Consider the following 144,179-nt stretch of genomic DNA (forward strand, 5'->3'; position numbering starts at 1 on the left):
GTTTTGGTCCCCTAATCTGAGGAAAGACATCCTTGCCATAGAGGGAGTACAGAGAAGGTTCACCAGATTGATTCCTGGGATGGCAGGACTTTCATATGAAGAAAGACTGGATCGACTAGGCTTGTACTCGTTGGAATTTAGAAGATTGAGGGGGGATCTGATTGAAACGTATAAGATCCTAAAGGGATTGGACAGGCTAGATGCAGGAAGATTGTTCCCGATGTTGGGGAAGTCCAGAACGATGGGTCACAGTTTGAGGATAGAGGGGAAGCCTTTTAGGACCGAGATTAGGAAAAACTTCTTCACACAGAGAGTGGTGAATCTGTGGAATTCTCTGCCACAGGAAACAATTGAGGCCAGTTCATTGGCTATATTTAAGAGGGAGTTAGATATGGCCCTTGTGGCTACGGGGGTCAGGGGGTATGGAGGGAAGGCTGGTGCAGGGTTCTGAGTTGGATGATCAGCCATGATCATAATAAATGGGGGTGCAGGCTCAAAGGGCCGAATGGCCAACTCCTGCACCTATTTTCTATGTTTCTATGTTTCTAGTAGAGCTGCTGCCTCAACTCCCAAGGCACACATTCCTTCCTGACTTCAGGTGCTGTCTGTGTGGAGTTTGCACATTCACCTTGTGACCAGGTTAATTTTTCTCATGTTAGAGCATGGCGAAGTGGCTAAGCCGTCAGTCTGGTAATCTGAAGGTCGCTAGTTCGAGCCTCAGCTGAGGCAGCGTGTTGTGTCCTTGAGCAAGGCACTTAACCACACATTGCTCTGTGACTTCAGCAGTGCCAAGCTGTATTGGCCCTAGTATGCTTCCCTTGGACAATATCGGGGGCGTGGAGAGAGGGGACTTGCAGCATGGGCAACTGCCAGTCTTCCATACAACCTTGCCCAGGCCTGTGCCCTGGAAACCTTCCAAGGCCCAAATCCATAGTCTCACGAGACTAACGGATGCCTAATATTAATTTCTCTCAGATGTTCCAGTTTTTTCCACATCCCAAAGACGTGCAAGTTGAAAGTTAACATAGAACACAGACTGTACAGCACAGGAAAAGGCTTTTCAATCCATGATGTTGTGCTAAACAAAATCAGCTAAAGATTCCTAATTCAAAGCCTTCTGTTTGCACGTGGTCCATATCCCTCCATATTTATATGCCTATTTAAGAGCCCCTTAAACTCCTCTATGCTGCCCTAAGCACCAGCGGAGTCACAGGGAGTAACTAAACACCTCGATCATATTGCCTCCAGCATCATTTGGGTTACTTGGGTATTAATTTAGTTTTGCACACCATTGTGGGACGAATGACTTGTTCCTGTTTAGTTTAAAAAAAAACGTCCCTCACACATCTCTTTGGAGCTTTCCCCTTCTCAGCTTAAATGCATGTCCTCTAATATTAGACTTGTCTCTGAGATAATACTACCCTATCCACGCCTTTCACAATCATCATTTTCTATCAGGTCTCCCCTCAGCTTCACCGCCCCAGAGAAAACAACCCAAATTTGTCCAAGCTCATGCCCTCTGATCCAGACAGCATCTTGGTGAAGCTCTTCTGCATCCTCTCCAAAGTCTCGACATCCTTCCTCCACATGCATCCTAACCAGAGTTTTATTTTTTAAAAAGTCACCTAACTACTGATTATGGTCATCAGGTGATGCAATGAGTAGTTTTTCTCTCTCTGAGATCTCCAAGTCCCATTCACCCTCTTTAGTTTCCCTGTCCATTGACTCCTCCCTAATTCTCCTACTGCATACCGGGGCAATTTACAGTGAATGATTAACCAAACGACCAGTTTACCTTTGGGATGTTGGAGGGAACCAGATTACCCAGAGGAAACCCATGCAATCACAGGGAGAACATGCTGACTCCAGACAGACTCCACTGGAGGTTAAGGTTGAGCTGTGAAACTGGCTCTGTGGCCCTGTGCTGACTTGCATCATTGTCTGATAATGGTGCTTCAGTTCTTTTGCTCACTCACATCCAGTGGCTCACCTTTGGGCGACTAGACCTTTTGACTGCAGGCTTGGAGAGGTGTACACAAAATCAGAATACTAAACAGGTCGGTAGTTGTTGAGTGCTAACTGGAAAACAGTAAGAGACAATATGAGTTAGCAACATCTTAAGACTACTGATGAAACCCTTGACTTACCAGTTTTCCAACATTTTCTTGGCTTGCACATATTTCTGCATGGAGGCTGCTTGAAACCGACCAATGTCTGCCCTGGAGAATCCCAGCTCGAAAGCCACAAGGGTCCACTGAAAGCCAAGGTCTTTCGCAAGTTCTTGGATAAACTTCACATTGATCACAGCATCCTTGGGGCAGGACAACAGCTTTCTGTAAATAACACTCATGGAGTGCCAGTTTCAGACTGACAAGTCTTTATCAAGCAGAACTGCGGTGGATTAGGAGAATATGAAGAGAAATGCCAACCAAGATGTTATTATTGTTAGCTAAGATATGCAAGAGGGTTGTTAGGATGGAGATGAACAGAAACATGGGACAGCTAGTGTTAATTTCAATGTGCAGTATGTTAATTTAAGTTTATATTAACTTATGTTTGCCATGTTTTTGATGCTGCTGCAAAAGGTGAAGTTTCATGGCATTTCAAGTGTGGCAGTGAGGTAGCAAGTTCAAGTTTACTGTCGTGGGCATTCATACCCACACTTGAAACGCCATGAAACTTCACCACTGATACTGCCTGTGTGGTGCCTGTGCAATCTCCCTTTGACCCCGCAGTAGCTCAATTGGCTGCTAAAAGTTACCCCCAGTGTGTAAGTGAAGTCTGGAGGGAAACGAAATGGGAAAAGTGTAGTGTTGGTATGAATGGGTGGTTGATGGTTGACACAAATATGGTAGGCTGAAAGGTAGAGGTCGAAACCACTGAGGGATGAGTGCAGAAAGGAGTTGCTGTCTTCCCAGCACTCTCCTTACCATTTACTAATAATCTAAGGGACAGGAAGCAAAGTTTATGGTGACCTGTTGTGTCCTGGGTTAAGGGAAGAAACCCCCAGGATTTGGTTCTGAAGCTCTGTCATCTTTTTCATATATTAATAACTTTAATGGGAAGACACAAGATGCAAGGTCAAGGCTGGCAGATGACATTAAAGTGTTTAACTATGGTAAATACTGACATCTTAGAAGGACGGTTTGGTAAAGTGGGGCAGGAGAAACTACTACATTCATTTGTCCACCTTCTCACTCTCTACCTGCACCCTTTCACTCATTGATGGGGTTTTACCCCACCAGAGACATCCACACTCCCCAACCTTCCCCGCTGCTTCTTTTGTCCCCTTCCCATTTCTCACCGAAGGTGTTTGATCTCAAAACATTAACTGTTCTCAATCCACAGATGTGGCTTGACCTGCTGAGTATTTCCAACATTGTATTTTTGTATTTCAATTTGCAGCATCTGATGATATTTTTAATTTTCCCGTAACAATTAAGGTATACCAATGTAAATTTTGTGTTCCTTTCTGGACATGGTAGTTTCACCAGAAGACTAACGCATTATTGACAGCACTATATGGAGGGATGTGTAGCTAGCAGAGAGCTCTTCCCATTAGTAGATCGCTCAGGGACTGGGGAGGGCAAACAGCTTTAAATTTTTGGTCATGAGATACAAAGGACACGTGAGGAGAACACTGAATAGTGATGGACTAGAATTCACAGCATGTAACAATGTTGGAAGCAAAGTCAATTAGGATCTTCCAAAAGGAAATGGATGCACACTGGGGAGGTAATGATTTGGTAATTGGTTTATTACTGTCATATGTGCTAAGACACGGTTCATAAGTATTGTCTGCGTGCCCTCCAGACAGATCATTCCAAACACAAGTACATCGTGGTGGTAAAAAGGAAAACAAAACAGAATGCAGAAAATAGGGTTACCGTTACAGAGAAAGGTGGTACAGTAACAGTGGTTAGTGCAATGCTTCATGGTATCAACGACCCACGTCTAGTTTCTGCCACTGCCTGTAAGGAGCCTGTATGTTCTCCCCAAAATCACATAGGTTTCCTCCCAGTTCTCCGGTTTCCTCCCACAGTCCAAAGACGTACCGATTGGCAGGTTAATTAGTCATTGTAAATTGTCCCGTGATTAGGCTAGGGTTAAGTTGGGGGCTGCTGGGTGGCGTGGCTGGTGGGCCAGGAAGGGCCTACTCTGCACTGTATCTCAATAAATAAATAAAGTCAGTGCAGGTAGACAAATAAAGAGCAGAAGTGTGATGAGATAGGTTGAGAGATCAAGAGTTCATCTTTACTGTATTGAGATCTGTTCAAGTGTCTAATAATAGTGGGATAGAAACTGTGCTTGTGCCTGGTAGTACTTTCTTTCGAGCTTTGGTATTCTCTGCCTGAGAGACGAGAAAAGAAAATGACCAGGGTGGGAGGGTCCTTGATTATTCTGGCTGCTGTACCGAGGTAGTGAGAAGTATTATGGAGTGGTTGGAGGGCAGCCAGCTGCTGATTTGTGTGATGAACTGAGGTGTTTTCACAACTTTCTGCAATCATGGCCAGAACAGCTGCCAAAACAAGCTGTGATGCATTGGCATAGGATGTTTTCTATGGGGCATCTGTGAAAAAATTCAGGGTTTTTTGAAGAGAGAAGGGGAAAGGGGCTCAGAAGATTTCTCCTACTAAACTTAGCATAAATGCGATGGACCCAATGGTCTCTTTCTAAGCTGTAACTATTTGATGATTGCGAAAAATAGATCAGGTGAATGACATTGTCTTTTCCCCAGGGATGAAGAATGTAAAACTGGAAGGGATAGATTTAAGGCAAAAGAGGGACAAGAGTTCACACAGAGGGTGATGGCTATACAGAATGAGCTGACAGAGGAGGTAGTAAAAGCAGGTACAATTGCATCATTTAAAAGATATTTGGTCAGGCATGGATAAGAAAGGTTTAGAGCAGTGGTTCCCAAAGTGGGCAATATTGCCCCCACCCCAGCGGAGGTGGGAGTTTCTCAGAGGGCAATAAAGTTAAAGGGGGTGGTGAGGGACGCTCGGTAGCAAGGGGGGCAGCTGAAGACATAATTTAAGAAATGAATTACTTATTAAAAGCTTTTGATCCTCAGTGCCTCATAATTGATTACAATGATACTAAGGGAATGATCTTGCTAACCCACCATTCTCTTAGACTTTGCTCCAAGCACGTTATAGCTATTGAGAAACAATATGACATTTACGTGGACTGAAGAAATCGTGTCATTCCCAGGCCCAGCTGTGCATTATTGTTGTTCAATGCTGTAGCACAGTGTTAGCTCGTATGATTCCCATACCCTAATCATGCAGCAGTTCAATTCCTGTGAATTAGGGTTTGGCATTCAATGAGGTAAAGTTCAGAATCTGCCCTTTCGAAAGGTCTTGACCACAATTCTTTAACCCACAGCACAACCGAGATATCAGTACTCCACTTGCAGTACCTTCAGACGAGTGAGGTTTTGTCTGGGCTATTATGACATCATAACTTTCCACTTCATGGATCGCAGCGCCTGAGGTTGGACTTAAACAATAGGCGATTGTCCGTGGTCGTTAATCCATAACGAAAGTGGCAGAAGCAGACCAAATGAAAAAGAAGTCTAGATCATACAGTGTGGAGTATCTGTAATATGGCCAGCACTAAGCAGCCAACAGCAGCCAATGTGTCCGCTGTGTGAAAAAGATTTTTTCAAGTGAGGCAATGAAACTGTCCGGGCTCCTTGAACACTTGAACAGAATACACTCTGATAAAACAAACAAGAACTTACCTTATTTTCAGTCACTTTGTGAATACTTTCAGAAACGGAAAACATGTTTGCCAGCACTTCACAAAAAAACAGTGAGGGTTTGCTAGCTTCATATAATATTGCATTGTTCATTGCTAAATCTGGAAAGCCCCATACAATTGGAGAAGAACCAATTCTGCCAGCAATAAAGGAAGTTCTAAGCACCGTCACCAGAACAAATAATTAAAGTGATTCTGCTCAGTGACAACTCTGTTCAAAGATGAATAGTTGAAATGTCTGAGAATGTGGAAGACACATTGTGCAACATACTTTAGAAAAAAGAATTTGCTCTGCAGTTGGATGAGTCAACTTTGCCGGGCAATTAATCTTTGCTCCTTGGTTATGTTTGCTTCATAAAAGATGAAAGTGTGGTTCAAGAGTTGTTATTTGCAAGTGGACTAGAAAGAGGTATGAAGGAGGAGTTAGTATTTCAGCTTGTTGAGCATTTTTTTTTAAAGAGGAGGATATTCTGCTCACCAACATTCTTGCTTGGGGCACCATCGATGACAGGACACCACCGTGGGGTTATTACTTTCCTGAAAAAAGCTGTATCTAGTATATTTACAATTCACGGACAACATCTTGTCACAAAAAAACCTAAGCAATTGATTGCATGAATCATCCAGTGCTGTTATCACAGTGCTAAATAAACTCAAGTCCCATGCTCTCAATTCTCGACTATTTTCAGAGCTTTGTAGAGAACGATGAGCAGCTTGAATGCTTGTGTTGCACACAGAAGTCAGGCGGCTCTCAAAAGATAAATGACTGAGACACTCTTATGCCATTTTTCAAATTGTGATAAAATTCTTGGAAAATTCAGTAGTCAACTCAAGAATACTAGGCATCACATTGCTTATTTGTCAGAATTATTCACAAATTCTAATGAAATCAACCTTCAGTTGCAAGGGAATAATGTGAATCTTATCAGTCAAATCAGTCGTCTCCACGTTTCTGTCCATGTAATTCCTATTTAAGTGTAACATCGCCTATCGTAACTTTTTCCAATTTCTGAGCCTCTCCGAGTTGGCAGAGGAAGAAAGAGTACCAGATGATGATCTTCAAGTATAGTGTATCGACCTGCGAGAGCTGCATAAAGACATGTCAGAGAGATTTCAGGATCTTCTCTCGAACCAAGTTCCAGTTAGGATAATTAATCAATTCCTGAACACTCGTAATGAGGAAATAACAGGAATGATGGAGGAAGAACTGATGTCACTACAAAACGACATTTACCTGCGGCCAGGTTTGAAAAAGATCATATTAAGACGTGGTTGCAGAAAGAAATTTCTGAACACTATCCTGCACTGTGGAAAAAGGTCAATATGTCCTTTATTGCCTTTCTAACATCATATTTAGAGGAGCACGATTTCAGTACAGTCACCCAACTTCTTTCAAAGCGACAAAACAGACTGCAAGTTACTGAACATGGGGATCTGAGATGCCTTCTGAGTGTCATTTAGCCTGATGTTGAGAAGCTGATATCACTGCACCAAGTCCATCCATCTCATTGAAAGGTGTAAAAGTAATGAAATAATGCATAGTTGGACTACTAATGTACACTCTGAAATTGTAGCTGAAAAATGTTTTTGCAGTAATTAAATAAATAACTTCGTAGCTTTAAATAGATTTTTTTGCAATTACTTGTTACTGCTTTGAATTTGCAATTCCTATCTTCTTTCACTATGCATTGTAAATCAAAATTCTTTATCGTTTTATGTAATTTCCAGAAAGGGAAGAGGGAGCACTGGGGATGTGGTCTGGAAGCCAAGGGGGTGGTTACACAAAAAGTTTGGGAACCACTGCTTTAGAGGGACATGCACCAAACGTAGGCAAATGGGACTACTCAGATAGACAGGTTGTTCGGCTTGGACGAGTTGGACCAAATGGACTATTTCCAGGCTTTTTAACATTTTGACTTTAAAACATGCTTAGCACAACCAACTGGTGATTTTGCTTAAGCAGGTTTACTTGCCTCCTGAGCTCTGTTAGCCATGGGGATCTGTAAAAATATATCACACTTCACAGGGATCCTCGTTATTCTTGGTTCTGATGAATATTAAAATAAGAGCAAATGAAACAATGACGGAACAACTAACCACACAAATCAGCTTTAAATTACCACAAAAATAAAACACAAAGTTTAGCCAACATACCTATTTGCCTTGAACAATACCTTGAGGATTAATTCAGAAATACTTGAAAGTCAGGGGGAGATGGACTGTTGCTATGTTGTAACTAAAACATAACTATCCTGACCACTTTATTGACCACTGAGTTAAAAATTAAGTAAGTTGTGTTATACTTCACAGGGCAGTTAACCTTGGATAGCCGTATAAATCAATTGTGCATTATCCCTTGGAGCTAACAACACTGAAACAGTCTTCAGCCAAGCTCGCCCACACTGGCCAAGGAGCCTACCTGAGCCACATTACACTAAACCTTTCCTATCCATGGACGTATCCAAAAGTCTTTTAAATGTTGTAATTGTAGCTGCTTCAACCACTTCCTCTGGAAGCTTGTTCCTTATACAGACTATTCTCTGAAAATCTTTCTTCTCTCACTTTACACCGATGCAGTCTCATTTTAGATTTCCCCACCCTGAGAAAAAGACTGTGAACATCCACCTTATCTACACCCATCATGATTTTATAAACCTCTGTGAGGACAGCTCCTCAGCCTCCTTCCTTCAGGATTACCTAGTTTATTTTAACCTTTTGTAAGCTCTTCTTTTCTTCTTGACTAGATTTACAACAGCCTTTATACACCACGGTTCCTGTATCCTACCATCCTTTCCCTGTCTCATTGAAATGTATCTACGCTGAACCCCACGAAAATATCCCCTGAACATTTGCCATTTTTCTTCTGTATGTTTCCGAGAACATCTGTTTTCAATTTATGCTTCCAAGTTCCTGCCTGACAGCCTCATATTTCCCCTTACTCCAATTAAACATTTCCCTGACTTCTCTGTTCCTATCCCTCTCCAATGCTATGGTGAAGGAGATAGAATTGTGATCACTATCTCCAAAATGCTCTCCCACTGAGAGACCTGACACCTGACCAGGTTCATTTCCCAATACCAGATCAAGTACAGCCTCTCCTCTTCTAGGCTTATCTACATATTGTGTCAAAAAATCTTCCTGAATACACCTAACAAACTCCACCCCATCTAAACCCCTCACTCTAGGGAGATGCCAATCAATATTTGGGAAATTAAAATCTCCCACCACAACAACCCTGTTATTATTATTCCTTTCAAGAATCTGTCTCCCTATCTGCTCTTCAATGACCCTGCTACTATTGGGTGGTCTATAAAAACACCCAGTAGAGTTATTGACCCCTTCCTATTCCTAACTTCCACCCACAGAAACTCTGTAGACAATCCCTCCATGACTTCCTCCTTTTCTGCAACCGTGACCCTATCTCTGATCAACAGTGCAACGCCCCCACCTCCTTTGCCTCCCTCCCTGTCCCTTCACTTGAAGTAGCCATTCCTGCCCTTGCACCTTCCAAGTCTCTATGATGGCCACAACACCATGGCTCCAAGTATTGATCCATACTCCAAGCTCATCCTCTTTAATCATAATACTCCTCGCATTAAAATAGACACATCTCAAAACATCAGTCTGAGTGCGTCTTTTCTCTATCACCTGCCTATTCTCCCTTTCACACTGTCTCCAAGCTTCCTCTATTTGTGAGCCAACCTCCCTTTCCTCCAATCCTCTGGCACTTCAGTTTGGTTCCCACTCTCCCCAATAGCCTTTGCAAACCTCCCTTCCAGGATATTGGTCCCCTTCAGATTCAAGTGCAACCCGTCCTTTTTGTACAGGTCACACCTGCCCCAGAAGAGGTCCTAATGATCCAGAAATCTGAATCTCTGCCCCCTGCTCCAATCCCTCAGCCACGCATTTATCCTCCACCTCATTCTATTCCTATACTCACGGTCACGTGGCACAGGCAGTAATCCCAAGATGACTACCTTTAAGGTCCTGCTTCTCAACTTCCTTCCTAATTCCCTGTAGTCTGCTTTCAGGACCTCCTCCCTTTTCCTACCTATTTCAATGGTACCAATATGTACTACGACCTCTGGCTGTTCTCCTTCCCACTTCAAGATATTGCGGACGCGATCAGAAACATACCAGGGACCCTGGCACATGGGAGGCAAACTACCATCCGCGTTTCTTTCCTGCGTCCGCAGAATCACCTGTCTGACCCCCTAACTACGGAGTCCCCTGTCACTGCTGCCATCCTCTTCCTTTCCCTACCCTTCTGAGCCACATCTCCTGACTTGTGCTCTTCAATCACCTCTTGTCTCCATGGTGTAGATTTTGCCAGGATACTGACCCACCAGCAGTTGGACCTTCCAGATACAGATGTATTTTTAACACCTTGACTGTACACAGGTGATCCTCATTTAACTAATTATGTAACTTCTAGAACCAATTGGCTGCAGTGATGATTTGGAGTGTCATATTAAAGGGGGTGGATACGTATGCAATCAATTATTTTGTGTTCTATATTTGTGATTAGTTCAGATTCTTTCCAGTTCTTGATGATTGACTTAACTGGGATATTTAGTAACTTGGAAATTTTCTTGTAGAAACACAGAAAGCCTACAGCACAATGTAGGCCCTGCTTGTCAAGGCCTTCTCATGCCCACTTCTGGCTCTCCTAAGCTCCTTCCTGCCTGCCTTATAATCTTCTAGATCTCTATCATTACCTAGTTTTTTTTTTAACCTTTCATAAGCTTTTCTTGACTAAATTTTCAACAGCCTTTGTACACCACGGTTCCTGTACCCTACCATCCTTTCCCTATCTCATTGGAACGTACCTATGCAGAATGCCATGCAAATATTCCCTGAACATTTGCCACATTTCTGCCGTACATTTCCCTAAGAACATTTGTTCCCAATTTATGCTTCCAAGTTCCTACCTGATAGCTTCATAATTCCCTTTCTCCAGTTAAACGCTTTCCTAACTTGTCCGTTCCTATCCCTCTCCAATGCTATTGTAAAGGAGATAGAATTGTGATCACTATCTCCAAAATGCTCTCCCACTGACAGACCTGACACCCGACCAGGTTCATTTCCCAATACCAGATCAAGTACAGCCTCTCCTCTTGTAGGCTTATCTACATATTGTGTCAAGGAATCTTCCTGAACACACCAACAAACTCCACCCCATCTAAACTCCTTGCACTAGGGAGGTGCCAATCAATATTTGGGAAATTAAAATCTTCCAGCACGACAACCCTGTTATAGAAACATAGAAAATAGGTGCAGGAGTAGGCCATTCGGCCCTTCGAGCCTGCACCGCCATTTATTATGATCATGGCTGATCATCCAACTCAGAACCCCGCCCCAGCCTTCCCTCCATACCCCCTGACCCCCGTAGCCACAAGGGCCATATCTAACTCCCTCTTAAATATAGCCAATGAACTGGCCTCAACTGTTTCCTGTGGCAGAGAATTCCACAGATTCACCACTCTCTGTGTGAAGAAGTTTTTCCTAATCTCGGTCCTAAAAGGCTTCCCCTCTATCCTCAAACTGTGGCCCCTCATTCTGGACTTCCCCAACATCGGGAACAATCTTCCTGCATCTAGCCTGTCCAATCCCTTTAGGATCTTATACGTTTCAATCAGATCCCCCCTCAATCTTCTAAATTCCAACGAGTACAAGCCCATTATTATTACACCTTTCCAGAATCTGTCTCTCTATCTGCTCCTCTATGTCCCTGTTACTATTGGGTGGTCTATAAAAAACACCCAGTAGAGTTATTGACCTCTTCCTATTCCTAACTTCCACCCACAGAGAAACAGTAGACAATCCCTCCATGACTTCCTCCTTTTCTGCAGCCATGACACGATTTCTGATCAGCAGTGCCACGCCCCCACCTCTTTTGCCTCCCTCTCTGTCCTTTCTGAAACATTTAAAGCCTGGCACTCTAAATCGCCATTCCTGCCTCTTAACCATCCAAGTCTCTGTAATGGCCACAACATCACAGCTCCAAATACTGATCCACGCTCTAAGCTCATCCGCTTTATGATTAAATCCACTGTGATTCAATGTTGTAAAACAATAAAACTTGAAAACTTCCAATGGGGGAGAACCCTTTTATAGGCACTGTACGTCCAGCCTATCCAATCTCTCCTTATAACTGAAGCCCTCCAGTCCCAGGATCATCCTCCTTGTGAACCTTTTCTCACCCCTTCCCGTTTAATGACAAACTTTGTATTAGATTAGATTAGATTATGAGGACACTCAGGCCTCATTTGTTGTCATTTAGAAATGCATGCATTAAAAAGTGATACAATGTTCTTCCAGAATGATATCACCAAAAAAACAGGACAAACCAAGACTAAAATTGACACCTGTTCTGGGACCTCTACTTTTCGTGATTTTTATTAACGACCTGGATGTGGGGGTAGAAGGGTGGGTTGGCAAGTTTGCAGACGACACAAAGGTTGGTGTAGTCTAGAGGATTGTCAAAGATTGCAGAGAGACATTGATAGGATGCAGAAGTGGGCTGAGAAGTGGCAGGTGGAGTTCAACCTGCAGAAGTGTGAGGTGGTACACTTTGGAAGGACAAACTCCAAGGCAGAGTACAAAGTAAATGGCAGGATACTTGGTAGTGTGGAGGAGCAGAGGGATCTGGGGGTACATGTCCACAGATCCCTGAAAGTTGCCTCACAGGTGGATAGGGTAGTTAAGAAAGCTTATGGGGTGTTAGCTTTCATAAGTCGAGGGATAGAGTTTAAGAGTCGCGATGTAATGATGCAGCTCTATAAAACTCTGGTTAGGCCACACTTGGAGTATTGTGTCCAGTTCTGGTCACCTCACTATAGGAAGGATGTGGAAGCATTGGAAAGGGTACAGAGGAGATTTACCAGGATGCTGCCTGGTTTAGAAAGTATGCATTATGATCAGAGATTAAGGGAGCTGGAGCTTTACTCTTTGGAGAGAAGGAGGATGAGAGGAGACATGATAGAGGTGTACAAGATAATAAGAGGAATAGATAGAGTGGATAGCCAGCGCCTCTTCCCCAGGGCACCACTGCTCAATACAAGAGGACATGGCTTTAAGGTAAGGGGTGGGAAGTTCAAGGGGGATATTACAGGAAGGTTTTTTACTCAGAGAGTGGTTGGTGCGTGGAATGCACTGCCTGAGTCAGTGGTGGAGGCAGATACACTAGTGACATTTAAGAGACTACTAGACAGGTATGTGGAGGAATCTAAGGTGGGGGCTTATATGGGAGGCAGGGTTTGAGGGTCGGCATAACATTGTGGGCTGAAGGGCCTGTACTGTGCTGTACTATTCTATGTTCTATGTAAAACCACATAATTATAACATATAGTTACAACAATGCAAAGCAATACCATAATTTGATAAAGAGCAGACCATGGGCATGGTAAAACAAAGTCTCAAAGTCCCGATCCATTCATCATCTAACGCGGGTGGCAGAAGGGAGAAACCCTCCCTGCTTTGAACCTCCAAGTGCTGACAACTTGCCGATGCATTGGAAGCACCCGACCGCAGCTGACTCAAGAGTCCGTCCGAAAACTTCGAGCCTCTGACCAGCCCCTCCGAGCACCATCCTCTGCCGAGTGCTTCGACCCCGCCCCGGCCGCCGAGCAACAAGCAAAGCCAAGGACTCGGGGCCTTCTCCTCCGGAGATTCCGGACCACACAGTAGCAGCAGCAGCGAAGCAGGCATTTCAGAAGTTTCTCCAGATGTTCCTCTGTGCTCTCACATCCGTCTCCATCAAATCAGGATTGTGTATGGCACCCTACTTGATAGATAACAGACATCACCACCGACCAGAACCGCACACAATACTCCACGTGCAGACTCACCAACACCTGAATGTACTGGCTTGGGAAACTAGCACTATACAAGGAGTTGGTGAAATTTTGTCCAGGTCCATTCATCCTCCTGACTTAGTGACAAAGTTTTAATCTTCCAAATTTCCTCAATCCATTTTCCTGGGAAGTCTCAGATTGTTGCCCTCACCCAACTGACTACAGCGTGCATACTGTATAATTCCCTGCTGTTTCTAACTGTCTGTTTTGTTATAGTGTGCCAGTGTTTTTTTATTGCTACACACACAAGATGCTGGAATCTGGAGCATGAAACAATCTATCGGAGGAACTTAGTAAGTCGGGCAGCATCAGTGGGAAGAAAGGAATTGCTGATGTTTTGGGTTGAATCTCTGCATGAGGACTGAGAGTGTAGATAGTTCTGGTTTCATCTGCCATTCAGCTCTCTGCTAATGGTTCAAATGATCACTTCCTTATCAAATCCCAACACTTTATTTTCCTGCTTATTTCCATCCAGTAGCTGTCTCCCAACTCCTCCTCTCTCTCCCCCGAACTGGCCTGTCATATCACATCCCTCTTCAGTCCACCAGACTCCTCGGAATCCTTTCTCACCACTCTCCTTTTCTTGAAGCTTTATACTACACTCTGCTCTCAGTCCTGATTCAGGGTTTCAACCTGAATCATTGACAACTGCCTTCCCATCACAGATGCTGAAAATTGATATTGTTGTGTTGTATGAAGTCTGTCTGAAGGTCTAAAATTGTTCTAATTCAGATTCAAGCTTACAGCAACTTTTCCTCAGCCTTTTCTGCTTGTGCCTAGGACTTATTCATATGTTTTCTTTGTGATGAAAGCATCGTTTTGTTTGATTTATTTTATTGACATTCCTTTTATTTATTCTTTAATTCCAGTCTCTATTGCTCAACCCCCACCAATATCCCTCTCATTCCTTCTTTAATCTTTGAATGTCTTTCTTTGCTTCTTTCTGCTTCTTCTGGTGTTCTTCCAATTAATTCTCTCAAGTTCAAAGCTACTGAAGTAATCTTTATGAATTTTCATACACCCTCCTTGCTGAGACTTTGCAACTTTCCAATGCTAAGCCTGAGATTCAAGATTGTTTAATGTTATTTCCAGCACACAGTGTAAAGGAGAATGAAATGATTGTTACTCCAGACCTGATGCAACAAAATATAATAAAGAACACAATAATAATAACTCAATAAATATAAATACATAAACTAGCTTATATACATTGACTGTATGTCCATAAAGTGATGCTAGGCACAGGAGTGTCTGTACACAAGCTGACTCTGACAGGAAATGATAAAGTAGTGGTGGTGGGGTTTGGAGCAGTTGATATGCATAATTTTTTAAGAGAGTTATTTCATTTACATAAATACTTTTGAAAAATTGCCCGTCTATCTCCCACTTCATCACAACACCACTTCCTGCTCTATATGTTCCTCTGTTGTTAATAAGGGTTTACCAGTAGTTTTCTATCACCTTCTGATTATACTGGGATTCTCCCTTTAAGTAAACCTCACCCAGAGTGCACTTGTGAAATGGACAAGTAATGAGGACAATGATATTACTTGCAACCTACCTCAATATCACACAGTACTGGCATTGGTTAATCGGGGTGAACTAGCAACTTGCACAGGTTTCCAAACTCAAGGTCCATGTCTCTGTGGTCCCAGGTCTACCATTGAAATAGCTCAAGATTTCTGTTTATATTCCCTTTTCAGTCTTTTGTGTTCAATCAAGCTTGCAGGCTCTCGTGTTAAGACTATATGGAGTTATTCATGGTCAAACACATCTATCAGTCTTTGATGGTCTTTTTGCAAATTCCTCAGGTATCTTCTACAAAGCCTGAATTGTTGGAGAGTCAGAGTTATACAGAATGGAAATAGCCATTTGGCCCAATTGGTCTATGCCAACCAAAATGATCATCTAAGCCAGGGGTTGGTTCCCAACCCTTTTTATGCCATAGACCCCTACCATTAACTGAGGGGTCTGTGAACCCCAGGTGGGAATTCTTGATCTAAGCTGATCCCATATGCCCATGCTTGGGCAATATCTCTCTAAACCTTTCCTAACTATCTACCAATCAGAATCAGGTTTATTATCACCGGCATGTGTCGTGAAATTTGTTAACTTAGCAGCAGCAATTCAATACAATACATAATATAGCAGAAGAAAAATAATAATAAGTAAATCAATTACAGTATACATATATTGAATAGATTAAAAACCATGCAAAAATCAGAAATAATATATACTAAAAAAGTGAGATGGTTCAATGTCCATTTAGGAATCAATGGCAGAGGGGAAGAAGCTGTTCCTGAATCACTGCTTCAGTACCTCCTACCCGAAGGTAACAGTGAGAAAAGGGCATGCTCTGGGTGCTGGAGGTCCTTACTAATGGATACTGCCTTTCTGAGACACCGCTCCTTGAAGATGTCCTGGGTTCTATGTAGGCTAGTACCCAAAATGGAGCTGACTAGATTTACAACCTTCTGCAGCTTCTTTTGGTCCTGTGCAGTAGCCCCTCCCATACCAAACAGTGATGTAGCCTGTCAGCGTTCACCAGCAACTTTGATGTGTGATGCAGCCTGTCAGAATGCTTTCCAAGCGTCTTTTAAATGTTGTTATTGTTCCTACCTCAACTACTTCCTTTGGCAGCTTGTTCAATATATAGTCCACCCTTTGTGTGTTAAAAAAGTTGCCCCTGAAGATCCTATTAAATCTTTTCCCTCTCTCCTTAAATCCATGTCCTCTTGTTCTTGATTCCCCCAACCCCATGAAAAAGATTGAGTACACCCTATCTATGCTCCTCATGATTTTATACACTTCTATAAGATCACTCTTCAATCGCCCATGCTCCAAGGAATAAAGTCCTGGCCTGTTCAGTTACTCTCTGTAACTCAGGCCCTCAAGACCTGCCAACATTCTTGAAAATTTTCTTTGCACTCTTTCTAGTGTAATGATGTCCTTCCTGTATCAAGGTGACCAACACTATAGTGCAAGTGTGGCCTCACCAATGTCCTGTACAACTGTAACAATGGTATTAATCAGGTTATAACCATATTTGTTTGTAATCCTTTCTTTTTAAAAATTCTTCAGGCACTTCTATATAGATTATAGAACCCTTCCCTCCTTCTTCTTATAATAATAACTAATCCATAATTAATCACCTGTCTAACCAGACCTTGGGTTCCCATTGATGCTGACCTTCTTACCAATCTCTTCTCTACCATGATTGACCTGGAGATATTTCCCAAAGTTCTAACCTTACTTATGCTTCAGATGTTATTTGTGGCCAGCTGTATAACCTGCCTTCTCTACCTCCTTTGAGTGCAATGAAATTCCTTGCTCATACAGTAAACAGTATATCTGATTAAAATAAGTACAATGAACACGTAATAGCAGAATACTGAAAAGACAGTAATTCCATCTGCAAACAACAGGAATTCTGCAGATGCTGGAAATTCAAGCAACACACATCGAAGTTGCTGGTGAACGCAGCAGGCCAGGCAGCATCTCTAGGAAGAGGTACAGTGGACGTTTCAGGCCGAGACCCTTCGTCAGGACTTGGTCTGAAACGTCGACTGTACCTCTTCCTAGAGATGCTGCCTGGCCTGCTGTGTTCACCAGCAACTTCGATGTGTGTTGCTTGTAATTCCATCTGTATTTTTTAATTAGTTAAATCAAGTTTAAGATAACATTCCTTCCTGCCCTACTTGACCAACAAAGTTTGCACACAATTCAAAGTGTCATAGACTATGGAAACAGGCCCTTCAGCACAACTGGTCCTTGCAATCCAAGATGCCCATCCAAGCATTTGAGTATTTGGAGAAGCATGACTTTGTGAGGGCCACACAAGCCTGACTGAGATTTGCGAGGAGGAATAAACGGCAAGCTGAAACATACAAGCACTCTTTGGCTTCAGCCACTTTCCACACTCTTGTCTGTAGCTGCACACCCCGATAGGACTCCCGCTGCAAACACACCCACCAAGTTCATGAGTCCTGACGAAGGGTCTCGGCCTGAAACGTCGACTGTACCTCTTCCTAGAGATGCTGCCTGGCCTGCTGCGTTCACCAGCAACTTTGATGTGTGTTGCACCAAGTTCATGACCCCAGTTTTCTCAAACCTCACTCCAGCTCCACACAATGTGCCGAGATCCTACCAAGCAGCACAGTCACATTTACTGTAGATAAGTGTATGGGGGGGGCGGGGGATAATTGTATCAGGCAGCAAAGTGGGGACACAGGATGGAGCACTTTTCACGGGCCCCACCCCACTCCACCGTCCCTAGAGGCAATAACCAAGACGAACCGAGCCCCCAGCTCCGTGCACAACTCCCTCCAACTCAACGGTAAGAAGGTGTTTCCGTCGCCTGCTAGATATCACGTCCCCGGCGGTTGTCGATGCCTGGAGACGTCATCGGGACCGCCCCCAACCCGCGGTCGGGCGGTGACGGCACGGGGCGCGCACCCGCTGGGGAACGCGCAGCCGGGGGCGGGGGTTTGACGTGGTGATAGTGAGCCGAGACCTGCGCCAGCGCCATCGCCATCGCCATCGCCGGCTTCTCGCTCCTGGGCTTCGGCTAAGTCCGGCCGGTCGGTCTGTTGCCGGGTGTTGGGGAATGCGGGTCGGAGTCTGTGGAGGAGAGATGGTGAGGGGGATGCACTCCGAGGGCGGAGGTGAGGGGACCTGACACTCCGAGGGCGGAGGTGAGGGGGCCTGACACTCCGAGGGCGGAGGTGAGGGGGATGCACTCCGAGGGCGGAGGTGACGGGGATGACACTCCGAGGGCGGAGGTGAGGGGACCTGACACTCCGAGGGCGGAGGCGAGGGGGATGACACTCCGAGGGCGGAGGCGAGGGGACCTGACACTCCGAGGGCGGAGGCGAGGGGACCTGACACTCCGAGGGCGGAGGTGACGGGGATGACACTCCGAGGGCAGAGGTGAGGGGACCTGACACTCCGAGGGCGGAGGTGAGGGGGCCTGACACTCCGAGGGCGGAGGTGAGGGGGATGACACTCCGAGGGCGGAGGTGAGGGGACCTGACACTCCGAGGGCGGAGGCGAGGGGGCCTGACACTCCGAGGGCGGAGGCGAGGGGACCTGACACTCCGAGGGCGGAGGCGAGGGGACCTGACACTCCGAGGGCGGAGGCGAGGGGACCTGACACTCCGAGGGCGGAGGTGAGGGGACCTGACACTCCGAGGGCGGAGGTGAGGGGGATGACACTCCGAGGGCGGAGGTGAGGGGGCCTGACACTCCGAGGGCGGAGGTGAGGGGGATGACACTCCGAGGGCGGAGGTGAGGGGACCTGACACTCCGAGGGCGGAGGTGAGGGGACCTGACACTCCGAGGGCGGAGGTGACGGGGATGACACTCCGAGGGCGGAGGCGAGGGGACCTGACACTCCGAGGGCGGAGGTGAGGGGGCCTGACACTCCGAGGGTGGAGGTGAGGGGGATGCACTCCGAGGGCGGAGGTGAGGGGACCTGACACTCCGAGGGTGGAGGTGAGGGGACCTGACACTCCGAGGGCGGAGGTGAGGGGACCTGACACTCCGAGGGCGGAGGCGAGGGGACCTGACACTCCGAGGGCGGAGGCGAGGGGACCTGACACTCCGAGGGCGGAGGTGAGGGGGATGACACTCCGAGGGCGGAGGTGAGGGGGCCTGACACTCCGAGGGCGGAGGTGAGGGGGATGACACTCCGAGGGCGGAGGTGACGGGACCTGACACTCCGAGGGCGGAGGTGACGGGACCTGACACTCCGAGGGCGGAGGTGACGGGGATGACACTCCGAGGGCAGAGGTGAGGGGACCTGACACTCCGAGGGCGGAGGTGAGGGGACCTGACACTCCGAGGGCGGAGGTGACGGGGATGACACTCCGAGGGCGGAGGTGAGGGGACCTGACACTCCGAGGGCGGAGGTGAGGGGGGCTGACACTCCGAGGGCGGAGGTGACGGGGATGACACTCCGAGGGCGGAGGTGAGGGGACCTGACACTCCGAGGGCGGAGGTGAGGGGACCTGACACTCCGAGGGCGGAGGTGACGGGGATGACACTCCGAGGGCGGAGGTGAGGGGACCTGACACTCCGAGGGCGGAGGTGAGGGGACCTGACACTCCGAGGGCGGAGGTGACGGGGATGACACTCCGAGGGCGGAGGTGAGGGGACCTGACACTCCGAGGGCGGAGGTGAGGGGGGCTGACACTCCGAGGGCGGAGGTGACGGGGATGACACTCCGAGGGCGGAGGTGAGGGGACCTGACACTCCGTGGGCGGAGGTGAGGGACTCACCTGCACTCTTCAGGATGTGAAGTTGTCGGCAGATCGAGAGACAGATAATGCCGTCACCGTGTAGTGACCATAGACCGCGAGACAGATAACGCCGTCACCGTGTGGTGACCATAGTGAGACAGATAACGCCGTCACCGTGTGGTGACCATAGACAGCGAGACAGATAACGCAGCTCTCCGTGTGGCCCACAGACCGCGAGACAGATAACGCCGTCACCGTGTAGTGACCCATAGACCGTGAGACATAGGAGTAGAGCCAGGCCATTTGGCCCATTGTGTCTTCCCCCTGCCTACCTGTTCTCCTGCCTTCTCCCCGGAGCCTTTGACACCCATACTAATTAAGAACTGATAGCTCCCCGATTTAAATATACCTGATGACTTGGCCTCCACAGCCGTCTGTGGCAATGAATTCCCTCTGAATACCTTCCTTCATATTGTACTCTGAGGCTGTGCCGTCTGGTCTGAGGCCCTCCCACTGTTGGAAACTGCCTCTCCATGCCCACCCTATCTAGGGTCTCGGCCTTTCAATGTTCCATAGCTTTCCACGAGATGCCCCCGCCCCCTGTTCGTCGGGAGTACAGGTACAGAGCCATCAAACTCTCCTCATACGTTTACCTATTCATTTCTAGGGTCAGTGAAAGTGGTTGCATGCATATTAGGGGAACATCAATAAGTGTGCCTGGAATATGATACTTGGCTGAATATAACTGCTGTAAATTAGCAACTTGTTTGTTATTGTCACATGAAGAACTTTTGTTGTTGATGCCATCCAGAGAGATAATTATGTACATAATTATTTCAAGGTAGCACAAAAAGGAAGACAATGTACAATATTGTGCTGCAGTTAGAGAAAGTGCAGTGCAGGTAACTAAATATAGTATAAGGAATATGACAAGGTAGGCTGAGGAACAGGAATTTATCATGTAAGAGGTCTCAACAAGAGTTTGAACAGCAGGAGAGAAGTTGTCCTTGAGCCTGGTGGTACATATTGGCAAGGTCTTGTATCTTCTGCCTGATGGGAAGGAGGAGAAGGGAGAACCGAGTAGGAGGGGCTCTTAATTATATTGGCTGCTATTCGAAGTCAGCACAAAGTGTAGACAGAGTCAGTGGAGAGGAAGCTTGTTTTCCTGATGGATTCGGTACTCCAGCATTGTCAAAGACCATCCATCCCACAATCTCTTTGACCTCTTGTCATCAAGCAGAAGGAACAACAGCATAAAAACCAGAACTGTCAGGCTGGGTAACAGCTTCTTCCCCAGGCTGTTAGACTTCTTAACATCATACTATCACCCAGCATACCCTGACCCTGTCTGAATGCCCTGTCGTTTCAATTCATCTTCTCTCTGCCCCCGCCCCCCCAAACTCACATCCTACCCTGGTCACTTTTCATCTTTTATTCTATTGGTACTGTTTCAGATACTTATATACCTGTCTGTTTTATTGTAATAACTTCAGTAACATTATACTGTCTTACATAAACATGCACTTGATGTCAACCTATCAGTCTTCAGGTTGTAACACTCGGGGCACAAAATAATCTACAGATGCTGGGGTCAAAGCAACGCTTATCCCTGTAAGTACAAGTGCTATACCTGTCCCTACACCTCCTCTCTTGCCACCATTCAGGGCCCCAAACTTCCAAGTGAGGCAACACTTCACTTGTGAGCCTGTTGGGGGGTCATCTATTGCATCTGGTGCTCCCAGTGCAGCCTCCTCTACATCAGTGAAACCCGACGCAGATTGGGGGACCGCTTCGTCAAGCACCTCCACTCCGTCTGCCACAACAGACAGAATCTCCTGGTTGCCACCCACTTCAACTCTGCTTCCCATTTCCATTCAGATATGTCCATACATGGCCTCCTCTACTGCCATGATGAGGCTAAACTCAGGTTGGAGGAGCAACACCTCATATACCGTCTAGGTAGTCTCCAGCCCCTTGGTATGAACATAGAATTCTCCAACTTCGGGTAATTCCCTCCCCCTCCCTTCCCCTATCCCTATGGCACTCTGCCCCCTCCCCCAGCTGCCTACCACCTCCCTCTTGGTTCTCCCTCCTTCTACTACCCATTGTGTTTTCCCCTATTCTTTCTTCACCTTTCCTGCCTATCACCTCCCTGCCTCCCCTCTCCCACCCCTTTATCTTTCTCCTGACTGGTTTTTCACCTGGAACCCACCAGCCTTCTCCTTCCCACCCTCCCCCCACCCTCTTTAAAGGGCCTCTGTTCCTTCCCTCTTCAGTCCTGACGAAGGGTACCGGCCCGAAACGTCGACCGATCGTTTCCACGGATGCTGCCCAACCTGCTGAGTTCCTCCAGCGTGTTGTGAGTGTTGCCGTAACAGTCAGGGACTTGTGCTAATATTATGTTGTAACTGTATGTGTTGGATTATAACTATATCTAGTGTGTTTTGAATCTTGGCCCTAGAATGATGTTTCATTTAACTATTCTACATGTGTATGGTTAAATGGCCATTAACTTGAACTACATGACTGGAGCTTCTCCACTCTTCCTGACAACTCACTTATTAGTTCCAAGGGAAATTTTTTCAACGGCATTCCCAAATTTGGGATTTTGTCTACTTATAAGCAGCTTGAGATAAGGAAAGTAAAGGAGTACAGTTCCATATCGTACTGGTGTTTTAACGGTGTTTGAATCAATGTGGTTGAACTGGGAAAGCAGTTACAAGAGACTACAGATGTGGAATCTAGAATCTGGAAAAGCACCCTGAAAGAAAGGTGAAAATAGAGCTAAAAGTGCTGGATAATAATATATTAATGACTTGGATGAGGGAATTAAATGCAGCATCTCCAAGTTTGCGGATGACACCAAGCTGGTGGCAGTGTTAGCTGTGAGGAGGATGCTAAGAGGATGCAGGGTGACTTGGATAGGTTGGGTGAGTGGGCAAATTCATGGCAGATGCAATTTAATGTGGATAAATGTGAAGTTGTCCACTTTGGTGGCAAAAATAGGAAAACAGATTATTATCTGAATGGTGGCCGATTAGGAAAAGGGGAGGTGCAACGAGACCTGGGTGTCATTATACACCGGTCATTGAAAGTGGGCATGCAGGTACAGCAGGTGGTGAAAAAGGCGAATGGTATGCTGGCATTTATAGCGAGAGGATTCGAGTACAGGAGCAGGGAGGTACTACTGCAGTTGTACAAGGCTGTGGTGAGACCACACCTGGAGTATTGTGTGCAGTTTTGGTCCCCTAATCTGAGGAAAGACATCCTTGCCATAGAGGGAGTACAAAGAAGGTTCACCAGATTGATTCCTGGGATGGCAGGACTTTCATATGAAGAAAGACTGGATGAACTGGGCTTATACTCGTTGGAATTATGAAGATTGAGGGGGGATCTGATTGAAACGTATAAGATCCTAAAGGGATTGGACAGGCTAGATGCAGGAAGATTGTTCCCGATGTTGGGGAAGTCCAGAACGAGGGGCCACAGTTTGAGGATAGAGGGGAAGCCTTTTAGGACTGAGATTAGGAAAAACTTCTTCACACAGAGAGTGGTGAATCTGTGGAATTCTCTGCCACAGGAAACAGTTGAGGCCAGTTCATTGGCTATATTTAAGAGGGAGTTAGATATGGCCCTTGTGGCTACGGGGGTCAGGGGGTATGGAGGGAAGGCTGATGCAGGCTCGAAGGGCCGAATGGCCTACTCCTGCACCTATTTTCTATGTTTCTATAACAGATTGGAGGAATAAAACAGGAAAGGAAAAGATGTAGAGAAGTCAAGGTATGATATCACAGGAAGACAATGAGGTGATCAGGACAAGGAAAGGAGTTGGTTGATGTGTTGCTGGTGAGTATTTTTGTTTTTAAGTTATGCATATATTTGCACAGTTAATCTCATATGGGTGTGGTAGGGTTTATGGAATGCCTACTCTGCCACGTGGCAACTCCAGGTTGCACCCTGCAAAGAAGTGCTGTTAGAGGAGCCTTGAGCTTCGGGTTTTGGAGCTTCAGCAATAGCTGATATCTCTGTAGCCCATCAGTGAACTAGTGTGTACCATCAAAAGCATGTTTCAGTAGATGGCCTTCTGCAGTTCAAGAGAGAAGGAAGAGAAAGACAGAATAATATTGCTTCCCTGATGTCAGGGCCAAGGATGTCCTTGAGTGCTGTAGAACAGTGGTCCCCAACCTCTGGGCCGGGGTGCAGTGGTAGCCGGAACGCACCCAGCACATCTTTAAGAAAAAAGCCGAAATAAACAAGCTCAAACACGAGGAATTCTGCAGATGCTGGAAATTCAAGCAACACACATCAAAGTTGCTGGTGAACGCAGCAGGTTAGGCAGCATCTGTAGGAAGAGGTACAGTCGACGTTTCAGGCCAGGACTCTTCGTCAGGACTAACTGAAGGAAGAGATTTGAAAGTGGGAGGGGGAGGGGGAGATCAAAAAAGATAGGAGAAGACAGGAGGGGAAGGGATGGAGCCAACCCTCCTCCTCTTCATGGACACCCCGCTCTGGTCTCCTGCCTGCTCTGGATCTCTTTATCGCTAACTGCCGATGGGACATCAACCGTCTCGACTTCACCACACCTTGTTCCAATTCCAACCTCACTTCTTCCGAACGCTCTGCTCTCCACTCCCTCCGCACTAATCCTAACCTTACTAGTAAACCCGCTGATAAGGGGGGTGCTGTTGTAGTCTGGCGTACTGACCTCTACCTTGCCAAGGCACAGCGACAACTCGCGGATACCTCCTCTTATTTACCCCTCGATCGTGACCCCACTAAGGAACACCAGGCCATTGTCTCCCACACCATCACCGACTTTATCCGCTCAGGGGATCTCCCATCCACTGCTACCAACCTTATAGTTCCCACACCTTGCACTTCCTGTTTCTACCTCCTAACCAAGATCCACAAACTTGTCTGTCCTGGCAGACCTATTGTCTCAGCTTGCTCCTGCCCCACCGAACTCGTTTCTGCATACCTCGACACAGTTTTATCCCCACTTGTTCAATCCCTTCCTACCTATGTTCATGACACTTCTCACGCTCTTAAACTTTTCGATGATTTTAAGTTCCCTGGCCCCCACTGCTTTATTTTCACCATGGATGTCCAGTCCCTATATACTTCCCTCCCCCATCAGGAAGGTCTCAAAGCTCTCTGCTTCTTTTTGGATTCCAGACCTAATCAGTTCCCCTCTACCACCACTCTGCTCCGTCTAGCGGAATTAGTCCTTATACATAGAAACATACATAGAAAATAGGTGCAGGAGTAGGCCATTCGGCCCTTCGAGCCTGCACCGCCATTTATTATGATCATTGCTGATCATCCAACTCAGAACTCCGCCCCAGCCTTCCCTCCATACCCCCTGACCCCCATAGCCACAAGGGCCATATCTAACTCCCTCTTAAATATAGCCAATGAACTGGCCTCAACTGTTTCCTGTGGCAGAGAATTCCACAGATTCACCACTCTCTGTGTGAAGAAGTTTTTCCTAATCTCGGTCCTAAAAGGCTTCCCCTCTATCCTCAAACTGTGGCCCCTCGTTCTGGACTTCCCCAACATCGGGAACAATCTTCCTGCATCTAGCCTGTCCAATCCCTTTAGGATCTTATACGTTTCAATCAGATCCCCCCTCAATCTTCATAATTCCAACGAGTACAAGCCCAGTTCATCCAGTCTTTCTTCACATGAAAGACCTGCCATCCCAGGAATCAATCTGGTGAACCTTCTTTGTACTCCCTCTATGGCAAGGACGTCTTTCCTCAGATTAGGGGACCAAAACTGCACACAATACTCCAAGTGTGGTCTCACCAAGACCTTGTACGACTGCAGTAGTACCTCCCTGCTCCTGTACTCGAATCCTCTCGCTATAAATGCCAGCATACCATTTGCCTTTTTCACCGCCTGCTGTACCTGCATGCCCACTTTCAATGACTGGTGTATAATGACACCCAGGTCTCGTTGCACCTCCCCTTTTCCTAATCGGCCACCATTCAGATAATAATCTGTTTTCCTATTTTTGCCACCAAAGTGGATAACTTCACATTTATCCACATTAAATTGCATCTGCCATGAATTTGCCCACTCACCCAACCTATCCAAGTCACCCTGCATCCTCTTAGCATCCTTCTCACAGCTAACACTGCCACCCAGCTTCGTGTCATCCACAAACTTGGAGATGCTGCATTTAATTCCCTCATCCAAGTCATTAATATATATTGTAAACAACTGAGGTCCCAGCACTGAGCCTTGCGGTACCCCACTAGTCACCGCCTGCCATTCTGAAAAGGTCCCGTTTATTCCCACTCTTTGCTTCCTGTCTGCTAACCAACTCTACACCCACACCAATACCTTACCCGCAATACCGTGTGCTTTAAGTTTGCACACTAATCTCCTGTGTGGGACCTTGTCAAAAGCCTTCTGAAAATCCAAATATACCACATCCACTTGTTCTCCCCTATCCACTCTACTAGTTACATCCTCAAAAAATTCTATGAGATTCGTCAGACATGATTTTCCTTTCACAAATCCATGCTGACTTTGTCCGATCATTTCACCGCTTTCCAAATGTGCTGTTATCACATCCTTGATAACTGACTCCAGCAGTTTCCCCACCACCGACGTTAGGCTAACTGGTCTATAATTCCCTGGTTTCTCTCTCCCTCCTTTTTTAAAAAGTGGAGTTACATTAGCCACCCTCCAATCCTCAGGAACTAGTCCAGAATCTAACGAGTTTTGAAAAATTATCACTAATGCATCCACTATTTCTTGGGCTACTTCCTTAAGCACCCTGGGATGCAGACCATCTGGCCCTGGGGATTTATTTGCCTTCAATCCCTTCAATTTACCTAACACCACTTCCCTACTAACATGTATTTCGCTCAGTTCCTCCATCTCACTGGACCCTCTGTCCCCTACTATTTCTGGAAGATTATTTATGTCCTCCTTAGTGAAGACAGAACCAAGGTAATTATTCAATTGGTCTGCCATGTCCTTGCTCCCCATAATCAATTCACCTGTTTCTGTCTGCAGGGGACCTACATTTGTCTTTACCAGTCTTTTCCTTTTCACATATCTATAAAAGCTTTTACAGTCCGTTTTTATGTTTCCTGCCAGTTTTCTCTCATAATCTTTTTTCCCCTTCCTAATTAAGCCCTTTGTCCTCCTCTGCTGAACTCTGAATTTCTCCCAGTCCTCAGGTGATCCACTTTCTCTGGCTAATTTGTATGCTTCTTCTTTGGAATTGATACTACCCCTAATTTCTCTTGTCAGCCACGGGTGCACTACCTTCCTTGATTTATTCTTTTGCCAAACTGGGATGAACAATTGTAGTTCATCCATGCAACCTTTAAATGCTTGCCATTGCATATCCACCGTCAATCCTTTAAGTGTCATTTGCCTGTCTATCTTAGCTAATTCACGTCTCATACCTTCAAAGTTACCCCTCTTTAAGTTCAGAACCTTTGTTTCTGAATTAACTATGTCACTCTCCATCTTAATGAAGAATTCCACCATATTATGGTCACTCTTACCCAAGGGGCCTCTCACGACAAGATTGCTAATTAACCCTTCCTCATTGCTCAAAACCCAGTCCAGAATAGCCTGCTCTCTAGTTGGTTCCTCGACATGTTGGTTCAAAAAAACCATCCCGCATACATTCCAAGAAATCCTCTTCCTCAGCACCTTTACCAATTTGGTTCACTTAATAATTTATTCTTAATAATTTCTCCTTTGGCTCCTCCCACTTCCTCCAAACTAAAGGTGTGGCTATGGGCACCCGCATGGGTCCAAGCTATGCCTGCCTTTTTGTTGACTTTGTGGAACGATCTATGTTCCGAACCTATTCTGGTATCTCCCCCACTTTTCCTTCGCTACATCGACGACTGCATTGGCGCTGCTTCCTGCACGCATGCTGAGCTCGTTGACTTTATTAACTTTGCCTCCAATTTTCACCCTGCCCTCAAGTTTACCTGGTCCATTTCCGACACCTCCCTCCCCTTTTTAGATCTTTCTGTTTCTATCTCTGGACACAGCTTATCTACTGATGTCTACTATAAACCTACTGACTCACAGCTATCTGGACTATTTCTCTTCTCACCCTGTCTCTTGCAAAAATGCCATCCCCTTCTCGCAATTCCTCCATCTCCACCGCATCTGCTCTCAGGATGAGGGAGATGTCCTCCTTTTTTAAAGAAAGGGGCTTCCCTTCCTCCACCATCAACTCTGCGCTCAAACGCATCTCCCCCATTTCACGCACATCTGCTCCTACTCCATCCTCCCGCCACCCCACTAGGAATAGGGTTCCCCTGGTCCTCACCTACCACCCCACCAGCCTCCGGGTCCAACATATTATTCTCCGTAACTTCCGCCACCTCCAACGGGATCCCACCACTAAGCATATCTTTCCCTCCCCCCCCCCGCCTCTGCTTTCCGCAGGGATCGCTCCCTACATGACTCCCTTGTCCATTCGTCCCCCCCATCCCTCCCCACTGATCTCCCTCCTGGCACTTATCCTTGTAAGCGGAACAAGTGCTACACATGCCCTTAACACTTCCTCCCTTACTACCATTCAGAACCCCAGACAGTCCTTCCAGGTGAGGCGACACTTCACCTGTGAGTTGGCTGGGGTGATATACTGCGTCCGGTGCTCCCGATGTGGCCTTCTATATATTGGTGAGTCCCAACGTAGACTGGGAGATCATTTTGCTGAACACTTATGCTCTGTCTGCCAGAGAAAGCAGGATCTCCCAGTGGCCACACATTTTAATTCCACATCCCATTCCCATTCTGACATGTCTGTCCACGGCCTCCTCTACTGTAAAGATGAAGCCACACTCAGGTTGGAGGAACAACACCTTATATTCCGTCTGGGTAGTCTCCAACCTGATGGCATGAACATTGACTTCTCTAACTTCTGCTAATGCCTCACCTCCCCCTCGTACCCCATCTGTTATTTATATACACACATTCTTTCTCTCACTCTCCTTTTTCTCCCTCTGTCCCTCTGACTATACCCCTTGCCCATCCTCTGGGTTTTCCACCCCCCCCCTTTTTCCTTTTTCCTTTTTCCTGGGCCTCCTGTCCCATGATCCTCTCATATCCCTTTTGCCAATCACCTGTCCAGCTCTTGGCTCTATCCCTCCCCCTCCTGTCTTCTCCTATCATTTTGGATCTCCCCCTCCCCCTCCCATTTTCAAATCTCTTACTCACTCTTCCTTCAGTTAGTCCTGACGAAGGGTCTCGGCCTGAAACGTCGACTGTACCTCTTCCTAGAGATGCTGCCTGGCCTGCTGCGTTCACCAGCAACTGTGAAATAAACAAGCTAATTAATTAGGTGCCACCCATTTGTTTATTTCGGCTTTTTTCTTAAAGATGTGCTGGGTGCTTTCCGTCTACCGCTGCATTCTTCGCAGCCCAGAGGTTGGGGACCACTGCTGTAGAATATATGAGGTAGAGAGCGAGGAGTTGGAGCCTTATTAAGAGGATGAGGCCCTGCAGACAGGCTTTAAGGCAGGGGTTCCCAACCTTTTTCTATGCTGTGGACCCCTACCATTAACTGAGAGTGCGTAGACCCCAGGTTGGGAACCCCAGCTTTAAGGAGACAGTGATATGATCAAGCAAAATTTTAATGAGTAGTAATTTTCTGATTAGTCTTGATATTGTGTACCATTTGGTAGAGAAATGGGATGATAGCACAGATGAATGCATGGCTGGAAATACAGTGTAAAGAGGTGGTTTTAGATTCTTGTTGCATTTCCACTTTAGTATTTATTCCACAAGATGCATGTGTTTATTGTCCTCTTTTAGTTGCCTCTAAACAACGGTATTCAGTGTCTAATACATTGGAGTAGGTGAGGCCTATACGGGCCAGATAGGATGCAACTCAACAGGATCAGAACTAGTGTCCTTGTGGACAGATTTGCTTGTGCTGCTGAGAGGGTTTAACCAGAGGCATGGATGAAAGGGAAGTAGAGCAAGTGTTCAGAAAGCAAATCTGGTAATAAAAGGCAAGATATTTTTGAGTGTTTTGAAGCCACAACAAAAGGTTGGAAAAAGACAAAAGATAAGTCTGTGCTTAATGGTATATCTCTAAATATAGGGAATTAAGTAGAAGGCAGAAATGTGTGCAAGTGTGATAGCTCCATCTGAATCGTAGGTTAGAAAAGGAAAGTTTAGTGACTTAATGTTCTTGGTTATCCGATGAGATGGGGATTAAAGACAACAGATTATGAAATAGCTAAAGACATGTTCACAGCTGTGTGAAGTGTGATAGGTCAGAAGAGTGATTAAATGAGGATGTGTCACTTGGATTAATGGGCAAATGGTGATCAAACTGTTGGGAGTGTACTGTAGCAACACTCAGAGTGCTGGAACTCAGCAAGCTGAAGGAAATAAACAATTTTCATCAGAACTAGAAAGGAATGTATGAAATCCAGAACAAAATAGATCTCCAGACAATCCAAGGGAAGTTGAAGAGTATATTTGTGGTCATAAAGTATTTCTCTTAAATGAAAAATCATGAGGCAGTGATAGGGTGTGGCAGGGGGGCGTAGTGAAGGGGTGGTTCAGTTTTCAAAAAATCAGTGTATAGGATAACAGGTTTCCCCCGCCATCCGAAGGTAGAGCGTTCCTATGAAACGGTTCGTAAGCTGGAATGTCGTGAAGCGAAGAAGCAATTACCATTTATTTATATGGGAAAATTTTGTGAGCATTCGCAGACCCAAAACTAACCTACCAAATCATGTCAAATAACACATAAAACCTAAAATAACAGTAACATATAGTAAAAGCAGGAATGATATGATAAATACACAGCCTGTATAAAGTAGAAATACTTCTCTACAATGATTGCCTGCACAGATCTCCATAGCGAAAATCTCACGCAAGCGCTCTCGGCAGAAAATCTCACGCAAGCGCTCTCGGCAGAAACGCGCTCTCCTGTAACCTTTAAACTATGAAGCTGCCAAATCTACCAAATAACCCGTAAAAATACACAGCCCATATAAAGTAGAAATAATGTATGTACAGTGTAGTATCACTTACCGGAATTGGGAAGACATCGAGCACACTGATGATGGTGTGTTAGGCTGAGTCGTCGCAGGTTGGGTGGTGCAGTGGCCCCCACCCTCCAGACCGCCGACCCGATACAGTGCCGCGAAGCACGCAGGGGTAGCCGGGAGGCGCACAGCATATTTTTAAGAAAAAAGCCGAAATAAACATGCTAATTAATTAGGTGCTGCCCGGCACGTTAATGTCGGTGCAGATCAGAGGCGATTGCCGATTGCATCGGCACTGATCTGGGCCGACAATTACGTGCTAGGCGGCACCTAATTAATTAGCATGTTTATTTCGGCTTTTTTCTTAAAGATGCACTGTGTGCGTCCCGGCTACCGTTGCATTTTCCGTGAATCGGTATCTGTCCGTGGCCTGGGGGTTAGGGTGGTGGGACACTGGGGTGTCATCTCGTCGTTTGTTTCCATTAGAGCAGGCAGTTCATCTTCTTCTATCTCTTCCCGCCTCGATGTGGAAGGTCGAGGTTCGTCGTCTGCTGTGCCTGATGTGGAAATCTTGCTTGACTGCTGAGCCCCGTGCATTTTTCTATCACACAGTTCTTTAATAAGGACTCAAACCATCCTGCAAATATCCCCTAAACCAACGTACCCTTTCAAAATTAAAGTCGTACTTTATCATTACTCATTCAGTTTCGATTGTTATCCTTTTTTCTTCCAATTGCATCAGCTCTTCATCTGTCAGTTCTTGGTGATGGGATGCCAAAACCTCTTCAACATCATGTTCGTCAGCTTCCACAAGCCAAACTCACGTTGTCCTTACTTCGTTCACCACGATCAAAAGACTTAATTATGTCTAGTTTTACCGTAAATGTAACACCCTTTCGAGCTCTTTCAGGCTTTCCTGATACCATAGAACTCTCTTGCAAACGGCTGCTCACAGGCACGTGTTAAAGCAAAGCAGTTCCCAATCCGGGGGAGAGCAGCTGCTCGGGGCGCACTCTGCCTTTTATCACGCGCTGAATTTTGTTTCGTAACAGTGAAAACGCCTTCTGAAAGCGAAAACAGGGTACTAATGTAGGTCTTTCATAACAGTAAGGTTTCGTAAAACGAACGTTCGAAAAGCGGGGGACACCTGTATTCTGGTGAATCTAATAACGAAGGCTGCAATATGATGTTAGTCTTAGAAGTTAATAAAAAGGCTCTGTTGAGAGGATATTTTGACAAGTTGAGTAATGGTCACCTTACACCAGTGTCAGTTACACTTTTGCTACCCTATAACAGTGTAGTGCAATAGAGTGCATTACCGCAAGCGAAGTGTGGAAGGGTTAGAGTGAGCAGAAACACAACGACACCGCCAGAATGGTTCAGAATATCATGTGAAAGCTATGAAATATGCAGCATTTGTAAAAAGATAAACAAATTATAAGTACAAATGGAAATAAATGGTACAATTAACTATTACAGAGAAGTAGTTGCAGAGAGACCAGTATTGGGAATTACATATTCAAGAATACTTGTGTTTTAGATGAGAGCCAAATGGAAGTGGTCCTAAAAGAAAGATGGGACAGAAGCAGTCAAGAGAATGAATATTAGCATAGAAAATCAGAGTAGTGTGCAAAGAAACAGCAAAAGACAGAAAATATTGCTACCCTTGTCCTGCTAGCTGGTGGAAATTATAGGTTTGAAAACTACTATCTAAGGAATCTTGTATGTTGTCAAGCATCTGATTGATAATATCTGTCAATGTTAAAGTGTTTCATGGCTAAATAATCATAGATTTGTAAAGTACAACATTACTTATGAATAACTGTACATGGTCTTGAAGTAGTTTAAATTGTTGTCATTCAAAATTTTCAATCTGTTTCTTTTTAGGCTGGTAAATGACCAGAAATGAAATTATTCATGCAGTGCCTCTGTGGCTGTGAATTTAATAACACAAAATGAAGAAGATTAAATTTGAAATTAGCTGGATTGTGTTTGCATTAGCTTACTTATGTTCAGTGCAAGCTGCAGAACATGTAGCTATGGCCAAACATGTGATCAAATTGCACAGAGGGAGAGGGGCTGCAGTCACTAAAGGGAAGCTCTGGATTATGGACAATTGTAAGAGGCTGTCTGGAATGCTTCACCAAAAGAATGTAGTGATCAACAAAATGAAGAAAGCAATTGAAACTGTAGAGAAGGACTCCAGACTGTCTGTAGAAGAAAAGATCTTCCAGATTCACACCTTTGAGACTTTTCAAAAAGAGTTGAATGAAAGTGAGAAATCAGTGTTCCAGGCTGTCCATGGGCTTGAGAGGGTTCTTCAGGGGGACTACAAAGATATAGTAAATATGAAAGAAAGCAGCAAACAACGCCTTGAAGCCTTAAGAGAAGCTGCTATAAAGGTCAGAGTTTTCACTTCTATTAATGTATTTTATGAATTATTAACTTCTTGCATCTGCTGACCACACGTTGGGATGGGGTGATAAGAGCAGGAGGGATTGGTTTATTGGGATGCTGTTGGTTGGAGCAGCCACAAAGAATTGTGTTAAAAACCTGTGTCACCACTGGGACTGCCTCATATCCTCAATGTTCCATTTTCTGCTGCTGTCTCCAGACCTTCTGCAGTTCATTCCTTCTCAATTCTATAGTTCTGGAATAAGATGGCTTTGATTTTACTTTGCTTTATACATCACTGCCTCTGACCTTGTTTGACCAGATCTCATATGCTAAATATGAAAACAAATAATGTATACTAGAATTCCGGTATAAAGGTTGCTGGGGTGCTGCTTGGCCTCCTGAGAATTACCAGCAGTTTTATTGTTTTCTCTTGCTTCCTCTAGCATCTCCCATTCTTGTGATGTTCAATAACTTTATTATGTGTGTATTTGCTTGTATGTCGATGATTTTTTCATTTACGTTGCCTATCTGATGCCTGACCTTCTGGATTCTCTGCATGCCTTGTATCAGCCGCTCTGTATATAGATTACTGGCTTACGCTCTCATTCTCTTGCTGTTTCTGTTTTGCTGCTCTTCTGTCTCAGTGCTACTTGTTAACTTACTCCCTTTCCGAATGTGCTTTCTCTTGCACACTGTCACCTAACTGGCATTGAATTAAATAAATATGTAATTGAGATTCTTCTAAGAGTATCCTGTACTATTCATCTCCAACGATCTTAATGACTAATTATATTAAATGATGCAGTGTTTGTTAAGTAAAAACAGAAAATGTTAGATTACTCCATAGCTGGATCTGAGAAGCAGTTAATGTTTGGGTTGAAGAGTGGTTGAAAATCTCTGTTTCCAACAGCTTTCTAGGAAAAGCACCAAAGAGTTGCAGCAAGACCTTTACATGGACGATCTTTCCTTTCCTTCCCTTCCCTTCCCTTTTCAGGGTATCTTCATGTCCATCTCAGAAAATAGGTTAGCCACAAACCCTGCAGACTTCTGTTGCTTCAATGATGAGACTTTCTGCACAAATATCTGTGAAATAATACCTTTCTTTCTCTGTCTTAGTGGATATAGCCCTTGACCACATCTCATGCATTTCTGCACTAATGCCTTCATTTTTCTGGAGAAAGCAATTATAGAGTTCTTCACCTCTTACATTCAGTGGATCATCCTTTGCCCTTTCCTGCAGATCCAACAGGATTCCAGCACTAGACACACTTTCTCCTTCCCTTTTAACTTTTCATGAGTCCCTTTATGATTGCTGGCTTGCTCTTCTGACACCACCAACCACTCCTACTTTACAACATCTTCTTGTAAATCAGGGGTTCCGAACCATTTTTCTGCCGGTGGCCAATACCATTAAGCAAGGGGTTTGTGGACCTCAGGTTGGGAAACATTGTTCCCATTAAACCAGAGGAGGTGCAATAGTGTTCCATCATCCAAGTAGCCAAATGGTCTTTTCCAGATAAAAGCAATGATTCACATGCATTTCTTTCAGTGTAATGTACTGTACTCAATGCAGCCTAGAGGAGCATTGTTTTCTGCCATTTTAATTCTCCATTCAACTCACTCTCTGCCTGTGGCCTCTTCACTGTTTATGCAGACTTGGAGAACATCTTTTTGAGCACATTGCAGCCTTTTTGGCTGAACGTCAAATTTAACTTCTTCAGGGAGCTTGCTGTCTCTCACTTGCTATCATAGAGTTATAGAGCACTACAGCACAGATTCATGCCCTTCATCCCATCTAGTCTGTACTGCAAATATTCTGCCTAGTCCCAGATTCCATCAGACCATTGACTAATTGAATGGGTAAAACGGAAATAGAAAACGTGCAGTGTGAAAAATTGTTCAGTTCTCCTGTTGACCTGAAAAATAATAGATTAAGCTACTTTCTAAATAGTGAAAGTTAGGAAATGCAAACACCACAGGGATTTTTAAGTCCACTGGTAATTACTAGGGGGCACTGTTACACAGACTCCACAGAGCCTTGACACTTGATCTGATTTTTTGAATTTGGTTTTGAAAAGGTACAATGCATATTCATCTGAATAAGCCCAGTTGCATAGACAAACTTGCATTCTGTTGAATATAGAAAAACTGATTTGATCCAATTGGGGCTTTTAAGATGACTTAAGGTTTTCATAGAATCATAGGAAGAAACATCTTATTCTGATGCAAGACTTCAGAATGAGTTAATTGAAAATTAAAATTAGAGCTTGGCATTTGAGGCTGCTACTAAAAGGTGCTTCCTTATGCAGTGTTATGGAAGTCTCCTCTGGCCTACCCACTAGATATCTGATCTGACTGGTTCTAAGGCTAAAGTTGGCAAAATTATTTGTATCCTTTGATTTTATTTTGGCAGGGCATATGTGGATTTCTTTGCATACTAACATTTTGCATGGATTAACCTCACTGTTAATGTATATGAGTATTTGATTACAGAAATAGATAGACAATGAAACAGGATGGAAGTGCCCATATTGGCTCATTCATATGTAGGTTTATAATCTTTTTTATAATCTTTCAGAACATATTTTAAAGTACAGTATATGTGTAGTTTGAGTCACCATGTGGCAAGTATAAGTAGTTCTGTTACCATTGTTTCTAAGTTTGTATTTTCATTGCTGTTCGGAATCTACAGGAAGAAAAAGAATATGTTGAGTTATTGGCTGCAGAGAAACACCAAGCCGAGGTGCTTAAAAATATTCAGCATGCAAATAAAAGCGTGTCAATCCTTGATGAAATTCTCGAGGATGTGCGGAAGGCGGCTGATCGTCTGGAGGAGGAGATTGACGATCACGTCTTTGACAACAACAAACTGGTGAGTTGCAGAGTGCAATGTATGGTCCCAGGTTTGTTCAATCCTTTTATTGCAAGACTCTCATATATTTAGTTGTGAGGCTGGCAGAATTTCTTTTTTGAGGTCGTTGACTTCTGGAATGAACAAATACCCAGTAAATAATTCAGTCCTTGTTCTCAAATAAGATGCTTTCTCAAAGGTCATTCAGCATTCCTTCTACACACATCTTGTCTCTTAAAGCTTGTTACTTGTTATTCTGCATAGAGATCTCAGTCTAATAATTAGAAGCAGGGAAAAGTACACTATAAACTATGGCAGTTAGCTCATAGAAGCAGATATTAGTCCCAGTCCTTTGCTCTTCCCATCATCCAACAAAAATTTTAATGTGGATATTTATCCACTTGAAAGTTGCTTTTAAATCTGCTTCCACTATCTCTTCAAGTATGGCCTCTCTGGGACTGTGGATTTTGTTTGAAGTTTGTTCTTTTCAGTTTATGTTAAAAATGTAGAATCTTAGTTAATCCGTAATTATATTTCCATGGAAAGGAGAAGGTGCTGGAGGATCCCAGTGAGTCAGGCAGCATCTGAGGAGTGAAAGATTGAGACCCTTCTTCAGGACAATTCTGGCCCTCTTGTTATGAAAAAGATAGAGAAACAATGAAGATGCAAAAAGGGTTTACTTGGTTGATGGCAGACTAAAGTACTATAATAAGTTAGGGTAGACTGTGGTGCTTTCCTCTAGAAAAGAATAGGCTGAGATTTGTTGCATTCTCTGATGCAACAAATCTTATGATTTCTTATGATTCATCATAAGAAATTGGGTTAACTGCAATGCTCAGCATACGCTATGAATTTTTGCTGTGTCACAACAATGGGAAACATCAAATCCATATTGATAATTTTAAGAAGATTGATATCTACAATTAAGTTTTTATGTACACAAAGTGGGGGCAGAATTCAGTTTCATTGGATAAACTTAAGTTGTTATTATTAAATATATACTTAATTATTTTGCACAGTTTTGGTTACCAGAGAAAAAACACCCTGGTAAAATGAGAGGCTAGATTCCATAGTAATGGACACAAATAGGCAGACCTAGCATAAGTGTGGGTCACGGTATTTAGAAAAGTTGACATTAGTGTAAAAACAAAAATGATGAAAGGAAATACAAAACCTACAACTCTCCATGATTGTGTTTTTGACTTTAGTAATCCTATCCTTTATTTAGAGTCTGAAATATTTGAGCACCACTCCAGACAGAGCTGGCTTTCAATTGACATTATTGTCTGGAGCCATCAGAAAGGTTGTTTGAAGCACTGTACTTTAACATTGAATCAGACCCTGAGGAGAAAGTGTTCCAAAAATATAAACTGATGCACCAGATAAGTGACTGAAAAATCTCAAGATAAAGCTTGAGCTTGCACTAAAACTAAATGTACTCATGTGATGCATGCTTCATATTGATGATCTGCAACTCCAAGAACTGTTGAAGGTGAAAATAACATTGAATGGGATGACCTGCACTTTCTGCAGGAATATCCAAGTGCTTTTAAATCCAGAGGTTTCTTCTTGTGTCAGTTTATCTGGCTATTTGCACTGAAGGAGAATGAATAATTGTTCAACTGGATGACGAGTGAGTTTTTATGCAATTGAAGATTTATTGAGTCTTGCCAGTAATGCAGCTTGCATTTAGAGTGGCAGTGAAGGTTCTCCATCTCTGTCCATACCATCACACACAGATAAAAGAAGGATTCTTCATTGCTGTTCCTGTAACAATTTTTTTTGACTGGTCATGGTTGTTAGCTCTGAGCTGAACCCCCACACCTGGAGGGTGAGGTCTGCCCTCTACCCTTTGACTGGTTTGGCATGGTGACCCTACCAAGAACCAAAGCACAAGGACCTGACTCCAGCCAACATAGCTCTCCAGCTCATTGAGGCACGCAAGCCACCAAGCCTTATGACCTCTTGGAGGGGAGATTTAGTGATCTCCTACAAATTTTGGCATTTCAGTGTCTTGTTTTTCAGATACATGGTGGAAATGTTGAAGCAGTCATCAGAGTTGAAGAGGTTGAAGAAGACCGTAAACAGAACATTTCCATGCATGAGGTGCATGATGGTTTGGGGCTGAGCATGCTCATTGACTCACAGAACAACCAGTATATACTGACAAAACCAAGGGATTCAACCATCCCCAGAGCTGATATCCATTTTATAAAGGTAACCAAGCTTTCATTTTATAACAATAACCAGATGAAACACAAACAAAACACGCCAGAGATACTCAATAGGCAGGCAGCATCTATATACAGGATTAATGACTCAGGTCAATAGTCTGTCATAAAAACTACAGAAAGTAGGAAAACAAACCTGTTTTAAATTTCAGAGGTGCTGAGAAAACCAAAGGAATGCCTTTGATGGGTGCAGAGTGAGAGTTATCTGTAATGCCGAGTGAGAGATGACGCTATTTAAGTTAGGTAATTGAATGGTTATTCATTTTAGGAGTTTGAATAGCGAGATGAAGGCGGGCACAAAGGAGGAGGGGGTCAAAACCAATTTGAGGGCAGTGGAATTTCTTTATTTCTCATCCCACACCCATTTGATGTGATGCTATTCCAACAAAGTCTGAGGAATAGCCTATTACCTTCCAGCCAGGTACATTGTAGGTTGATAATATTCTCAGCATAACAACTTCATTTAACCAATCTTTCCTGTTTGTGAGATTATTAGGTCATCTACAGCACTCTTCAAAGATACTATTTGACCATAGAGCCATATAGCACAGAAACAGGTCATTTTCATTCTCTCCTCAAAACTGAAATGCTCCACCCAGGGATCATTCTGGTGAAACTCCCCTGAACCCTCTTCAGTGCAATCACATCCTTTTGTGTGGTAAGAAGACCTACTCAGGGTAACATAATCATAGGGAAACGTATATAATTCACAACCGCTGATATGAATTAGGGTTTCACTTTAAGAGGCTGATCTAATGTGATAACATAATTATATAAAGGGTTTTTAGCGTGCTTTGAGTTCACTTTTCTGGTGCTCAATAAATGAGTTGCTATGGCTTTTCTGAAACGTAAATAGCCTCTGTTATTTTATTTGTGGAAACCTATATTGGTGATCCTGATACTCTAGGATGATTCCAGAGGTATTGAACATGTCTGCCAATGCAGTCGCTTTGAAACTGCTGTAGTTTTGGGAGCAAAATGCTGTTGCTTGGTTCATATAAATGAGTCTTAATTCGCGCTTTGAGAAATCTCCGCTGACAACACCAAATATTTCTATGTTGTTGTGCCACTCACACCCCATGCCTGCAAGAGTGGTGTGTCTACTAGAACACCCATCATAAATAAATAAAAATCACTTAAAAACTCACCTTTTATAGACTTTTGGACTGTCGGAGTCTGAGCACACTAAACAGTTGCTCTTTTTGCCCGGCCTTGGCGATGCTAAGCCTTTGGAGTTAACGGACCATGTACTGTCTCTCATGGGAAATCACCATCGTTGTTTTATTTTTGAAGAACTCTTCATGCAGCAAATGCCTGATCAAGTTCGCATAGCCCTTGCTAATGCACCTGTGATGGACTCTTGGGAGTTTGCTAAAATGGCTGATTAACTACACTCAGCTAGGCAGCGATGTTTCATTTCTCCTCCTTTCTCTACCTCAATAAGCCTGGTCAGCACGGCCTCCAACATAAGGATGCCTGTGCCTGCGACAGATGATGCCAGTTCTGTGCTTTTACTGTGCTCGCTTTGGTAGGTACACGAGGAAGTGCTAACTGCCTTGCGATGCAAGCGCATCAGGTCATCAGAGGTCTGTGATCACCATGGGTTCCAGCTACCAGGGACGTCGACTGTTCATTAAGGATACATCTTCAGGGTGACTTTCTTGTGTGGCACAGGTGCTCAAGTGAGTGTGCTGCCAGCATCCATCTATTGATGAGAATGATGAAACCTCGCTGGACGCTGCCAACAGCAGCACGATCCAGACTTACAGGACAATATGGGTGATACTCTGCTTCTGTGGGCGGCATTACACATGGAACTTCGTCCTGGCTAGATCACTGATTGGTGCAGATTTCCTGTGGGACTAAGGACTGTTGGTTGATCTTATAAAATATCGGCTTGCAGCTATCAGGACTTTGGGTGGTTATCCTGTACCCCCAGAAGGTTCCTCACAACGACTCTATCAAGCACATACACCATTGTATGTGAGTTTGCTCGACTGCTGGGGGAATTCCCAAACTTGACCAAGCCCAGGTTCTCTATGAGAGTCACAAAACATGGAGTTGAGCATCACATTTCCACACAGGCCCACCAGTGCAATTCCGTACACGTAGACTGGACCCAGAAAAGCTGGTAACTGAGAAGGCTGAGTTTGCCAACCTGGAAAGACTTGGCATTGTACGCCAGTCGAATAGCCCTTGGGCTTCACCCCTCCATGTGATCCCCAAGTCCGATGGTAGTTGCCACCCATGCAGTGATCACTGATGCCTTAACGAGGTCACCACCCTTGATCGCTATCCAGTCTCACACACAGTCTCACACATTTTTCAGCGTGTTTAACCGGAAATCAGTTTTTTCCAAAATTGATCTAGTTGGGGCTACTATCACAGGACATTCCCAAAACAGCTGTGGTAACCCGTTTGGCCTTTTTGAGTTTCTGTGCATACTGTTTGGACTGAAACATGCAGCACAGATTTTCCGGTGGTTGATGGACTCTGTATTAAAAGACTTAGATTTTTTTTTTTTTGTTTACCTGTATGACACGTTGCCAGTGCATCCAAATCTGAACATGTATCCCACCTCCACACACTTTTCAAACACTTAAGCCAACACAGGTTGATTAACCCTGCTAAATACCAGTTTGGATTGTCAGCCATTGACTTTCTCTGCCTTCGTATCACTGCAGATGGTGCAAAACCCCTCTCATCAAAAGTAGCTGCTGTTACGGATTTTCCTCTGCCCCACCCTACTAAAACGCTAGAGGAGTTTTTAGGCATGGTAAATTTCTATCATTGTTTCATTCTGCGAGCTGCTGAACTTGTGCTTCCCCTGTATAGTGCGTTTAAAGTTAATACCACTAATCAAATGCTTGACTGGTCAGTGGACATGATCAGGGCATTTGATGATACCAAACAAGCTCTTTCTACTGAGACCCTGTTGGCACACCTGCTCCCCAACCCACCCATAGCCTTTACTATTGACACTTCAGACTGTGCTGTGGGTGCATTGCACAAGCTATTGGTCAGAGCACCATGAGCTTCTCGGTCTCTATCTGGTTGTCCGCCAGTTTCATTTTCTTCTAGAGGGTCCCCCTTTCACCGTGTTTGTTGACCACAAACCCCTTGTGCATGCGATGGCCAAAATATCAGACAATCAAAATGGCAGCAACACCATCTGGCCTACATATCCAAGTTCACAATTGATATACAACATATCAAGGGGAAAAATAATGTTGTGGCTAATTGCCTTTCAAGGCCAGCCTTTGAGGCTATAGGGGTTGACTATGCCGGCATGGCAATCGACCAAGCTAGTAACCCAGAGTTCCAGGCTTAAAGAACAGTAGTCACGAGCCTGCAGTTGTTTGACATTAAGTTTCGGGAAGCGGGGGTTTCTCTACTGTATGATTTCTCAACTGATCATCCTAGCCATATTTTGCGCGCAAACTGGAGTTGGACTGTTTTTGAATCCATACATGGCCTTTTGTATCAGGACTGGAAAGCCTCACAGAAACTGGTTGCACTAAAGTATGTGTGGCACAGCCTTCGAAAGGATGGGTGTGATTGGACTGCAGTCTGTGGAGTGCCAGTGGGCAAAAATTAACCGCCATGTTCAGGTGCCATTGGCACCTTTTGTGGTCCCTGAGTGATGGTTTGACCATGTCAATGTGGACTTTGGTCCGCTTCCCCCCACCCCCACAGTTTCAGGCACCTCCTTACCATGGTAGACCATGCCACCAGTGGCCAGAGGTCGTTCCCCAGCATCAGTGACGGCTGCAGACATGCTTCAGGCATTCAGCAGCACCTGGTTACCTGATCATCATCTGATATTTCCTCTGACCGCAGTTCCTAATTCCGATCAATCCTCTGGGCTGTGATGGCCCAGAAACAGAGAAACATAGAAAACCTACAGCACAATACAGGCCCTTTGGCCCACAATGCTGTGTTGAATACGTACTTACATTAGAAATTACCTAAGGTTACCCCTGGCCCTCTATTTTTCTAAGCTCCATGTTCCTATTCAGGAGTCTCTTAAAAGATCCTATTGTATCCGCCTCCACCACCGTTGCTGCCAGCCCATTCCACGCACTCACCACTTTCTGTGTTTATAAAAAAAAACTTACCCCTGACATCATCTCTGTACCTACTTCCAAGCACCTTAAAACTGTGCCCTCTTGTGCCAGCTATTTCAGCCCTGGGAAAAAACCTCTGACTATCCATACGATCAGTGCCTCTCATCATCTCGTACACCTCTATCGGGTCACCTCTCATTCTCCGCCACTCGAAGGAGGAAAGGCTGAGTTTTGAGGTTTGCTTGTACAGGTGCACATTCCTTTATCCGAAATTCTGAAATCCAAAAGCTCTGAAAACTGAAGTTTTCTCCGCCAGCAGCTGACGTCACTCAGTTGTGACGTGGCAGCACTAGCAGAGGCCTCCAGATGTCAGTTGTGGCTCAGCGCTTGCACTGGTTACACGTGCATTTGCTGTTTGCTGTTATTTTGTGTTCACTGTTGACTTTGTTTAATTTCACTGTGAAAATATCAAAAAGAGCTGCAGATACCCCTATGGGTAACAATGAGAAAAAGAGAAGGAAGCATCTATCATTATCAATAACGCAGAAAGTGGAGTTATTGCAGAAGCTTGATCGTGGTGTGTCTGTGCAGCGTCTTACTGAAAAAAATAGTGTTGGAACTACCACTGTATATGATTTAAATAAAGAGAAAGACAAGTTACTGAAGTTTTATGGTGACAGTGACATTCTACATTTATTCCAATAAGTCATTTACCATGTGTTTGATTTGGTTTGTTTGAAGCTGTATATTTTTATGTTTTATTGAATGTTTTTGTTGGAAATAAAATTTTTTCTTGTCATTATTCCCTAAACAATACAGTATAACAACTATTTACATATCATTAGGTATTAAGTGATCTAGAGATGATTTAAAATATACGGGAGGATGTTCGTAGGTTTGGTGCGCCGCCGGGTCCTAAAGTCCACCGCACTGAGACCAGTTAAATAAGTGACTTGAGCATACGGGTATCGGGGGGGGGGGAGGGAATGGAAGCGGTCTGATATCTGAAAAATTCTGAATTCCGAAATGTAACTGGCCCCAAAGATTTCGGATAAGGGATTGTGGACCTGTATTGACAATCTGCAAATAATTTGACTGAGGGACCAAATGTAACATTTCTAAATTTTCTAATAAGGGTGGCGTGGTAGTGCAGCAGTTAGTGTAATGCCATTACAGTGCCAATGACTGGGTCCAATTAGGGTGGCATGGTAGCATAGTGGTTAGCACAACACTTTACGGTACAGGTGACACAAGTTCAATTCCCACTGCTGCCTGTAAGGAGTTTTTATTGACTGTGTGTGTTTACACCAGGTGCTCCAATTTCCTCCTACAGTCCAAAGACGTACTGGTTGGTAGGTTAATTGGTCATTGTAAATCGTCCAGTGATTAGGTTCGGAATAAACTGGGGGTGTTGGTGAGCAGCATGGCTCAAAGGGACAGAAGGGCCTGTTACCATGCTATATCTCTCAATAAAAGTTATCAGGTGATAAGTGATGATGAAGCAAAGAACTTCAAGAAGGTACAGAGTGAAGAATAAGGCAGATGCAGGAGCAGGTAATAACAATGTGATTACCTGGTTTGGTGGACAAGTATAGAGCAGAATCCTTTGTTAAATAATGAGAGTTTGGAAAATGTTGATATTCAAGAACCTTGGGTGTCCTTGTACACAACTCGTTAGGAAGGCAAGTAGTATGTGGGCCTTAGCTCTAAGAGCATTTGACCCTTAGAGTAAAGATATCTTCCTGCAAATACATAGCATCTTGGTGAGACCACTCCTGGAATTTTAAAATGACAAGTAAGTATTTTCAGCTAACACTCATGTTAAGTGATCTGTTTAATTAGGTGGACCATCCTAGCATAGAGAAAGACAATATGAAAGCCAATATTCAATTTTGTACATTTATGTAAAATGTTATTTTTATTTAATAAGTTCTTAAGTATTTAATCATGTAATTTATTCTCAGGATATAATATCCATTGTAGTATTATCTCTGCCATGTGCCTGGATTTGTACCCTGATGGGGCTTCCTACGATGTTTGGTTATATCATTTGTGGAGTGCTGTTGGGTCCTTCAGGACTAAACTATATCAAGGTATGATTAATTATTATCAGTCAGTGATGTAAACACCCCCGTTTAAGTTATTTTGCACAAGGGAATTGTATATTTTTGAAACAAACCTTACATATTGAGAAAAAGGCTATTATATTCATCAGTGTGTTTATTTGTTTAGTGGGGAGAGGGGAGGATCATTATAAATGTTGGAGGATCATTATAAATGTTGATATTTCGTTTGTCATAGTGTCAAATAGCATGGAAGCACACCCTTCAATCCATCTCGTCTATGCCAACCATGGTGCCCATCAAGTTAGTCCCACTTGCTCACATTTAACCCTTATCTATGCATGTATTTATCCAAATAATTTCCAAATCTTGTTACCTGTCTCACACTAAAACTGAACACATTATTCCAAATGTGGTCTCACCAATGTCTTGCACAACTGCAATATAACATCCCAACATCTAAACTCAATACCTGATTAGCAAAGACCATCTTGCTAAAAACTGTCTTCACTATCATGTCTACACTGTCAAGAACATCACCTGCTTTAGTGTTGGCTGTGAACTTGCTAACCATGCTAACATGTGCAAAGTACTGGAAGAACTTACACTCTCTTTTGAATTGTTGGTATAGATGGTAATAGCAATGGGCCTATCAATAACCTCTAAGAGCACCACTAGTCATGGGTCTCCAGATCGAAAAAGCCTTTTCCTATCACCCTCTGCTTCCTATTATCAAGTTAATTCTGTATCTCTCCCTGGATCTCATGTGATCTAACTTTGCATAGCAGCCTACTACAGAGAACCTTATCAAAGCCCTTACTGAAGTCCATATAGATCACATTTGCTGCCCTGCCCTCAAACTCCTTAGTTTCTTCTTCAAAAAACTCAATCAAGTTCATGAGACATGATCTTCCACACTCAAAGCCGTGCTGCCTATTCTTGATCAACCCGTAAATTTCCAAATGCTTGTATATTTTGTCCTTCAGAATCCCTTCAGTAACTTACCTACCACAGATGTTAGGCTTACCTGTCTTTAGTTCCCAGGTTCTTTGCAGTCCTTAAATAAAGGCACAATATGATTCACCCTCCAGCCTTCTGGCACTTCACCCCTTCCTGGTGTTGTATATATTTTAGCCAGGGCTCCTGCAATTTCTTCTGCAGCTTCCCAATGTCTTGGGTCCCTGATTAGGTGATTTATCTATCGCCGTACATTTTAAGGTATCTAATGTCTCCTCTGCTCTAATGTATATTGTCCCCGAAACCTCCCCATTAACTTACCTTATGGTCTAAAGTCTTCACGTATTTCTTCACAATAGAAAGAGGAGAAATACTCATTGAAGACCATGTCCATCTCCTGCAGTTCCACACAGAGATAATTGCTTTTGTCTTTGGGGATCCTAGTCTTTTCATGATTAGTCTATTTTCCTTAATATACATAATACCTTTGGATTCTCTTTGGTCTTTGCCAAAGTTATCTCGTGTCCCCTTTCTTATTTCCTTCTTGAGTATATCCTCCAACCCCTATACTTCCCCTGGGATTCAGTTGATCCCAGATATCTGTACCTGATCCATGCCACCTTTTACCTGATCAGACCAGAGCCTCAAAATCCCCTATCATCTAGGGTTTCCCATTCTTTGCCCTTCACCCTTAACAGGAATGTGCAGATCTTCAATTATCTTACTTTTCAAAGGCTCTCACTTGCAGATGTTCTGCTGCCTGGACACTATCTACTTTAATTACCTTCCAAGTTCCTGTATATAATATTGTCAAAATTTGCCTTGTCCTAATTTAGAACTTTAATTTGTGGACAGGTCTTCTCCTTTCAGTAAATAATTTAAAACTAAAAGAGCCATGGTCATTGGACATCCTCACTGGACAATCCCATGGCAATTTTATTTTTGGCTATTGCCATGATATCCCTAATCAGAAATGCATCCTCCTCTCTTCTCTTTTCTCCACCTCTATCTAATCTGTAGCACCTGTACATTCAGCTACCAGTCCTGACCCTCCCTCAGCCATGTTTCTGTAATAGCTAAAATATCCCAGTCCAATGTAGCTAGCTGTTCATGAATTGAGTTCATCCACTTTACCTGTCAGGCCTCTTTCATTGAAATGAAATTTAATCTAGCAATCTTTCCTCACTTCCTGCCATGCTGCTGCTTGTCTGGTCTACTGACCTTACTGCCACTGAAATCCATCTACTTGGATTTTCAGAAGGCCTTTGACAAGGAGCCGCACATGAGGCTACTTAGCAAGATAAGAGCCCATGGAGTTACAGGGATGTTACTAGCCTGAGTGGAGCATTGGCTGATCAGCATAAAACAGAGTGGGAATAAAGGGATCCTATTCTGGCTGGCTGCTGGTTACCAGTGGAGTTCCACAGGGGTCGGTGTGGGACCACTGCTTTTTACGGTGTATGTCAATGATTTGGACTATAGGATTAATGGATTTGTGGCTAAATTTGCCTATGATACAAAGACAGGTGGAGGAGTGGGTAGTGTTAAGGAAACAGAGCCTGCAGAGAGACTTAGAGAATTTAGGGGAATGGGTGAAGAAGTGGCAGATGAAATACACTGTTGGAAAGTGTACAGTCATGCACTTTGATAGAAGAAATAAATGGGAGATTATTATTTAGATGCAGAGAGAATTCAAAATGGAGAGATGCAAAGGGACTTGCAAGTCCTTGTGCAGGATACCCTAAAGGTTAACTTCCAGGTTGAGTGGGTGTTGAAGGCGGCAAAAGCAATATTGGCATTTCTAGAGATATCGAATATAAGAGCAGGGATGTGATGTTGTGGCTCTATAAAGCACTCATGAGACCACACAGTATTGTGTGCAGTTTTGGGCTCTATTTTAGAAAGGATATACTGACATTGCAGAGAGTTCAGAGAAGGTTCACGAGAAAGATGCCAGGAATGAAAGGGTTACCGTATGAGGAACGTCTAGCAGCTCTTGGGCTATATTCCCTGGAGTTCAGGAGAATGAGGGGGGATCTTATAGAAACATTCCGAATGTTAAAAGGCCTGAACAGATTAGATATGGCAAAGTTATTTCGCATGGTAGTGGAGTCTAGGACAAGAAGGCACGACTTCAGGATTGAAGGACATCCAATTAGAACAGAGATGCAGAACAACTACTTTAGTCAGAGGGTGGCAAATCTGTGGAATTTGTTGCCACGAGCAGCTGTGGAGGCCAAGTCATTGGGTGCTTTTAAGGCAGAGATAGATAGGTTCTTGATTAGCGAGGGCATCAAAGGATGTGGAGATGACTGGAAGAATTGGATCAGCCATGGTTGAATGGCGGAGCAGACGCAATGGGCTGAATTGCCTACTTCTGCTCCTATATCTTATGGTCTTATGCTCTTAAACTTTCAGTTCTTCCATCTGCTTCAATTCTGCTTGGAACCTACTTCCATGCCAATCTAGTAAAAGTATTATTTCTCCAAATTTGTGTTTCTTTTTTAAACCTTTATCTTATCCATGTTTTTTTCCCCAAAGCTCTTCTAATGCTAGCTAGATTTTGATTCTTACCATAGAGATGCTCACTTACTGAAATTCCACCTGCCCAGGGTTCATTATGTGTAATCCATAATTTATCCTCCTCTCTATGGGCTTGTCATTTTACTGGCTTAAAAACAATCTGAATGTACTTGAGGAATTTTATGGCCACTGTCAATGTTGGTATTAGGTCCTGTAATACCCTCAAAACAATATAACTGTTCATCTATTGTTCTAAACTTGTCACCAATAACTGGACTCTGAACACACACAATTATTGCTCAATCATACTTTATTTTATATGTGCAAAAGGAGAACAGCATGGCCCCTGTCACCACACTGTCTGAAGCCAGGACAGAAAATTGCAATTTTTTTTTATATATACAGAATTGGCTTATCATTTATATATATTGAGTATTTGATAAACTTGCAAGATCAATCGCTACGCACAGTAGTTAAAAGTAAATAGAAATAGAAAGTTGACAACTGATGATATTTGGAGTTAGTAAAGCAATCATCCTTCCATTATATTCCTATCCTGTGTCTCTGGCACTCCCTACTGTAGAAGGGGAAGCTATGTTCTTCAAAGACCTTTCTAAAAAAGGTCCCACTTGTTTGGGTTGATTACACGCCATCGCAGTCATCCTGTCTTATCTCGACTGCAGTAAGCAGTAGGGTGGCTCTAGCAGTCTCACATTAAAGGTCTAGGTTAATTGCAACTGCCAGAGGCTAATTTTGCCTGGACATTGTAATTACCCCTTGCCTTACCGCAATTCATTTGATGATCCACCTGACAGATTGTAGGTGGGTCTTATTTTTTTTTTAAAATCTTGTGACCAGGAATGTTAAACTGCTATGTCCAGCCTTCTAGCCACATTGCCACAGTAGTTATAATATCACGCTTCAGTTCCACTCATCACCTACCAGCTCTGCTTCTATTCATCCCATCATCTCTTGATATTGTCTTTACACTCTGTCCTGATGCAAGGTCTTGACACAAAATGTTCACTATCCGCCTGCCTTCAGTGATGCTGTCCAATCTTCTGAGCTCCACCAGCAATTTGTTTTATTTTTGCTCCAGATCACAGCATCTGTAGGCTCTCTCGTGTCTCTTTCAGTTCAGTGCCTACTTGAATGTAGATACATAGCATTGGACACAACTGACTTATTGTGATTGCTTTTTTTAAAAATCTATATCCAAACTTTTTCTGACTCACCTTCCAAAATTTTTCTCTATTTTTCTAACTTCCATGTCCTTCTCCGCTTCCCTTCCTTTTGAAAATTGCTCTTCTTCCCACACCAGTCCTGGCCAGGCTGAGGTGCAACTTGTTTTCTTATACAAATACCATCTTCCCCAGAACCTGGCCCAGAGGCAGCAGAATATTGCAGCTCCAGCAACATGCAATTCTAACATAAATGGGTCTATGCAGATAATTTCATCAATGGTGCACCTCTTGTGCATGTGTTTAAAAAATTACAGTATCATTTATGTTGTATAGAACCTGGCCCAGAGGCAGCAGAATATTGCAGCTCCAGCAACATGCAGTTCTAACATAAATGGGTCTATGCAGATAATTTCATCAATGGTGCCCCTCTTGTGCATGTGTTTAAAAAAATTACAGCATCATTTATGTTGAATGATATGCAATGAAAAGATACGAATGTAAGATTTGAATTATTAAATAGGGTTGAAGTGAACTCTTCTAGTTCAAGAACTAGCACTAGAACAAGTGGTGAGGACCATCAGAGATAGTTTGCATAATTGATAACTCTGATTTATTTTTGAAATATTAATTATTTTTAAAAGAAAAGTAAGTTTAGAGATCTTGAAAGGATTGGCTAGGATAGAGATAGGGAAGATGTTTCCATTCCAACACAGATTCCAGGAGAAACTTATCACAATTTACTTGGAATGTGTAACTCACTGCCACAAAGAGAAGTTGAGGCAGATAACATTGATACATTTCAAGAGAATCTAAATAAGTATTAGAAGATCAGAGGAGAAAGAGATATAGGTGGGACAAAGAAGGATATGAAGATGATTGTGGACCATAAACATAGGGTAAATAAGGGTATTTCTATACGTTTAAAAACTCTAATATAACTTGATGAATTTGTGATTTCACATGACATTAATGATTTGACATATCTTTTGACAGTCTATTGTTCAAGTGGAGACTCTTGGTGAATTTGGAGTATTCTTCACTTTGTTTTTCGTTGGTCTCGAGTTTTCACCTGATAAACTCAGAAAGGTATTGATGATTTGTGTTCATCTACATTGATTTTGAATAAACCAATCTCTTTATTTGCTCTTAAATGATTTCCATCTTCCCTGCTATCCAGTTTTTGGAAAAATAAAATTAATGCTTTCATTATGTTAACACTGATGAAATCCTCTTTGTAGTGAGTGACTTAGCTCAAGTAGGCACTACATCTTGCTGATATCTGAGATGAGCCATCTCTGATACACTACTTATTGCATGAGGCTTTATGTGAATATCCTGATGTACAGAGATCTGATCCATGCATTATCCTTGTGTTTTTGAATCGGATAACATCAGGGGATATTCTTGCTGATGGTAAATTGCCATGGTTAGATCCCCTTACAACTACTAACAAAATCACTTCAAATCAAAAGCCCACTGTTTCTCAGAGCAACAAATCTGTGAAATTCAAATGTCAGTGACTCCTACTGCAATCTTCAAGTTTTAAAAATCCAAGTTTGGTGTTATTTTAGTGACTTGCAGATGCCTTAACAATTTTCAAAGCTGATTATTCCATCAGCTTTGAAAAGGTCATCTTAAAATTCAAAGGATGTGCATATTGTATGCTTGGGTATCAAATCACTAGACACTAGAATACTACAGCACAGTACAGGCCCTTTGGCCCTTGATGTTGTGCCTACCCATATATTCCTTTAAAAGAAAAAGTACTAAACCTACACTACCCCGTAACCGTCTATTTTTCTTTCATCCATGTGCCTGTCCAAGAGGCTCTTAAATACCCCTATTGTTTTAGTCTCTACCACCATCCCTGGCAAGTCATTTCGGGCACCCACACACCCACAACCCTCTGTGTAGTAAAAAAAACAAAAAAAAAACTTACCCCTAATGTCTCCCCTCCCTTAACTTTGTACATCTGTCCTCTGGTGTTTGCTATTCGTGCCCTGGGAAACAGGTACTGGCTAGCCACCCTATCTATGCCTCTCATAATCTTGTAGACCTCTATCAAGTCCCCTCTCATCCTTCTACGCTCCAAAGAGAAAAGTCCCAGCTCTGCTAACCTTGCCTCATAAGACTTGTTTTCCAATCCAGGCAACATCCTGGTAAATCTCCTCTGCACCCTCTCCATAGCTTCCACATCCTTCCTATAATGAGGTGACCAGAACTGAACACAATACTCCAAGTGTGGTCTCACCAGAGATTTGTAGAGTTGCAACATGACCTCTCTACTCTTGAACTCAATCCCCCTATTAATAAAGCCTAGCATCCCATAGGCCTCCTTAACTATCCTATCAACCTGTGCAGCGACCTTGAGGGATGTATGGATTTGAACCCCAAGGTCCCTCTGTTCAACCACACTCTTAAGTAACCGACCATTAACCCTGTATTCAGCCTTCTGGTTTATCCTTCCAAAATGCTTCACCTCACACTTATCTGGACTGAACTCCATCTGCCACTTTACTGCCCAATTCTGCATCCTCTCTATATCCTCTTGTAACCTTCGACAACCTACAGCTCCATCCACAACTCCTCCAATCTTCGTGTCATCCACAAACTTACTCACCCATCCTTTTGCCTCTTCATCCAGGCCATTTATAAAAATCACAAATAGCAGGGATCCCAGGACAGATCCTTGTGGCATTCCACTAGTCACCGACCTCCACGCAGGATACTTTCCTTCCACTACTACCCTCTGCTTTCTTCCCGTTAGCCAATTTTTTATCCAAACAGCCAAGGTTCCACTGATCCCATGCCTCATGACTTTCTGGATGAGTCTGTCATGGGGGATCTTGTTCAAATGCCTTGCTAAAATCCATGTAGACCATATCTACTGCCCTACCCTCATCAATTTCTTTTGTTACCTCTTCAAGAAAACTCAATTAGGCTCATCAGGCACGACCTTCTCTTCACAAAGCCATGTTGACTATCCTTGAGTAGACTGTACTTCTCCAAATGCTCGTAGATCCTAGCCTTAAGAATCCTTTCCAATAGTTTGCAGACCACCGATGCAAGACTCTCCAGTCTATAGTTCGCAGGATTCTCCCTATTACCTTTTTTAAACAAGGGAACTACATTTGCCATTCTCCAATCTTCCGGCACCTCCCCTGCAACCAAAGAGGATTCAAAGATTATAGCTACTGCTCCAGCGATCTCTTCACTCACTTCCCATAGCAACCTGGGGTATATCACGTCTGGCCCTGGGGACATATCAATCTTGATGTTTTTAGATCCAACACTACTTGTTCCTCATCTCCACATTGTCCAGCATACAGGCCTGTTCTATTTCAACCTCACCCTGATCAAAGTCCTTTTCACGTGAGTACTGAAGCAAAGTATTCATTTAGGACCTCCCCGACCTCCTCCGCCTCCAGGCACATGTTGCCGCCTTTATCCTTTAGCAGCCCCACCTTCATTCTTGTCATCCTTCTGTTCTTCACATACGGCATAGAGCGCCTTGTGGTTCTCCTTAATCCTACATGCCAAGGCTTTCTTATGCCCCCTTCGAGCTCTCCTAACTCCTTTCTTAAGCTCCTTCCTGGCTACCCTATATTTCTCATGAGCCCCTCCTGCTTCCTGCTTCTTATATCTAACATATGCTTCCTCCTTCCTTTTGTCATTGCCTCAGGTCTTTTGTCAGCCATGGTTCCCTTTTTCAACCATTTTTTCCTTGTCTCAGTGGGACAAACCTATCCTGAACCCAGCACAAGTGGTCCCTGAACTTCCTCCACATGACTTCTGTGCTTTCACCCTTGAACATCTGTTTCCAATTTACTCTCACTAGTTCCTGCCTCATCCCTTCATAGTTAGCCCTTCCCCAGTTAAGCACATTCCCACTTTGTCTGTTTTTATCCTTTTCTATAGCTATGCTGAAGCTAAGGGAGTTGTGGTCACTCTCACCAAAATGCTCCCCCACCAAGAGGTCTGCCACCTGACCAGGAACTAGATCCAGTATGGCCTTTCCTCTCGTCAGCCGGTCCACATACTGTCAGGAATTCTTCTTGAACACACCTGACCAATTCAGCCCCATCCTATCCCCCTTGCAGTCAGGAGGTGCCAGTCAATATGAGGGAAGTTGAAATCACCCATAACTACAACCCTGTATTTCCTGCATCATTCTAGAATCTGCCTGCATATCTGCTCCTCGGTGTCCCGAGGGCTATTCGGGGGCCTATAGACTACTCCCAGCACAGTGATTGATCCCTTCCTATTTCTGACTTCCACCCACACCGACTCAGTGGTCACTCCCTCTGCAGCGTCCTCCCTCTCCATAGCCGTGATACTATCCCTGACCAGTAATGCTACATCCGCACCCACCCCCCCATCCTTTCTACCTCCCATCCTATTCCTTGTAAAACACCTAAACCCCGGTACCTGCATCAGCCAATCCTGCCCTTCCTCCAGCCAAGTTTCAGTAATGGCCACAACATCATAGTTCCACGTACTGATCCATGCTCTAAGTTAATCTCCTAATACTCCTAGCGTTGAAATAGACACATTTCAACCCCTCTAACTGGCTACATTTATGTTTTGTCCTCTGCCTGTCCTTCCTCACCAACTCAGAACACATAGCATCATGCCCTTGTCCTTCCACCCTAATTTCTGCACTCACATTCTGAATCCCACCCCCTTGCCAAACTAGTTTAAACCCTCCCCAACAGCTCTAGCAAACCTGCCTGCCAGGATATTGGTCCCTTCCCAGTTCAGGTGCAGCCCATCCTTTTTGTACAGGTCAGACCTTCCCCTGAAGAGATCCCAATGATCCAGAAATCTGAACCCCTGCCCCCTGCACCAACTCTTCAGCCACGCATTCATCTGCCATAACTTCCTGTTTTCTCTCTCTCTGTCTCGTGGTACGGGCGGCAATCCCAAGATTACCACCCTTGAGGTCCTGCTTTTTAACTTCTTTCCTAACTCCCTATATTCCTTCTTCAGTACCTCATCCCTACTCCTATCTATGTCATTGGTCCCCACATGGACCACGACATCTGGCTGCTCACCCTCTCTCCTGAGAATACCAATAACTCGATCCGAGATATCACGGACCCTGGCACAAGGGAGGCAACAGACCAACCAGGAATCTCGATCTCTCCCACAGAACCTCTTATCTGTCCCCCTAACTATCAAATCCCCTATCACTATTGCTCTCCTCTTTTCCCTCCTTCCTTTCTGAGCTGAGGGTCCAGTCTCAGTGCCAGAGACACAACCACTACAACTTGTCCCTGGTAGGTCACCCCCACCAACAGTATCCAAAATGGTATACTTATTATTGATGGGAATGGCCACAGGGGTCCTCTGCTCTTTCTGTCTATTCCCCTTCCCTGTCCTGATAGTCACTCAGTTACCTGTCTCCTGACTTTTAGGGGTGACTGTTTCCCTGAAACTCCAAGCTATTACTGCCTCCTGAATGATCCAAAGTTCATCCAGCTCCAGCTCCAGCTCCAGTTCCCTAACTCGGTTTAACAGGAGCTGCAGCTGGATGTGCATTTTGCAGGTGTGGTCATCAGAGATAAGTGTACTGTCCCTGACTTCCCACATCATACAATCAAAGCACTGGACTGCTCTATCTACTGCCTCCATTACTAAGTCCTAAGTTAATTAAATTAATTAAAGAAACTTACCTGGCCTTACCTCACTGGGAGCAAGCTCGTTCTCAGCCTCTGCTCGCCAAAGCTTCACTGGCGGCTTTGTTTGAACTACCCCTCTTTTTGCCAAAACCTCTCGAGCCAAAGCCTCAAAGCTCCACTCCTTCACTGGCCCGCTCCTTTATTAAATCCTTGCCTTCCCTCACTAAGAAAATTAGGTATTGACATTGTATTTTAATTAAAATATTTTTAGTCATTGTTTTATATTTTTTGGCTCCTAGGTCTGGAAGGTTTCTTTGCAAGGTACTAATTACGTGACAGTCCTGATGGTTGCATTTGGATTACTCTGGGGCTATCTGTTGAGAATTAGGCCAACACAAAGTATATTTATTTCTACATGCTTGTCTCTATCAAGTACCCCTTTGGTGTCCAGATTCCTTGCTCTTGGTGCCAGAGAAGAGAAAGAAGGTAAATGTAGTACAATTGAAAGAAGATTGTAGAGTAATTTCTACAATCTACAAAACCTGTTTTGAAAAGTGTGCATGGATTCCCCACAATTTATGCAAGTAGATGACTGAAGTAAGCTTAAAGAAACATTTGAATGGCCTTCAGATATTTGTAAGCTGTTAGTCCCTAGATCCAGTCTTCCATTTATCCTTTTCCACAGGTTAAAGTGAAAGAAGGAATGAGCATTAAAAAAGAAAAGCCCATCTAGCATTAAACTTAAACTTAAAGATTTAAGACTGTGAATTTATAGGAGACAGAGTAATATAAGTTGGCAATGATCCACGGAGTAGTGGTGGTAGAGGAGCTGCAGGAACCTCTGTGTACATACACCTACTGATGCTTCTGGACACATCTTCAGTGATGTTCCTGGAATCATCGGGTGTTTTGGGTCTTTCAGCATCATACAACCTCCTCCAGGTGACCCAGCCAGGGCTGATCAGACCCCAGCTTGTGTCCAGATGGCTGGCTACTTATGACTCCATGGCTCCCCTCTTTTGAGCCACAGCCATCTTGAGGCCCCCTCTGTCACATCGGTGGTACTGCGGATGGCTCTCCTCTTCCTCTCTCCCTCGATGCCCAAAATGCTGAAGGCTCTAACTAAGGAACGGGCTACGAATCCCCTACAAGCAACCTCCACTGGGAGACACCTCGCTGTCCATCCAGCTTGCTGACAGTTGCTGACCAGTCCTGCGTACTTGGAGAGCTTCCTTTCAAAGGCCTCTTCCAAGCTATCTTCCCATGGGACTGTCGAGAAATTTGAAATCTAATACTCCTGGGCTGATGAAAGCCCTGGAATTGGAATTAATAGTGGTGGGTAAGTGAGGAGATGTTTGTGTGATTATGTGGGATTCTGTGATGTTTGGGATTTTATGCTGTAGTTGGAGTAGGAGAAATCAGTGAAAGGAGCAGATGAAAACTTCCAAGTTACTTCAAAACCAATCACTAGGAAATGAAAGAAAGTTTGTGGATAAGCCACTGTTGGGTAGATATAAATCATTTGTATCTAGCATTTTAACCAGTGATCTATGTGGAAATGTTATTCTTTGACACATTTTCAGAAAGGCCAAACTGAAATAAAATATTGCTTTTCAGTTAAAGTGCCCTTCATTCTGCCATTTTCACACTGCATTTTGTACTGTGCTGGTGATTTCTCCAACTGAGCTAAAATTTAAAATATAGGCTTATTGTTATCTAACAGGGTTCTAGTGCACACATTCATTGCATGTTATTTTTGTCCAAGGATGATGCAGTCCTTTTGATCTGATTCTCCTTTTGTTGAATAGGGGATGCGGATTATAGCAGTGTATTGCTTGGAATGCTGGTGATGCAGGATGTTCAGCTGAGTTTATTCATTGCCGTGATGCCCATGCTGATTCAAGCAGGCAGTAGCACTGCTAACAGGTACCTATATAAATAATGCCGATTGTAATAAGGTTACTTCATTTTCCTGCTCCAGTTCTGTAACTGTCAGCATTTTCCTAACACACTGGAACCTCTGCAGTGACCCAAGAAGATATCTGTATCTACCACTTGAAGGCAAATAAGGATGGACAATATGACACCTTTGCCCAAATCTGATAATTAATATAAAGGTAGACACTGTATGTAATACTATAATGATCTAAAATAATATTAAATTCTTGAAAGGAGAAATATTAATTCATCATATAGTGTTAATTATAGTTCTTGAACAAAACCTGTTTTGAAAAGTGTGCATGGATTCCCCACAATTTATACGAGTAGATGACTGAAGTAAGCTTGAAGAAACATTTGAATGGCCTACAGATATTTGTAAGCTGTTAGTCCCTAGATCCAGTCTTCCATTTATCCTTTTCCACAGGTTAAAGTGAAAGAACGAATGAGCATTAAAAAGAAAAGCCCAGGAAATGCCCAGGAAAAAAAAGATTAGAAAAAACGTTTGATGATGGCAGAATTGTGAAATGGGAAGTCCATGTTAGGGAAATAAAATACTGTCAAAAGCCAAGGTTCTGTGAGAGTCCCTGTTAAAGACCAAGAACTGCACTTGGAAGCAAGTACATAAGGGGCCTTTATATATTAACAATGACATATGAAATATTTTCTGATGAGCTGATTAGACTTGGAAAAAATTGTGTACGTCCAACAAAATATAATTTCCGTTTAATCCTTTAGAGGCTTTTTAAAGTTTAAAGTAAATTTATTATCAAAGTACATAAATGTCACCATTTTCAACTCTGAGATTCATTTTTTGGGGGCAATTGTAGTAAATACACTAAAAATAATGGAATCACTGAGGGACTGCACTCAACAGTATGCAAAGCAACTAATTTGCAATAAAAACCCAACAAACTACAAATAGAAAAAGAAACAAAATAATTATTGAGAACATGAGTTGAAGAGGCCTTGAAAGTGGATTGCTATATTTTCCTTTTCAAATAGCTATTTAGATATTTGCTTCATTGCTAGGCAGTTTTATATTCTAGACTCCTCTGCATTCAATGCACAGTAAATATCTTAATTCTTACGTAGAGGCAATTAACTTGAGTAAAATTGTGCTATGCTCTAGGGAACTTCACACCGTCACAGTGATGTACTTTGAAAGGGTTGGGTAAATAGAATCTCAGTGAAATTCCTTGATCTTAAAGTTTTCTCACATTCCATGTTCTACTAAGGGCTAAAGCCTGAAGATGTCCTTATTTTGAAGTTGAAGAAATGAGACCAAGTGTGGAATGGTCATTTCTCGTTGCATTATCTGATGACAAAATGTGACATTTTTTAGTCATTTAATAAGTTGCTTTTTCATTCACATGTCTAGATAAGCATTTCTTTACAAGTCTGGGTAGGTGGAGTTGTGTGATTGCTTCAATGATTATTTTTATGCTCTCAGAAGTCACATGATATTCCCTGATCTTGTGTAGAAAATATCACTCAGTACTTGGGCACTGGTTTCTTCCTTCAGCTGGGCAACTACTTTAGTTTCCAGTCTTCAGGCCCAAGATTATAGTGTCCTTAACTTAGCAGCTAAAGAACTATTTCTACCTTCGCCTCATCAGAGGCGCATTTCCTGACATTTTTACACTCCAAAAGGTGGAGCTGCCCCATTTCTTTTGAGGTTTCTTATCTCTATGTTGATCCTTGCATGATTTTGACTCTGCACTCTGTCTTTTCCTTGCCTCTTCTATTAACACCTATCTTTATTTTTCTCTCTGCTTCTTCACTGGTAGACTTTCTTTCCTCTTTCTCTGTTCTCTGTTCTGCTTTGGACATATAAACCTAATTTTGGTTGGAGCACCATCATTCTTAGATATCGCCTCTCGTGTCTGATTTCATAATGACAAACCCAATGAATCTGCATGAGTCAGGCACTAGCGTACTCTTGATTTATAAGTGGAAAGGGAAAGAAATACATTCTCTTGTAATGTCTGGCTTTTAACACTTACCTGAACCTATAGTAATCCTCCTTGTCTTGGAATGTTAGTCTCTCTGCAGCTCAGAACACTCCATTGTCCAGTTCCCTTCCATCTCTTCGCTCATCAGTGATGGCGCTGTTCTTCACCACTTCTCTGCCCTACTGAGATGGTGGAGTATTTCTCCCCCCCCCCCCCCCACCATTAGAGTGTACATCTCTGCAACTTTGCTTCCTTTTGGAGAAATGCAGTTTGCACACATTGCAGTAAAGATGTGGGAGATGCTTGGATGTACTCGCAGGAAGGCTACGGATTTAACGTAGGTTTTCTGTATGACACTGGGAAATTGTAGATCATGACTTGTTGGATTTCTTTGGCACACTCAAGCAAGACTGTGTACCTGCTTGTTTTTCCAGACTATTTTTATAAATCAGATGCTCAAATATTCCTCTCACATTGGATAAGGCTTTCTGGCACATCATCATTTGTACAGATAGATATGCACACAGACATTCCTGTAGGTCTAAAATATGTTACTCTCATTAATTCGATGTGGATCACATTAAATCAGATAATGCATTGCCCTGTAAGGACGTGAACTTCAGAACATATGGCTCTAGAATATAAAACTAAACTGATGATTGCTCTTTGAGAGACGCTTTCTCTCTGAGAAATGGTTGAAACTTACATTAAAAATCTAAATGTTATCTGCTGTGGGAAAACTGACAAAATTATTGTCTACATCGGCCAAAGAGAACTAAAATCAAGATCCAGTATCAGATTTAATAATAATATGGATGGTCCTGGCTGAGAACCAATGACGACATTTGTTATCCTCTGATAATATGATCCCATAGAGTGGTAGCAATATCACAAACATTATGTAGAAGTTGACCATAAATCCTAAACTTCTTAATAATTATATATATTAGTGTCATGCTTAAATTATTTTGGAATATGCTTTCATATTCTCTTTCTTGCCCTTCTTTCTCTACAGTGTAATATTAGAGCTGCTGAGGATTTTCGCTCTTATTGGTCAAGTTCTGTTTTCGTTGGCTGCAATTCTTTTGATGTCCCTTGTGATAAAGACTTATCTCATTGGACCGTTTTACAGAAAACTACACACTGAGGGTAAAGGAAATAGAGAGATAATTGTCCTAGGAATATCTGCATTTATCTTTCTTATGTTAATGGTAATTATATTTATTTTGATTCAACTTACAGCATTGTAGTTCACACATTGAGAACAGTAGAAATGAGTGAAATCTGTGATCTAGACCCATAGCTTCTAAAGTGGTCACCTAGAACCAAATGTTTTGAAGGATTATTTAATAAGTGTATATTCAGCAGATTTCAGGAAGGGCCTTGTGTTCAAATAGACCTCTATCAAAATAAGACATCCCACCTCATTGAGCAAAATCCACCACTCTGTAGGGAAAACAGTTTCGAAGTGTTTAAGAATGAAATAGAGATCAAGAAGACGTGTGGATTGGAAACTCAGAGGAAAAGCAGCCACTCAAGTTATCTGACAGATGGTGAGTGGAAAGCAACAGGCTAATAAACATTATATGCTCAGCTAAAGCTCTCTAGGGCCCAAACAACCAAGACCCAACCCTGCTGAAAACTAGCAAAGAAGTCAACTTACTAAGGGCAGTGTCGGTCAGAGTTTGCTGGAAGGAGGACTTTGAAAAACTCTTCAGCTGTGTCACAGTTCTTATTATGAACATTCTTAAATCCATTTCGCAGCATACTCTGCTCTAGCCACCACTGACAACAAGAAACCAAAAGGCCAACCAAACAAGATCTTGGGAGCAGACCACTTCCCTGCAGAAGTTCATAAGCTTGATGAAGAGGTACTTCATTCACAAATCATCAATCCTCTCCATGTTAAGAGAAGATGCCAGGCAATTTCACGTAATCACGACTTTCATCAAGAGTTTGGTTGCGGCAGAAGAGACTCCCTGCTACTTAGCAGTGGAAAGTTCATTGCCAGTATCCTGTCGACCTTTAACATCTCAGGCCAAAGAGCTGCTCCCCAAGTCGCATTGTGGATCCTGCCCTTCTAGAGCAGGGTTCCCAACCTGGAGTCCACAGACCCCTTGTTTGATAGTAGGGGTCCCGTCCATAGCACAAGAAAGGTTGAGAAGCCCTCATCTAGAGATACAGCAGACATAATTTTCATCATGCATCAAGAACAACAGAAATACAGGGAGTTGCATCAATCATTATATGTGGCCTTCTGACCATGAAAAATGTTTCTAATACAATAGTAGCTGATTCGAAAGTAGTCAACAATTAGCTGGATCCATTAGCACCAATTTAGGGCAATAAGAGATGGACATTTGAAGGTCAGTCTTGCCACCTACACCTAAATCCTATGTATGATACAGAATATTCTGGTCTATCACATCATATAAACATTTACAATTGAAGATTGGTCTTCGGTCTTGCAGTGACTGAGGAGTGAGAGGTGTACCAAGCCATTATTCTTATGCTGGTTTGAGGTTTTGCTACTGCTGATACCCCACAGTGCCTTGTGAATATTCTTTGTTTTGAAATCACAAAGAAAATAATATCTACAGATGCTTGTGTATGTTGCTTTGTTTTAAAATATCAGTTGGATTTGTTCCTGGGCTACCTGAATTAGCACATTAGTAAAACCATTCTAACCACTGACATTTGTCTGTTAATTGTATATGTCCCTAATGACATTACACCTGGACCAACTATGTAAGGGTCTGGCTTCCCAATGTCAGGAAGGGTGCTCTTGCAATAGGAGTGCAGTGAACATTCATCAGATTGATTTCTTGGATTGGGGATAATCCAGTGGTGAAGCAGACCCAGGCCTACAACCTCTTGAATTGAGACAAAAGAGAGGCAATCTCATTCCTTCCTGGATTCAGGCTCTGTGAGCTCTCCTGTCACCTGTGATTGAAGTACTTCAAAGGATCTCAGTAGAATCTGTATTACTAAAATATCAGACGGCCAGGAGATGAAGTTCCCAGAAGCACAGCGATGGACCAGATTGGCCAGCGGGCAGAGTTTGGAAGAACAGCGTGACCTGAGTCAATTTCTAACTAGTAAAGAAAGTAAGTACAATACCAGTCCAGTAGCTGCTGTTCCAGAAACAGGTGATAATGTTGATATGAGTGCTCGAAGGAAGCAAGAATTGATGAAATAACGCTGGTCAAGAAAAATGGTAATTCAATGAGGAGTGTTGTGTGGCTTTGGTGCAGGACTCTGTTTGAAGCAGTAGGGTTTGATGCCTTTTGTAGGAAATTATAGAATGGACATGCACAGGCATAGAGTGGGGAAGATATGTCTTGAATGACCCTTTTGGTGCAAGATGCCTGTTGTCAGAAAAATTGTGTATGCAAAGGATTTTTTGTTTAATCAACACTAATCAGTAGGAATCATTTGAGAAACAACACCTATTGCATTCAAACTGTCTAAATTGAGGACTATGCAGAGAGGTTGATGTTGAGGTAAAAGATCAGCTATGATTTTCATTGGGCAAGCAGACTCGAGGGCTGAGTTGTCCATTTCTGCTCTGATTTCTAATGATCCAATTGAAACTTGCAAAGTTGTACTGGGGCTAGACAGGATGGGTGCATGAATGATGTTTTTCCTGGATGGGATGTCCAGAGCTGGGGGTCAAATCTCAAAAGTTTGCTGTTCAGTATCAGAACTGAAAAGAGATTTCTTTTTGTCCATGGAGCAGTGAATCTTTGAAATTCTTTACCCAAGAGGGCTGAGGGAGGCTGTTGTTGGATGTATTCTAAACAAAAGATTGTTAGATTTATGGATTTACCAGAATTAAGGTGTTTAAGGTTAGTGCAGGAAAGTGGCACTATCGGTAAAAGATCGACTGATATCTTGTAGAACAGAGTTGCAGTCATCAGTGAGTGAATGGCCTATCCTGCTTCTCATGTTATACACACAATTAAGAATTGAATTCTTTTGTTTTAATTGCTGGGTTTATGAATAAATTGGACAAATTGAAATTAGTTTCAAAGAGTTTATATACTGAAGATAATACTTCCATAAATCTTTGTTGCATACTTTGTATTTGAAATTTTGAGCTCAAAGTATTGGACATACACTTTATTGGCCCCGTAACTAAGAACATAAATGCATCATAGAAAAGACTAGTCAATTCAAAAATGCAGCAGGACTTAATGTTCTCAAAATGTCACAAGACTGAGTTGCACATCGTACCTCAAAGTTGACATGTGGTGGTGAGTTGTGTGTCACAGGTTAATATTCAAATCTTGCAGCATTAAACATAGAGCAGTAAAGCACAGGAACAGGCCCTTGGACCAAACCAGCTAAAAAGTAAACTTTTAAAAAACAAAACTAATCTCTCCATCTTCCTCGTATTCATGTGCCTATCTAAACATCTCTTGAAAGCCTCTATGGTATTTGCCTCTATCACCATACCAGGCAGCGCTTTCCAGGCATCCACCACTCTGTGTAACAAACTTACCCCTAACATCCCCTCTGAACCTACCCCCCTCACCTTCAGTGCATGTCCTCTGGTATTAAACATTTCTATCCTGGGAGAGAGATACTCCCTGAGTACTATATACTGTTTATAATCTTCCAAACCTCTATCAGATCTCTGCTCAGCCCCTGCTGCTCCAGAGAAAACAACCCAGGTCTGTCCAGCTTCTCACCATAGCACATGCCTTCTAAACCAGGCAGCATCCTAGTAAACCTCTTCTGTACCCTCTCCAAAGCCTCAACATCCTCCTTGTAGTGGGGCGACCAGAACTGTACACAATACTTCAGATGAGGCCTAACCAGAGTTTTATAAAGTTGCAGCATAACTCGTGACTTTTGAACTCAATGCTTTGACTAATAAAAGCAAGCATTTCATAAACCGCCTTAACTACCCTATCAGCCTGTGTGGCCACTTTCAAGGAGCTATGAACTTGGACCCCAACTTGGAAATGCAAGTTTGTCCAAGATTAGTCATGGGAAGAAGATTTTCTTGGCTGCAATATTACCTTAAAAAGAAAATCAGAAGGAATTAATAAAAACTTTGATGGGCTGTTTGTTTCTTTGGCTTTGTTTATTAGAAATGTCTGTGATGTGTAGTATCGTTATGCACAAATATATTACTGCTATACCGTATACTAATACAAATAGAAGTGTAAAATTGTTATTAACTACAGACCTTTGAACCACGTTACACTTTGTGAACTTTTCTGTTTGTGCACTCCTGCAGGTAACTGAAATACTCAACATCTCCATGGAACTTGGTTGCTTTTTGGCTGGGGCATTAATTTCATCACAAGGCCACATAGCTACAGAGGAAGTCATGTACTGTATGGAACCTATACGGGATTTTTTGGCCATCATTTTCTTTGCCTCAGTTGGTAATTAACAGTGCTTTGTAAGGGGTTTAGAGAATGGGAGTACTACTTATAACTTATTCTTGAAAGTTATTTATTAACGGTCTGGAATTTAATATTAATGTAAAAAAATTATGCACGTGCTGTTTCCAATAGGCGAATAGTGAATGCTGACATATCTCTCCAGCAATTCTTATTTAATTATCTTACCTTTCCAACATACATATCATACTTCTGTGTTGGAATATCCTACTTTAATTTTCCAGTTCTGACTTTTTTTTCCCATTTTTGATCTAATAGGGACTTGCTTTTTTCGCTAAAGAGCGTTGCACAATCATCAAATCTCTTAGTAAGATGAACATGGAAACTTTTATAGAAGTGAAAAATTGAAGGGTATTAGAGTCATAGAGCACTACAACACATAAACAGGTCCTTCAGCCTAACTGTACACCTTACAAAGCGTTGGAGCATCAAAATCTATTCTTAAAAATGTGGCCAAGCATCCATACTGCTTGTGCTGAGATAGGTGTGTCTTCTGAAATATATATGCTGATTATTTTCTGCCAAAAATAGGGCAGCACAGTTGTGCAGCCAGTAGAGCTATTGGCTCAGCTCCAGCAACCTAGGTTCAATGTGACTACTGGTGCCGTCTATCTGGGGTTTATACATTCTCCCTGTGACCTTGCGAGTTTTCTCTGGGTGCTCTAGTTTCCTCCCACATCTGAAAGGACCATTATTTGGTAAACAGGACAATCTAAATTTCCCCTAGTTTGTACGTGAGTGGAAAAAATCAGGAGGGAGTTGATGGGAATATGGGGTGAATGTGAGCCACAACACCTCCAACGGGCTGAAATGGCCTCCTATGTGATATGGAATAGGAAACAGCAGGATATTGACTGTCACCATGAAGAAATGATAATGCTTTTTAAAGACTGAGATACAGCACAGTGTCATCTAATCTTACGTCATTCTTCCAAGAAAAGGTAATTATACCTCTGATGTGAACCTTAACAATATGATAGGGATCCACTTTCAGCTATGCTTTTTAATAATTTTGAATACTTTCCAGAAACCGTGTTAAATATGGTGACTTGCAACTTGAATTATAATGTAGCGAAGAAAATGTAAAATGCTCTGTGTGTTGCAAAGAGTATCCCTTAATCAGGAGGGCAGTGTTGTGGAGTCACCTTCAGTGCATGGTGGGGGAAGTGGGGAAACAGGGTAAAGATCTTTCTTTGATCTGGAGGGGCTTTAAGAGCTTCCAATAATGTAGGAATGTGTGGAGCCTCACTTAGTTTAGAGGAATGAGGTTGCCCCTCTGTGTCAGAGTCGTATAGCATGGAAAAAGACCATTTGGCTCACCACATCTTTGCCAACCAGGGCACCTATCCATATTAATCCCATTTTCCAGCACTTGAATAGACTACAAAATCTAGGTGAGTCAAGTGGCTGACTGGGTACTTAATGCTGTCAGTGACTCTGTTTCCACCACTCTTCAGCAGTGCATCCAGGTACTCGCCACCGTCTGGGTGGAAAAGGTCCCCCTCAGATCCCCTCTAAATTTATTATCCCTTATCCTAAATCTAAATCTGTGAATGGGCAATGGGGAGTTGTCCTGAGTGAGGAGCATCCCTTGCTTTGGGCAATGGGAATTCAAGGGTGAGGGCAAGAGCATATCCCTTGGTGTGGGCTCTGACAGAGGAACATTCTTGAGGTAATAATGGTGAAAGAATGAATCTGTCATTTGAGTGTAAAATCAAAATAAATGATGGAAACACTCAGCAGGTTTAATTAGGTTTATTATCACTGACATATGTCATGAAAATTGTTTTGCAACGGTATGATGCAATACATAAAAATACTTAAAATTACAATAAGAAATATATAAAATAAATAGTGCAAAAAGAGAATTAGAATTTATTTTAATCTTGCACCCATCCTTGAAAGTGAAGGAGTAAAAATCTTTGTGTTATGACTCCGTTGCAATGTACACACGTGTGAATTTAACAGTCTAATGGCTTGTAGAAAGAAATGGTCTTGTAGCTTGTTGATTCTGGCTTTAATGCTGCAGTAGCATTTGCCAGACAAAAGCAGCTGAATCAATTTATGGTTGGGGTGACTGGTGTCCCCAGTGATCTTCCAGGTCTTCTTTCTGCTGTGCCCAGCGATCAAAGTTGGTGCAGTTCCCGTACCAGGCGATGTTACAGCCAGTCAGGATGCTCTCAATGATGCCCCTGTAGAAGGTCTTGAGGATTTGGGGGCTCATGCTGAACTTACATAAGAAAATAGGAGCAGGAGTAGGCCGGCCCATCGAGCCTGCCCCACCATTCAATAAGATCATGGCTGATCTGTCCATAAACTCAGCTCCATCTACCTGCCTTTTCCCCATAACCCTTAATTCCCTTACTGTGTAAAAACTTATCTAACTGTTTTTAAATATATCTAGTGAAGAAGCTTCAGTTGCTTCCCTGGGCAGAGAATTCCACAGATTCACCACTCTCTCTAGAAAAAACTGTTACTCATCTTCATCCTAAATCTACCCCACTGAATCTTGAGGCAATGTCTCCTAGTTCTATTCTCACCTTCCAATGGAAACAACTTTCCTACTTCTATCTTATCTACCCCTTTCAAAATTTTGTATGTTTCTATAAGATTCCCTCTCATTCTTCTGAACTCCAGAGAGTATAGTCCCAGGCGACTCAATCTCTCCTCATAGGAGAACCCCTTCAGCCCTGGAATCAACCTGGTGAACCTCCTCCCTTCTTCAGTTGCCTGAGGTGGAAGAGACACTTGTTCTTTTTTTCCACAAAATCGATGTGTACAGTCCGTGTGAGATCTTTGGTGATGTGTATACTGGGGAATTTGAAACTACTCACCCTCTCAACTGCAGACCCATTGATGTTGATTGGGCTGAGCCTGTCTCTGTTCCTGCTGTAATCCACAATCAGCTCTTTCGTCTTTTGGACATTGAGGGAGAGGCTGTTATCCTGGTACCACTGTGTCAAATATAGTGAGGTAGTGACCATGAATTCATGGACTATTCATAAATCTGATGGCGGAGAGGAAGAAGCTGTTACTTAAACGTTGCAGGAGGTGCAATGTTACAGCTTTTTGCACTCTTGATTTTAGTAACTCGTTTGTTAGCATGAAAACCAGTCAGTTCTGCTCTTGGTTATCTATTTTCCCCATTCTTATGTAAGATATTCACCTGAAACTGTTTCTCTTTCTGCTGATGCTCTCTGACCAGCTGAATATTTCCATCATTTTTTTGTTGTTTTTGTTTCAGATTCCAGTATCTGCAGTTCTTTGATTTGCATTGAGTTTTTGTTTTTTAGCTGTTAACAAAGCCAGATTAGTGATATTGAGAGCTAATATGTAAACTATCATTTTAACTAGACTACTGATAATGATTTTCTACTTTTCATAGGTCTTCACGTGTTTCCAACATTTGTGCTTTATGAACTGACTGTCCTAATGTGCCTTACACTGACTGTGGTGGTATTTAAGGTAAAGTAGTTAATACCAGTTTGAGGAAGGCTGACAAAGCTTCCACTTCTCAATAGATTGACCTGAGTATTTCTGTTTCCTAATGTTTGAGTTTTTAGGATACCTACAGTTGCAATATTTTTCCTTTATTTGTTGAAATGCTTTTGGAATCTATGTGGTGTTAGTAAGCGTGTTTGTTGAAATCCTATGATACTTTGAAAGTAGCATGGTGGCTTTGTGGAAAACTGGATTATATAAAATTCAAAATGTAGAGGGGTACCATACTCCAGCTGGAGCTAAACTCTAGTTTCATAAAGGTTTAGCATAAGTTTCTTGTTTTTACACGCTTGTATCTGTTTATGTATTCTTATCTCTGTTTATAAAAGCTAGTGCTACTGAGCCTTTTATTCACTGTTTTCATGGCACATTTGTGCACTATTGCCCTGAGTTTCTAACTGCTGTATTTGTACTTGGAACTAATTTGTAAATTGTAGTTAAAATTAACTAAGGTTGTTACTATTTGCAGCTTCCTCTAACCAACCATCAAGTGGCTATGTTTAGTTTGACAAGTGAGCCTCTCTCTAATTTATGAGGAAATCCGGAAAGTAAATTAGAGGCACATTTTCAGAACCAGTGAGGTTTATTTTCACTATCTTGTATGATGTGAAACTTGTTGGTTTGTGGCAACAGTTTAGTGCAAAAACGTAAAATTACTGTATATTATAGAATAAATATTGCAAAAGAAAATAATGAGGTAGTGTTCATGTATTCATAGAACATTCAGAAATCTGATGGCAGAGGGGAAAAAACTGTTAATGAATGCTTGAATATGGGTCTTCAGGATCTAGTACCTCCTCCTTGGTGGTAGTTATGAGAAGAAGGCATGTCCTGGATGGTGAAGGTCCTCAGTGATGGACACTGCCTTCTTGAGGTATTGCCTCATGAAGATATCAGTGTTGCGGAAGGTTGTGCCTGTGATGATAAGAGTCTACAGCCTCACGCAGTCCTGTATATCAGAAGCTCCATAACAGGCTATAATGCAACCAATCAGAATGCTTTCTGCTATGCACCTACATAAACTTGTAAGGGTCTTTGGTGACCTACTCACCTACCAAATCTCCTCAAACTCCTAATGAAGTAGAGCCACTGACCACTTTCTTCATGGTTGCATTAGTATGTTGGGCCAAGGATCAATTCGCCAACATGATGGCACCCAGGAACTTAAAGTTCCTCACCCTTTCCACCACTAACCCCTCAATGAGGACCGGTATATATTTTCCTGACTTCCCTTTCCTGAAGTCCACAATCAATTCCTTGATCTTGAGTGTGAGTTTTTGTTGCAACTCCTCTCAACCAGCTTATCTATCTCCAGTGTACCTTCCTGTTGCCTCCTGAGATTTTATCAACAACAATGATGTCATTTGCAAATTTATAGCTGGTGTTTTAGCTCTGCTGAGCCACACAGTCGTGAGTGTAGGGACAGAGGAGCAGTGGGCTAAGCACACATCCTTGAGGTGCACCATTGTTGATTGTCAGCAAGAAGAAAATTTTATTATCAATCGATACTGACTGGTTTTGCAATGAGGAAGTTGAGGATCCAGTTGCAGGAGGAGGTACAGAGGGCCAGGTTTGAAGCTTGTGGATCAATACTAAGGGGGTGATGGTATTGAGTGCTGACTTTTAATCAACAAACAACAGTATGTTTTGCAGTTAGATGCTCTAAAGCAGTGGAGAGTCTGTGATACTGCATCCACTGTAGACCTGTTCTGATGGTAGGCAAACTGCAATGGGTTCAGGCCCTTGCTCAGGGAGGAGTTAGTTCTAACCATGACCAAAATCTCAAAGTACTTCATCATAATAGATGCGAGTGCTACTGGGAATAGTTGTTGAAGCAAGTCGCCCTGCTCTTTTTGAGCACCAGAATTCTTGCTGCCCTTTTGAAACAGTGCGAACCTCAGACCGTAGTATTGAGAGGTTAAAGATGTGCTTAAGCACTGCAGCCAGTGGGTTAACTCAAGTTTTCAGTACCCTGATTCTTTGTGAGAATTAACTCTCTTGAAGGATGTTCTGATATTGACCCCCCAAAACAGAGATCACAGGGTCGACAGACGTTGTGGGGATTTGCATGGGGGTTGTGTTATTCTCACTTTAAAAGTGTGCATAAAAGGCATTGAGCTCATCAGGGAGTGAAACATCACTATCATTTATGCTGTTAGGTTTCACCTTGTAGGAAGTAAATACAAACCCTAGCACAACTGCCATGCATCTGATTGCATCTCTAATTTCTCATGGAATTGTCTCTTTGTTCATATGATGGCCTTCTGGGTGACTGATCTTGAACGTCACAGATCTAGACCTCATCAGACTGTGAATCTCTTGGTTCATCCAGGGCTTCTGGTTTGGGAAACTCAGTATGTTCTTGAAGGCACACACTCAATGAAGTAAGTCTTGATGATGTCAATTATAGCTGTGGCGTATTCATTCAGATCTAAAGATGAAACCTTGAATATGGTCCAGTCAAAGCAGTCCTATAAATGCTCCTCTGCCTCTCATGGTACATGCAGCCAGGTGATCAAGCTTGTCAAAGTGCAGGCACGGGATGGCATAGTAAGCACTCTTGATGGAAGTGTAACAGTAATCGAGTGTGTTGGCTTCTCTGGTTCTGCAGGTGAAACATAGAAATAGGTGCAGAAGTAGGCCATTCGGCCCTTCGAGCCTGCACTGCCATTTATTATGATCATGGCTGATCATCCAACTCAGAACCCTGCACCAGCCTTCCCTCCATACCCCCTGATCCCCGTAGCCATAAGGGCCATATCTAACTCCCTCTTAAATATAGCCAATGAACTGGCCTCAACTGTTTCCTGTGGCAGAGAATTCCACAGATTCACCACTCTCTGTGTGAAGAAGTTTTTCCTAATCTCAGTCCTAAAGGGCTTCCCCCTTATCCTCAAACTGTGACCCCTCATTCTGGACTTCCCCAACATCGGGAACAATCTTCCTGCATCTAGCCTGTCCAATCCCTTTAGGATTTTATACGTTTCAATCAGATCCCCCCTCAATCTTCTAAATTCCAACGAGTACAAGCCTAGTTCATCCAGTCTTTCTTCATATGAAAGTCCTGCCATCCCAGGAATCAATCTGGTGAACCTTCTTTGTACTCCCTCTATGGCAAGGATGTCTTTCCTCAGATTAGGGGACCAAAACTGCACACAATACTCCAAGTGTGGTCCCACCAAGGCCTTGTACAACTGCAGTAGTACCTCCCTGCTCCTGTACTCGAATCCTCTCGCTATAAATGCCAGCATACCATTTGCCTTTTTCACCGCCTGCTGTACCTGCATGCCCACTTTCAATGACTGGTGTATAATGACACCCAGGTCTCGTTGCACCTCCCTTTTCCCTAATCGGCCACCATTCAGATAATAATTTGTTCTCCTGTTCTTGCCACCAAAGTGGATAACCTCATATTTATCCACATTAAATTGCATCTGCCATGAACTTGCCCACTCACCCAACCTATCCAAGTCACTCTGCATCCTCTTAGCATCCTCCTCACAGCTAACACTGCCGCCCAGCTTCGTGTCATCTCCAAACTTGGAGATGCTGCATTTAATTCCCTCATCCAAGTCATTAATATATGTTGTAAACAACTGGGGTCCCAGCACTGAGCCTTGCGGTACCCCACTAGTCACTGCCTGCCATTCTGAAAAGGTCCCGTTTATTCCCACTCTTTGCTTCCTGTCTGCTAACCAATTCTCTATCCACATCAATACCTTACCCCCAGTACCGTGTGCTTTAAGTTTGCACACTAATCTCCTGTGTGGGACCTTGTCAAAGGCCTTTTGAAAATCCAAATATACCACATCCACTGGTTCTCCCCTATCCACTCTACTAGTTACATCCTCAAAAAATTCTATGAGATTCGTCAGACATGATTTTCCTTTCACAAATCCATGCTGACTTGGTCCGATGATAAGTTGGAGATAAGTTCTCAGGGACCTCTTCAAGCTGGCCTGGCTGAAATCTCCAGTGATGATTGGGAAGATGTCCGGGTGTGCTACTTCATGAATGTAGATTGCAATGTTCAGCGTGTCCAGTTTGCCAGGTGTGGCATGTACATTGCTACCAGAATGATAGCAGAGAGCTCCCTCAGTAGGCAGGACTGATGACACTTGACTGCCCATTGTTCCAGGTCGAAACAAAACTGCCATATCTTTTTACAATGATGAGTAAACAATGTAGCCTGTGCCTTTACCTGCTGCCACTGTCTGGTCCATGCGGTGGGTGACCAGGTCTATGAAAAAGAGTACACAGTTGTCCCCAGTGTCCTCCTGGTACTGCAGTGTTGCTCTGAGGTCTTGTGCTTTATTTTCCAGAGACACTACATTAGCCAGGGAAGGTCTTGGGGCCCTGCACCTCGTTTTCCCTGGAGCCCTCCAAATCAGCTATGTTTTTTGAGACAATGGACAGCTCACCTGAGCTTCTAGCTGCTAAACTCATTTCCTGAGTGGTCTGCAGTCCAAAGTTCATCAGTTCTGAGGATTTAGTTCTTTTAAATAGCTTGAAACAATGTTACTTACTGCAGTGTTTGTGGCTGCAGATTTCAGCTGCAGTAGTTCCAAATGGGAAAATTTGATGATTACCTTAAGAGCTGCACACAAGAAATCATCTCTCCTTGGTGCCATTTGTATAAGGACATTTTTACAGCAAACTTAGGTTTTGAGTTTAAAACGATTTCAGAGAGTATATACTCAGTGGCCACTTTATTAGGTACAGGAATCAAACCCGGTATGGTCTTCTACTACTGTAGCCCATCCACTTAAAGGTTCAACATGTGCATTCAGAGATCTCCTCTGTACACCACTGTTCTAATGTGTGGTTGTTAAGAGTTACTGTCACCTTCCTGTCAGTTTGAACCAGTCTGGCCATTCTCCTCTGATCTCTCTCATTAACAAGGTGTTTTCTCCCATAGAACTGCTACTCACTGTAGAGACTCTAAACTGTAGAGACTGTTGTGTGTGAAAATCAGAATCTGAGATTTTCAGATCAGCATTTTCTGAGATACTGTAAACACCCCATCTGACACCAACATTCATTCCACAGTCAGAAGTCACTTAAATCACACTTCTTTCCCATTCTGATGCTCGGTCTGAGCAACAACTGAACTTCTAGAGTCTTGATCATGTCTGCATGTTTTTATGCGTTGATTTGCTGCCACGTTATTGGCTGATTAGATATTTGCATTGATGTACAGATATACTGAATAAAGTGGCTACTGAGTGTATGTTATCATCGGGTTTTCAAAAGTCCGTCTCCTGTTGTGAAATGCTGTTTGTTTTTAAGCAGTTGCTGATAATTTAAAAATACAGGTCATGTACAATACAATGAAATGACCTAGAGTGTTTAAAATCATTGAGGACAGTGCGTAAGTGATGGTGTTAATGCATTTTTAATTTTTTTTCTCACTTCTAGTTTATCTTAGCAGTTCTTGTCCTCTCTCTGATTCTCCCAAGAAACAGCAGGTACATCAGATGGATAGTTTCTGCTGGCTTAGCGCAAGTCAGTGAGTTTTCCTTTGTTCTGAGTAGTCGGGCCCGTAAGTCAGGGATTATATCTCGAGAGGTAGGTTATTTTTTAATTGTTCAGTATCAGTTTAAGTGTTGGAATAATGTATTGGGATAATTCTGCCACAAAACCTAAAATAAAGCAGATACCATCTTCTTTCTCTACAGGTGTACCTTCTCATTCTCAGTGTCACTACTTTAAGCCTTTTACTTGCCCCTGCATTGTGGAGAGGAGCAATTTTGAAATGTGCACCAAAACCAGACAGGCGATTGACCACGTGATTATGGTCCATTCACCTCACTTGTTAAATGTTGGAGATCGCTGCCTCCTGCTGTTCTCAAAGTCTCCTTAAGAGACTTCTAGTAGAAAGCTGTACCAATAGAAGTATGGAATTTGGTTTCCCTGGCTTTAAGGTGACAACTGGAAAGGCAAAGGTCACTTTGAACCTACTGCTGGAACATTTCATACCGCTTCATATTCCTCATATTCAAATAAAGAAATGGACTTTTGGAGCAAAATTACACTGAAATGTGCTGAACTTTATAATATACTTTGTGGAATACCGATTAAGGGAAGCAAGAAGACATATTTTTGATAAGTATGTATTAATTTTTAGGTGCTGGTGATGTTTTCATTGGGAGGTGGCAGATCTACATTCATCCACTCAGTGTACATTCCAGACTGGCTTAAATTCATATTCCAGAGGCTTTTTGAACTACTTGAATTTAAAGTTGTTGCCTGTATCATGACTAATCGCTACCTAATTGTCTGCCTTGATTACATTTCAAAAGATATCCTTCAGGTCTCTCTATAACTTACTACTTCTATCTATTGCTACCTATAGTGTATGCTTAATTTAATGTATAATTGTCTCCCAAAGTCCTTACTAGTCATTTCCAAATTCTGTGAAGAGCTGATGGCCTGGTATAGACATCTAGGAATACTGCTGTTTGTATCTCACTAATTGATAAACAGTTCCATTACCCCAACTTTCTGAGTCCTGTCATCTAACCTGTTTATGACTCAATATAGTGAGGCTTATTGTGAAATCCATACATTGCAAAGTTCCATGCAAAGGAGCCCTTTTTGACAAACGTAGCTAACTTTTATAGAGTCACAGAAACAGGCCCTTTGACCCATCTAGTCTGTGCCAAACCATTAATCTTCCTAGTCCTGTCAACTTGCACCTGGACCATAGCTCTCCATAGCCTTCCCATCCATGTACCCGTACAGATTTCTCTTGAATGGTGAAAACAAGCTCGCATCCACCACTTGCTGTGGCAGCTCATTCCACACATTCACCACACTCTGAAGAAGTTCCCTCTCGTGTTCCCCTTAAAATTTCACCTTTCACCTTTAACCTATGACTTCTAGATGTAGTCCCACCCAAACACGGTGGAAAAAGCCTGCTTGCATTTACCCTATTTATACCCCTCAGAGTTTTGTATACCTCCATCAAATCTCCCCTCGATCTTCTACATTCTAGGGAATAAAGTCCTAACCTTTGTAGTCTTTCCCTATAATTCAGGACCTCAAGTCCCAGCAATATCCTTGTAAATTTTCTCTGCACTCTTTCAATCTTTCCTGTAAATACAAAAGGTGTCCAAAAGTGCGCACAATACTCCAAGTTAGGCTTCACCAATGTCTGATACAATGTCCCATCTCCTGTACTTAGTACATTGATTTATGAAGGCCAATGTGACAAAAGCTTGCTTTATGACCTTATCTACCTAAGACACCACAGTCAAGAAATTATGGATCTGCATTCCCAGATCCCTTTGTTCTACCGCATTCTTCAATGCCCTATCATTCACTGTGTAAGACCTACTCTGCATTGATCTTCCCAATCTCATACTTGCCTGCATTAAATTCCATCCGCCATTTTTAAGCTCATTTTTCCAGCTGGTACAGATCCCACTGCATGCTTTGATCATCTTCTTCACTGTCCACTACACCCCCAATCTTGGTGTCATCCACAAATTTGCTAATCCAGCTTATCCCATTATCATCTAGATCATTGATATAGATGACAAACAACAAAGGACACAGCACTGATCCCTGCAACGCGCCAAGAGTCGCGAGCCTCTATTTAGAGAGGTAACCATTTACTACCACTCTCTGGCTTCTCCCATGAAGCCAATGTCTAATCCAATTTCCTACCTCATCCTGAATGGCAAGAAACAGAACCTTCTTGACTAACTTCCCATGTGGGACCTTGTCAAAGGCCTTGCTAAACAACATCCACTGCCTTTCCTTCATCAAATTTCCTGCTAACTTCCTTGAAAAACTCTGAAGATTGGTTAGTCAAGACTTAGCAGGCACAAAGCCAACTTGACTATCCCTAATCAGTCCCTGTTTATTCAAATACTTATATATCCATTCCCCAAGAATACCTTCCAATAACTTTCCCACTCCTGCTGTCGGGCTCACTGGCCTGTAATTTCCTAGTTTATTCTTAGAACTGCTCTTGAAAGCGGAACAACATTAGCTACCCTCAAATCCTCTGGCATCTCACCCATGGCTAAATATGTTTAAAATATTTCTGCTGGAGTCCGGGCAATTTCTGCACTAACCTCCCACAGGATCCAGGGGACACCTTGTCAAGCCCTTGGGATTTATCCACCTAATTTGCCTCAAAACACCTCCTCTTCTGTAATCTCTAAAGGGTCCATGAGTTTGATGCCACTTTGCCTCACTTCCACCTCTCGAGTAAATACAGATGCAAAATATCCATTTAAAATCTCCCCCTCTCTTTTGTCCCGCTTGGTGGCTCAATAATATCAGAGCCGGACTTCGGAGCGAAGGTTCCCAAGTTCGAATCCAAGTCGGGTTGAGCGTCGAGCTAGCAACTCGGCCTCGTAAAAACACAAATAGCTTGCTACGGAAACACCATCATGATGGTGCCCCGATATCTCCACTGCTGAGTTAAGGGCTCTTCTTCTTCTTCCTCTCTTTTGGCTCCATGCAAAGATTACTGCAATGATCTTCCATAGGACCAATTTTGTCCCTTGCTACCCTTTTGCTCTTAATTTATCTGTAGAAGCCCTTAGGATTCTCCTTCACCTTCTTTGCTAGAGCAACTTGTGCCTTCTTTTAGCCCTCCTGATTTATTTCTTATGTGTTCTCTTGCATTTCTTTTACTCCTCAGTACCTCATTTCTTCCTGCTATGCACCTCCTCTTTCCCAAGCAGAGCATTAATATCTCTCAAACCAGGGTTCCATAAACCTTGTATCCTCGCCTTTTATTCTGACAGGAACATAAAAACTCTGTACTCTCAAAGTTTCACTTTTGTAAGCCTCTCACTTACCAAGTACACCTTATCAGAAAACAGCCTGTTCCAATCTACACTTGCCAGATCCTTTCTAATACTATCAAAACTGGTTGGTATTGATCGGAATCTTAACTGGAAGACCAGACCTATCTTTTTTCCCAAATTTACTTTGAAACTAATGGCGTTATGATCACTAGATGCAAAGTGTTTCCTTACACAAACCTCTGTCACCTGCCCTGTCTCATTTGCTAATAGGAGACCTAGTATCACACTCTCTCTAGTTTGGACTTCTGTGTGCTGATTAAGGAAACTTCCTTGAACACGTTTGATAAACTCTTTCTCATCCAGCCCTTTTCCAGTATGGGAGTCCTAGTCAATGTGGAAAGTTAAAATCATGTACTTTCACAACCTTGTTTCATGCAACAGTCTGCAATCTCTCTCTAAATTCCGCTGTTGGGTGGTGTATAATGTAATAACATTTATGTGGGCTATACCTTTTTTATTCCTCAGTTCTACTAATAAAGCCTCACTCGATGAGCCCTCTAGTCTGTCCTGAGCACTGCCATGATATTTTCTATACAAGTAATGCCACCCCTCCTGCTCTGTCACTGCTAAAACAATGGAACTCCAAAATACTGAGCTGCCAGTCCTGTCCCTCCTGTGACCAAGTCTCACTAACGGCTACAATACCATAATTCCACGTGTTGATCCATACCCTAAGCTCATCCATCTTTCCTACAATACTCCTTGCATTGAAATATACGCAGCACAGGATATTAGTCCTACCTTTTGATTCCTGACTTTGTATGTAGGAGTTATAACATCTTTCTCCACAACCACTCCACCGTGTTCTGGCACTCTGATTCCCATCCCCATGCAGCTCTAGTTCAAACTCACCCCCCCCCCCACCCCCAATGTAGCATAAGCAAACCTTCCCACAAGGATATTGTTCCCCTGAAGTTCAGATGCAAACAAGTCTCAACTTCCCTGAAAGAGAGCCCAATGGTCCAAAAATCTGAACCCCTCCCTCCTGTACCGTCTCCTTAGCCATGTGTTAAACTGTATGATCTTCCTCTTTCTGGCCTCACTAGCACAGGTAGCAATTCTGAGATCGCAACCGTGGATGGCCTGACCTTTAACTTAGTACCTAACTCCCTGAACTCACTTTGCAGGATCTCATCACCCCTCCTACCCATGTCATTGGTACTGATGTGGACCATGACCTGTGGTTGTTCACCTTCCCACTTAAGAATGTTGTGGACCTGGTCTGAAATATCCCTGACCTGGCATCCGGGATGCAACATCTTGGAATCTTGTTCTCAACCACAGAACCTACTTTCTGTTCACAGAACCAACAAATTCCCCTGTCACTTCAGCTCACTTCTTCAAATTCCCCTATCACTTCGGCTCACTTCAACAAATTCCTCATCACTTCAGCTCACTTCTTCTTCTTCTCCCACCCCCGCCCCCCCACTTCCCTTCTGAGCCACAGTGTCAGGCTCAGCTGTTTTGTTTCTTGGTACAGTTTTTAAACATCTTGACACACAGTTACCACAATTCAAGGCTGTGTGAAGTTGGAGTGCAGATGGGGCAGGGAGATGCCACCTCCTACCTGACCGCATTCATCCACTGTGTCTGAATGGTTACTTTAGACAGATTTCTAGTCATCATTCCAAATGAGATCTAGCTCATCCACCCCCCCCCCCATCACCATCTTACCTTAGTAATGAAATAATATTTCATTATTTGGGCCACACCGTTTTTTGTTAATTGAGAAATACAGAGGGGCTGCACTCTGTGCAGTATTTATTGAATCTACACTCATCCAGGCAAGGAGAGAGTGTACCTTTACCTTTTGGACATGGTAAAATTAAACACATGCACTGAAGTTATTTCACAATGTGTCTTAGACAGTGCCACTGGTTCCATATCATGGCGTGTTTTCTGCAGTGTAAAGATCAGAACACTTCAATAGAACAATCTGCTGCACTATGCAAAAGAAAACCCAATTGTCTCAGTTTTGTTCAAGCATGATCGCTCATTCTCAAGTCCATAAGACTATAAGACAAAGAAGCAGAAGTCGGCCATTTGGCCCATTGAGTCTGCTCCGCCATTTTATCATGAGCTGATCCATTCTCCCATTTAGTCCCACTCCCCCGCCTTCTCACCATAACCTTTGATGCCTGGCTACTCAGATACCTATCAATCTCTGCCTTAAATACACCCAATGACTTGGCCTCCACTGCCGCCCGTGGCAACAAATTCCATAGATTCACCACTGTCTGACTAAAAAAAATTTCTTGGCATTTCTATTCTGAATGGGCGCCCTCCAATCCTTAAGTCATGCCCTCTCGTACTAGACTCCTCCATCATGGGAAACAACTTTGCCACATTCACTCTGTCCATGCCTTTCAACATTCGAAATGTTTCTATGAGGTCTCCCCTCATTCTTTTAAACTCCAAGAGCGGACAAACGTGCCTCATATGTTAACCCTCTCATTCCTGGAATCATTCTAGTGAATCTTCTCTGTACCCTCTCCAACTTCAGCACATCCTTTCTTAAATAAGGAGACCAAAACTGCCCACAGTACTCCAAGTGAGGTCTCACCAGCGCCTTATAGAGCCTCAACATCGCATCCCTGCTCCTATACTCTATTCCTCTAGAAATGAATGCCAACATTGCATTCGCCTTCTTCACTACCGACTCAACCTGGAGGTTAACCTTAAGTCCTGTACGAGGACTCCCAAGTCCTGTTGCACTTCCGAACTTTGAATGCTTTCCCCATTTAAATAATAGTCTGCCCGTTTATTATTTCTGCCAAAGTGCATAACCATACACTTTCCAACATTGTACTTCATTTGCCACTTCTCTGCCCATTCTTCCAATCTATCCAAGTCTATTCTTGTTCTCCTACAAAAAGTGTCACTCCTCAGAACTTTAAAGGTAAGCTGTTGCTTGACTTATTCCCACCAGATTTACTGATTTCACTCTGCCTTCTGTATCTGGTTTCTGTGTCACTGTCTGCATTGTGCTCCTTCATATCACCACCTGGACAAAACCCATATAATATCATCGTTGAAGAACAGGTCAGGGTTTGGGTACCTTTTGGCAATACAAACCCCTTGTACAGTGTATAACCCACAAGTCAGAAGTGTGATGGAATACTCCCTCCTTGCCTGGATGAGTGCAGCTCCAACAAAAACTCATTAAGTTTTACATTACCAGAATAAAACCTGCAAGGCAGATAGGAGCCCCTTCCATCACCCAAGACAATGTTATTTCACCAGCTGACACTGCAGTCGACAAACTACAATTACTTATCCAGGCTACTCCCGCAGCCACAAACTCTGTCAACCAAGGCCGAGGGCCACAAGTGAATTGGAACACAAACTCTGCAAAGTCCTTGCTAAGTTGCACATCATACTTATTTGAAAGTCAATAGTCCTTCATTGCACTGGATCTAAATCGTGTACCTGCAACATTAACTGTAGTAGCACCTTGGACCAGGACAGCAGAAGTTCAGGAAGATAGTTCATCACCACCTTGAGGATGATAAGGGATAGGCAATAAACACTGACTCTGCCACTGAAGCACAAATACCCCAGAAAAATAAAATTCCATTTAAGAAAGAAATCCTAAAATTGCTGCTTCTGCAAATTGATATTTCTTTGGATTTTGTTTTTAAGAGTTTTACTTAAGAATTATCAAGAATTTAACTGCCATTTTTTGAATTATAGCATCCAGTTTCCTAATACTGGGCTGAATTTGCAAGGAATTTCCACAGTTCTTCTGACTGCTTGCTGGAAGAAATCCTGGGTGCACTACATTTAAGATATTGATAAGGTTAAAACAAAACTGAGTGGGAAAATCTAGGAATAATTGTTTTTACTTGGAGGGTAGGAAATTGTCATCAGTAATGGTTTGCATTTTCATTTTGAATATATGTGAAGAGGCACAACCTGCTATTAATTTAGAGCATTGTAGAACTTTAACAAATAATAGAAATATAATGAAACCATTTGAGTCATTGCATATTTATATCATGTATTGGCTATCACTGTGATGTCTGTTCCTTTTAACAATTCTTGAAATAAAGGTAAGATTAATAATTTTACACTTTACATCACTTTGTTCATCTCTAAGTGTAGCTTTAATGTAGCTCTTTAATATTAAAACACAAGCTTGGTTAATTTATCAATTGGGCATGAGGTTGAGGTTTTGGAGAGCATGCAGAAGAGGTTTACCAGTACGCTGCCTGGATTAAAGGGCATGTGCTGAGACAAATGGTTGGACAAACTTGGGTTGCTTTCTCTGGTGCAGTGAAGGCAGAGGGGAGAGTTGACAGAGGTTTATAAGATTATGAGAGGCATAGATAGAGTTGTCAGAGAATATGTGTTTCCTGGGGTTGAAAAGGCTTAGACCAGAGGGCATGCATTTAAGGTGAGAAGGGGTAAGTTCAAAGGAGATGTGACGGGCAAGTTGTTTTTGTCACAGAGTGGTGGGTGACTGGAATGCACTGCCTGGGGAGGTAGTACAGGCGGATACCCTAGGGGCTTTTAAGAGATGTTCAGATAGGTACATGAATGTGAGGAAAATAAAAGGATATGGACATTGTGTAGGGAGAAGGGATTAGTTTGCCATTATTAATTTAATTGGTTTGGCACAATATTGTTCTTGTGCTGTACTGCTCTATGTTCCTGTCTGCCCATTTCCATATACAGTATCTGACCATGTACCTCTTTCAAATTCTTACAGGGACCATAAAACTGACTGACAGTAATTTATTTAGTAATCCTTAAACAAAAATTGTTCCCTGTGTTCTACTTTTACTTGACTGTAATATTAAACTAGTGGAAGTATGTTTAAAGTAAGAAGTTTGGAGATTATCTGAGGAGAAATTTGTGTACTTGGACCATAGTTGGAATCTGGAACACACTGAGGGAGTTGTAGAGGCAGTGTAATATTTGAATACCTAGATGAGTAGTTGGATTGCCAATTCATAGAATGGTATAGACCAGGTGGTATTCTAATAGGATTGGAATAACTGAGTATTTAATTGTCAACTAGGAATTGATAGGTGGCAGGGCCCATTTCTGTGTGTATTGCGATACATGGGTTACAAAAAATGACTGGAATCGCTTAGCATTTTCGTGCAAGTGTGTCATTTCGGTGTGTCAGAAAATCAAACTTACAAAAATTAGCGAAAACTTAAGAAATTTGAAAGATTAAGAAAACTGGCAATATTTACAAAAATATATCTACCAGAAAGCACAATAACAGTTCCATACTTTATCCAGTGTGAACTCCTGGCAGCTCAATCTCTCTCCCTGCTACTGAGAGTGAACCGCCCAGTTTTTTAAGGCACCAGGACATACCATTTTTAATTACCAACAAGGTTAGTGTAAAGTTACACAGGAATTGGATTATGACACATCTCACAAAATATTTACGATCACAGCACAAAATAAACGTAAGTATCTACCTTAAATACAGTATGCAAACAACATATGCACATTTACACATCCCTATTACTAAGGAAATGGAATATTCCAAAGTGTTTGTGGGAAAGGCACCAAAAAGCCTAATCCTTTAGGACCTTTTATCATAATATACTGGGGGGAAAGGCATTGAAATGCAACAACCACTGAATGATAAGGCAATGTATCTGTAAATGTGCACGTGTACAGAGCGCTCTTTGTCACCTTACCACACTCCTGCGGCAATGATATTCGGCAGCCAAGACACGTAGTATGCAGTAATATTTTCCCTGTAAAGGTCAGACTTTCTGCTAAGGAGGTAGTCCTGAAGGTCTCAAGGGCCCACTTCCTAGTGTTATAGCTGCCAATGACTTGTGTTCCACAGGGGTCAGTTTTGGGACAGCTTTTTATGCTGTATATCAATGATTTAGATGATGGAATAGTTGGCTTTGTTACCAAGTTTGCAGATAATATGAAGATTGGTGGAGGGGCAGGTTATGTTGAGGAAACAGGTAAACTGCAGAAGGACTTAGATTAGGAGAATGGGCAGGAGAGTGACAAGTGAATTACCATGTTGGAAAATGCACGGTCATGCACTTTGGTAGTAGAAATAAATGTGCAGACTATTTTCTAAGTGGGGAGAAATTCCGAAAATCTGAGATGCAAAGGAACTTGGGAGTCCTCGTACAGAGCACCCTAAAGGTTAAGTTGCAGAAGAGTTGGTGGTGAGGAAGGCAAATGCAATGTTAGCATTCATTTCAAGAGGTCTAGAATACAAGAGCAGAGATGTGATGCTGAGGCTTTGTAAGGGACTGGTGAGTCCACACCTTGAGTATTGTGAACAGTTTTGCACTCCCCACCTAAGAAAAGATGTGCTGGCATTGGTGAGGGTTCAGAGGAGGTTCATAAGGATGATTCCGGGAATGGAACTGTTATCATACGAGGAACGTTTGATAGCTCTGGGTCTGTACTCGCTGGAATTTAGAAGGATGAGGGAGGATTTCATTGAGACCTTTTGAATTTTGAAAGGCCTAGACAGAGTAGATGTAGAAAGATGAGGGAGACCAGGACAAGAGGGCACAGCCTCAGGATAGAGGGGTGTCCATTTAAAACAGAGATGCGGAGAAATTTCCTTTGCCAAAGGGTGGTAAATTTGCGGAATTTATTACCACAGGCCAGGTCATTCCGTGTACTTAAGACAGCTTGAAAGGTTTTTGACTGGACATGGTATCAAAGGTCAGGGAGAAGGCTGGGGAGTGGGGCTGAGGAGGAGGAAAAAAAAGGAACAGCCATGATTGAATGGCAGAGCAGATTCGATGGGCCAAATAGCCTAATTCTGCTCCTATGTCTTATGGAGTCACGTACAGAGACTTATCATTGCCTGAAGGGTCTCCACCACTGATGGATTCGATATCAGCAGAAGTCCAAGGAGTTTGATGTGGCCATTGTTTTGGAGTTCTTTCTCCAGTCACTAGAACATGGGTCCAAGAGCACAAGCCAGTGGATAGACTCACTATAGCCTGACTTGTCCTGCAGTACCTCAGTGCCCGCAAGGGGTGTCATTACATTGATCATTCCGAAGCAACAGAGACTCTTGATACTCCAAGGGACCCTAAGGGTAACTCTGGAATAGGGGAATGGGAGAAATGAGGCCAAAAAATCTTTGATAGTTTCTTCTAAGAGTTTTATTTGCTACCACTGTCAGCAGCCAGGTTCATAAATCCTCTGTGTGTCCTCTCAAGAATCCCAAATTGTCAAGTATGTGATATGTACCAAGAGAGGAATGTGATCATGATGATATTGACTGTAATGATTGTGAGTGTGGTCATGGAAAACAAGCAGAATGTGAGGAGAAAGAGCCAGTTTATTATGGTCAAAGTTAACGGAAAAACTGTTAGAGCTCTTTTAGATTCTGGTACTCACTGTCATTTATTAAGAAGAGTCATGGCCCTGCCTTTGGTGTTGAGTACAGTCACCAAACACCTGGCCAATGTGTCCTTGGTGACTGGAAGTCTGAGCTACTGGCAGAACTCGCTATTGAGCTGGGTGACCACAAGTACTTGATGAAAGTCTAGTGCTGGAGAAACTACCAGTTGACATGATTCTGGGGAGAGATTTGTCTGCGTTGCATGAATTACCGAGGAAGGGAAGTAGCCGATCACATTCATCTGTTAATCTAGGAGTTGATAGTGCTGTTTCATATATTGGCATGATTCCAAAACAATATCTGGATTATAATCTCAACCTGACTTGGATGCTAGTTTGTATGAGGGAGAAACCAAAAGCCTATAAAGTCATATGGTCAATGGCTCTGTGGGAAATATGCTGGTTCTCCTGCCTCTGTTGATATTTGTACAGATGAAGTACCCATTGATGATAACTTGGAAGGGGTCATGGAGGCCAGGAAATTGACCTGGAGCTGCAGAGGGTGTTTGCTGATTTTTCAGAGCTTTTCCAGTAGAGGCCAGGATATTCAACCTGGATTCAGTATGCCAATGCTCCAGAGCGCCAGAGCGACTTGTGGGAGACCTGAAGGATGAAATTCAGACTATGCTGGAGCAGGGAGTCACTGAGCCTTCAAATAGTGAGTGGAGCTGTCCTGTTGTTATCATCCCCAAGAAGGATGGCGCTCTGAGGGTATGCATTGATTTCCGGAAGCTGAATGCCATTTCTTTATTTGATGGTTACCGTATGCCCTGCATTGATTGCCTACTAGAAAGGGTTGGACAGGCAAACTACATTACTACACAGGAGCTTAGTATAGGCTACAGGCAGGTTCCCCTGCATGACCAATCAAAACCCCTCACTGCCTTCTGTATACCCTGGGTCTGTTTCAGTCACCATGGATGCTCCAGCAATGTTCCAGTGACTAATGGACCAGGTGATCCAAGGCTGTGAGGCCTACAATGCGGCCTACCTGGATAAGGTGGTTGTCTACAGCCAGATGTGGTCAGAGCACCTGGACTATCTGCGTGGGGTCCTGGAGAATTTTCATGTTGCCGGTCTCACCTTGTATCTACAAAAACATGAGTGGGCAAAAAGGGAAACGAGATACCTTAGACACCAGCTGGGACATGGAGAGATTCAAACACAGGTGGGCAAAGTGGAACTGATCAGCAACAATCCTGGACGTTGCACCAAGAAGGAAGTGAAGTCCTTCCTGGGTCTGGTAGGGTGGTAGCACGGGTTCATCCCCCAAGTTGTCACGCTGGCTGCATCTGACTATTCTTACTGGGAAGCTTGCAAGCAACCTAGTGATGTGGACAAGTGAGTGTGAAAATGCTTTTCAAGCCCTTAAATCCCAGGTGTTCTTCACCCATCCTTCAGAGTCCAAACAGCTCCTTGTCCAGATGGATGCATCAGGAGTTGGCAGTGTAGCAGTGCTGGTTCTAGGAGTACTTGGAGAAGAGCAACCTATCCTTTACCAGAGGCAAAAACACCTCCCAGGGGAAACCAGGTATTCCAACATTGAAAGGGAGTTTGCTACCCTTTTTGATTCTGCATCCCTAATACATTGATACTCGCCCTGCTGGCTGCAATTATGTCCTATCATCTGCCTGCCCTTCCTGACAGTCTGACTGCATGCTATCTTTGCTTTTTTACCAACTGTCCTATCCTAAGTCCCTTCACTCTGGTTCCCACCCCCCCACCCCGCCAAATTAGTTTAAACTCTCCCCAACAGCTCTAACAAACCTGCCCGCAAGAATATTGATCCCCTCGGGTTCAGGTACAACTGGTCCCTTTTGAACAAGTCATACCTCCCCCAGAAGAGATCCCAATGGTCCAAGAACCTGAAGCCCTGCCCCCTGCACCAGCTTCTCAGCCAGGCATTAATTTGCCAAATCATCCTGTTTCTACCCTCACTGGTGCGAGGCACAGGCAGCAATCCAGAAATACTACCCTGGAGGTCCAGCTTCTCAGCTTTCTACCTAGCTCTCTAAATTCTCTCTTCAGGACCTCTTTGCTTTTCCTTCCTATGTCATTGGTACCAATAAGTACCAGGACATCTGACTGCTCTCCCTCCCTCTCCAAAATGTCGTGGACACGATCCAAGACTCCTTTGGTGGTAGAATACTATAATGGAAGCATTGACAATAGATATCTGCTGAGATATCAAATTTAGCCAGCAGTGACTCCTTCAAGCCAAGATAGTTGCTGGACCTCTCTTCATCCATTGCAGTGTAGGCTTCCAGAGCTTTATCTGTCAGTAATGGTAGGCCATTGCCATATCCATCCTATCCTCTTGAACCTGAGGAGATACTTTGCAATATCGTCACCTGGATGATACAACAGCATCTTTGGACCCTTCCACAGGCTTCCTAAAAGCATCTTCTCTCCTCCACCGGGCAAACAAAAAGTCTCGGAACAGATTTTCCAGCAAAGGTTTGGACAGTTTGCCTCTGGGTGAAGTTCCTCCTCCTCTGAGGCTTCCGCCATTTCCTAAGCATCTGCTTTATTTTTTGCCTCAGGAAGTTTCTTGCCTTGGGACTGCAACCACACTCTTCTCCAAGTTTAACTTACCCTTCTGCAACTGGCCATCCTTCCGCTGCCACCATACGTGGGTTTTGACCAGAGTCGCTTAGTACTTTCGTGCAAGGGTATTTATTCTGTACGTCAGAAAATCAAACTTACAAAAATTAAGTGAAAATAGTGAAAAGAAAACTGCCAGTATTTACGAAAATATGTCTATGAGAAAACACAATAACAATTTCATACTCTGCCCACTGTGAACTCTTGGAAGCTCAATTTCTCTCTCCCTGCTACTGAGAGTGAACTGCCCATTTTAAGGCACCAGGACATGCCATTTTTAATTACCAACAAAGTTAACTTAAAACTACACATGAATTAGAATATGATGCACCCCAAAATGTAGATACAATCATATCACAAAATAAACCGAAGTATCTACGAACAAACTCTTCTCAGGCTTCCAGCCAGGTACAGATTTTGGCTTTAACTAAAATTTCAATGACAAACTCTGCCATCTTCATCAGGGATGGCACCTGGGCACATCTGGTCCAATGGTATTTATACCCCCCCCCCCGTCATCCCTCCTGATTGGTTAGTCCTCATCCAATCAGGTTTCTGTTGTTTCACATTGTTGACAATCGAATTCCAGTTCTTACTTAGAGCAAGACCTTCGTCTTTGTTAAAACTTGTTAAAGCTTTCACACTCATACTGTGGATTGACGTAAGATACGGTGTTGTACAAAGGACAGACAAGGATCTTAACAAATATGTGTTCTTCCAGATGATCTTGGAAACTGAGATGTCCACTCACTTTTGTGGGATGCAAAGGTGAGGAAGAGTTAAAGTTGTAAGCATCTTACAAAATTGTCAAAGGCAATTACAACATAAGAGTGAAAAATGTCAGGGGAGATGAGGATAAAATAATTGTCTCTGCTCTGGGGACAGCCCCATGGGATTGTTAGGGGGAAGAGTGGGACATTGGTGCGTGGAGTGCTTTGCCTCAGTACCAAGGCAATTTTGCAAATAGCCAGTTCCCACTTCCACTGCCATTGGCACCACAGACTATGCAGTTTACTTTAAGTAGCCCATTTGGCTAACGTTCCCACTTCTACAATGGATGACAATTAGATTTCCTAGTTGATACTGGAGCCACGTCATGAGCAAGTGGTACCCTGGTATGTTCAGGCTACCAATCCTTTCCCAATTCTACTGATAAGCCAGTATAATTATGGTGTGATGTGTGTAAAGAAAAATTATTTTAACATTCATTTGTGTTCTTTCCTGGTTCAGCTCAGTGTATTAACATATGTATTCGCAAACAAACACATGTTCAGGGCCACAAGAAAACATTTTATTAGAACTAGCACAGGTGCAATACAAAAGGCAAAAAACAAATCTCTACAGCAGTAAGTAGCAGGAGTCAAAATAATCCTTATCCTCAAAATGAGCTGATCTACGGAATGCTTAAATTCCCTCTCCCCCTCCCCTCTTCTCCTTTACATAGACTTTAACAAGGCATTTGACAAGGTCCTGCATGGGAGTTTGGTCAAGAAGGTTCAGTCAGTTGGCATTCGAGTTAAGGTAGTAAACTGGATTAGACATTGGATTTGCGGGAGAAGCCAGAGGGTGGTAGTAGATGGTTGCCTCTGTGATTGGAGGCCTGTGACTAATGGAGTCCACAGGGATCAGTGACGGGTCTGTTGTTGTTTGTCATCTTATATCAACAATCTGGATGACAATGTGGTTAATTGAATCAGTAAATTTGTGGATGACACCCAGACTGGAGGTGTAGTGGACAAGGAGGAAGACTATCAGAACTTGCAGCAGGAGCTGGACCAGCCTGAAAAATGAACTGAAAACTGGCAAATGAAACTTAATGCAGGCAAGTACCAAGTTTTGTGCTCCGGGCCAGGTCTTGCAAAGTGAATGGCAGGGCACTGAGGAGTGCAGTTGAACAAAGGGATCTGAGAATGCAGTTTCATAATTCATTGAATTTGGTGGCACAGGCAGATAGGGTCATAAAGTAGAATCTTGTCTATGCATCTGCTTTAAGGAATTGTATCAGCCTTTCAATGATGGATTACATAAACCTTAAGCCATCTCTTAAGCTGTTTCATGAAACTCAGGCTGAGGTCTATTATTGCAACCACCATGGACTGGGATTAGAATTGGAAAACAATATGTACAATGTTTATACTACCCTTCAAACCCTGTCAATGGTACCTAGTGGATGTGTGGCCACAAGGCCCACCACTGATTGCTGGGGGTATCATCGCCATCACTCTCCCTACGTTCAATTGTACGGGATTGTCATTGAAGGACTATCACAGAATCTCAGCAATTCTGGAAAATAGTGTCTCCATTCTGAGGACCTGCCAGATTAGCTCATGAGAGCATCAATACAGCCTTGGCAGTGGAGCTGACCCTAGCATTACATGACACCAGCCAGCCCATTAAGGACAGCACAGTTGAATGGCAGCAATGCCTACTGTGGCTCTCCAGATCAGAAAGCATTAGATTACCTACTGGCTGAGCAAAGTGGTATTGTGCCATTATTGTCTAGGATTGTTGCACATAATCTCTGATAAATCCAAAAAATACCAATCATTTGGCCGTACATATTCAGTTGGAAGCTGACAAAGTCAGAAAGGTTGGCCAGGATTTGCATGGATTCCATCTTTACCTTGGGAACCCTTTAGCTGGCTTCACTTCCTAATGGGAGGTCAGGGCAGTCCCAATCTATGGTGGGCATTGGGGACCATATTACAGTTAGTTGTGATATTTGTTCTTGTCTGAAATCACCCTGTGGGGTAATGGCCCGAAGTGCAAAGTTTCAACAGCCGTTCCCGCCTGATGGCATCATTTAGGAGGCTTTGTGAGCCTCAGTCAGGCCAAAATGGGGGAGTAGGCAATTTGTATCAAGGCAAGAGCTGAGAGATTGTGAGACAGAGGCGTGGTTATCTAGCTCAACATGGCTACCCAAGCAAAACTCGAACCTTGAGAACCTAGCTCCTCTTTGCATGACTTCTCTGTTCAACACCTGAGAGCCAAGGCCACCAAACTTACGCAGACAAGATAAAAGGCAGGTAACAGCTCGATGGCATTTATTAGTTATTGGACAGTTATTTCACTAGTTCTCAAGTATTATTGGCCCTTGATGCATACGTTTGAATGATTTTTAACATCTGAAATGTATTATATTTGTAGTTAAATATGAAGATAATAGATTTGAAGATGCACAAAGTGTATTGAATCAAAATCTGTAAAACAATTAGCAATCTTGAGCTGTAACTTCATAACAATTCAGTGAGAGGGACTGCGCTGTTCTCCTTATGCACCTGTAAATAAACTGTCACTAACAAACAAAAGCAAGTTGCCAAAGTCCAGTTAGTTGGTGATGATGGTAACACTCAGTGATTCCTTTCCAACACCAACTCAAACAAAATGAACAACTCTGAGCCAGTAGGTGAGATAACAAAGTGAACCAAAGATTAATCTTGTCTGTCAAACTTAAAGTTCCTATTGGAAAACTTAAGAGTCAAGGGAAATTTAAAACATCTCTTCAATCTCCTGCATTTTCTACAGCTAGACAAGAAACATGATGTGATAAATTTTGCCCTTTACCTAGAATAATAATATCTTTGAATCCTAGCTTAGAAAGGTAGAGAAACAATGCCAATAAAAAGTATTCACCCCTCCCTCCTTGGAAGTATTCATTTTTCATTGTTTTAAAACATTGAATCACAATGGATTTAATTTGGCTTTTTTGGCACTGATCAACAGAAAAAGACTTTTATGTGAAAGTGAAAACAGATCCCTACAAAGTGATTGAAATTAATTATGAATATAAAACACAAAATATTGATTGCATAAGTATTCACCACCTTCAAGTCAGTATTTAGTAGACTTACATTTGGCAGCAATTGCAGCCTTGAGTCTGTGTAGATAGGTCTCCATCAGGTTTGCACATCTGGACACTGCAATTTTTCCCCATTCTTCTTTATAACACTGCTCAGGTTCTGTCATATTGCAGGGGATCGTGAGTGAACAGCCCTTTTCAAGTTCAGCCACAAATTCACAATTGGAGTGAGGTCTGGACTCTGACTTGGCCACTCCAGGGCATTAACTTTGTTGTTTTTAAGCCATTCCTTTGTAGCACTGGCTTTATGCTTGGGATCATTGTCTTGCTGGAAAACAAGTCTTCTCCCAAGTCGCAGTTCTCTTGCAGACTGCATCAGGTTTTCCTCCAGGATTTCCCTGTAATTTGCTGCATTCATTTTACCCTCTACCTTCCAGAGCTGCTGCAGTGAAGCATCCCCACAGCATGATGCAGCCACCACCATGCTTCATGGTAGGGAGGGTGTGTTTTTGATGATGTGTGGTGTTTGGCTTACGCCAAACTTAACATTCAATCTGATGGCCAAAAAACTCAATTTTGGTTTCAGAAGACCATAGAACCTTCTTCCAGCTGACTTCAATGACTGTCACATGCCTTCTGACAAATTCTAGCCAAGATTTCATGAGGGTTTTTTCAACAGTGGCTTTCTCTTTGTCACTCTCCCATAAAGCTGCAACTGGTGAAGCACCTGGGCAACAGTTGTTGTATGCGCAGTCTCTCCCATCTCGGTCACTGAAGCTTGTAACTCCTGTAGAGTTGTCATAGGTCTCTAGGTAGCCTGCCTCACTAATCCCCTTCTTGCACGGCACTCAGATTTTGAGGACAACCTGCTCTGGGCAGGTTTACAGCTGTGCAATGTTCTTTCCATTTCTTGATGATTGACTGAACTGTACTCCAAGGGATGTTCAGTGACTTGGAAATTTTCTTGTATCCATCTCCTGACTTGTGCATTGAAAAAGTTTTTGATTGGAGTACTGCACAGATGCAGTATAAGCGTTCCCATGCAAGTCCAGCAAAGAGCTTTAAAAACCCAGTCTCCATAAAAGAGGGATACCATTTAGCAGAGCGGCCATTGTGGGAGCGGCCTGAGTCAAAGTGGTAAGGCTTTGGCGAAAACAGATGGAGACAAGGTAAGTAGGTAAGTTCATGCCTTATTTCTTATTCCTTTTTTCTTAATTAAGTTTTGAGAGAATAGGGGGTATGTCTACAGGGCCAGTGTTCTTTTCTGGATGTCAGGTTTGGAACATCCAGGAGACTACCAGCCTCCCCAATGGCCACATCTGCACCAGGTGCATTGAGATGCAGCTTCTTAGAGACCGTGTTAGGGAACTGAAGCCAAGACTTCGTGACCTTCGGCTTTTTAGGGAAACTAAAGAGGAGATAGAAAGGAGTTGCAGAGGGGTAGTTACCCCAAGACTACAGGAGACAGATAAATGGGTGACTGTCAGGAGAGTGAAGGGAGAAGATCAGGTATGGAGAGCACCTCTATGGCCATCTGCCTCAGCAATAAGTACTCCATTTTGAGTATTGTTGTGGGGGATGAGCTACCTGTGAGAAGTAACAGTGGCCTTGCCTCTGTTCACAAGATGCAGGACAAATATGTCCCACAGAAGAAGTTCTCAAATGGCAGGAGTAGGCAACTGTGGTTGACAAGGGAAGTTAAGGACTACATAAAAGCTAAGGAAAGGGCATATAAGGTAGCAAAATTGAGTAGGATATTGGATGATTGGGAAGATTTTAAAATCCAACAAAAGGCAACTAAAAAGGCTATAAGGAGGGAAAAAATGAAATATGAGGGCAAACTAGTCAATAATATAAAGCAGGATACCAAAAGGTTTTCAGTTATATAAAGAGTAAAAGGGAGGTGAGAGTTGATATTGGACCACTGGAAAATGATGCTGGTGAGGCAGTAATGAGGGACAAAGAAATGGCAGATGAACTTAATGAGTACTTTGCATCTGTCTTCACTGTGGAAGACACTAGAAGTGTGCCAGAGGTCTGTGAGTGTCAGGAAGCAGGAGTGAGTGCCATTGCTTTTACAAAGGAAAAAGTGCTAGAAAGCTCAAAGGTCGTAAGATGGATAAGTCGCCTGAACCAGATGGACTACGTCCCAGAGTCCTGAGAGAGGTTGCTGAAGAGATAACAGATGCATTGGTCATGATCTTTCAAGAATCACTTGATTCTGTCATGGTCCTGGAGAACTGGAAGATTGCAAATGTCACTCCACTCTTTAAGAAAGAAGGAAGGCAAAAGAAAGGAAATTATAGGTCAGTTAACCTAACCTCAGTGATTGGGAAAGTGTTGGAGCCTATTATTAAGGCTGAGGTTTCAAAGTACTTGGAGACTAATGATAAAATAAGTCAAAGTCAGCATGGTTTCTGTAAAGGGAAATCTTTCCTGACAGATCTGTTAGAGTCCTTTGAAGAAGTAACAAGCAGGGTGGACCTACCCTGAGGCAGTGAATGTCATTTACTTGGATTTTCAGAAGGCATTTGATAAGGTGCCACACATCAGACTGCTAAAATCCCATGCCATTACAGGAAAGATACTGGCACGGATAGAGGAATGGCTGACAAGCAGGAGGAGACAAGAGAGTAGGAATAAAGGGGGCCTTTTCTGGTTGGCTGCTAGTGACTAGCGGTGTTTCTCAGCGGTCAGAATTGGGACTGCTACTTTTCACATAGTTTGTCAATGATTTAGATAATAACATTGATGGCTTTGTGGCAAATTTTGTGACTGCTATGCAGATAGATGGAGTGGTAGGTAGTGCGATTGCAGCAGGACTCAAACAAATTGGAAGAATGGTCCAAAATGTGACAGATGGAATACAGCGCTAGGAATGCACTTTGGTAAAAGGAACAATAGTGCAGACTATTATCTAAATGGGGAAAAAATTCAAACATCAGAGGTGCAAAGGGACTTGTCCTCGTGCAAGTCTCCCAGGAAGTTAATTTATAGAATGAGCCTGTGGTAAAGAAGGCAAATGCAATGTTGGCATTTATTTCAAGGGGAATAGAATATAACAGTAAGGAGAGATTGCTGACAACACACATCAAAGTTGCTGGTGAACGCAGCAGGCCAGGCAGCATCTCTAGGAAGAGATACAGTCGACGTTTCAGGCCGAGACCCTTCGTCAGGACTAACTGAAGGAAGAGCTAGTAAGAGATTTGAAAGTGGGAGGCGGAGGGGGAGATCCAAAATGATAGGATAAGACAGGAGGGGGAGGGATGGAGCCAAGAGCTGGACAGGTGATTGGCAAAAGGGATATGAGAGGATCATGGGACAGGAGGCCCAGGGAGAAAGAAAAAGGGGAGGGGGGGATAAAACCCAGAGGATGGGCAAGGGGTATAGTGAGAGGGACAGAGGGAGAAAAAGGAGAGAGAGAAAAAGAATGTGTATATAAATAAATAACGGATAGGGTACGAGGGGGAGGTGGGGCATTAGCGGAAGTTTGAGAAGTTAGTGGAAGCTGAGGCTTTATAAGACACTAGTCAGACCGCACTTGGAGTATCCACAACAGTTTTGGGCCCCATATCTCAGAAAGGATGTATTGTCTTTGGAGTGAGTCCAGAGGAGGTTCATGAGGATGATTCTGGGAATGAAGGGGTTAACATATCAGGAGCGTTTGGCAGCTTTGCGCCTGTACTCACTTGAATTTAGAAGAATGCGAGGGTATTTCATTGAAACCTGCTGAATGTTGAAAGGATAAGATAGGGTGGATGTGAAGAGGATGTTTCCCATGGTGGGGGTATCAAGAACTAGAAGGCACAGTGTCAAAATTGAAGGGCGACCTTTTAGAGAAGGGTAAGGAGGAATTTTTTTGGCCTGAGAGTAGTGAATCTATGGAATGCTCTGCCACAGACTGCGGTGGGGGCCAAGTCCTTGGGTATATTTAAAGCGGAAGTTGATAGTTTCTGATTGGTCAGGGCATCAAAGGATATGGCAAGAAGGCAGGAGTAAGGGGTTGAGTGAGATCCAGGATCAGCCATGATAGAATGACAGAGCAGACTTGATGGGCTTACAGTGTTTTGGTCTAACCTTTTTGTGGAGTTACTTGGAGTTTTTTTTTGTATTCGCGGTGTAGTTTTTGCCAGAAAACTGACTGACTAGCAGTTGTCCTTCCATATATAGGTGTATTTTTACCACAATCAATCAAAACACCTTGACTGCTCACAGGTCTTCAAAAGCAGATCACCATTTAACTATTTTCATGACTTCTAAAACCAATTGGCTGCACCAGTGATGATTTGGTGTGTCATATTAAAGGGGGTGAATACTTAATCAATCAATTATTTTGTGTTTTATATTTGTAATTAAGTTAGATCACTCTGTAGAGATCTGTTTTCACTTTCACACATGAGTCTTCTTCTGTTGATCAGTGTCAAAAAAAAGCCAAATTAAATTCACCGTGATTCAATGTTGTAAAACAATAAAACATGAAAACTTTCAAGAGGGGTGAGTACTCTTTATAGGCACTGTAGATTTACTTTCAAACCTAGATTAATTATAATGTAGCCCATTTAATCCATCATTTGAGGATTCACAGGGATTATATGCAGGTTAACATATTTGTAAAACTAAAAAGAAACTTTCTTCTGAAATCCTGAACAAATTAGCTGTAGTTCTTAAAAATAGACTAACTTAGACAAATTTTGATTAAATATTACAAAACTTACCTGAAAAAAAGATAAGAATAGTGTTAAGACTATTTTGTTTTAAAATTAGAACAAATTCTGGTTCATATTTGAAGGCTTATTCAATCAGAATCAGGTTTAATATCACCGGCAAATGTGAAATTGTTAACTTAGTGCCATTACATGATATTAGAGAGAAAAGAACTGAATTACAGTAAGTACATGCATTTATTTATCAAATAGTTAAATTAAATAAGTAGAGAAAATAAATAGGAATAAAAAAGGTAGTGAGGTAGGGTCCATGGATTCAATATAATTTCAGTATTGGGTGGCAGAGGGGAAGAAGCTGTTCCTGAATCGTTGAGCAGATTCATCCTATAAACGGAGCTTGCACCAACAAAACAATGATAAAAGATATTTGAGCTATCAAACAAACTGCTAGAGGAACTCGAGCAGCATCTGTAGAGGCAAAGAAGTGGAGAATATTTTGGTTTGGGACCCTGCATCAGGAGCTCTTTGGCTTCTTTCAAAGCACCACGTGACTATGAAGTCTTTGTGTGTGATGTTGCAAAACCAACATGCCCAGCATGGAACCTATAGTCACACTTGGCCAGTGCTACTGCAAAACCCATACCCAAAACATAACCTATTCCAAACTGACGCAGAAAAAGGTTCAGGTTTACATTGCTAGATTGCTTGAAAAAACGCAGCATCCCTTTTGACTGCTGGAAATCTGTGTCTCAAAGTAGAGGAGGAGCATTTTGGATGGTATTAAGAACCTGGAGTCACTAAAGAAGGAGCACATGGGTAACATGCAGAATAATGCAGAGAGTGCACCGTCTAATGACTGACTCACCCTTCACCCTATCAGACATCATCTGCCACATCTGTAGAAAAACCTGGCACTCCCGTATTAGCCTCATTTAGAATCTATGGAACCAGAGTGGAAGCATCTCGCTCAGTCTGAAGAGATTGCCTAAGAAGCAAGATTCCCTACTGGTAGTGTGATCACGATCCTTGATCACTATTTGGATCAGCCATGAACCAGTTAATTCCCACTTTTTCTCAAGGAAGCTCTGACAGCAATTCTGAGTTGTGTTGTATTGCTAAACTCTGCAAGGACAGTGATGCAACTCAAAGCCTCTTTTGGGAGACTGGAGGAGCAGTTAAGTAAAACGTATCCCTCTTTAAAGTGGTTGAATAAACAAAGAAGCGATTAAAATTAATTGGGAGAAAATCTCTGAAAGTGAGATAAGAAACATAAGATTATTAGGGGATTGGACACGCTAGAGGCAGGAAACATGTTCCCGATGTTGGGGGAGTCCAGAACCAGAGGCCACTGTTTAAGAATAAGGGGTAGACAATTTAGAACGGAGTTGAGGAAAAAGTTTTTCACACAGAGGGTTGTGGTTCTGTGGGATGCTCTGCCTCAGAAGGCAGTGGAGGCCAATTCTCTGGATTCTTTCAAGAAAGAGTTACATAGAGCTCTTCAAGATAGCAGAGTGAAGGGATATGGGGAGAAGGCAGGAACAGGGTACTGATTGTGGATGATCAGCCATGATCACAGTGAATGGTGGTGCTGGCTCGAAGGGCTGAATGGCCCACTCCTGCACCTATTTTCTATAAGGAAAATTACTTTAATTTAGAGATTGGTACACATTCAGTCAAATTCCATCAATAATTTTGAAGTAGACATAAAAGCAAAAGGCAAAAAGGAATTAGGGAAATTAACAGCCAGTACAGAAACCTTGGAAGGCATCAAGCCCCAATAGTATAGATGGCAGGGCTGCGCTGACCAACTGGTTGGGGTGTTCAAGGACATCTGCAAGTTCTCACTGCTGCAGTCAGAGGTTCCCACTTGATTCAAGAGGGCAGCAATCATACTGCACCCAAGGATGAACGGCCTCAACAGCTTTTGCCAGGTAGCACTCACATCCATCGTGATGAAGTGCTTTGAGAGGTTGGTCATGGTCAGAATCAACTCCTGCCTAAGCAAGGGCCTGGACCCACTGCAATTTGCCTACTGCCACAATAAGTCTACAGTGGACACAACCACATTGGCTTTCTACTTGGTTTTGTATCACCTAGACAACAGCAAACAATACCTCACGCTGCTGTTTATTAACTGCAGCTAGGTGGTCAACACCGTCAGCTGCACAGCACTAATCAGCAAGCCTCTGTACCTCCCTCTGCAACTGGATCCTCGACTTTCTTATAAGGAGACCATAGTCAGTGTTGATCAGTGATAATATCGCTTCCTCACAGACAATCAACACAGGTGTACCTCAATGATGTGTGCTCAGCCCACTGCCCTACTTTCACTGCACATAACTCTGTGGCTTATATAAGATGAGTCTATTTTGGGCCCAACACATTGATACAAACATGAAGAAGGCAGTACTTTGTTACAAGTTTGTGGAGATTTGGTAAGTCACCAAAAACCTTTGTAAGTTCCCCACACCCCCCACTCACCCATTTGAGTCTGAATTACTTGCTTGAAAGAACTATATTGTAATCTTGTTGTCCTTCAGATAGTCAACCCAAACAAGCTACTCTACATTAAACTGATTGCATGGATTGGAGGTGTACATAGATACATCATTTTATATATTAAAGCATTGATACTAGATAGGATTATCATTCTAAATGCACTAGCAGACCACATATTATGGTAGAGTACCCATTTACACCTTTCACTTTCATTATTCATTTACTCTGTGATTAATAATGTATTTAGCTAATTATTTGACCATTTGCTTTAAATGCTGTCTTTTATACTTTGCATACACGACTGTTAACAAAGTAAAGATCAATATTAATTGTGTTACAGGTTGAAACTCTCTTATCTGACCTTCAATGATCGAGCAACTAATAGGGTCTGGCATGTTTTTAATCTAACAAATTGTATTAGCAAATTCTGTGATACAGGATTAGAATGTGTTCTTACAGAATTTATGTGGGAAAAAGAAATAAACACAAGGTATATATAGAGAACTGAACTAGTTTACCCAAGACAATGTATGCAGGCACTGATATGCAGCAGGAGACCACTTAAGAGATTTGCTTTGGAAGCTAAAAGGACCATCTCTTTCATTGGTTGTTGCAGCTGAAGGCCACTTAAAGTTTGTGGTGAATGAACTGGCATAGCCAGGGGTTAGGCATGCATATCTGTAGGGATTCTCTGGGCAACTTCTGTGGTCCAGCACCAGTCAGATCCCAAGGGTGCCAGACTGGAGAGTCTCAACTTGTAGACCAAAATATGGATATAATCCTTTCTCAGGGATGTAATCTTACATTAATTCCCCAATCCTATATATCATTATATCAGGTAATTAACTTTTTGTGAGTAACGTCGTTCTGTACTTAGAAACATAGAAAATAGGTGCAGGAGTAGGTCATTCAGCCCTTCGAGCCTGCACTGCCATTCAGTATGATCATGGCTGATCATCCAACTCAGACCCTGTACCTGCCTTCTCTCCATACCCCCGATCCCTTTAACCACAAGGGCCATATCTAACTCCCTCTTAAATATAGCCAATGAACTGGCCTCAACTGTTTCCTGTGGCAGAGAATTCCACAGATTCAGCACTCTCTGTGTGAAGAAGTTTTTCTTCATCTCGGTCCTAAAAGGCTTCCCCTTTATCCTTAAACTGTGACCCCTCGTCCTGGACTTCTCCAACATCGGGAACGATCTTCCTGCATCTAGCCTGTCCAGTCCCTTTAGAATTCTATATGTTTCAATTAAGATCCCCCCTCAATCTTCTAAATTCTAGCAAGTATAAGCCTAGTCGATCCAGTCTTTCATCATATGAAAGTCCTGCCATCCCAGGAATCAATCTGGTGAACCTTCTTTGTACTCCCTCTATGGCCAGAATGTCTTTCCTCAGATTAGGGGACAAAAACTGCACACAATATTCCAGGTGTGGTCTCACCACAGCCTTGTACAACTGCAGTAGAACCTCCCTGCTCCTGTTCTCGAATCCTCTTGCTATAAATGCCAGCATACCATTTGCCTTTTTCACCACCTGCTGTACCTGCATTCCCACTTTCAATGACTGGTGTACAATGACACCCAGGTCTCGTTGCACCTCCCCTTTTCCTAATCGGCCACCATTCAGATAATAATTTGTTCTCCTGTTCTTGCCACCAAAGTGGATAACCTCATATTTATCCACATTAAATTGCATCTGCCATGAACTTGCCCACTCACCCAACCTATCCAAGTCACTCTGCATCCTCTTAGCATCCTCCTCACAGCTAACACTGCCGCCCAGCTTCGTGTCATCCGCAAACTTGGAGATACTGCATTTAATTCCCTCATCCAAGTCATTAATACATATTGTAAACAACTGGGGTCCCAGCACTGAGCCTTGCGGTACCCCACTAGTCACTGCCTGCCATTCTGAAAAGGTCCCGTTTATTCCCACTCTTTGCCTCCTGTCTCCAACCAATTCTCTATCCACATCAATACCATATCCCCAATACTGCGTGCTTTAAGTTTGCACACTAATCTCCTGTGTGGGACCTTGTCAAAGGCCTTTTGAAAATCCAAATATACCACATCCACTGGTTCTCCCCTATCCACTCTACTAGTAATATCCTCAAAAAATTCTATGAGATTCGTCAGACATGATTTTCCTTTCACAAATCCATGTTGACTTTGTCCGATGATTTCACCGCTTTCCAAATGTGCTGTTATCACGTCTTTGACAACCGACTCTAGCATTTTCCCCACCACCGATGTCAGGCTAACCAGTCTATATTTCCCCGGTTTCTCTCTCCCTCCTTTTTTAAAAAGTGGGGTTACATTAGCCACCCTCCAATCCTCAGGAACTAGTCCAGAATCTAACGAGTTTTGAAAAATTATTACTAATGCATCCACTATTTCTTGGGCTCCTTCCTTAAGTACTCTGGGATGCAGACCATCTGGCCCTGGGGATTTATCTGCCTTTAATCCCTTCAATTTACCTAACATCACTTCCCTACTAACATGTATTTCCTTCAGTTCCTCCATCTCACTATACCCTCTGTCCCCTACTATTTCCGGAAGATTATTTATGTCCTCCTTAGTGAAGACAGAACCAAAGTAGTTATTCAATTGGTCTGCCATGTCCTTGTTCCCCATAATCAATTCACCTGTTTCTGTCTGTAGGGGACCTACATTTGTCTTAACCAATCTTTTTCTTTTCACATATCTATAAAAGCTTTTACAGTCAGTTTTTATGTTCCCTGCCAGCTTTCTCTCAGAATCTTTTTTTCTCTTTCCTAATTAAGCCCTTTCTCCTCCTCTGCTGGACTCTGAACTTCTCCACTTCTCTAGAACAAATGATAATAACAACTCTGAACCTGACCTAACCCTTGTTTATCTGCTTTCAGTGCTCTGGTTCAAGAGGTATAGAGTAAGAAAACTAATTTACACACACAATAGTACGTCTTTCAAGTTTTCCTCAACATTAAAAATTATCTCCTTTTGACAGCATGTTCCCCCAAAATCCATTTGTCCTCTTCTTGAAATAAGTACTGGGGAGAAACAAAAAGTATTATTGGTCAGAGAACGTTGCATTCCTTCTTGCCGGAATGAACTTCAGGAAGTATTTGTACAATTTGTTTTTATACACGGTATACAGTATGCTGACCATGGTAATCCTGTAATTGTAGCTATAATTTCTATAGTACAGTTAGCTACTGTATTAAAAACGCACTCTGCTTCTTCTCTGTCATACAGAAGGTGAGGTCAAATTATAGTTCGATGATGATGCTCCCACCAATGTGTTCTTAAACTGTATCAGTCATTGGTGTCAGTTATGGCACATAAAGGATATTCATGCAAACTATCCACTAAACCTCCTGTTTTGTAATGCAAAGAAATTATACCTGTGACACTGATTAATGACAACCTCTCTTTGTAATTGTCCAGTTTAGTTCTTATGAGACTCTGCACAACATAATTAGTCCAGCTAGCACTGATTCATCAATCATCACCGAAGATTTAATTTAATGGGAAGAACTTTGAGTTGATCAGCACCTTGAGAAGTTCCTTCTGTACTAAAATTTCACGTAAGATCAGACTAAGAAGATTACAGATACTGTAAACTGTCTCCTTGGGTAAATCTTAATCATGAACAGAAAATATTTTTTCAACCTGCAAACTGTTTACTTTTAAAAGTCTACCTAAAGCAAAGTATTTTAGTCTGTATTTCAGCTTCATTTTCTAATGTGTCCTTCCAAAGTTATTAGTCAGATATTTGGGTCTTTTCCTTGGTACAAGGATAAGCAGAAAATACTAAAAAACATTCAGCAGGTCAGGCAGCACCTGTGGGAAAAAAGCAGAGTTAATGTTTTAGGTCTGAGATCCATCAGAACTGATTATGAGAGAAAAAAACAAGTTAAAGTTGCAGAGAGGGTGAGGGGAGGAATAGATGGGATAAAGGTAATATGTATGGTAATGTGAGACCAGGATTTGCCAAGGTTATAGTGGGGTTAAGTAATTATAAGACTATAAGATATGAGCAGAAGTAGGCCATCGAGTCTGCTGCACCATTCAATCATGCGCTGATCCGATTCTACCAGTCATCCCCACTACCCTGCCTTCTCCCCATAGCCTTTGATGCCCTGGCTAATCAAGAACCTACCTATCTCTGCCTTAAATACATCCAATGACTTGGCCTCCACTGCCGTTTGTGGCAACAAATAGATTTACCATCCTCTGACTAAAATAATTGGTCTGCATCTCTGTACTAAGTGGACGTCCTTAAATCCTGAAGTCGTGCCCTCTTGTCCTAGACTCCCCTACCATGGGAAATAACCTTGCCATATCTAATCTGTTCAGGCCTTTTTACATTCAGAATGTTTCTATGAGATCCTCCCTCATTATCCTGAACTCCAGGGAATACAGTCCAAGAGCTGCCAGACATTCCCCATATGGTAACCCTTTCATTCCTGGCACCTTTCTCATGAATCTTCTCTGAGCCCTCTCCAATGTCAGTATATCCCTTCTAAAATAAGGAGCTCAAAATGGCACACAATACTCCGGGTGTGGTCTCATGAGTGCCTTATAGAGCCTCAACATCACATCTCTGCTCTTATATTCGATACTTCTAGAAATGAATGCCAACATTGTATTCGCCTTCTTCACCACTGACTCAAGCTGGAGGTTAAGCTTTAGGATATCCTGCACAAGGACTCCCAAGTCCCGTTGCATCTCTGCATTTTTAATTCTCTCCCCATTTAAATAATAGTCCGCCTGTTTATTTCTTCCTCCAAAGTGCATGGCCATACACTTTCCAACATTGTATTTCATTTGCCACTTCTTTGTCCATTTCCCTAAACTATCTAAGTCTCTCTGCAGGCTCTCTGTTTCCTCAACAGTACCCACTTATCCACTCTGTATCATCAGCAAATTTAGCCACAAATCCATTAATCCCATAGTCCAAATCATTGACATACATCATAAAAAGCAGCAGACCCAACACCAACCCCTGTGGAACTCCACTGGTAACCAGCAACCAGCCAGAATAGGATCCCTTTATTCCTACTCTCTGTTTTCTGCTGATCAGCCAATGCCCACCCAGGCTAGTAACTCCCCTGTAATTCCATGGACTCTTATCTTGCTAAGCAGCCTCATGTGTGGCATCTAATCAAAGGCCTTCTGAAAATCCAAGTAAGTGACATCTACTGCACCTCCTTTCTCAACCCTGTTGGTTACTTCCTCAAAAAATTGCAGTAGGTTATTCAGGCAGGATTATCCTTTCAGGAAACCATGCTGGCTTTGGCCTCTTTTGTCACTTGTCTCAAGGAACTCCATAATTTAATCCCTAACAATCAATTCCAACAATTTCCGAACTGCTAATGTCAGGCTAACAGGTCTATAGTTTCCTTTCCGCTGCCTCTCAGCCTTCTTAAATAGCGGAGTAACATTTGCAATTTTAATACTTCATACTTTATTGTCCCCAAACAATTGATACTAGAACATACAATCATCATAGTGATATTTGATTCTGCGCTTTCTTCTCCCTTGATTACAAATATTAAATATTAAAAATAGTAAAAATTAGTAAATATTAAAAATGTAAATTATAAATCATAAATAGAAAATAGAAAAATGCAAAGTAAAGTAGTGCAAAAAAACCAAGAGGCCGGTCCGGATATTTGGAGGGTATGGCCCAGATCCAGGTCAGGATCCGTTCAGTAGTCTTATCACAGTTGGAAAGAAGCTGTTCCCAAATCTGGCCGTATGAGTCTTCAAGCTCCTGAGCCTTCTCCCGGAGGGAAGAGGGACGAAAGGTGTGTTGGCTGGGTGGGTCGTGTCCTTGATTATCCTGGCAGCACTGCTCCGACAGCGTGCAGTGTAAAGTGAGTCCAAGGATGGAAGATTGGTTTGTGTGATGTGTTGTGTCGTGTTTACGATCTTCTGCAGCTTCTTTCGGTCTTGGACAGGACAACTTCCATACCAGGTTGTGATGCACCCTAGAAGAATGCTTTCTATGGTGCATCTATAAAAAATAGTGAGGGTTTTAGGGGACAGGCCAAATTTCTTTAGTTTTTCCAGTCATCCGGTACAATGCCAGAATCTACCGACTCTTGAAAGATCATTGTTAATGCCTCTGCAATTTCTCAAGCTACTTCCTTCAGAACCCAAGGGTGCATTCCATCAGGTCCAGGAGATTTATCCACCCTCAGACCATTAAGCTCCCTGAGCACCTTGTCAGTCGTAATTTTCAATGCACAAACTTCACTTCCCTGACACTCTTGAATGTCTGGTTTACTGAAGATGTCTTCCACTGTGAAGACTGATGCAAAATACGCATACAGTTCCTCTGCCATCTCTGCATCTCTCATTACAATGAGGTGACTTTAAACTAGAATGGTTGGGGGATGGGAATCAAATTAAAGAGGCTAGGCGTGAGGAGGTTAGTTCACAACAGGGGGATGGGAACCAGTGCAGAGAGACAGGGGGGTGTAAAGTGAGGGTAGAAGCAAAAAGTACTAAGAGAAGGAGTAAAAGTGGCAGGCTGACAAATCCAGGGCAAGCATTAAAAAGGGCCACTTTTCAACATAATTGTATAAGGGCTAAGAGAGTTGTAAAAGAGCGCCTGAAGGCTTTGTGTGTCAATGCAAGGAACATTCGTAATAAGGTGGATGAATTGAAAGTGCAGATTGTTATTAATGATTATGATATAGTTGGGATCACAGAGACGTGGCTCCAGGGTGACCAGGGATGGGAGCTCAACGTTCAGGGATATTCAATATTCAGGAGGGATAGACATGAAGGAAGGGGAGGTGGGGTGGCGTTGCTGGTTAAAGAAGAGACTAATGCAATAGAAAGGAAGGACATAAGCCGGGAAGATGTGGAATCGATATGGGTAGAGCTGCGTAACACTAAGGGGCAGAAGACGCTGGTGGGAGTTGTGTACAGGCCACCTAACAGTAGTAGTGAGGTCGGAGATGGTATTAAGCAGGAAATTAGAAATGTGTGCAATAAAGGAACAGCAGTTATAATGGGTGACTTCAATCTACATGTAGATTGGGTGAACCAAATTGGTAAAGGTGCTGAGGAAGAGGATTTCTTGGAATGTATGCGGGATGGTTTTTTGAACCAACATGTCGAGGAACCAACTAGAGAGCAGGCTATTCTGGACTGGGTTTGAGCAATGAGGAAGGGTTAATTAGCAATCTTGTCGTGAGAGGCCCTTTGGGTAAGAGTGACCATAATATGGTGGAATTCTTCATTAAGATGGAGAGTGACATAGTTAATTCAGAAACAAAGGTTCTGAACTTAAAGAGGAGTAACTTTGAAGGTATGAGACGTGAATTAGCTAAGATAGACTGGCAAATGACACTTAAAGGATTGACGGTGGATATGCAATGGCAAGCATTTAAAGGTTGCATGGATGAACTGCAACAATTGTTCATCCCAGTTTGGCAAAAGAATAAATCAAGGAAGGTAGTGCACCCGTGGCTGACAAGAGAAATTAGGGATAGTATCAATTCCAAAGCAGAAGCATGCAAATTAGCCAGAGAAAGTGGCTCACCTGAGGACTGGGAGAAATTCAGAGTTCAGCAGAGGAGGACAAAGGGCTTAATTAGGAAGGGGAAAAAAGATCATGAGAGAAAACTGGCAGGGAACATAAAAACTGACTGTAAAAGCTTCTATAAGTATGTAAAAAGGAAAAGACTGGTAAAGACAAATGTAGGCCCCTACAGACAGAAACAGGTGAATTGATTATGGGGAGCAAGGACATGGCAGACCAATTGAATAATTACTTTGGTTCTGTCTTCACTAAGGAGGACATAAATAATCTTCCGGAAATAGTAGGGGACAGAGGGTCCAGTGAGATGGAGGAACTGAGCGAAATACTTGTGAGTAGGGAAGTGGTGTTAGGTAAATTGAAGGGATTGAAGGCAGATAAATCCCCAGGGCCAGATGGTCTGCATCCTGGAGTGCTTAAGGAAGTAGCCCAAGAAATAGTGGATGCATTAGTGATAATTTTTCAAAACTCGTTAGATTCTGGACTAGTTCCTGAGGATTGGAGGGTGGCTAATGTAACCCCACTTTTTAAAAAAGGAGGGAGAGAGAAACCGGGGAATTATAGACCGGTTAGCCTAACGTCGGTGGTGGGGAAACTGCTGGAGTCAGTTATCAAAGATGTGATAACAGCACATTTGGAAAGCGGTGAAATCATCGGACAAAGTCAACATGGATTTGTGAAGGGAAAATCATGTCTGACAAATCTCATTGAATTTTTTGAGGATGTAACTAGTAGAGTGGATAGGGGAGAACCAGTGGATGTGGTATATTTGGATTTTCAAAAGGCTTTTGTCAAGGTCCCACACGGGAGATTAGTGTGCAAACTTAAAGCACATGGTATTGGGGGTAAGGTATTGATGTGGATGGAGAATTGGTTAGCAGACAGGAAGCAAAGAGTGGGAATAAACGGGACCTTTTCAGAATGGCAGGCGGTGACTAGTGGGGTACCGCAAGGCTCCGTGCTGGGACCCCGGTTGTTTACAATATATATTAATGACTTGGATGAGGGAATTAAACGCAGCATCTCCAAGTTTGCGGATGACACGAAGCTGGGTGGCAGTGTTAGCTGTGAGGAGGATGCTAAGAGGATGCAGAGTGACTTGGATAGGTTGGGTAAGTGGGCAAATTCATGACAGATGCAATTTAATGTGGATAAATGTGAAGTTATCCACTTTGGTAGCAAAAATAGGAAAACAGATTATTATCTGAATGGTGGCCGATTAGGAAAAGGGGAGGTGCAACGAGACCTGGGTGTCATTATACACCAGTCATTGAAAGTGGGCATGCAGGTACAGCAGGCGGTGAAGAAGGCGAATGGTATGCTGGCATTTATAGTGAGAGGATTCGAGTACAGGAGCAGGGAGGTACTACTGCAGTTGTACAAGGCCTTGGTGAGACCACACCTGGAGTATTGTGTGCAGTTTTGGTCCCCTAATCTGAGGAAAGACATCCTTGCCATAGAGGGAGTACAAAGAAGGTTCACCAGATTGATTCCTGGGATGGCAGGACTTTCATATGAAGAAAGATTGGATGAACTGGGCTTGTACTCGTTGGAATTTAGAAGATTGAGGGGGAGTCTGATTGAAACGTATAAAATCCTAAAGGGATTGGACAGGCTAGATGCAGGAAGATTGTTCCCGATGTTGGGGAAGTCCAGAACAAGGGGTCACAGTTTGAGGATAAAGGGGAAGCCTTTTAGGATCGAGATTAGGAAAAACTTCTTCACTCAGAGAGTGGTGAATCTGTGGAATTCTCTGCCACAGGAAGCAGTTGAGGCCAGTACATTGGCTATATTTAAGAGGGAGTTAGATATGGCCCTTGTGGCTACGGGGATCAGGGGGTATGGAGGGAAGGCTGGGGCGGGGTTCTGAGTTGGATGATCGGCCATGATCATAATAAATGGCGGTACAGGCTCGAAGGGCCGAATGGCCTACTCCTGCACCTATTTTCTATGTTTCTATGTTACAATATCTCCAGCGTCATTTTCTATTGGTCCTATATCTACCCTTGACTGTCTTTTACCCTTTATATACTTAAAAAAGCTTTTAGTATCTTCTTTGATATTAATCACCAGCTTCCTTTCATAATTCACCTTTTTCTTCCTAATGACTTTGTTAGTTTCCTTCTGCAAGTTATTAAAAGCTTCCCTATCTTCACACTAGCTTTGGCTTCCTTGTATGCCCTCTCTTTTGCTTTTACTTTGGCTCTGAATTCACTTGTCAACCACTTGACCAGTTCCCCTCTCATGCCATTGTAATTTCCTTTATTCCACTGAAATACTGACACATTGGAATTTAGTTTCTCCTTCTCAGATTTCAAAGTGAATTCGATCATATTGTGATCACTGTTCCCTAAGAGTTCCTTAACCTTAAGCTCTCTTATCACCTCCAGATCATTGCACAACACCCAATCCAGCACAGACAATCCCCTAGTGGGTCAACAACAAGCTGTTCTAAAAAGCCACCCCTCAGACATTCTACACATTCTCTCTTGAGGTCCAGTACTGGCCTAGTTTTCCCAATCCACTTTCATATTAAAATCCCCAACAATTATCATGACATTGCCATTCTGACATGCCTTTTCTACCTCCTGCTGTAATTTGTAATCCACATCCTGGCTGCTGTTTGGAGGCCTGTGTACAACTGTCATTAGGGTCCTTTTTCCCTTGCCTTTTCTTAACTCAACCCATAGAGACTCTACACCTTCCAATCCTTTGTCAACCCTTTCTAATGTGGTAAATTGGATTAGCAAATTTGCTGATGATACAAAGATTGGAGGTGTAGTGGACAGTGAGGAAGGTTTTCAAAATTTGCAGAACGATTTGGACCAGCTGGAAAAATGGGCTGAAAAATGGCAGATGTAGTTTAATACAGACAAGTGTGAGGTATTGCACTTTGGAAGAACAAACCAAGGTAGAACATACAAGGTAAATGGTAGGGCACTGAGGAGCGCAGTAGAACAGAGGGATCTGGGAATACAGATACAAAATTCTCTAAAAGTTGTGTCACAGGTAGATAGGGTTGTAAAGAGAGCTTTTGGTACATTGGCCTTTATAAATCAAAGTATTGAGAATAAGAGTTGGAATGTTATGGTGAGGTTGTATAAGGCATTGGTGAGGCCGAATTTGGAGTATTGTGTGCAGTTTTGGTCACCAAATTACAGGAAGAATATTAATAAGGTTGAAAGAGAGCAGAGAAGGTTTACAAGGATGTTGCCAGGACTTGAGAAACTGAGTTACAGAGAAAGGTTGAATAGGTTAGGACTTTATTCCCTGGAGCGCAGAAGAATGAGGGGAGATTTGATAGAAGTATATAAAATTATGATGGATATAGATAGAGTGAATGCAAGCAGGCTTTTTCCACTGAGGCAAGGGGAGAAAACGCCTGCAGGGAGTGGTGGGAGTGTGGAATGAGCTGCCAGATGAAGTGGTAAATGCGGGCTCACTTTTAACGTTTAAGAAAAACTTGAGACAGGTACATGGATGAGAGGTGTATGGAGGGATATGGTCCGTGTGCACGTCAGTAGGACTAGGCAGAAATATGGTTCAGCACAGCCAGGAAGGACCAAAAGGCCTGTTTCTGTGCTGTAATGTTCTATGGTTCCATGGTTCTAATGTTTTAATATTATTTCTTATACACAGGGCCACACCACCCCCTCTGCCTACTAACCTATCTTTCCTATACACCGTATATCCTTGGACATTCAGCTCCCAATGGCAGCCATCCTTTAGCCAAGTTTCAGAGATGGCCACAATGTCATACTTATTGAAGGGTTAATGGTGGCAGTTAATGAGTTATAAACAGAAAAGTGTGAAATATTGTAAAATGTTGTTCTGTAGAACATGTTCTGCATTTCAGGCACCACGACTGGAGGGAGGAAAAACTGAGCAAAATTACAGTTGGATAACTTCAGTAGAAGTGGCCAGATCTGAGAGAGACATTGAGTTACCAGAAGTTGCAGAATTCAGTATTAAGGAAGGCTTCAACATTCCCAGATGAAAGAGAAGTTGTTTCCCAGTCGAGTTGTAACCATGTAAAGGACCACAAATGAAGAAATCAGAGTAGTACTGTAAAGGGGAATTAAAGTGGTAGGTAATGGGAAGCCCAGGCACGCTCCTGCAGATTAAATGCAGACAAAATGGTCATCCAATTTGTTTCTCCAGTGGAGAGGGGACCATATCATAAACACCAAATGTAGTAAAATAGATTGAACGAAGTGCAAGTGAATTACTCCTTCACCTCATGAAGTGATTTGTTTGAATATCGAGTCCCTGGATTGTGGGAAGGGAGAGGGACAGGTGTTGCTCCTCTCACTGTTCAGTGGAAAGTTTGATAAAAAGGAGGATGGTTGATGGTGGCAGAGGAACAGATCCAATAGTGGTGGAGGGGGACATCAACTTCACAATTCCAAAACAAAATGCAGAAAGAAATATCAACCAACATACATGTTCTCATTAAAGGGGGAATGTCAACTCAGACCATGAGAGGCCTGTGTCGGGCATTTTCATGCCTTACAAGGCGCAAATTGGAAGCCTGTGTGGGGCGTCACTCCTCGCACAGACTGGAGCAATGTGTGATTATGTGCCTTGCTCAAGGGCACAAACACACTGCTACAGCTGAGGCTCGAACTAGCGACCTTGAGATCACTAGACGCACGCCTCAACCACTTGGCCACGTGCTTCACTTAAATAGGACAAAAATTATTCTTCAAACGGCATGGAGAAATGGAGATAAACAGTATAGTGTTCTGAAAATGCTGGAAATCCAGAGCAAAATACAGAAAATGATGGAGGAACTCAGTAGATTAGTTTGCATCTATGGAAGCGAATGTTTTGGGTGGAGACCTTCTGATAGCATGTGATAGCAAGTAGGGGATTGAGAGGCAGGTAACAGGTGATACCATGAAGTATTACAGCCGTACTACTCTACCCCTGCTGCCCCTCCAGGCCTCACCTGCCAAGTACGTGGCAAGCAGTGCTCGTCAAGGATCGGACTGTACAGCACATATCAAACCCCACTCACTGACTGCAAGGAACCATCATCATCCTAAGGGATGGACAGCCAGAGTGAGAGAGACACTGAAATCAGTACTTACAGAATCATTTTTAATGCAAAGCGTGTCTCATAAATTGGATTTAATCAAGAGTCCTAGATCTTAGATTGTAGGAACCAATTAATGTCCAATTAGACAAGTTGTGTCCTATGAATCAGAGAAACCAGCTTAATAGTAATGATTCCAGTTAGACAATTTTAGAGTGTATTTCTGGAATCACTTTATAATTTTGTATCTATTTTCAACTGGAGAAAATTCTGGAACTTATCGGGTTGCGTATTGGAGCGCGAATACGAACACTGCCCTTCAACGGTCCGCCGATTACGTCAGATGATTGACGTTGAAAAGGGACAATGAAGGAGAGAGAGGCTCGCCTATGGTAGCGGCTGATTGGTCATATGCGGTAGAGGCCCTCCTGCTGGGTGGGGGCAGGAGGCGGGGCTCGGGCTGCGGGACCGGGGTTGGACAAGATGGAGGCTCTGCAGTGCCTGGCGGGTCCCGAGCAGCTGGAGGACGCGGCCTACGCCAGAGCTTTGCTCCGGGAGCTCAAGTCCTTCTACGATGCGCGGCTGCTGGTGGATGTAACGTTGGAGGTGGATGGCGGTAGCCGCTTCCTGTGCAACCGGAACGTGCTGGCAGCCGCCAGCCCCTACTTCAGGAGTATGTTCACGGGCGGCCTGTTCGAGAGCAAGCAGCAGAGCGTCACCATCCACGACGTGGACTCGGACTCGATGGCGCTCATCATCGACTACTGCTACACCGGCCGCGTCACCGTGTGCGAGGCCAGCGTGCAGAAACTCTACGTGGCGGCCAACATGCTGCAGCTCGAGTACGTGAGACAGGCTTGCGCCGCCTTCATGGCGCGGCGCCTCGACCTCTATAACTGCGCCGGCATCTTAAAGGTGAGCGGGCTTCCTCCCCCTCCCACACCTCCCGCGGGGAAACGGACCGCAGAAGGGGGCGGAGGCGCGCCCCCTCACTGGAGAAGGGTGGGGTGGGGTGGAACCGCTCCCGGTCTCCAGAGAGAGGGGAATACCCCTTCTTCCCACTCCCCCCCCCCCCACGAGAGGACCTCCCCAATCAATATAAGTATCTGTTTTTAAACTGGAGAGAGCAAATCTCTAGGTGTGGCTCGCCTGTGTCCTTTTCAGGGTATAATAGATTTGCCTAGAAAAGAGATCTGTGATTTCCCAAGGTATGTACTTCCTTATTTTGGTCATATTGCAGGTGTATCTCTGTAATTGCTAGTGAAGATACACATTTGTTTCTATTTGCTGCAGCAATTCACTGACCTGTTTAAAATGGTACATGCTTTCCAGTAAAAAAACATGAAAGGGGTGTCTATTTACAATTTTTCCTTGCCCTGGAACTCTGTTTACACTGTTCCTTGCTTTGATCGTTATCCATTTGGCTACCATGCACAATCACCGTGTCCTTTCTTTTTTAACTCCTAAATTTACCCTTGAAAACCCACCTCGTCCCCCTTTATTCAGACGATACTGTCCTAATTGATTTAAGTATTGTTCCTAGTCCTGCTTACCTGAAGCTGAGCTGATCGTGTCAACTACGTGCAGTGGATACCTGGATGCATTTGCAAAAGATAGTATAGGCCCTGGCTGTGCCTGATGAGGCCCTTTAAACCAGGTGCCAAACACAGTACAGAATTAAATTAAGTATTTTCTGCCCGTCAATGGTCCATTTTATTCTTCCATTCCCTGTATATAAAATGTCATGTAATGTCTTTCACAAATCTGTAGTATTGAAGTAATTGGTTATGATAAATATGTTTCAGCTATTAAAATATTTGTAAGATTAACATATATTTCGAATGGATTTTATGTTAACAAAAACATTTTGTCTCTAACTCAATAATCCTAGTGTAGATTGGGATTACTAGTGCAGGGAGTCATTACTAGTCAGGATTAGTTTTCTGAATGACAGTTTTTCTATCCAAGATCTTTGAGACGTTTGTGCTTATGATGTTTTGTATTTAACAGTAGAAACAAAATGATGGAAAATTAGTTTCAGATTTGCGGTGTCTATTTCAGGCTGTGTTCCACCTGAAAGTTGCCTATGCTTGAATGAGAAAGTCCACAATTTCACTGTGGAAACATTTCCAAAATCAGTGGGCAATCTGAAGAATGGGCTTTGAAATGGCAAATTCAGTTTATATCATTTCCTCCTTCAGAAGTATTCAATGACACTGCAGCTGGAAACCTTTTGGCCCAGAAAGTGTATGTTGCAAGTCTGTTCACCTCAACCACATCTTTTGTCTTCGCAAGCTCATTTCTAACTCTTTAGATTACATTTCAGTGTTTAGTTAAAAGATGTTTATTCCTTTTATGGTGGAGCTGTTGATCTTTAACTCTCTTGCTCTTATTTCTTTTGGATCTCAGTACTACAGCCTAGTTCTCTAATGAGCTGTCATGGCTTCCTTTTCTGTCTTAAGTTAAATCCATATTCTTGAGTGTTGTAAATGTGTCTAATGTCTCAATGTTGTAGTTTTAGACTCCCTCTATTCTCCCTCATTGATGTCTAGGATGACTTGACTTGAGGGAAGGTTGAGCCATTTAGAGGTTAAGGTTGTGGCTGAGCTTACAGGAACAAGATGTGATCTAGCCTTTTATAAATGTTCTTCCATTCATGCCTGTTTTCTTCCCAAACTATCTTCTCTTTGATTACTCATTTTTGTTTCCATTTCACTTGAACAAAATTTCTTTCTCATTCAGTAGTGTCTTAATCTTTTGCCATACCCTGATATCATTCTTCTTTAAATATCCTCCAGTGAAAAATGCTGCAGTTTAGTTACACTGCACAGCACACAGTTTCCTTCCTGAATAGAAATCAGTTCATCAAGAAAATTCCCTGAAACTTCCTTTGGAAAATAACACTTAGGAATACAAAGCAAGAGGAATTTGAGATGGGATATCTGGCAAATTTAGTTTTCTTTAATGGTTGAATTTGCATTTGTGTTTCTGAAATCCATTAAATATTGATGTGGGGGTTTCCTGACCATGTCTGGGTCTGTTTTAGACTGATAGCTGTGATTTCTCTTTAAAAAGTTTGCTTTACATGATTACCCTTGTCAGTGAACCAGGTAGTCCATGGATTTTTTTTTTAGCCAGCAATTCTTATGTTCCATAAAGAATAGATTTAGAAATGTATTTTGTTTTTTTTCCAGCAATAAAAAGTTATTATGTTTTAATTTGACCACTTGTTTAGGCTACTGTACGGCACCAACGCAGCTGCATAACTTGTATTGTGTAACGTGCTCCATCTGTCTGCTTGCTATTTAAGTAAAACAAAAGACCCATATGATCAACATCCATCTGCCAACATACCTCAAGTATGTTGATGGGATTACACTCTTTTGGATCTTGGATATGCGATGACAAGTGGACATGCGTAGTAGTTGTGATATATTTTGAAAGGTGTTTGATTAGCTGAGACTTTGAGGAAATGAGTATTAAATCAGTGCATTTGTGAAAACTCACTTGTCAAATCCATAACTGATTTTTTTACCTTAGTTTGCAGATGCTTTTGACAACGTGGAACTGAAAGAAAAGGCACTTGCTTTCATCGCTTGCAACTTACAACATTTGTGCAAAACGGAGGAATTGTGTGAGCTTTCACTGGAACAGATCAAAGAGATACTGAAACTGGACACTCTGGATGTTGACAGCGAGGGGAAGGTGTGCACAGTGGCAATTCAGTGGATTGAATCAAATATCACCGAGCGTGCTACACATGCACTTGAAGTCTTGAAGTGTGTAAGATGGCATCATTTCAGTGAGAAGGACAGGCTGGATGTCGATGCACTTAAATCTCAGTTGTTTGTCAAAAACAAATCTCTTCTTTCCATTTTGGATGACCTTTCTGCTCCCAAAGGTGTTGATGTGTCTACCAGCATACATAACTCTTCAAAAAGGATTGGATTTAGTGCTAAAGAGATGGTTATATTTTTTGGCCATCGAAAGGAGCCTTTTCTCTGTTATGATCCCTATTCAGGTGACATTTATGCAATGTCTTCACCTTTGACTAGTCCAGCCCTTACAAAGTCCATCAGTTCACTTGCTGTCTGTGTTTCACCAGACAATGATATCTTTTTGGCAGCACAGCCAAGTAAACAACTCTGGGTATATAATGCAGTTCAGAATAGCTGGCAACAACTTGCAGAGCGACTGCTGGCAAGAGAAGGGATGGATGTTGCATATTTGAATGGATACATTTACATTCTGGGTGGTCGTGACCCGTCAACGGGCCTCAAGGTTAAAGAAGTTGAGTGTTACAGTATTCAAAGAAACCAGTGGATTTTTGTAGCCCCCCTGCCTCATGCACTGCATTCATTTGAGCTGATTACAGTTGGAGACTGCTTGTATGCGGTCAATAATAAGAGGATGTTATGCTATGTGCCGGAAAGGAATCAGTGGCTGAATTGTGCTTCCTTAAAGCGGAGTGAGTTCCAGGAAGCTTGTGTTTTCAATGAAGAAATTTATTGTATTTGTGACATCCCAGTTATAAAAGTTTACAACCCTTCAAAAGGTGAGTGGCGAAAGATCAGTGATATCCCCATCGATGCCAATATCCACAATTTTCAGATTGTTTGTCATGGCAACAAACTGCTTCTCATAACCACCATAGTGCCACAGTGGAGGAAAAACAGAGTGACTGTTCATCAGTACGATGCAAGTAATGATCAGTGGGTCAACATTGGTACAATGCTGGGTTTGCTACACTACGACAGTGACTTTATATGCCTTTCAGCACGCCTATACCCTTCATGCTTGGAGCCTGGGCAGAGCTTTATTAGCGAGGAGGACGATATCCGCAGTGAGTCAAGTGCAGACTGGGATTTTGAAGGCTCAAGTGATATTGACTCAGAGTCAGGGAGCTCAAGTTCATTTTCAGATGATGTTTGGCAGCCACCAGGAGGACTAAGAGTTGAACGAATACAGCAAAATGGCCATTCAGTCCCTCCAGATAATAGAGTTCCTCATATGAATGGCCAAAGTGGGAACTAACCAACTATATTTTAAATGCTCTTTAATGTGGGTGGGGGGGACAGAAGAGTCAAAAATAGTGAAAAGTAACTAGTATTTTTTTTTGGGGTTGTTGCTGATCTGGTAGTTTTTGGCAAATACAGACAGTTATATTTTTTGCGTTACATGTTAGTATGTTTGAAAGAACTAGGAAAATAAAAATCGCATTGAAATTGATTTTCTGTATTGGCAGTTACACCACGGATTTGTTCTGCATTTTGTTCTGGCCCTTCTCAAGTGTGCAGCACCATTTTAAAAATGATTACTTTGGTGATGGGGATCAGGTGGTTAACCGTGTTCAGAATTGTTCTCAGTAAAACCAGAGGTCTGAGGTTACTTGTCATATTTGCATTTACATTACATACTTGTATGTGATACTTAATCTCGTATTCTTGTATGATGAATACACACAAGATTATGAATCCATGAAGAATTAGTAAAACAGCAGCAAACTAGCAACAGCCTGTGGCAACTTTTGTAAAGAAGCCAAAGGTTATTGCAGCTCTCTAGGGAATGCACAGCTCTAGTTCATTTAGTGAATTCTAGTTCAAGAATATGAACAATCCAGATTTTTCTTTCATCCTTCATTTGGGTAATCTGTTGACTTTAATGAAATCAGGTAACTCAGCAAGCTTGCATTGTTTTCAGATTGGTAGGGGAAAAATGGATTAAGTAGCCATGTTCTATATCTCCTTAGTAGAACCCAAATACATTTGGTGGAAATCCTCATTTAAAAAAAGAAACTGGTCATTAAGTAACATTCACCTTTTGAAAAGTATATCAACATCTATCATATTTGTATAAATTTGTGGATTCCCCCCCCCCCCGAAAATAGCAATTTAAAAGCTGACCAGTAAAATTGGAACTGTTTTGAAGCTGACTATATGGACATCAAAAGTACAGATGTGCCAAATAGGAATGTTTGTAATTTCATGCATGAGAAATGGCTGTGTTTGCTTGCATCCAAAATGCACATACAGTACTTCTGTTTTATGTTGATCACCCCGGCCCTACTACTTGTATTTTATTTGCTGATCTTCATCTCTTCTCTGACAACATTATTGAGACATTAACCATGATGTATTTCAATGGCAGCACAGATTTAAACAGCACAATGCTCTACTTATTTGGGAAGATCTGTGTAAATAACATAGTGAAACCTGCTCATTCTGACCATCTAATGTTCTGAAACTGGCAGAAGTAGACAGAATAAAGATTACCACAACATCCAGTTAAAAAGAGCAAAATTTGAATCAGGAGATCTCAGATCTTTAAATTTTTTTTTTGGCTAGGTGATGCATTTGTCCTCAGTTTGTACCAGCATGAGGCTGTGGTGGTGCATGATTTAAATTTTCAGTTTAAAGAGGTCTTTTGTTTATTAAGTTATTTTCTTAATTTAAAAATATTTGATAAAGGAATTCGAATTAAGCAGCTTAAATTTAACACATTTGAACTAGAATTGACTTAACTTCATATTTCATCCTGTTTCTGCCTTGACAGTTCAGTCATTTTAAAAATATTTGTTTATACTAAGCAAATGGAATGAGGCATTTCAAATGAACATTTTCAATCCTTTTAAAGTTTAAAAAAAATGCTCATAGAATTCCAATTTTAAAGCATTAAAGTGCAAATGACTCTAGAAACTTGGAAATTAACCCTCATAACTGTAGCAGCAACTTGTATTAATGTAATTTCTTTAACATGGTAAAATGTATCTTAGTTTGCATAAAGGGGTGTTTAGTTAGAGTGAGGGTTTTAGATAGAGGGGCTGTGGTTAGATGAGTTTGAGAGGGAATTCCATAGATTAGGGCTTGGGCAGCTGAACTTATTGCCTGATTAGGCTTGAACTTCATTAAACAGTATATAGCATTTTTTAAAACCATTTATTGACTTGAATAATTTATTCCTAAATAAGGCATTTAAGCTATTCCATTGATTATCTGTAATTTCATCTTTTCAATATTTTAAATAGGGTGAGTTTTATGAGAAGTTTTGACTTTTAATTGATGCACGTTTGTACAAATTCTTTGCTGAAATTGCTACAGTCAAATACACATTTATAAACAATAGTTTATTAAATCTATCCTCACCACCCTCCCAACTTGCCTTTCAGTGTAGAGATTTAATAGCTTGCTATTTGAAGTATTTTTCACTGGAAATTGGCAGCAGAACAGATTATTCAGATTTGAGTGCTGTTTAGGAAGCAAATGCTTTGAGTTTGATGTTAAAATGACCTGTTATATGATGGACAGCTAACCCATAAAAGTTCATGTATTTGTACTATTATTGCTATATTCAATAAAAGGTTATCTTTTTTGCTTGTTCAAGATCAAAACTGTTAGAGGAGACAATGGTTTTTCTGTGAACCCATAAGCAGGGAGATGGTTCTTCCTGTCCCATGATCCATCTTATCATTTTCAGCATTGGTCTTTGAATATTGGAGTTTAACTTTTTAAATGCTGGGAGACTGAGGCTTAGATGTCCTTGTACGCAAGTCACTGGTACTTTGCTCAGCCTGCAGGAACAAAAACACACATGGAATCGGCACCAATATAGGTCAAGGGGAGAAGGGTCTGCAGTGCGCGGCGCGTGACGTAGCGCGCCGAGGTTTAAAAAGAGGAATTTTCAACGGTTCTTGTTTCAGTTGAAGCAAGCAGCTGAGAAAAAGGGAAACACTGCTCGGGGAGAAGGGTCTGCAGTGCGCAGGCACATGACGTAGCACGCCAAGGTTTAAAAACAGACCACCATATACAGCGGGCAGTGGAGTGAGAGGGAGCAGAGTAGGATGACTTTGGCTCAACAGGCTTCGGCCAGAGTAGGTTCCGGTAAGTTTTTTGTCCAGTTTGTTTAGAGTAGAGAGAATGCCAGGCAGGATGTTGGAATGCTCCTCTTGCAGGATGTGGGAAGTCAGGGAGCCCTCCGGTGTCCCTGACAACGACACCTGCAAGAAGTGCATCCAGCTGCAGCTCCTAACAAACCGCGTTAGGGAACTGGAGCAGGAGCTGGATGACCTCCGGACATTGGGGAGAATGAGGAGAATATAGATAGTAGCTACAGGGAGGTAGTTACGCCAAAGGAGCAGAGCACAGGAAATTGGGTCACTATCAGGCGAGGGAAGAGGAAAGGGCATGCAGAGCAGGGTTCCCCTGTGGCCATTCCCCTCAACAATAAGTCTACCGCATTGGATACTGTTGGGGGGGGGGGTGACTTACCTGGGACAAGCTGCAGCAGCCGGATCTCTGGCACTGAGTCTGGTTCTGCAGTGCAGAAGGGAGGGTAGAAAAAGAGGAGAGCGGTAGTGATAGGGGACTGGATAGAGGTGCAGATAGGAGGTTCTGTGGTCATGACAGAGAATCCAGGATGGTTTGTTGCCTCCTGGGTGCCAGGGTCGAGGATGTCTCTGATCGCTTGCATGACATTCTGAAGTGGGAGGGTGATCAGCCAGATGTCGTGGTGCACATCGGTACCAATGACATAGCAAGGAGGAGTGAGGAGGTCCTGGAGAGTGAGTATAGAGAGCTTGGTAGGAAGTTGAAAAGCAGGACCTCGAGGGTGGTAATCTCAGGATTGCTACCTGTGCTACGTGCCAGTGAGGGTAAGAATAGGATGCTCTGGAGGATGAACAAGTGGCTGAGGAACTGGTGTAGGGGGCAGGGTTTCAGATTTCAGGATCATTGGGACCTCTTCTGGGGCAGGTGGGACCTGTACAAGAGAGATGGGTTACACTTGAACTACAAGGGGACCAATATCCTTTCAGGGAGGTTTGTTAGTGCTATTGGGGAGGCTTTAAACTAGATTTGCAGGGGGATGGGAACCAGAGTACCAGAGCTGACAGTGGGGCTGGAGTGAAAATAAATGATGTTAAAAATTCAAGCAAAGCCACAAATAGAAAGGTTGTGAGTGGTGGTAAAAATCTTCTGAGGTGTATATATTTCAATGTTAGGAGTATTGCGGGGAAGGCAGACAAGTTGAGGGCGTGAATTGACTGGGACTCCCATACTGTTAGGGGTCTAGATGGGTTAGAGTTTGTAAAATGTGTTCAGGAAAGTTTTCTAAATCAATATGTAGAGGTACCAACTAGAGGGGATGCAATATTAGATCTCCTATAGGGAAACGAGTTAGGTCAAGTGCCGGAAGTGTGTGTAGGGGAGCATTTTGGTTCCAGTGATCATAACACCATTAGTTTCAACTTGATCATGGATAAAGATAGATCTGGTCCTGGGGTTGAGGTTCTAAACTGGAAGATGGCCAAATTTGAAGAAATGAGAAAGGATCTAAAAAGCATGGATTGGGACAGGTTGTTCTCTGGCAAGGATGTGATCGGTAGGTGGGAAGCCTTCAAAGGAGAAATTTTGAGAGTGCAGAGCTTATATGTTCCTGTCAGGATTAAAGGCAAAGTGAATAGGAATAAGGAACCTTGGTTCTCAAGGGATATTGCAACTCTGATAAAGAAGAGAGAGTTGTATGAGTTAAATGGGTTTTTTGCATCTGTATTTACTAAGGAAACTGGCATGAAGTCTATGGAATTAAGGGAAACAAGTAGTGAGATCATGGAAACTGTACAGATTGAAAAGGAGGAGGTGCTTGCTATCTTGAGGCAAATTAAAGTGGATAAATCCCCAGGACCTGACAGGGTATTCCCTCGGACCTTGAAGGAGACTAGCGTTGAAATTGCAGGGGCTCTGGAAGATGTATTTAAAATGTCGGTGTCTACGGGTGAGGTGCCAGAGGATTGGAAAATGGCTCATGTTGTTCCGTTGTTTAAAAAAGGATCGAAAAGTAATCCAGGAAATTATAGGCCGGTAAATTTGACATTGGTAGTGGGTGAGTTGTTGGAGGGAGTACTAAGAGACAGAATCTACAAGCATTTGGATAGACAGGGACTTATTAGGGAGAGTCAACATGGCTTTGTGCGTGGTGGTCATGTTTGACCAATCTATTGGAGTTTTTCGAGGAGGTTACCAGGAAAGTGGATGAAGGGAAAGCAGTGGATGTTTTCTACATGGACTTCAGTAAGGCCTTTGACAAGGTCCCGCATGGGAGGTTAGTTAGGAAAATTCAGTTGCTAGGTATACATGGAGAGGTGGTAAATTGGATTAGACATTGGCTCAGTGGAAGAAGCCAAAGAGTGATAGTAGAGGATTGCTTCTCAGAGTGGAGGCCTGTGACTAGTGGTGTGCCACAGGGATCAGTGCTGGGTCCATTGTTAGTTGTCATCTATTATCAATGATCTGGATGATAATGTGGTAAATTGGATCAGCAAATTTGCTGATGATACAAAGATTGGAGATGTAGTGGACGGTGAGGAAGGTTTTCAAAGCTTGCAGAGGGATTTGAACCAGCTGGAAAAATGGGTTGAAAAATGGCAGATGGAGTTTAATACAGACAAGTGTGAGGTATTGCACTTTGGAAGGACAAACCAAGGTAGAATATACAGGGTAAATGGTAAGGCACTGAGGAGTGCAGTAGAACAGAGGGATCTGGGAATACAGATACAAAATTCCCTAAAAGTGGCGTCACAGGTAGATAGGGTCGTAAAGAGAGCTTTTGGTACATTGGCCTTTATTAATCAAAGTGTTGAGTATAAGAGCTGGAATGTTATGATGAGGTTGTATAAGGCATTGGTGAGGCTGAATCTGGAGTATTGTGTTCAGTTTTGGCCACCAAATTACAGGAAGGATATAAATAAGGTTGAAAGAGTGCAGAGAAGGTTTACAAGGATGTTGCCGGGACTTGAGAAACTCATTTACAGAGAAAGGTTGAATAGGTGAGGACTTTATTCCCTGGAGCGTAGAGGAATGAGGGGAGATTTGATAGAGGTATATAAATAATGATGGGTATAGATAGAGTGAATGCAAGCAGGCTTTTTCCACTGAGGCAAGGGGAGAAAAAAACCAGAGGACATAGGTTTAGGGTGAGGGGGGAAAAGTTTAAAGGGAACATTAGGGGGGGCTTCTTCACATAGAGAGTGGTGGGAGTATGGAATGAGCTGCCAGACGAGGTGGTAAATGCGGGTTCTTTTTTAACATTTAAGAATAATTTGGACAGATACATGGATGGGAGGTGTATGGAGGAATATGGTCTGTGTGCAGGTTAGTGGGACTAGGCAGAAAATGGTTCGGCACAGCCAAGAAGGGCCAAAAGGCCTTTTTCTGCGCTGTAGTTTTTATATGGTTTTCTAGACAGATGTCAGTATTATTGCTCTGGGAACCTGATGCAAAATCTGCTGTGTGGAGAGGCTGATTATGAAGGCTGGTGTTGTGTGGGCTAGAGCTCAGTAGTGAGACCTGGATCACTGCTGGAGACTGGCAATGCCTGCTCTTAAAGGGCTCTCTCATCACCTGTATGGTACTTTCCTCAGCACTTTCGATGGAAGCTAAAGACTTCCCCTCTGTTTCACTGCAAGTGTCTCACTATACTCACTTAGCACTGAGCTTGTGCAGCTGAACAGAGTGAGAGCATAGGATTTGGGTAGTCAACACACAAAGCAGGTACTGCTGCTCTCTGGATTCTCTGTACTAGCCAAGATGCATGGCTGAACTCTACATTTCCCAGTCTACTCCACACTGGCTAGATAGCCTATACGCACTGAGCTGTGGGCACACTACAGAGGACAGTTTCATGCCAGATTTCCAGCAAGTTACATGGAATCAGAGCTTAAAGTATAGCTGTATCACTTGTGACTGCATGATCAAGAACAAGAACATTAAGATCATTGTTGAACTGGGCACTTCTCTGCAGGTGCTGCAAGTCATTAGGAAAGCAAAAACTACATTAGCTTTTATCGTAAAAATATAGTACAAGAGTTACAGTGCAGCCAAAGTATGCCTGATGGAAATGCACCCAGAACACATACAAATTTGGTTTCCTTAAAAAGATGTATTTGTGCTTGATTGGCTCCTAGGGTGGTCGGTCTGTTAAAAAGGGTGAAATTAAATCGTCTAGAGCACTTATTTGGCGTTTGAAAGAGTTGACCACATTGAAATGTGCAAAGTTCTAAGAGAACTTCACTGATACTTCTCCTGGCTGAGGAATTTAGGCTGTTAGTAAAATATTGGATAAACCATTTAAAACTTAAATGTGTAATTTCTTTTCTTGAACCCTGGTAAAGTTTGGAATTCTCTACCCCATAAACTGGAAGCATAGTTTGTGCTTAAAAGGCATGATAGATTTCCAGATAATAGAGGAATTAACAGTAATACATCATTGAAAGTATGCTTTTATTTAGGATTCTGGATAAATCTAAATATATATTGTAGTCTTATGTTTGTAAACCATTTAGTAATAATTCTGATATAATTTGATGAGATCCATTTATAAAAATTAATTTCCATATTTAATCATCTGAAATCTACTTTCCAGTTATGATAGCAGAGGTGGAAAAGCTGAATGGGTCATATAGACTGGGTTGATGATGGAGTTCAAGGCTATTATAATGTCTTAAGTTAATAGTCATTGGTGAAGGATCTTGCATGAAGTCTTGACTGGGGCTGCTGCTCTCTTTATGAAAAGTGGAGCAGACAAATTTTGAAAATGAGTTTAGTTGTACTGCTTTGAGGTTTTAATAACATTAAAAAAGTGAGTAGTACTAGTATTTATTGGGAGGCTTGGAAAGAGCAGTCATTTTCCAATGCCAAGCCAAGCAGAAGGCAATTATCTACTTTCAGAAGTTTTCCCAAGCATGAGGCACCAAATTATTTTTTTAACCAATAACCGTACAAGTTTCACAAAACTGGGGGAACTCAGCAGGTCAGGCAGCGTCTATGGAGGGAAATGGACAACTTTTCAGGTTGAGATCTTTTATATGCTGCTCCACATTGCAGAATCTGCAGTTTTTTGTCCATTTCCTCTTGTAGATGCTGCCTGACCTGCTGACTCTTTCACCCTCCAGCATTTGAATATCGCTCCGGATTTCAGCATCTGCTCTTTACTGTCTCCAACCGCAAGAGTTTGTTTTCCCTTCTACAGTTCTTAATTGGTGCATACATCAATAATTTTGATTTTCAACATCTAACATAGTAAAAGTATTCGAAGACACTATTAAATAAGTTTAAATCTATGCCACAATGGAAGAAAAAGGAAGTTGAATAAGAATGTATGAATTAGACTGAAAAATCATCCATGATCTGATTGAATAGCAGAATAAGCTGTAGAGTGTGAAAAATAGTCTTGTGCTTTGTGTGCATCTTCCACCTCTTGAGAATAAAGTCAAATTGTAATAGGTTAGCACACCTGCAATTCACAATGGCTACCTACATTAATTTGTTCTTCAGGATCAAATGTTTATTGGTTCTACCTACCTTACCTCTGCAAAGTTTAAAAAAGAAGCCTGTTGAGCTTATTTTGAGGTGGAGAGTTCAGGTAGATACAGTGGCATGCAAAGGTTTGGGCACCCCGGTCAAAATTTCTGTTACCGTGAATAGCTAAGCGAGTAAAAGATGACCTGGTTTCCAAAAGGCATAAAGTTTAAGGTGACACATTTCTTTAATATTTTAAGCAAGATTACTTTTTTATTTCCATCTTTTACAGTTTCAAAATAACAAAAAAGGAAAAGGGCCCAAAGCAAAAGTTTGGGCACCCTGTATGGTCAGTACTTAGTAACACCCCCTTTGGCAAATATCACAGCTTGTAAATGCTTTCTGTAGCCAGCTAAGAGTCTTTCAATTCTTGTTTGGGGGATTTTCACCCATTCTTCCTTGCAAAAGGCTTCTAGTTCTGTGAGATTCTTGGGCTGTCTTGCATGCATTGCTCTTTTGAGGTCTATCCACAGATTTTCGATGATGGTTAGGTCGGGGGACTGTGAGGGCTAAGGCAAAACCTTCAGCTCGTGTCTCTTGAGGTAGTCCATTGTGGATTTTGAGGTGTATTTAGGATCATTATCCTATTGTAGAAGCCATCCTCTTTTCATCTTCAGCTTTTTTACAGATGGTGTGATGTTTGCTTCCAGAATTTGATGGTATCTAATTGAATTCATTCTTCCCTCTACCAGTGAAATGTTCCCCGTGCCACTGGCTGCAACACAAGCCCAAAGCATGATCGATCCATCCCCGTGCTTAACAGTTGGAGAGGGGCTCTTTTCATGAAATTCTGCACCCTTTTTTCTCCAAACATACCCTTGCTCATTGCACCCAAAAAGTTCTATTTTAACTTCATCAGTCCACAGGAGCTGTTCCCAAAATGTATCAGGCTTGTTTAAATGTTCCTTTGCAAACTTCTGACGCTGAATTTTATGGTGAGGACGCAGGAAAGGTTTTCTTCCGATGACTCTTCCATGAAGGTCATATTTGTGCAGGTGTCGCTGCACAGTAGAACAGTGCACCACCACTCCAGAGTCTGCTAAACCTTCCTGAAGGTCTTTTGCAGTCAAACAGGGGTTTTGATTTGCCTTTCTAGCAATCCTACGAGTAGTTCTCTCAGAAAGTTTTCTTGGTCTTGGACCTCAACTTGAGCTCCACCATTCCTGTTAACTGCCATTTCTTAATTACATTACAAACTGAGGAAACGGCTACCTGAAAACGCTTTGCTATCTTCTTATAGTCTTCTCCTGTTTTGTGGGCATCATTTATTTCAATTTTCAGAGTGCGAGGCAGCTGCTTAGAGGAGCCCATGGCTGCTGATCGTTGGGACAAGGTTTGAGGAGTCAGGGTATTTATAAAGCTTTGAAATTTGCATCACCTAGCCTTTCCTAATGATGATTGTGAACAAGCCATAGCCCTATAGCCCTAACAAGCTAATTAAGGTCTGGTAAAAGTTATCTGAGAGCTCAAATCTCTTGGGGTGCCCAAACTTTTACACGGTGCTCCTTTCACTCTAAAATTGTACAAAACAAAAATAATACACTGATCTTGCTTAAAATGTTGAAAAGAATGTTTCATCTTTAACTTTATGACTTTTGGAGATCAGTTCATCTTCTACTCACTTAACTATTCACAGTGACAGACATTTTGACCAGGGATGACCAAACTTTTGCATGCCACTGTATGTTACTAGTGGTTGGTAACTTTTCAAGTGAAATGGTTCTACATATAGGCCAACAACAGGGTTATGCTCCCTTATCCACTCTGTATGCATGGATAGCCAGTGTTTTAAGTAACTTTGTAACTGCTGATCATAATATATATTTCCAAATGTAGAAAATTATTGAGTCTACAGCAGATCTGAACAATTCCATCCCCCTTCACCTATCCGTTAACTCTCCTCTGAGCCTGTACCATGTATTGATCTTCAGTGCAAAATTAACCCATCAACTTGCATGTGGAGGAAACAGGAGGTAATGCAAATAATTATGGGGAGCAACACACATCAAAGTTGCTGGTGAACGCAGCAGGCCAGACAGCATTTCTAGGAAGAGGTACATTCGACGTTTCGGGCCAAGACCCTTCGTCAGGACTAACTGAAGGAAGAGCTAGTAAGAGATTTGAGAGGGGGAGGGGGAGATCCAAAATGATAGGAGAAGACAGGAGGGGGAGGGATGGAGCCAAGAGCTGGACAGGTGATTGGCAAAGTGGATATGAGAGGATCATGGGACAGGAGGCCCAGGGAGAAGGAAAAGGGGGGGGGGGAACCCAGAGGATGGGCAAGGGGTATAGTAAGAGGGACAGAGGGAGAAAAAGGAGAGAGAGAAAAAGAATGTGTGCATATAAATAAATGACGGATGGGGTATGAGGGGGAGGTGGGGCATTAGCGGAAGTTTGAGTAGTTAATGTTCATGCCATCAGAATGGAGGCTACCTAGACGGAATATAAGGTGTTGTTCCTCCAACCTGAGTGTGGCTTCATCTTGACAGTAGAGGAGGCCGTGGATAGACGTATCAGAATGGGAATGGGATGTGGAATTAAAATGTGTGGCCGCTGGGAGATCCTGTTTTCTCTGGCGGATAGAGCGTAGGTGTTCAGCAAAACGATCTCCCAGTCTGCATCGGGTCTCACCAATATATAGAAGGCCACATCGGGAGCACCGGACGCAGTATATCACCCCAGCTGACTCACAGGTGAAGTGTCGTCTCACCTGGAAGGACTGTCTGGGGCTCTGAATGGTGGTAAGGGCGGAAATGTAAGGGCATGTGTAGCACTTGTTCCGCTTACAAGGATAAGTGCCAGGAGGGAGATCAGTGGGGAGGGATGGGGGGGATGAATGGACAAGGGAGTCACGTAGGGAGCGATCCCTGCGGAAAGTAGAGGGGGAGGAGGGAAAGATGTGTTTAATGGTGGGATCCCGTTGGAGGTGGCGGAAGTTATGGAGAATAATATGTTGGACCTGGAGGCTGGCGGTGTGGTAGGTGAGGACAAGGGGAACCCTATTCCTAGTGGAGTGGCGGGAGGATGGAGTGAGAGCAGATGTGCGTGAAATGGGGCAGCCGCTACATCTCCGACTTGATGGAGGCGCTGCCCCCCCCCCCCGCACCGTACCTCCTGCTTTTAGTTGCCACAGGTTTACAGTCAGGGGTCAGGTTGGCGAACAGCTGTGGGGGAAGGATCCTGAGGGTGGAGAGGCCGCAAGTGGTGTCGGTAGTGTGGCAGTTGGCATGGTGTTGGGTGGGATGTGCGGGTCGGTGTGTGTGTGGGTGGTCAGTAGCGGGGTATGTGACGTATCCCTACAACACTGGGGATTTACAACAGTAATTGGTGGGAGGGGCCCATCATACTTCATTGTCACGCTTTTCAGGTGGTTCTGGAAGTCAAGCCCCAATAGCACAGGGGCACACAGTTGAGGCATAACCAGTAACGTAAAGTCCCGATATTCTGTGCCCTGCACCACTAGTGTCGCTACACAACACCCCCGGATGTCTGTTGTATGTGACCCGGAAGCCTTGGTGTCCCTCTGACTTACCGGCCGTATCACGAGTGCGCAATGCTGCACCGTGTCCGGGTGGATAAAACTCTCCGTGCTGCCTGTGTCAAACAGACAGCTTGTCCTGCGCCCCTCCACCAGGATGTCCATCGTTGAGCTTGTGAGCTGGTGGGGAGCGCTTTGGTCGAGGGTCGCGGAAGCCAATGTTGGGTCGCTGTCTTGGTCCGGCGTGGTGGGGTGCCCCGTGAGCACCCGTTGGTCATAGGCGGTGGGAGGTGGCGCCGACCAAGATGGCCGCCCCCATGTCTCACACGTTGTGGCAGCGTGCAGGGAAGATGGCGACCCCCACGTCTCGCACATGGTGGCAGGATGCAGGGAAGATGGCGGCAGGCAAGATGGCGATCCCCATGTCTCGCACACGGCGCTGCTCGATCCTGCTCGTGGTTTGGACTTACAGACCTTGGCGAAGTGGCCCTTCTTTCCACAGCTGGAGCAGGTAGCTTGCCGGGCCGGGCAGTGTTTCCAGGGGTGCTTCTCGAGTCCGCAGAAGTAGCACTTTGCGGACTCGCGACTGGCAGCGCCCGAGGTCGATTCGCCGGCGGGTTGCGGGGTCTGCGGCACCCACGAGGCCGTCGGGGGATCATGTGCCTGGAAAGCCTTAGAGTTGTGCAGAGCAGCCTCCAGCGTATTGGCTAGCTCGATTGCCAAACTTAAGGTAAGATCAGTTTTTTCCAACAGCCGCTGGTGCACGTACACTGACCTGGTCCCTGTGACGAAGGCATCTCTCACTAGGAGCTCTGCATGCTGTACTGCCGTCAGTTCTTGACATCTGCAGGCTCGCACGAGCGTCTGTAGTGCCCGGATAAACTCAGCACTTGATTCCACCGGCCGCTGGTTTCGAGTTGCTAAACGATGCCGCGCGTAGACGGTGTTTACCGGCCGCAAGTATTGTACTTTGAGTGCACTCATTGCGTCATTGTAGCTCAGCTGGTCTCTGATCAGTGATTAGACCCGTGGGCTGACCCTGGAGAGTAGAACTCTGTGCTTCGCTACGAGGTCGGTCGCTTTAATCTCCTCTAGGTACGATTCGAAGCAGGCCGGCCAGAGTTTGAAAGTGTTTCCAGCTTCAGATGTCTACAGATCGAGATCTAACTTGTCAGGTCTCAAGGCGTGTTCCATGCTTTAAAATTTACTGTGAATAAAATTGAAGCACTTTCAATAATTCCAAAAGACTGAAGTAGGGTAAATACTGAAAGGCCTTTATTCGCAGTAAAACGTGACCTCCATGCTGAGTGTCTGCCCCTGGTCTGAGGGGGAGGAGCAGGGTGAAATGGCCTTTATTCAGGGGTCTGTGGGAGGAGCCACAGGGGCAGACACTCAGCAGAGGGGCGTGTCCAGACAGTTAACCCAGTTACAACATAGATATAGGGTTTACCACAATTATTATCCCTCTCAACATTATTTTGCTGCTTTCTCTTCATAACCTTTGATGCCCCGACTAACAAGAACCTACTAACCTCTATTTTAAATAAACTTAATGGTTTTTATCTCCACAGCCATCTGTGGCAATCCACCATCTGTTTCAACTGTTCTAAATGGATGTCCCTCTATTGAGGTGATGCCCTCTGGTCCTAGACTTCCTCATTATGAGAAACGTCTTCTCCAAATCCACTCTGCTTCAGCCTTTCAGTATTCTATACGTCTCAGTGACATTCTCCCCTCATTCTTCAAAACTTCAGCGAGCCAATCAAACCTGCCTCGTATGTTAACCCTTTCATTGCTGGAATAATTCTCGGACCCTCTCCAATGCCAGTATATACTGTCCAATTTCATTATTAGGGAGACATTGCAGCAACTTGATATCTGGCATTGACCCTGTCTACGTGGCTCAGCAGGGAAGGGGGAAGAAAAGAAGTGCAGTAGTGATAAGGGTTTTTCATGACGCAGTTGAATTGACACAGGAGGCCTCACGGGGATAGGAGAGAGTGATTTAAATAAAGGCACTTTTGTGGGATTTCAGCTTTTATTGATGCAGGAAGCCTCCTAAAATAGTAAGTGCAAATAAAAATAAGGCAGGGACAAGTGGAGTGGCCATTGGAGGCTTCAGCTCTTCTGGCTTTGGTAAGGACAGGCTTGGGTGAGGTATGTATATGATAAGTTTCTTCTTCACCTGTTAGTTCATAGTTAGAGCAGTGAGAATGGCTCCAGGGGATGTGTTGTGTGAGATGTGGGAATTCTGGGAAACCGCCAGCCTCCCAGATTATCACACTGCACCAGTGGTCTCCCAGAATTCCCAAAGGATCCCAAGAGAGGATTTGTAGAGTGCCTACAAGATGACTTTTTAGAGAAGTTTGTGGTTCAGCTAACTAGTGGATCAACTATTCTGGATTGGGTGTTGTGCAATGAACCAGATTTGATTAGGGAGCTTAAGGTAAAGGAACCCTTAGGAGCCAGTGATCATAATATGATAGAATTCGCCATCAATTTGAGGGGGAGAAGCTTAGTCAGATGTATCAGTATTACAGTGGAGTAAAGGGAATTACAGAAGCATGAGATGAGCTGACTGAAGTGACACTGGCAGGGAAAATGGTAGTGTGGACATGGCTAGAGTTTCTGGGTTTGAAGGATTTTTGAACCTCGTGAAGCACCTTGTCAAAAGCCTTATGAAAATCCAAGTTAGCAACATCCACTGACTTTCCTTTGTTTATCCTTTCTGTTATTCCTGAAAGAATCCCAACATATTTGCCGGGCAAGATTCCCCCTTAAGGAAACCATGTGTCTGTAAATACCCCAAAACCTTAATAATGGATTCCAACATCTTCCCACCTACAGAAGTCAAGCTAACTGGTTTATAATTCCCTGTCTTCTGCCTCCCTCCCTTCTTAAAGAATGGAGTGACATTTGCAATTTTCCAGTCCTCCAGAACCATTCCAGAATCTAGTGGTTCATGAAAGATCATTACTAATGCCTCCACAGTCTCTGCAGCCAGCTCTTTCAGAAATATTGGGTGTAGTCCATTTGGTCCAGGTGACTTGCCTAACTTGAGATCTCTCAGTTTCCCAATCACCTACTCCTTATGAATAGCAATGATGCTCACTTCTGCCCCCGATACACTCACATTTCTGGCATATTGCTAGTGTTCTCCACAGTGAAGACTGACAAGATATTTAAAGTTGACCCCAGTAACTACCTTCTATTGGTCTAATATCCACTCATTTTGCTTTTACTCTTTATATATCTGAAAAAAACCTTTGGTATCCATTTGATATTATTGGCTAGCTTACCTTCATATTTAATCTTTTCTCTCCTCATAGTTTTTCAGTGGCCTTCAGTTGGTTTTTAAAAACTTACCAATCCTCTTAACTTTCCACTGATTTTTGCTATATTATATGCCCTCTCTTTTGCTTTTATGCTGTGTTTGACTTCCCTTGTCAGCCACAGTTGCCTCATCCTCCCTTTAGCTCCCTCATCACATCTGGTTCATTACACAACACCTAATCCATGATTGCCTTTCCCCAGTGGGCTTAACCACAAGCTGCCCTAAAAAGCCATCTCATAGGTATTTTACAAATTCCCCTCTTGTGCTCCAGCACCCACCTAATTTTCCTAATCTACCTGTATATTGAAATCCTCTGAGATTATCATAACATTGCCCTTAGTACATGCCTTTCTATTTTCCATTGAAAGTTGTATCCCATGTCCTGACTACTGCGCTTGAATGTAACTCCCATCAGCGTTTTGTTATCCTTGCAGTTTCTTAACTCTACCCTCAGGGATTTACGTAGCGATACAATATGGAGTGGGCCCTTTGATTGAGCCACACCACTCCAGCAACACCTAACAAACCTGATTAACCCTAAGCTAACCATGGGTCAACCGACCCGATACACCCTTGGACTGTGGGAGGAAACCGCAGGACATACAAGTTTCTTAAGGATGGCGCTGGAATGGAACTCTGAACTCCGGAACGCTTCTAGCGGTAATATGGTCTCTACCCACAAGGATTCTACATCTTCCGATCCTATGTCACCTCTTTCTCAGGATTTGATTTTTTTTTTAACCCAACAGAGCCACCCTGGCCCCTCTGCCTACCTGCCTATCCTTTCAGTATAATGTGTATCCTTGGATGTTAAGCTCCCAACTATGATCTTCCAGCCACAACTCAGTGATGCCCACAACATCATACCTGCCAATCTCTAACTACGCTACAAGATCATCTATCTTATTCTGTATACAGCATACATTCAAATATAACAACTTTTTTAATATAATTTTTGTTGAGTTTTCGAAATGATTACATGGAATGATAATATCTACCCTCCCCTTGACCTTTCCCCCCGATATATACCTCTACCTGAAAAAAAAGAAAAAAGAAGAAAGAAGAACTGCTTGGATATTGGAAAGTTTCCACATGCTCCATGGGATTCAAAATAAATTTAGTATATTTATTTATTACTTTCCCCAAGGGACCATCATCTTTATCATCGGAGCAACTAAATATGCCATCCTATCTTTTGTAAATATGGGCGCCAAATATTCAAAAAATGTATCATATTTATCTCTTAAATTATAAGTAATTTTTTCTAGTGGAATACAACTAGAAATTTCATTATTCCAACGATCCATACTTAAATACGAATCCGATTTCCAAGTAACTGCTGTAGCCTTCTTGGCTACTGCCAATGCAATTTTTATAAATTCTTTCTGGTATTTATTCAATTTAAGTTTAGGTTTTATCCCTTCAATATCACCTAATAGAATTAATATAGGGTTATGTGGAAGTTGAGTTCCAGTCATTTGTTCCAATAAAACTTAAATTTATCCAAAAAGGTTCAATTTTGGAACAAGACCAAATAGAATGTAAGAAAGCACCAATTTCTTGATTACACCGAAAGCATTGATCAAGTAAGTTTGAATTTAATCTATTTATTTTTTGCAGTGTAATATATAATTGGTGTAAAAAATTATATTGTACTAATCTAAGTCGAACGTTTATTGTATTTGTCATACTGTCAAGACACAGTCTTGACCAATTTGTTTCATCAATATTAATATTCAGATCTGTTTCCCACTTTTGTTTTGACTTGTGGATTCCTTGTTTAATCGTCTGTTTTTGAATCAAATTATACATAAAAGAAATAAATTTTTTAATTTTTCCTTTTTGAATTAAAATTTCAATTTCATTGGGTTTTGGCAAAAACATTGTTTGACCCAGTCTGTCTTTTAAATAAGCCCTTAATTGAAGGTAACAAAAGAAAGTATTATTTGATATTTTATATTTATTCATTAATTGTTCAAAATGACATCAATATACCTTGTTCATAAGTCTCCTATAGATCTAATCCCTTTTTGGTACCAATTATATAAAAGTTGATTATCCATTGTAAAAGGAATAAGTCCGTCTGGAATCAAAGGTCTCCTTGCTAATAAAGATTTCTTTATTTCATTATCAATGTTTATCTTATTCCATAGATCAATCAAATGTTTCAATATATGAGATTCTTTCTCTTCCCGTAGCCATTTAGATTCTCATTTATATATAAAATCTTCGGGTGTATTTTCTCCTATCTTGTCTAATTCTATTTTAATCCATGCTGGTTTTCGATCATCGAAGAAAGATGCAATAAATCTAAGTTGATTTGCTTTATAATAATTCTTAAAGTTTGGAAGTTGTAACCCTCCTAACTCAAATTTCCATGTCAATTTTTCCAATGATATTCTTGACATCTTACCTTTCCAAAGAAATTTTCTCACACATTTATTTAACTCTTGAAAATATTTCTGTGGCAATTGTATTGGTAATGTTTGAAACAAATACTGTAATCTAGGAAATATATTCATTTTTACAACATTGACTCTGCCTACTAATGTTATTGGTAGTATCATCCATTTGTTAAGATCTTCTTGAATTTTTTTCAATAGTGGTAAATAATTAAATTTATATAAATTCTTTACATTATTATCAAGTCTTATATCTAAATACTTTATACCATTTACCGGCCATCTAAATTGGGTTGCTAATCGACATTGACTATAGTCTCCTTTAGTAAGAGGTAAAATTTCACTTTTATCCCAATTTATTTTGTAACCTGATACCTTCCCATATTCATCCAATCTGGAAGAAAATTTATGTAACGAATGCTGTGGGTTTGTTAAGTAAATCAAAATATCATCAGCAAATAGATTGATTTTATATTCCTCCTGATTAACTCTAAAACCCATAATATCTGAATCAATTCTAATTAGTTCTGCTAATGGCTCTATCGTCAATACAAATAAAGCAGGTGATAATGGACAACCTTGTCTAGTTGACCTTTTTAACTGGAATGGTGTTGAAATTTGAGTATTTGGCACTACTTTAGCATTAGGGTTAGTATTTAAAGTTTTAATCCAGTTTATAAAAGGTGTTCCTAACCCATATTTTTCTAATATTTTAAATTAAAAATCCCGTTCCAATCTATCAAATGCTTTTTCTGCATCCAAGGCTACTACTATACTCATCTCCTCCCTTTTTTGTGTCAAATGAATTATTCTGAGTAGCTGAGTTACATTATCTGCCAATTGTTTATTTTTAATAAATCCTGTTTGATCCATACGTATCAATTTTGGTAAATATTTAGATAATCTATTCAATAAAATTTTTGCTATTATTTTATAATCCGTGTTCAACAAAGAAATAGGCCTGTATGATGCTGGTTTTAAAGGATCTCTATCTTTTTTTGGCAATACCATTACAATCGCTGTTGAGAAAGATTCTGGGAGTTTATGTATTTTTTCCGCTTGACGTATTAACTCCATAAAAGGAGGAAATAATAAATCTTTAAACTTTTTATAAAATTTAGGAGGAAAACCATTTTCTCCTGGATATTTATTACTTTGGAGTGATCCTAAAGCTTCTTCAACCTCTTTTAATGTAAAAGGCATATCTAATCCCTTTCTGTTCTTCCGAATTCAATTTTGGAAGAGTTACTTGTGATAAAAACCTTTCTATCTCATTAACATTATTTTGTGATTCCGATTGATATAATTCAGAATAGAAACTTTTGAAGGTTTCATTAATAATACAGGAAACGTCTCAAAGTTAGTAATTTGGGATACGTTAAAAGCTTATTTACGTGGTCAGATTATTTCTTACTTAGCTAAATTGAAGAAACAGACAAGAATAGAATTAGATAATCTCAATGCAATCTTTCCAAACGTTGATTTGTTTAAAAGAAGAGTGGAATTACAATCATAATATAATTTATTAACTTATCCTATTGAAAGATACTTAAATTAAAAAGTCAGTTTTATATTTTTGGGGATAAAAATAGTAGGCTATTAGCTTCCCAATTAAGGGCTGCTAAAGCTAAAAGACAAATTTTAAGGATTCTTAAAGATCATGGAGATATAGTAAGTAATTATAAAGATATTAATAATATTTTTCAGGATTTTTATTCCAATCTTTATAAATCTAAGTTTCCAGCGGATCCCTCCAAAATGAAAGCTTTTTTTATATCGGATTAAATTTCCTCAAATCACTGCTGAAGATCAACAGACCCTTGATGCTCCAGTTGTTGAGCATGAAATTCAAAACTATATGGTCAATACAATCAGGTAAAGCTCCTGGACTCCATGGTTATTCGGTAGGATTTTACAAAAAATTTGAAAAATTACTTTCTCCATACCTTTTGGAAATATTCCATGAATCGTTTGAGAAAGATAATTTACCTTTTTATGTAGCTTCTGTTTCTTTAATCCTTAAGAAAGATAAAGATCTTACTGAATGCTCATCTTATAGACCTATTTCACTATTAAATGTGGATGCTAAGATTCTTTCAAAATAATGGCTAACCATTTGGAAAACATTTTATCTGAAATTATCTCTATGGATCAAACAGGCTTCATTAGAGGCTGTTACTCTTTTTCTAATGTTCGGAGATTGATGAATATTATATATTCACCATTATCCAAAACACCCCAATGTGTTATTTCTCTGGATGCAGAAAAGGCATTTGATAGAGTTGAATGGACATATTTGTTTAATGTAGTAGAGAGATTTGCCTTTGGTAATAATTTTAATAAGTGGATTCAAATGATCTATAAGAACCCTATCCCTACCGTTATTACTAATAATCTTAGGTCTCCCTTTTTTTTTTACTTTCACGAGGTACTCGACAAGGGTGTCCGTTAAGTCCTTTATTATTTAATCTTGCATTGGAGCCTTTGGCTATAACAATTCGCGAAGCTAAAAACATTCATGGTATTTCTATAAATGGGACCATACATAAGATTTCTCTTTATGCAGATGATCTTTTGGTTTATATCTTGAATCCTGAAGAATCTATTCCTAATATTTTGGAATTATTAAATGATTTTGGAAAGTTTTCAGGATATAAACTTAATTTAAATAAAAGTGAATTGTTCCCTTTAAATGTTCCTGTTTTTATATATAAGGATATTCCATTTAGAATTGTGAATTCTTTTAAATATTTGGGTATTATCATTACAAAAAAAAGTAAGGATCTTTATATAGCTAATGTAGTTCCTTTATGAAACATAAAAACATAGAAAATAGGTGCAGGAGTAGACCATTCGGCCCTTTGAGCCTGCACCACCATTCAGTACAATCGTGGCTGATCATCCAACTCAGAACCCTGTACCTGCCTTCTCTCCATACCCCCTGATCCCTTTAGCCACAAAGGCCATATCTAACTCCCTCTTAAATATAGCCAATGAACTGGTCTCAACTGTTTCCTGTGGCAGAGAATTCCACAGATTCACCACTCTGTGTGAAGAAGTTTTTCCTCATCTCGGTCCTAAAAGGCTTCCCCTTTATCCTCAAACTGTGACCCCTCGTTCTGGACTTCCCCAACATTGGGAACAATCTTCCTGCATCTAGCCTGTCCAATCCCTTTAGAATTTAATACGTTTCAATCAGATCCCCCGCTCAATCTTCTAAATTCCAGAGAGTATAAGCCTAGTCAATCCAGTCTTTCATCATATGAAAGTCCTGCCATCCCAGGAATCAATCTGGTGAACCTTCTTTGTCCTCCCTCTATGGCAAGGATGTCTTTCCTCAGATTAGGGGACCAAAACTGCACACAATACTCCAGGTGTGGTCTCACCAAGACCTTGTATAACTGCAGTAGTACCTCCCTGCTCCTGTACTCGAATCCTCTTGCTATGAATGCCAGCATACCATTCACCTTTTTCACCGCCTGCTGTACCTGCATGCCCACTTTCAATGACTGGTGTATAATGACACCCAGGTCTTGTTGCACCTCCCCTTTTCCTAATCGGCCACCATTCAGATAATAATCTGTTTTCCTGTTCTCATCACCAAAGTGGTAACCTCACATTTATCCACATTAAATTGCATCTGCCATGAATTTGCCCATTCACCTAACCTATCCAAGTCACCCTGCATCCTCTTAGCATCCTCCTCACAGCTAACACTGCCGCCCAGCTTCGTATCATCCGCAAACTTGGAGATGCTGCATTTAATTCCCTCATCCAAATCATTAATATATATTGTAAACAACTGGGGTCCCAGCACTGAGCCTTGCGGTACCCCACTGGTCACTGCCTGCCATTCTGAAAAGGTCCAGTTTATTCCCACTCTTTGCTTCCTGTCTGCTAACCAACTCTCCACCCACACCAATACCTTACCCCCAGTACCGTGTGCCTTAAGTTTGCACACTAATCTCCTGTGTGGGACCTTGTCAAAAGCCTTTTGAAAATCCAAATATACCACATCCACTGGTTCTCCCCTACCCACTCTACTAGTTACATCCTCAAAAAATTCTATGAGATTCGTCAGACATGATTTTCCTTTCACAAATCCATGCTGACTTTGTCCGATGATTTCACCGCTTTCCAAATGTGCTGTTATCACATCTTTGATAACTGACTCTAGCATTTTCCCCACCACCGACGTTAGGCTAACCGGTCTATAATTCCCTGGTTTCTCTCTCTCTCCTTTTTTAAAAAGTGGGGTTACATTAGCCACCCTCCAATCCTCAGGAACTAGTCCAGAATCTAAAGAGCTTTGAAAAATTATTACTAATGCATCCACTATTTCTTGGGCTCCTTCCTTAAGTACTCTGGGATGCAGACCATCTGGCCCTGGGGATTCATCTGCCTTTAATCCCTTCAATTTACCTAACATCACTTCCCTACTAACATGTATTTCCTTCAGTTCCTCCATCTCACTATACCCTCTGTCCCCTACTATTTCCGGAAGATTATTTATGTCCTCCTTAGTGAAGACGGAACCAAAGTAGTTATTCAATTGGTCTGCCATGTCCTTGTTCCCCATGATCAATTCACCTGTTTCTGACTGCAAGGGACCTACATTTGTCTTAACCAAACTTTCTCTTTTCACATATCTATAAAAGCTTTTACAGTCAATTTTTATGTTCCCTGCCAGCGTTCTCTCATAATCTTTTTTCCCTTTCCTAATTAAGCCCTTTGTCCTCCTCTGCTGGACTCTGAATTTCTCCCAGTCCTCAGGTGAGCCACTTTCTCTGGCTAATTTGTATGCTTCTTCTTTGGAATTGATACTATCCCTAATTTCCCTTGTCAGCCATGGGTGCACTACCTTCCCTGGTTTATTCTTTTGTCAAACTGGGATGAACAATTGTAGTTCATCCATGCGATCTTTAAATGCTTGCCATTGCATATCCACCGTCAACCCTTTAAGTGTCATTTGCCAGTCTATCTTAGCTAATTCATGTCTCATACCTTCAAAGTTACCCTTCTTTAAATTCAGAACCTTTGTTTCTGAATTAACTATGTCACTCTCCATCTTAATGAAGAATTCCACCATATTATGGTCACTCTTACCCATGGGGCCTCTCACGACAAGATTGCTAATTAACCCTTCCTCATTGCTCAATACCCAGTCTAGAATAGCCTGCTCTCTAGTTGGTTCCTCGACACGTTGGTTCAAAAAACCATCCTGCATACATTCCAAGAAATTCTCTTCCTCAGCACCCCTACCAATTTGGTTCACCCAATTTATATGTAGATTGAAGTCACCCATTATAACTGCTGTTCCTTTATTGCACACATTTCTAATTTCCTGTTTAATGCCATCCTCACTACTACTGTTAGGTGGTCTGTACACAACTCCCACCAGCGTCTTCTGCCCCTTAGTGTTATGCAGCAATGCAGTTATGAAACAATTATTTTCTAGATGGAATCCTCTTACACTTTCTCTAATAGGTCGTATTCATGCCGTGAAAATGATGATTTTACCTAGATTTTTAACTATTTTTCAAAATATACCTATCTTTCTAACCAAAAATTTTTTTGATCAAATTGATTCTACTATTTCGTCCTTTATTTGGAAGAATAAAAAACCAAGAGTTAGTAAGTTTCATTTACAAAAATCTGAAAAAGATGGTGGACTCGCACTACCTAATTTAAGATTGTATTATAGGGCTGTTAATATTCGACAATTATGTTTTTGGTTATATTGGCTCGATAAGAACCAAAAACCAGCTTGGATTGATTTGGAATTTAAAGCTATTAATCAATTTTATTTAACTTCACTATTAGGAGCTCCATTACCTTTACAACTTGCTAAAATTTCCAATTTAAATTTAAACAGTCCTTATGGATTTGTTTTCAGTTTCGTAACTCTTTTAATTTTAAACGATTTAAATTGTCTAGTCTGGTATTTCGAAATTTACTATTTAAACCTTCAATTACTGATCCCATTTTTCTTTTATGGAGAAATAAGGGGATTTGTTCTTTTGCAGAATTATTTAATGATGGTCGATTGATGTCTTTTGAAGAGTTAATTAGCAAATATTCTCTCTCTCATGCACATTTCTTGCAATATTTACAGGTTAGATATTTCTACACTTCCATATATGCAAGAATCTGATTTGTTGGATATGATTTTGAATATGAATCCCTTAGTGAGAGGCTCCATTGGTAGAATTTATAATTTATTTTTACTACAAAAGGATGACCTCTCACTAAAGATTAAACAAGATTGGGAGAGAGAACTTAATATGACTTTTGTTAATGAAGATTGGTTGCGAGTTCTGAAAATGGTTAATTCTTCTTCAATGCCAATCATTGTTTAATTCAGTTTAAAATTGTTCACCGTTATTATTTAACAAAGGAGAGGCTGTCCAAAATATTTCCCCTAACATAGGTAATTATTGTGATAGGTGCAAAAATGAAGTAGCTACTGTGTCACATATGTTCTGGTCATGTCCCTCACTTAAATCTTTTTTGCATGCATTTCTAAATGTCAATAAATGAGGACTGAGTGTCCTCATTATCTAATCTAATCATCTGCCTGTTCTTCCTCACAGTCTCACTACATGCTGCCAATTGTCCCATCCTCAACCCTAACACTCTGGTTCCCGTCCCCTTGTCAATTTAGTTTAAACTTACCTGTAAGAATACTGATTGTCCTACAGGTCCTACCTTCTGCAGAAGAGATCCCAATGATCCAGAAATATGAAACCCTGCCCCTGCCCCTGCATTACTTCCTCAGCTACTCACTATCTGTACTATCATCTTAATCCTGTCGTGATTAGCATGTGGCACTGGCAGTAATTCAGAGATTACTACCTTAGCGGTCCTGTGCTAAAGTCTCTTCCTGAATTCCCTATATTCACTGCTCAGGACCTCTTCCTGCTTTCTACTTGTATCATTAGTGCCAATGTGCACTATGACTTCAGGCTGCTCACCCTTCCTCTTGAGAATCTGCTGCAGCCTCTCTGAGACATTCTGGACCCTTGCACCTGGGAGGCAACACACCATCCTAGTTTTTCTTTTGCAGACACAGAATCTGCTGCTCGTCCCCCTAACTATCGAGTCTCCTGTCACTATCGCCTGACTTTACTCTTACCTGTTGAGCCTCAGAACCGGCCATAGTACCACTGGCTTGGCTGCTGCTGCTGACCAACCCCCCCCCCCCCCCAGTATTCAAAGGATATACATGTTGCTGAGGAGAATGACCACAGGGAAACTCTGCACTGACTGCCTCTGCTTGTGGTCAACCATCTACTATCTGAAGCCTCCTGGAAGGTCCTGCTCCAGCTCCAGTTCCTTGACCTTATCGGTCAGGAGCTGATGTTCCTACAAATGTAGTTATCAGGGAGATCGTTAAGTACCCTGAAATCCCACATCTTTCAGAAGGACTTTTCCACTAGAATTTATGGAAAAGTGCGAGGTGTCACACTTCAGTGGGACCAACCAGGGCACTGAGGAGTGTGGTAGATTTAAGTGATCTGCGAATACAGACCTATAATTCATTTAAAGGGGCATCACATGTAGATTGAGTCATAAAATTTTTTTGGCACATTGGCCTTCATAAATCAAAGCATTGAGTACAGGAGATGGGATGTTATATTGAAGTTGTATGAGATGTTGGTGAGGCTTAATTTGGAATATCGTGTGCAATTTTGGTCACCTACCTACAGGAAAGGTGTAAATAAGGTTGAAAGAGTGCAGAGAAAATTTACAAGATGTTGCCAGGTCTTAAGGACCAGAGTTATAAGGAAATATTGAATAAATTAGGACTTTATTCCTTAGAACGTTGAAGACTGAGAGGAGATTTGATAGAGGTATACAAAATTATGAGGGGTAAAGATAGGGTAAATGCAAGCAAGCTTTTTCTGCTGAGGTTGGCTGGGACTGCAACTAGAGGTCCTGGGTGAAAGGTGAAACATTTAGGGGGAACATGAGGGGAAATTTCTTCACTCTGAGGGTTGTGAGAGTGTGGAACGAGCTGCCAGCATGCTCTACGAGCTGGATGTCAAAGTTTAAGTGAAGTTTGGATGGGTACATGGTTGGTAGGGGTATGGTCCCGGAGCAGGTCGATTGGAGTAGACAGTTTAAATGGTTTCCGCACAGACTAGATGGACTGAAGGGTCTTTTACTGAGCTGTATTTTTCTACCACTCAAGTTCACTGCTATTGTGATCGTGGCTTTATGCATCCTACCTGTGCTAGTGCCTGTGAAGCACTGTGAGCTCAGTGAATTGCAAACCGCTGCCCTTGGTGGGGCTGCTGGTTCGAGTCACTGCCGTCAGAGGGCCGCTGGGCCCCGCTGCTATCAGAAATGTTACTGAAATTCGGAGATTTGTGGATTGGACTGTAGTTCATATTGGCCTCTTTCAATTCATGTTTTTTTTTTGTTTCTTTTTCTTTTCGTTCGTGGGGGGGGGGTGATGTCTTTCTTTCACCTACTTGTATGATCTCCTGTATTCTGTGGCTATCTGGAGAAGACAGATCCCAGAGTTGTATTCTGAATACATACTCTGATAATAAAATGAACCTTTAACTGCACACCCCGATGGTTTCTTTATCGTTGCCGGCGACAACAACCGTGCTAACTTAAAAACAGTCCTGCCTGAATTCTATGAACATGTTGACTTTAGTTCCAGATGTGAAAACACGTGAGGCCTCATTTAAATCAAATCCTTGGTATAAGCAAAGCTGTTCCCCGTCCTCACCGCGAATTCTCTGACGTACCTGTTGTCTAATTCCTGCAGAGGTTGCGGGCACTGCTGAGGGATCGGGTTACTGCCTTCAGCCCGGGGGATAAGACAGCTCTCAGGTCAGCACGAGCTGCGCTTTCCTGTGCCATCAGGAAGGCAAAGCGAGATTATTCACAGAGAATCTACAGCCATTTCTGTGACAGGTGCCTGACGCAGGGTATTCAGACCATAACCGACTATATGTCCACTCTGCGTATCGAAGACAGGGGCGCTTTTCTTCTGACAGGCTGTTTGTTACGCTCGGTTTGACACACGGAATGATGTGCCCGCAAGGAAGGCCTCCCTACCCCCAAGGAGCTCGTTTATTCTTATTTACAGACACAGCACAGAATAACTCCCCAGGGCCTGACAGTCGTTCCCTCGGACCCTATTCGAACCAAGCGCAGAAATCGCAGGAGCTCTGGCGAAGATAATTAAATCATCCTTAGCGACCGGAGGATAACTAATGTTGTTTCGCTGTTTAAGGAAGGCTCTAAAAATATGGGTCTTTATTCTTTGGAGCGTAGAAGGTTGAGGGAGGACTTGATAGAGGTGTTTAAAATTATGAGGGGGATAGATAGAGTTGACATGGATAGGCTTTTTACATTGAGAGTGGGGGAGATTCAAACAAGAGGACATGAGTTGAGAGTTAAAGGGCAAAAGTTTAGGGGTAACATGAGGGGGAACTTCTTTACTCAGAGAATGGTAGCTGTGTGGAACGAGCTTCCAGCAGAAGTGGTTGAGGCAGGTTCAATGTTGTCATTTAAAGTTAAATTGGATAGACACATGGACAGGAAAGGAATGGAGGGTTAAGGGCTGAGTGCAGGTCGGTGGGACTAGGTGAGAGTAAGAGTTCCGCACGGACTAGAAGGGCCGAGATGGTCTGTTTCTGTGCTGTAATTGTATATGGTTATAAACCAGGAAATATATAGGCCGGTGAATCTAACACCACTAGTGGGAAAGTTATTGAAAAATCTAAGGGATTGGCTTTATGAGTATTTGGATAGACCGGGAATGATTAGGGATAGTCACCATGGTCGTGTCAAACCAATCTTTAGAGTTTTTCGATGACGTTACCAGGAAAGTTGATGAAGGCAAGGCACTGGATGTTGCCAATATGGACTTTAGCAAGGCATTTAACAAGGTCCCACATAGATGGTTGGTCAAGAAGCTTCATTTGCTTGCCATTCAAGATGAGAGAGTAAATTGGATCAGGCATTGGCTTTGTGGGAGAAGTCAGAGAGTGGTTGCCTGACTGGAGGCCTGTCACTAGTGGAATGCCATAGGGATCGGTGCGATGTCCGTTCTTTGACAAACACGATCTGGATGATAACGTGGTTAACTGGATCAGCAAATGTGTTGATGACACCAAGGTTGGAGGTGCAGTGGACAGTGAGGAAGACTATCAGAGCTTGCAGTGGGATCTGAACCAGCTGGAAAAATGGCATATGGAATTTAATGCAGACAAGTACGAGATATTGCACTTCAGTAGGACCAACAAGAGCAGGTCTTACACAGTGAACGGTAGGACACTGAGGAGTGCGGTAGAACAAAAGTATCTGGGAATACAAATTTATAGTTCATTGAACGTGGCGGCACGGGTAGATAGGGTCGCGAAGAAAGGCACGTTGACCTTCATCTATCAAAATATTGAGTACAGGAGATGGGGTATAATGTTAAAATTGTATAAGACGTTGGTGAGGCCTTATTTAGAGTAGAGTACTGTCTTTTTGATAGATGCTGCCTGACCTGCTGAGTTCCTCTAGCATTCTGTGTGTGTTGTTTTGGAGTATTGTATGCAGTTTTGGTTACCTACTTACAAAAAGGATGTAAATAAGGTTTAAAGAGTACGGAGAATATTTACAAGGAATCTTACAGACCCTTACTCTTCATGATTTTTATAAATGACCTGGATGAGGAAGTGGAGGGACGGGTTAGTAAGTCTGCTGATGACACAAAGGCTGGGGGTGTTGTGGATAGTGTGGAGGCTGTCAGAGGTTACAGTGGGATATTGATAGGATGCAAAACTGGGCTGAGAAGTGGCAGATGAAGTTCAACCCGGATAAATGTGAAGTGGTTCATTTTGGTAGGTCAAATATGATGGCAGGATATAGTATTAACAGTAAGACTCTTGGCAGTGTGGAGGATCAGAGGGATCTTGGGGTCCAAGTCCATAGGATGCTCAAAGCAGCTGCACAGGTTGACTCTGTGGTTAAGAAGGCATATGGCGTATTGGCCTTCATTAATCGTGGAATTGAATTTAGGAGCTGAGAGGTAATGTTGCAGCTATATAGGACCCTGGTCAGACCCCACTTGGAGTACTGTGCTCCGTTCTGGTCACCTCACTACAGGAAGGATGTGGAAACCATAGAAAGGGTGCAGAGGAGACTTACAAGGATGTTGCCTGGATTGGGGAGCATGCCTTATGAAAACAGGTTGAGTGAACTCGGCATTTTCTCCTTGGAGCAAAGGAGGATGAGAGGTGATCTGATAGAGGTGTACAAGATGATGCGAGGCATTGATCTTGTGGATGTCAGAGGCTTTTTCCCAGGGCTGAAATGGTTGCCACAAGAGGACATAGTCATACTTTATTGATTCCGAGGGAAATTGGTTTTCGTTACAGTTGCACCATAAATAATTAAATAGTAATATGTAAATTGTAAATTATGCCAGGAAATAAGTTCAGGACCAGCCTATTGGCTCAGGGTGTCTGACCTTCCAAGGGAGGAGTTTTAAAGTTTGATAGCCACAGGCAGGAATGACTTCCTATGACGCTCAGTGTTGCATCTCGGTGGAATGAGTCTCTGGCTGAATGTACTCCTGTGCCCACCCAGTACATTATGTAGTGGATGGGAGACATTGTCCAAGGTGGCATGCAACTTGGACAGCATCCTCTTTTCAGACACCACCGTCAGAGAGTCCAGTTCCATCCCCACAACATCACTGGCCTTACGAATGAGTTT

General features: G+C 42.5%; 3 protein-coding genes across 11 annotated transcripts in view; 2 read left to right on the forward strand and 1 right to left on the reverse strand.

Moving 5' to 3' along the window:
* Positions 1-7,993, reverse strand: part of LOC140199841 (uncharacterized) — a 9,570-nt gene extending 1,577 nt beyond the window's left edge. Inside the window, exons 1-3 of the mRNA XM_072262346.1 lie at positions 7,918-7,993; positions 7,737-7,810; positions 2,148-2,311 (exon numbers count right to left, since the gene is read on the reverse strand). Coding sequence (XP_072118447.1) covers positions 2,148-2,311; positions 7,737-7,757 — 185 coding nt within the window. The 5' untranslated portion in view covers positions 7,758-7,810; positions 7,918-7,993. The remainder of the gene's footprint in view (positions 1-2,147; positions 2,312-7,736; positions 7,811-7,917) is intronic.
* Positions 7,994-18,063: 10,070 nt separating this feature from the next.
* On the forward strand, positions 18,064-80,455 carry tmco3 (transmembrane and coiled-coil domains 3). Of its 9 annotated transcripts, none has more exons than XM_072260854.1 (13): positions 18,064-18,313; positions 32,740-33,254; positions 35,942-36,121; positions 38,126-38,317; positions 44,363-44,491; positions 50,119-50,211; positions 55,046-55,232; positions 56,555-56,672; positions 59,655-59,850; positions 63,888-64,038; positions 67,442-67,521; positions 72,976-73,125; positions 73,214-80,455. In XM_072260854.1, the coding sequence occupies exons 2-13, from the start codon at positions 32,808-32,810 to the stop codon at positions 73,418-73,420; spliced, it is 2,130 nt and encodes a 709-aa protein (XP_072116955.1). In that variant the 5' UTR covers positions 18,064-18,313; positions 32,740-32,807; the 3' UTR covers positions 73,421-80,455. The 9 variants fall into 9 exon arrangements, with proteins under 9 accessions (XP_072116955.1, XP_072116954.1, XP_072116961.1 ...); XM_072260853.1 differs by having other exon boundaries at positions 18,064-18,283; XM_072260860.1 differs by having other exon boundaries at positions 18,064-18,283; positions 73,236-80,455.
* Positions 80,456-110,343: 29,888 nt separating this feature from the next.
* On the forward strand, positions 110,344-115,115 carry kbtbd7 (kelch repeat and BTB (POZ) domain containing 7). Its single transcript, XM_072260862.1, has 2 exons — positions 110,344-110,801; positions 113,427-115,115. Exons 1-2 carry the CDS (start codon positions 110,370-110,372, stop codon positions 114,918-114,920), a joined length of 1,926 nt encoding a protein of 641 aa, XP_072116963.1. The 5' UTR covers positions 110,344-110,369; the 3' UTR covers positions 114,921-115,115.
* Positions 115,116-144,179: the final 29,064 nt, after the last annotated feature.

This window comes from Mobula birostris, chromosome 6 (genome assembly GCF_030028105.1).
Source record: "Mobula birostris isolate sMobBir1 chromosome 6, sMobBir1.hap1, whole genome shotgun sequence".
Classification (NCBI taxonomy): domain Eukaryota; kingdom Metazoa; phylum Chordata; class Chondrichthyes; order Myliobatiformes; family Myliobatidae; genus Mobula; species Mobula birostris.

What these genes read in the sequence shown, in the direction of transcription:
- tmco3 (XM_072260854.1), top strand. Translation starts at nt 32,808, where the DNA reads ATGAAGAAGATTAAATTTGAAATTAGCTGGATTGTGTTTGCATTAGCT. An exon ending in TAAGAGAAGCTGCTATAAAG is followed by an intron (nt 33,255 to 35,941) that starts GTCAGAGTTTTC and finishes CGGAATCTACAG; the next exon opens with GAAGAAAAAGAATATGTTGA. An exon ending in TGCCAGAGAAGAGAAAGAAG is followed by an intron (nt 55,233 to 56,554) that starts GTAAATGTAGTA and finishes TTTGTTGAATAG; the next exon opens with GGGATGCGGATTATAGCAGT.
- kbtbd7 (XM_072260862.1), top strand. Translation starts at nt 110,370, where the DNA reads ATGGAGGCTCTGCAGTGCCTGGCGGGTCCCGAGCAGCTGGAGGACGCG. An exon ending in ACTGCGCCGGCATCTTAAAG is followed by an intron (nt 110,802 to 113,426) that starts GTGAGCGGGCTT and finishes TTTTTACCTTAG; the next exon opens with TTTGCAGATGCTTTTGACAA.